The sequence below is a fragment of the Lemur catta genome, chromosome 8 (genome assembly GCF_020740605.2).
Source record: "Lemur catta isolate mLemCat1 chromosome 8, mLemCat1.pri, whole genome shotgun sequence".
NCBI lineage: Eukaryota > Metazoa > Chordata > Mammalia > Primates > Lemuridae > Lemur > Lemur catta.
In genome coordinates this window covers 8,387,324-8,516,800 of record NC_059135.1, presented here as the reverse complement: position 1 = coordinate 8,516,800, position 129,477 = coordinate 8,387,324, and the positions used below count along the sequence as shown (strand labels likewise).

Here is a 129,477-nt window from a genome sequence, read left to right as displayed (position 1 = left end):
CCCCATGTTCTATTCCCTCCTAATACTGAAGTGAGTGCCCTTCACCTGTGCTTCCAGAGTAACTCGTGCGTCTGTCCATTCTAGCACCTGTTACATGGTATTGAACAAAATCACTGCTTCATTGTGCTCCCTTCCCCCACAGACATCGGATGATGGAGTCTTTTGAAAGTTGATTCATTATTATTGGGATAAAGTCGTGAAATGCACCTGATATTTGTACTTGCCTGGAATATGGCTGTAGTTGAGCATTGTGTTTACTTGCTTCAAAGATTTTTTTTTGTCTTAGACTTCTTTGTTTAAGGTATAACAATGGATGAGAGCTTTTAGTCACATTCTACTAAAGATAAAATTATCAGGAAATGATATGCTTATCAGTGCTTTTCCCAGCCTATTGGTTGTTGGTCTTAAAACAGCAAGACTGGATAAATTTAAACATGATAACAGTACTGAAGACAATACAAAAGAAAAAAAGACAAATTGCTTTTGCTTGATAGTAAAACATCTTTTCAGAGATTTCTCTGGGATTCCTTTCTGCACCCACCCAGGTCAGGTAGAGGCAGAGCAGGTACTGGAACCCAGAATTGAGAAGAAAGTTCTGTGGAGAGATTCAGACTGAGTCACTGGCATTCAAAGAGCAAAAAATCCGAATAGCGTTTTTCGGACATTTTTGTACCTTGCTACATTCTGGCAAAGATGCTCATTGATTCCGAATCCCATATCTCTTCTCAATTCAGCTAAACAGTTCTTCAGATCGAATATAACAGAAGCCCCTGCCTGAGCACCTAAGGACATCAAATAATGAAAGGCCTCTGGATCTCAGGGAGGTGACAACCCAATCAGTGGAGATTAGCTTAGTACAAGACAGGCCCCCGGGGGATTCTTTCATTTTTCTCACTCCTTCCACACATCATACCTTTTGCCATTAAATTTGTTAGCAATTGGAGCTCAGGAACTTACCCTGAATCTGTCCATTGCTCTGTCATCTTTGCCTGGATGTCAGCAATGGCTGCCAATTATCTCCTCACTTCCACTCTTCGCCCCCGTGGTAGGCTGAATAATGTCTCTTGGATACATCTGGTCCTATTTCCTGAAACCTGTGAATGTTGCCTTACTTGAGAAAAATGTCTTTGCAGATGTGATTAAGTCAAGAATCTTGAGATGGATTATCAAAGTGGGTGCTATATGCAATCACAATGTCCTTATAGGAGGGAGGTAGAGTGAGCTTTGACACAGAGAAGAGGAGGAGGCCATGTGAAGACAGAGGCGGAAACCGGAGTGATGCAGCCACAAGCCAAGGACTGCAGCAGCCACTGGAGGCTGGAAGGTGCAGGAACAGATTCTCCTCTGGAGCCTCCAGTGCAAGTGTGACCCTGCCGACACCAGTGGTCCAGTCACACTGATTTCCTTTTTCTGGCCCCCAGAACCATGAGAGAATAAATTCCTGTTGTTTTAAGCCACCAAGCTTGTGACAATTTGTTACAGTAGCCTCAGGAGACTAAGACAGCTCCTCAATCCATTCTCCACACAGAAGCCAAAGCGAACTTTTATAGGTGAAAATCAGACCATACCAATCACTTGCTTAAAACTTATTCATGATTATCATCACAATTAAAATAAATCCAAAGTCTCAGAGAGACATTTGTTGGACAACTGGGAAATTTGAATATAGGCTGATTATTAGAGGATGATGTGGAATTATTGTTAGTTTTCTCCGATGTGGGAATGTAATTGTGGTTATGTAGGTGAAGGTCCCTATTCTTGGGGGATGCATGCTGAAATATTTAGAAGTGAAGTGTCCTGATGTCTGTAACTTACTTTCAAGCAGTTTATGAAAAAAATCTATATTTTTTGGAGTATCCTGGTTGGGTTGTTCCAGCTCAGAGTCTGTCAGTCAGATGTTGGCTGGGGCTGCAGTCATCTGAAGGCTTTCCTAGGGCTGGTGGACCACTTGCAAGGTGGCTCACTCCGTGGCTGGCCAGTTGCTGCTGGTAGGCTTGGTCCTGTCCACATAGGCCTCTCTGTGGGATTGCTTGACTGTCCTTACAACATGGAGCTGGCCTCCCCAAAGCAAGTGTTATGGTTTGAGTATTTGTCCCCTCCAGAACTCATACTGAAAATCCCCAATGTGGCAGTATTGAAAGGTGAGGCCTTTAAGAGGTGATTGGGTCATGAAGGCTCTGCCCTCATGATTGGATTAATCCATTCATGGATTAATGGATCAATGGATTAATGGATTAATGGGTTATCCTGGGAGTAGGATTGATGGCTTTATAAAAAGAGGAAGAGAGATCTGAGCGAGCTTGCTGAGCGTCCTTACCAGGTGATGCTCTGCACCACCTACGGACTCTGCAGAGAGTCCCCGCCAGCAACAAGGCCCTCACCAGATGTGATCCATCAACCTTGGACTTCCGAGCTTCCAAAACTGTAAGAAATAGGTTTCATAAATTTATAAATTTTCTTTTCTTTTTAATTTTTTTTTCTAGAGACAGGATCTTGCTCTGTCACCAAGGCTGGAGTACAGTGGCACAATCATAGCTGACTGCAATCTCAAACTCCTGGGATCAAGCAATCCTCTTGCCTCAGCCTCCCAAGTAGCTGGGACTAGAAGTGCACATCACCACACCCAGCTAAATTTTTTAATTTTTTGTAGAAACAGGGTCTTGCTGTGTTGCCCAGGCTGGTCTCCAACTCCTGGCCTCAAGCGATCCTCTTGCCTGGGCCTCCCAATGTGCTAGGATTATAGGCATGAGCCACTGCACCTAGATATAAATTTTCTTTATAAATTACCCAGTTTCACTTATTCGGTTATAAGCAACAGAAAATGGACTAACATAGTAAGCAATCCTAAAGACAAAGGCAGAAGCTGCAATATCTTTATGACCTACCCTTAGAAGTCATATGCCATCACTTTTGCTTTTTCTCCTGTTCACACAAGCCAGCCCCAAGTCAGTGTGAGAGGGGCCTACACATGAGTATGAACACCAGGAGGTTAAGATCATTGGGACCCATATTGGATGCTGGCTACCATACTGGGGAAGAATCAAAGCAAATCAAATCATAACCAAATACCTTACTCTAGTTGATATAGTCCTACACAATCTGGCTCTTCTTCTACATCTTTTCAAATAATTTTCCTCCTTGACCACTTGGTTGTAGCCACACCAATCTTCTTCCAGTTTCTTGAAATTGCCAAGTATACTCATGCCTTAGGACCTTGTACTACCTGTTCACTTCCCCGAGTATGCTCTTCCTGCTCCTCATTGCATGGCTGAAGTCAGTCAAATCTCAGCTCAGATGTCACCTCCTCTGAGAGGTCTTCCCTCACCATTCATTCGAAGTCTACCTAGTCCTTTGCTATGACTCCACCCCTTATAAATTCTCTGCATAGCAGTTCCTACTATTTGATAGATGTCATTCATATTTGTTGGCTTGCTTATTGTTTACCTTTTCCCACTTAGCATATAAATTCTGTGAAAATGCCTCTGTGTTGCTCATTTTTGGATCCCTAGTGCCTAAAACATTGCCTGGCACAAATTGGCACTCAGTGAATATTTGTTGAATGACAATGAAGGGGAGAAATAAGTGTTCTAGCAGTAGTTTTAAAGAGTGCCATAGGAGCACAGAAGAGCGGACATTTTTTAGCTCCATAACTTCGACACTCTATCCGGTAATTGCTGCCTGAGGCTGTTATGTAGACTAGATGGGTGAACTGCACTATGTGCCCTGTGATGTGGTCTGGCAAAACAATCCCCCAACAGAGCCTGAAGACACCACAGTCCTCCTGCCAGCAACCATCGGGTGCTAGTTGCCACCAGAATTTCTTTTTTATTCTTGATGTGGTCTGAAATCTGCCCCGGTTCTCCAGCTGCAAGGCACAGCAGCATCCCTCGCTGTGTTCTTGGCTCCCAGCCTCCCTTGCCCTGCCCCTCCCCACAGCTGAAAGACAGGCTGCAGGTCATTGCCCCTCAGTAGTCAAGGAGGCAGGGATTTCTTTTGTCTTTTAGCCCACAAGTACACAACCGTCGTAAGAATGACACTTGAATTCCTAAATCCTAGGGCAATTCTGGAGATAAAAATCCTTCTCCAGCCTGCCTGTGGCACCACATCCTGTCCAGGGTGTCCCTGGGGTTTTTACTCTGCAGTGATAGACAAAGAAGCATTGGGAGCTCTGAAAAGAAGAGACACCTACTGCTTACAGTAGGATGTGCAGGTGGACAGCATTGGCATCACCTAGGAGCTCGTTAGACCTAGAGACTCTCAGACCTAGTGCATCAGAATCTGCATTTGTACTTGATCCCCAGCTAATTCTTATTAAAGTGTGAGAAGCACTCATGTGGAATACATCGTGGAGCTGTCTTCTTCAGGGGAAAGGGAGTGGAGGTATTTATACTCCTGTATTTGCTAGTCACTGATTCAGGGCTTCCCCAGGGGAAGAAAAAAAAAAAAAAAAACAAAATCTTCCCAGGAACATCTGGTTTACCAAGTGCAGCAGGGAGGTGGATTCTGGCAGCTTGAGGCCAGTCTTCCCACAAAGAGCAGCAGATACTGACGGCTAAGAGGGAAAGCACACGACCAGGGGAAATGGGAAGAGAGCAGAAGGAGTGTGGGCAGAACTTGGATTCGCCAGCCGTGCTTCTCAGACCAGGAGATTGGATCCCATTTTCTCTCTCCTGATTTTATCCAGTATTGCCCACAGCAACCTACTCTGAGAGGAAGCGAAAACCCTTGGAAGAAAACAGCTTTCCAACTAGCAGCCAGGCTGCTAGCCTTAAAGTAAGTGTGACTAGGTTGGAGGAACAGGGAGAGACAATCTTAGCAAAGCTAATTTCTTTCTCAAAAGAAGTAAGGAGTCTGTTGTTAAACACTTACAAAGAAGGTAAAGTATGAATGCTCACAGGTGCTTACTAGCGCTTTGGAAAATGAGAAATGTAAGTTTGTGAAAGAGTAATCATACCTGATTTTTCTTTCCTTTTATAGGAATCTACCAAAATTTCTTTTAATAAGTTTCAGTGTAGGTTTTTTTGGGGGGAGGAGGTAGATTAAGAGAATCTAGTCCATTTTTAAAAAATCAAATTTACTGAGGTAAAATTTACATATAAGAAAAAAATCACCCTTTGAAGCCTACAGTTCTCTGAATTTTGACATGTGTTTACAGTGGTGTAACTACCCCACAATTGAGACATAGAACAACCTCTATTAAACCTAAAAGGTTTTCTGGTGCCCCTTTGTAATCATCTGTTTCCGTCACCCCTAACACCCAGCAACCACTGATCTGATTTCTGTCTCTAGAAGTTTTGCTTTTCCAGAATGTCATATAAATGGAATTATACACTTGATATCCTTTTGTGTCTGGTTTCTTTCACTTGGCATGATGCCTTTGCCCATATTGTGTGGGTCAGTGTGGATTATTACAGCTATTCCTTCCTGTTACTGAGTAGTAGTCCACTGCATAAATATACCAAGATGTTTTTTATCCATTCATTAGTTAATGGGCATTTTGTTTGTTTCCACTTTTTGACTATTAATGAGTAATGCTGCTATGAACATTTCTGTACAGGTTTTTGTGTGGACATATATTTTCATTTCTCTTTGGTCCATACTGAGGAGTGGAATGACGGGGTCATGTGGTAAATGTACGGTTAGCTTTTTAAGAAACTGCCAAACTGTTTTCCAAACTGGTTATACCATGTTACATTGCTACCAGCAGTGTATGAAAATTCCAGTTGAGTCACATAGTTGCTAGCACTCGATATTGCTGGTTTTTCCTCTCACGATTTTAAACATTCTAATATGTGTGTAATGGTCTCTTTAATGAGCATTTTTTAAATGTGCTTGTTGTTGTTTTCCCATATTTTTTAGTAAAGTGTTCAAATTTTCTATGCTTTAAAAAATTAGATTGGTTTCTTACTATTGAGTTTTGAGAGTTCTTTTATATTCTGGTTACCTTTCCCTTATCAGATCTACATTTTGCAAATACTTTCTCCTATTCTCTGGCTTATCTTTTTATTTTCTTAATGTCTTTCAAAGATCAGAAATTTTGTTTTCTAAATCTGCTTTAAAAATTGGAGATACAATTCACATACTATAAAGTTCACCCTTTTAAAGTGTACAATTCAGTGGTTTTTAGTATATACACAAAGTTGTCCAATCATTGCCACTGTCTCATTTCAGAACATTTTCATCACTGTAGAAAGAAACCCTATACCTATTAGCAGTCACAGCCCCCTTCTCCTCTCCCTGGATCCTGGCAACCACTAATCTTCTTTGTGTTTCCATAGATTTGTCTATTCTGGACTTCTCATGTAAATGAAATCATATAATATGTGGCTTTTGTCTCTGGCTTCACTAAGCATAATGTGTTCAAAGTTCACCTGCATCATAGCATGTATCAGAACCTGATTCCTTTTTATGATTCAATAATATTCTGTTGCATGGATATATTAATACCACACTTTATTCATTCATTAGTTGGTGGACATTTGGATGGTTTTTCACTTTTTGTCTATTATGGATAATGTTGCTATGAACATTTTTGTGTGGACATATGTTTTCATTCCTCTTCGGTATATGTCTTGCAGTTGCTGGGTCATATAGTGATTCTATGTTTAACTTTTTGAGGAACTGCTAACACTATTGTCTCTCCTTTGATGCTAGCTATCCCAGTGAGTGTGAAGTGGTATCTCACTGTGGTTTTAATTTGCATTTCCCTAATGACTAGGGATGGTGAGCATCTTTTCATGTCTTTTTAGCCATATGTGTGGTTTTTTATTGGAAAAATGTCTATGCAAATCCTTTGTCCTTTAAAAAATTGAGTTATTAGTCTTTTTATTGTTGCGTTGTAAAAGTTCAATGAGCAGTTTTAATTTTTAAAAAATTATATATTTTCATTTTATGATTTGAGCTTTTTGTGTCCTATATAAGCAATATTTGCCTAACCTAAGGTTGCAAAGATTTTCCTCCCATTTTCTTCTAGAAGTTCTATAGTTGTTGATTTTACATTTATTATTTTTTTTATTTTTTATTTTTTTTTGAGACAGAGTCTCGCTTTGTTGCCCAGGCTAGAGTGAGTGCCGTGGCGTCAGCCTAGCTCACAGCAACCTCAAACTCCTGGGCTTAAGCGATCCTACTGCCTCAGCCTCCCCAGTAGCTGGGACTACAGGCATGCACCACCATGCCTGGCTAATTTTTTCTATATACATATTTTAGTTGACCAGATAATTTCTTTCTATTTTTGGTAGAGATGGGGTCTCGCTCTTGCTGAGGCTGGTCTCGAACTCCTGACCTCGAGCAATCCACCCGCCTCGGCCTCCCAGAGTGCTAGGATTACAGGCGTGAGCCACCATGCCCGGCCTGATTTTACATTTAGATCTATGATCCATTTAAGCTGAATTTTGTATGTGATTCAAAGTACAAGTCAAGGGTCATTCTTTCTGAATATATGTATACTTTTTGAGCAATATCTATATACTTTTTAAGTATATAGTAATAGGAAATAGAATCAATAGTGAATAGTGCATACATATATGTGTACAATACAATTATTGTGGCACTATTTGGTGAATAGATTCTCCATTTACTACTAAATTACCTTGGCACCTTTGTCAATAATCAACTGACCAGATATGCATGAGTCTTTTTCTGAACTCTATTTTGCTCCGTTGATCTGTAGGTTTATTCTTATGGCAATACCATGCTGTCTTAATTACTGTAGCTCTTATGGTAAATCTTAAAGTTTAGTAGTGTTACTCTTCCAACTTTGTTCTTCTTTTCCAAAGTTGTTTTGGGTATACTAGATCCTTTGTCCATATGAATTTTAGAATCAACTTGTTAATTTCTATTAAAAGTGCTAGCTAGGTTTTTGATTGCAATTGCATTGAATGTATAGATCAATTTGAGGAGAATTGAGATTTTTAACAATATTGAGTTTTCTGATGTATGAACATATCCATGAACAGATAGTTTTTAGGAAGGCTCATTGTGTTGCACTATTTCTGTGTTTCTCTGTCCTGATGGATGGTTAGTCTAAGTCAAAGGTGATAATTCCCCTCCTCTGTCTGTGGTTGTCTCAGAAAAGGGCTTGTGACTCAATTCTGGCCAATGAGGCTGAGGGAACATTGGCTCTAGGAGTTCTGGGAAGAGAGTCTCAGTCTTAAGATGTCACAGGGGGAGGGGACCTTTTCTTTTTCTGGATGTGGTAATGTCTAGATACGATGCAAGGAACTGTTGCAGTCATCCTGTGAGGGGAACCAGAGGAAGGCAAACAGCCAACTTGACATAGCAAGAAGGTAGAGACTCTGGGCCTCCATGACCACACTGAGCGACCAAAGTAACAAATTTTGTAGCTTACGAGACACTTTCTTGTTATGTGAGAACAAGATTGTTTGTGACTGTTCAAGTCAATTTGAATCAGAGTTTTCTGTTATACGTGGTGGAAATCAATTTATCTAGTATACTCATTCCTATTAGACAGCTAAAATACCTCCCTGAAAAATAACAAGGTAAGGATTTTTCATTTAAATTATTTTTAGTTTATTTTCCCCACTCTTTATTTAAAATTTTCATATTGTTTTTTAAATCTACAAATTTAATATATGAATTCAGGCATAAAAGTCCAAACAATACAAACCCGATTAATAGAAAGAAACCAGTTTTCCTTCAGTACTCCCACAAGGTAACCCAGTACCCTTGCTAGAAAATAACTGTTGTTATCAATTTGATGAGCATCCTTCCAGATCTTTTTCTATGCATGAAAGAGACATATACAAGCATACTCATTTTATTGTGCTTTACTTTATTGAGCTACCCACATATTGCATTTTTTTTTTTTTTTTTTACAAATTGAAGGCTTACAGCAACCCTGTGTCAAGCAGGTCTATTAGCAAGTTTATGTTTACAGCATGTGCTCACTTTGTGTCTCTGTGTCACATTTTGGTAATTATCATAATATTTCAAGGTTTTCATTATTATTATATTGTTATGGTGATCTGTGATCCTTGATGTTACTATTTAAATTGTTTTGGGGCACCATGAGCTGTGCCCATATACAACAGCGAACCTAACCCACACATGTGTGTGTTCTGACTGCTCCATTCACTGGCCATTCCCCCATCTCTCTCCCTCTTACCAGGCCTCCCTATTCTCTAAGACACAAAAATATTAAATAGGCCAGTTAATAACCCTACAGTGGCCTCCAAGTGTTCAAGTGAAGGGAAGAGTAGCACATCTCTCACTTTAAATCAAAAGCTAGCAATGATGAAGCTTAGTGAGGATGCTATGTCAAAAGCCAAGATAAAAGCAAAGCCTCTTGTGCCATACTGCTGATGTGGAGAAAGTTTTAGTGGTCTGGCTAGAGATCAAACCAGCCACAACATTCCTTATGCCAAAGCAGAATCCAGAGTCAATCGATGTGGCACATTTCACTGTTTCCTTTTTATAAGAAATTGCCACAGCCACCCAACCTTCAGCAACCACCATCTTGATCAGTCAGCAGCCATTAACAGAGAGGCAAGACCCTCCACCAGCAGAAGTATTACAACTTGCTGAAGACTCAGGGGATCATTAGCATTTTTATCAAAGTATGTTTAAATTAAGGTACGTACATTTTTTAGACATAATGCTGTTTCATGCTTAATAGACTACTAATACACATAGAGTGAGTGTATAGTGCAAATGTCACTGTTATATACAAAAAAAAATCATTTGACTTGCTTTATTGTGATATTTGTTTTATTGCAGTGGTCTGGAACTGAGCCCACAATATCTCTGAGGTGCCTGTATATATATATTTTTAAATTATAACTTATTTGCACATTTATAGGCATAGGTGAATGAATACTTAAAATTTTTTTTGCCACTGCTAATTGGATATGTTATGAATACTTAAAATTTGCAAGGACTTTTTAAATATAAGAGCTTTTTGTTACATATATATATACACACACACATATATAAAGTGTTTTAGAGATTTTTCCTTTAATGGGAAAAACACTATATTGAGATACATTTTATATGTTCTATCTCATGATCCAGAATATACTCCTGCAATAACTCTCTAATAACCTTTTAAAAAAGAAATAAAAATGCACCTCTGAAAAGAAATACATGGATGTCATTGAATACTGGTTCATAGTAGTTTTAAAACACATTTACTATTAATGATATAGTTCAAATCTCAGCCAGTCCTGTTAGAATTTGACACTATTCTACCTGCCATAATTTTTGCACCCTTTCCTTAGTTATATTTTTCTTCTGTCTATAGAGAATAGGACTGTGACTTTAAGTAACAGGGGCTATTAAAAAAAGTATTTAACCATCTAGGGTAACATGAGCTGTGGAGTCAGGGCTATCCAGATTTAAAAAAAAAACAAAACTCTGTTAAAAAATTTTAAACAAATAATGTTAAAAAGAAAAAGTTTATAATTTCCCCTTAAACTCCTACAATCCCAATCCCTGAATTAATTATTGTTAACAGTTTTATATGTAATTTTCTTTATCTTCTCTTGTGCTGGTGTGCATGTATGTTTGCGTTTTTATAAAAATATACGTGAGTCATTTAGGATGCATTTAGTGACAAGGAATAGAAAACTCAATTTAATTGGCTTCAGCAAGCAAATTCATTTGTTCACATAACTGGAAACTCCAGAAGTAAGGCAGGTTTTGGCGTTAACTTAATTTAGCAGCTCAGAAATTTCTTTGAGGACCTAATTTTTTTTATATCTCTTTTTTGCCTTTTGAAGCATCTGCTTCATCCTAAAGCTGGTTCCTCAAGTGGTGGCAAGGTGGCTGCCTAGACCATCCAGAGCCACCTCCTCCAAACCCCGAGGAGTGACTGTCTCTCCCCCAGCCATTAAGATTGGACCATCTTGATAATGTATCTTTCCTGGGGCTAGGGGAATGCCATGCATTGATTGGCTTAGGTCTGGGTTAGGTGCTGGTTCCTAAAACAAATACTGTGTAAAGAGCAGAATATAATTATAATTCAATTTGGCCAAATCAGGACCTGTGCTGGAGCTGAGGATGGAGCAAATCCCAGCAAAACTGCCTGGATGTTCCCCGATGGTGTGGGGTGGAATGGATGTCGAGGAGCTCACCCTAATATCTACCTCACCACAGGAGAAAGACTGGAAGGAAAGACACCAAAGTGCCAACAGTAGTTGTCTTCAAGTGGTGATATTATTGGGAACTTTTATTTTCTTTTTTATGCTTATCTGTATTTTACATTTTTGACAACCAACATATATTACTTGAATAACTTCTAAGAGAAACGAAAGCTATAAATATGAGGAAAAGCTGGTGTATACCACTTGCAATGTAATTAGCAGCTTGAGGAATTTCAAGCAGACGTGTTGGCAAACAGAAAATATGAATTTTCAGAATGGAACCAACTGTGCCTTGCAGAAGCTTCCAACTGCCTTTCTCTTGCCTCTGTTATGCAATTGTGGTCACTTCTACAGGCATAATCTGCGATCTTTGAAGGCTAATCTGGCTCAAAAGCACCAGTTCCAGTGGCTTGAATTTTCCCTTTGTATTAGGGAGTGGAAGATTTTTCAGCTTTCTCTAGAGATAATGGTCCTCGTCATTTTTAAATACCATGAGGTGGGTCCAGACCCCAGAAGGTGCACAGAGAGTGTGTGCCTCTTTGCAGAAGGACCCCGTATGCAGAAGTGGGGGTGCTGGCTCTATCTTCCTCCACTTCCTCCTGGGCAGAAGGAGCTGAGCATTCTTTCACGAAGTAGCCACCGCAGAAAGTCCCCGGCTTTCTCAACCTTCCTGCACCTCTCCACACGGGGAATCACAGTGCGAAACTGGCAACAGCCACCACGAAGGGACCCTCAGGTCTGAAGGCTCAAGGGCCTTGGAAGGTGCAGTGGGGCATGCCGCATGGTTCCCAGCTGTTAGATGGTGGGCATTGGAAGTTCTTCCTAGGACTCACGAAGAGACTCCCACTGTTCTTCCACGTGTGGTTTTCCTGGAAAAGAGAACTCCTCATTGCTGCACTGGAGAAAGATCCCGACTGGCAAAGTAAGGTAAGGTTGTCCCATGCCAGGCTAGGCTATGCATTCTCACTTTGATTTCTGCTTGAAGTTGATTCTCAGTTCTGCATTTTCAGACACTTGATTATATCTGATTGTGCTCTTCTGGAGTTACTCTGTTGTGATAATAGGCAATAAACTGGCATTTTAATGTCATGATGAGCACTATACTTGCAAAAAGGAGCGGAAAGCTCCAGGTTAAGCAGTCATGGCACTCTGGTCTCGGTAGAAAAATACAAAGCAGGGGAGAAAGTGAGGCCAGAAGGTGGATATTGAACAGTCTTAAGGAATCATTTTGTGTTTCTCTTGGAAATGTCATCCACTCTGCCAGAATAGACATTTTACAAGAGTAAAGACCTTGTCTGTCTTGTTCAGTGTCATATCCACAGCGTCTAGAACAGTCAGAGATACTTAATGCGATGAATGAATGAATGGAAGGCTGGCTAACTGGCCTTTTACTGAGGGTCAGTGTCCTCTGGGAAGTCTTCTCTGACCCTTCTAGAAGATTAGATTCTCTCCTCTGGGTTTCTATACCGTTTTAAATTAAAGCACTTAACTCACAGTGTTGAAAGTTTTTGTTTATGTATCTGTCTCCACTGAAAGACTGTGAACTCCACAAATGCAGAGATTCTGCCTCATTTTTTCATTTACCTATAGGTGCTTTGCACACAGTAGATACTTGTTGAATAAAATAATAAGAGCGTGGCAGCCTCATAAATATCTAGCATGTGGGAATACTTTTAAGTGGATCAGGATCTTACATTAACCATGACTCCTTTGCTTTTTCAATGTTGGGGATGCATTAGCAAGTTCTTGTTCTTTGCTTTTCACGGCTTTTGAGGGAATAACCACCCTTCTATTTTCAGCTGTTATTCCAATACTCTCTATATTTGCTGAACCCACAAAAGGTGCTGAGTGATTTCAATGAACTACATTTCCAGGATTGGAGTGGCCATCTCTTGATATTACATAGACAGGCACCTTAATGTCATTAGCAAACCATCTGCAGGTCTTAGGGCAGGTTGTATAATTTCCAGGAGGACCTCCTAGAGACAGCACATGCCTCTTGAGTTGCATAGATTCTTACAGCTTTGGTCACACAAGCTGAAGCCCCCAATCTGGTCCCCACTCACTTTTGGCCTCTCTCTTTTGTTGCCTACAGTCCTCCGTGCACAGACCACACTGCCTCTGACAGGTAAGCCTGCCTCTGACCAGGCCACACTTCCTTGGGGTACAGGTGAGGATTTGTATGGCACCACTCTGACCACCCTGAAAGAGTAAATGGCTTCATGTGACCCCAGTCCTGGATCATCCAGAAATAATATTTAGTGTTTTAAGACCAGCAATCCAAAAGTCAAGACATAGATTAAATGGCAAACACATATTTAAAACGAAAGCAAGTGGAAAGTCTGAAACAAAAGTTAGATATTCAAGTTATATAAAATTGGCAATAACCAGAGGATGGTGATGTGGGCCTGAGCACAGTTTGCTACAGCCAAGGATTCCATATTCTCTGTTAAATGTATGTGGGCTTGAGCCTGTGCATGTGGATGGCTTAAGTGGCCAAGGAGGTGATGAAAAGGAAGGTAGGAACTTTACAGTTCTATTGGAAGTTTCTTTGAGTATTGGAGCAATTCTCACTAGACCAGAGTGATACAGCTCTGCATTTCCTGGGTACACATCCAAGATTTATGTATTCTAGCCATTGTTCCCTTATCTAAGGACCACCCTCCCTTCCCAGGAGGCCTTGCATCCTGCACCTGTGCTGTCACCTGGGTCTCTCCAGTTGTGTTACACACTGAGAATCCTTGTGATGACTGGTCATTTGTTCTGCGATTGGGTAAATTCTCCATATCCTGCATCTTGATGGCTTTGAAAGTCCCTTATCATTTAGGTCAAACCCCAAAGTTGGCTGGGGTCTAGATTTAGCTAACCATACCTTTCAGATGCTTGTGTTTCCTTAAATCAGGTTCCTTGTTGACTGTTTTCCTTCTGCAGGCATCATTTACAAGGTTGCCTTTGTCAGATGTGCTGTCATTGCCCGTCCACAGTGCCAGTTTCTTTGCACAGTTGTGGGTTTCTAGAGGGCCTTACTTGCTTCTGCCTTCCTCACACAGCCTTACTAAACTTTTTGGTGCCTTTGCTTTTTCCAGAAGCCTTCTCTTGCTACCCTGTGTCTGTGCTTAAGTAGGATCCATCCCAACATCTCCTGCCCTGTCTTTTCATGCGAGAGAAGGAAGAATACTTTCCCCACATCCTCTTCTTGATAAAAGAAGAGGAACTTGCCTTTCTTTAACCAAAGGTCTGTGGTTTTCATACATTTCCTCCAATTCAAAAAATGTGAAATTGATTTGTTTTTGCCATCTCTCTCATGAACTATACCAGGGTTCACTCCTGCTCCCAGCCTGAAATTAATAAAGTAAATTTTTTGAAGACAAGGGCCCTATCTCATTCATCTCTGCAGGTCCAGCTTTTATCACAGTGCCTGATACATGATAGGTGCACAGTACATGTTTATTGAATGAGTGAATGAATGAGTGAGGGAGTGAGGGAGTGAATGTATAAATTGAGAAACTGGGTTGGGTCATATATTGCAAAATTCTAACTGATTATAAATGATTTGCACATTCAAAAGTGGTTTGATGATAATATAGCTGGGATTTTCAAAGTCAATAATTTTCTTTGTCACTGATATTTAGAGTGTAAGTTCTTTTGAAAAATACAAAATATAATTACAAATAATGTTTGAAAAAATAGCATTAGTAACAGTAATATATTTTCTCCTTCAGAATAAATTCATTAAATAAAGAGAGAAATATAATGGCCATATTTTTAAAAAAAATCACAAGGATATGTCTTAAAACAGCCATTGACTCCACAAATATGATTCAAAATTCTATGCCAATTCTAAAAGGCAAATACAAATGCTAATGAAAATAACCAAGAACACTGATAACTTGGCATAAGTGGACTTTGCCATGAAAAGATGCAAGTCCATCCAAATGGAAAAAGAATTTTCTGTGATAGGTGGGTTTATATCTCTGCCAAAGGAACTTTATATAGGCTTCCTATGATTGAGAGAAATCAGTTATAACTGATTATAAGTTAATAATCAATTCTGTGTTAAGTAAAAGTTCTCAGAGAAGGCCAAAGGTTAAGTTATTCCATGGATTTTCAGTTTCAATTATAAGATTTATGTAAATCATACAGTTTTCAGATCTGGAGAGCTGACTTTTCCTGGCATGTATAGTCAAGTATAATATGTCTCTTGCAAAGACACCTAATAAAGATGGAAATGTTTAACCAAGCAATGTATATTATAAGCAGGTGTCAAAACTAAGGGGATTTTTTTCGTCAATGAAACAAATCACAGCATATATAAATGGCTAATGAGAATAGGTATAATTAAATTAATTGTTACTTTAATTTGGGGAAATAGAATTAAACCTGACAAAAAGTTCACACTAATCCCCAATGGGTAAGTCAGAGAGAGAAAACAAAAGAGCTTCATGGAATCAGCTGATTTCAACTTTGCCAAGATTGTACCGATAAAGCATCTGGTTTATGGCTAGAGCCAGGCATGGCTGCGGAGACACAAAGGGTGTGTCTTGTTGCTTTAGGATGGGGCAACTATCTTACCGACGCAATGAGAGAAAATCGTTGACTATGGAGTGGAGTATGGCCTACTAGCAAACCACAAAGCTCACTTTTGGATGCTGTGTGTCGTGTTATAAGCTTTAATAACATTAAGGTCCTGCATGGGCATTTTAACTAGTTTAATAATCGAAATAATGCAACATTAGAATAACGGCAGCACATTTCAAAAGTAAATGTTACAAGATGAACTCAGTTGAGACAAACCAAATGACCAAAGACAAAATCCTCTCAGATTCTGGGAAATAGTATTGGCAATGAATCATATGCTCAGCAACGTAGAGATTGCCATTTGCTCTTTGGGGTTTATTGGTATCAATTGACTTTTGATAATTGATGAGAGCTAGGCAGGATGGGAGGAAGGCCATGTGTTTCCTGCCTGCAAGGTAACTGTCATAAGATTCAGGATCGTGTAAACTCCGTGATGTCAGAAATTTGGTGTGTGTTGCCCACTGTGGTAACCCCAGCACTTAAATCCATGCTGGGGGCACATAGGAATTTGCCAACTTATTGAATAAATATCCACTTGCTGAACCCACCACTTTTGTTCCTGGGCTAGTTTCATACCAATGCAGAGAACTCCATTCACATAGAATCAGATGACTATTTTAGCCAGTGTATCATCGTTTCTTATAAATTCATTATTAAATTTTCTATTAAGATTCAGGAAATATGTTATTTGTTACATATGACACCATTATAGTTAGTATTGAACAGTCTTTGTCTGAAATCCTGGAATGACCCCTCGGCCTTATTTCTATCTGTGTGTATATATTAATATATATATTAAGGACTGTAAAATATGTCATTATATTGTATCATCTTTGTTCATACAGGTATCATTGTTAATAAGTTAGAGTCACACACATTTGTCATCATCTACATTATAAAGTAAAAAGAACTTCCTCACCATTATTAGTAGCTACCTTCTTTCCAATACTTCCCTCTTGAATATTTATTTATATTTGAGGTTTGGGAATTAGTTTCACCCTGCCCTTGTCCACAAGTGGCCTGGCTTTTCAAAATCTCATTGCGTTCAGAAATGATGCATGTGCATATTGTGTTGAAAGTTGTGTTTTTAAACATAAAGTATTTTAGAAAAGGACAACACTCTATTAAACCAAGGTAATGAGTCTCTAGATTAACAAATCTTATGAGTACTTAAAAGAATGTCTGTAGATCAAAATTTTGGTCAGAAAAAAAATGGGGAAGAAAGCTGGAGAATTCCCTTTCTGTGAAAAGAGGAAGGTTAAGACCCAAAAAGTTAACTGCCTGGGAAACCACTCATAAGAAACAGGTGTCATTTTTTTGTCTTCAGGAGTCACAGGATATAATTAAAGAAGCTTTGTGATTTCACTCAGTTCTCATGTCATCTCTGTGAGCTGTCTCCGGAAGGTGAACGGTCACAGCTGAGATTTAGTAAGTGCTTATTCTTGATGTGAAGTGCCTGGTACTCAATAAATATTGGCTACCTCCCTTCCTTCCTGCCCACTCTGAGAACAACAGAGGAGATAACCAATGCTTCACAGACTTATTTTTTTCCCCTTTTTTTCTGAGACAGAATCTCACTCTGTCACCCAGACTAGAGTGCCGTGGCGTCAGCCTAGCTCACAGCAACCCCAAACTCCTGAGCTCAAGTGATCCTCCTGCCACAGCCTCCCGAGTGGCTGGGACTACAGGCACATGCCACCACACCCAGCTAATTTTTTTCTCTTTTTAGTAGAGAGGTCTTGCTCTTGCTCAGGCTGGTATCAAACTCCTGACCTCGAGTGATCCTCCCGCCTTGGCCTCCCAGAGTGTTAGGATTACAGGCGTGAACCACTCTACCCAGCCTGGAGTGATTTTTAAAACATCAAAAAAGCCAGTCCCTAATTAGAGCAAAGGAAAGATATGTTTAAAGAGCAGAGGGCATGTTTACTGTGGGAGAGGAGAAGGTCTGCTCATCAGGGCAGGGTTGTAAGAGCCGTTCTGGAATGGCCTTTCCAGCAGCTGCTGAGCACTTGAGATCATTTCTGAATTTTTTCCTCAGTTGATGGGTTCTTCCTAGCCATGGTGAGTCAGATTCTGGCCCTGACCTTAGTGGCAGATGCTGCCTGCCTGCCTGTAAGCACCTAAAAAGGAAAGGCCCTTCTCTCTTTCAGAGATCAGAGATCGTTCCTCCTTCAGAAATTCCATGTGTTAGATTGGGGGGGTAGGGGGAGTCTAGCTGGAACCCTGGGAACCATTCTTAGCTACCTGGAAATAAGGTTGTAGCTGGTAGCTGCTTTTCCCTGCCCGTATTAGTGTGTTCCGGCTACTGTAACAACATACAACAGATTCGGTCGTTTAAACAATAGAAGCTTATTTTCTCACAGCTCTGGAGGCTGGAAGTCCAAGATCAAGGTGCCAGCAGGGTTGGTTTCCTCTGAGGCATCTCTCCTTGGCTTGTGATGGCCGCCCTCTTGCTGCCTCTTCTTAAGGTCTTTTCTCTGTTTATCTGCACCCTTGGTGTCTCTCTCTGTATGTCCCAATCTCCCCTTCCTAAAATGGCACAAGGACGTCCATCAGGTTCAATTAGGGCCACCCTAATAGCTTCACTTTACCTTAATTAAATGCCCTGTCTCTAAATACAGCCACATTCTGAGGTCCTAGTGGGTTAGGACTTCAACATATAAATTTCGGGGGGGCACAATTCAGTCTATAACACCTGCTCAATTGCTCTATCTTTTTACAAACAATAATAATTAAATGTGTTCTCAGAAATCAGAAGAGCTGGGTTTGAAGCCATTAGGCAGCAACTCCCTTCAGTATTCCTGGGCTGCCTCCTCTCATGAAGCAGGGATGAGAGCACTGCCCGTGCTGCCAGGCTGGGGGGACCCGGTGAGAGGATGTGTGGGGAGCCCTGCACATCCGTCAGTGCTGGCCGTCACTGATGTGAGGGCACCTGGCCCAGAGGCTGGGAGAGTGGGCCCAGGGGTTGGACTGCCCGGTCCAAATTCTAGAGTCACTGTCATGAGCTGATTAACCTTGGCCAGGTGACTTCCTTCCTCTGTCTCTCAGTTTTCTGTTTTGAAAAATGGGAATAATGATAGCCCTGATTTTACAGGCTTGTTGTGTGGCTGAGAGAAGTCACACACACTAAAGCTGTCTCGTAGTAAACAGCCAACACACGTTTTCTACTATTATGTCTTGGTCATCACCCTTCTCTTACGCTTCCTCTCAGTCCAGCCCCCTTACTCACAGCCAGGGCCTCCTTGGTTTTCTTCCAAAGGGGGGGTGTCAGTTTAGCAGCGGTTGCCTTGTGGTCCCTGAAAGGTGGAGAAGTGAGAAATTTTCCCAGCCCCATGACCCAGAGCCCATGATGAGGCCAAGGTAGCAGTCACCTTCCTTGAAAGGAATCTGTCTCACTCTGCCCAAACTCCCTGACACGTCCCCGCTGCTGAGCTGGAGGGCACAGGATGGGGATGAAGCAGGGACTCCCACAAACTCATCAGCCTCAAAGTGTGTTTTCTGCCATTGCGGAGTCACCAGTGCCATATTTTTGTACTGATGTAGACATAAAGAAAGACCAGCCAAATGAGAACAGGCAAAGGCTGTTTACTCAGAGCTCGTGTTGTGGTAGAGACTCACAGGCGGGCAGAGGAGAAAGCTTTACAGTGGGAAAAGGGAGGGCTTCAGGTGTGCCGGGACTGGAGGCTGCCGGCATGGCTGTGGGCAGCTAACCAGAAGTGGGGCATCCTGTGCAATTGGTGAGGGGGGCATATTTGGCTTTTTCTGGTTAGTCCTAACTTGGGATTTGGACAAAAATGAAGAAAGCTGTCAGTTATTAATCAAGTCCTGGCCATTGGGGTCTGATTGTTACCAGAGTTGTTGTTTGCTTCCTGGATTGTTGCTAGAGATAGCAATCTGACTTCCCGCAAGTCTCACTTATAGCAGGCTGGCTTCCTAGGCTGGTTACCGTGGATAATGGGTTGCTTTCCTGGTCTGGTTGCTGCAGGTTGTGGGCCAGAGTTCTATTTTCATACATGGTCTGGCCATAGCTGCATGTTCAGTCTCTCACTGAGGGCAGCAGGGGTTTGCCTGCAGCAGGGCTCCTGGGATGAGACCTCGCATGTGTCATTGTCTTTGTAGATACCCAGGCCAGTCCTTACCACGCATCTGCTTCCTACGGGACTTGTGCAGAGTAGTAGTGGCTGCTTCTGATTTTGTCAGGGCCCTTGTGGATATAATGTAATTATTTGCTGAAATCTCTTGGCTCCAGAGTCTTTTTGCAAAGCTGAGCCCAAATAATACTTTGGGCTAGAAGGAAACAGACGTACCCCATTTTAGAATTTCAGAAGAAGAAAAAGATGCCTCTAAGAACTATGGCTAGGTGGAGTTAACATGGGTCTGGTTGCCACTAGCCTCTGAGAAGGAATGTGAATTTGAAGATGTAGGGGGGGATTCTTTCTGGATGTATAATCCTGAATAAATTACCGATCTTCCTGAGGTCTCATAAATAAATTAAAGGCAATAAAACCTGCCCTCATTGATTTTGCAGATTTCCAATCCTCCAGAGATTCCATGTATATGAAAAGTATTCTAAGTTACTCTCTATGTGTTAATAGTAGTGTCTTCATTGTGCAAATTTCTCCTTTGCTGGGGTCCCTGCTCCAAAAACAGAGCTCGTATCAAATGCTACTACGCACAGGTAGGCATCTTATGTTGGCTCTAACCGGTGCCATGGGCTGCTCCTAACTTTAACATGCAAGGCTCCTTATTGTTCACAAAGTGGATTTTAACTCTTGGAATGGTATCAAGGCCCTCCAAATCTGGTCCTGGCTTTAGTCTGTCCCTAGTGTTCTAAATAAGCCTTTTACTCCCACAAAACCCATCTACTCATTGTCCCCTGGACATACCTGGTATGTTCCACCTTGGGTCCCTGCTGTTTTCTTCTGCCTGGAATCTGCACAGCTCCTCTCCCCTTCCCGTCTCACCCCCATCCCTGCTTTGCTCTAGTTTTCATCCTTGAAAGGCCTGATTCAAATCTTGCCGCCTCCAGGAAGCCTTTGACTGCATCAGATGACAGTGATCCCTTTTATTTCTGAACAACCCTCCCATAGCACACTTGGCTTTCTTACTCATTTGGTAAATGAGTAAAACTAGACATGAAGATTTTGGTTATTATTATCTAAATGCATTGTATTCTGCATTTTTCACTGGACAACAAACTTCTGTATGTTGGTGACTATTTTACTGCCTTATAACCTCACTGCTTAGGATTATGCACTGTACGTTTCAGTGCTCAATGAGAGTTGGTTGAGTACAATGAAGAAGCAATGTGTCACAGTGATTAATGTATTACACATGTTAGAAAACTAAAGAAAGGGGTCCCTTCCTGGTTTCAACAATAAATAGTTCCCTGAAACCATTTCAGATCCAGAGGGAAGGGGGGTTTGGTAGTTTAGCCTTTATTATAGCTGCATCTGCAGTAATTCAGGGGATCAGAATAAAAACTTTCAGAGTTTTTTTCTAAAGAAAGCACAACAACAGTTATTGCATGCTCTTATGCAGGGTTTTGGGACTTGGAGCACAGCTAGGCAGAGCCCGGCCATGGCCCTCAGAGGGTCCTGCCAAATGGAGTGGAGCAGGTGTGTGGGTGGTGAGCTCCTTGCAGGCGCAGGGAGTCTTGCTGAGCAGGAATGAAGAGTCCAGCAGGGATGCTACCGAGGATGACTGGGATTCTGGGCAGAGGAGGGATGAAGAACAAATAATGGAAAATTAGCCCATCAGCTGGGCCAACCCTGCAACAGTGAGCCCAGGAGTGTGTGTGGTTGAAAGGCCGAGCAGACAGGGAGGCCCTCGCCATTGAGGACTCTGCCAGCAGCAAGCCCCCCAGCAAGTCTGGGGGTGAGAAGCTGGGTTTCAGGTCCTGGGAGGAGGCCTGGCAGGACTAGGCAGGCTCTGTGCTAGGGAGCTGGGGGTTCTATTCAGATCAGCAAGATGAGGCTCAGGTATAGGGAAATAAACATGAGGACATTTTGGGGTTGGGGTGGGAGCAATCGTGTTCTCAGGAATAAGGCAAAAGCCCGAAGCTCCAGGCCCAAGTTCAGAGCCGCCCCTTGAGGATGCGAGTGAGGATAATCTTGCAGATCAAGAGAGAAAGGGTGTTGGTGCCGCACGGCTGCAGTGTAAGGCACCAAGAACCGGAGGAGCGAAGTGACTTCAATATCTGAAGTCACTGTCCTTATTAGCAGCAGATCCAGGCTTAGAGCCTGGTGCATGTGATTCCCCCAATCCAGAGTGTTCGTTTCCACTTGCCAGGGTTCTCATACGGACTTCACTGGGGCCCCCAGTGTCCACAGCAGTGCCCTGAGGGCAGTTTTGGGGTGTGCTCTGGGAGTGAGCTACTGAGGAGGAGGCATTTAATGAGAACAGACATGCATTTTTCTGTTTAATGTTGGGGTGGTTCCTTGTGTAAGATTTTGACTGAAAAGTCTGCCCCCAAAGAAAGCTTGACAATGCCTTTGATGATGACAGTGACCATAACAACTTCAAATCCTCTCTGGAGAGCTGGAGAGAAGAGAAAATAAATTCCTGGAGTTCAAAGGCATGACAATGGCTTCAAAAATACATGAGAACAAAGAACGTTCTCCACAAAGGGTGACAACACAATATCCAGGGGGAAAAATGATGCCTTCAGTGAGGGGCTTCATAAGGAGTTATGGGATTTTAGATTCTCAGGAAGTTGGAATAGTTGTATATCCATTGTGACATGCCCTTTAGGAAATCAATATAAAAATATATAAAGGGCCCATTTGATATACTTTGAAGTCTAGAGGACAGAATAAAGGACTGGAAACCCATTTAAGCTAACTTAAATAATAGAATGTGTATTATATTTTCAGAACCCAAGGACAGAAAATGCAGGGCATTTCAGTGGAATCAGAAAAGCAGGAGTGAAGGTTGTTCTCTTTGTCTTGCAAGGGCTTCTGTGGCCTTCTCTGGGGCCTCGTGGCCTCACGTCTCTGTGCTTCTTCCTACCACTCTCTGTCTCTTTCTTCTGCTCACTCGCACCATGCCTTGGCTGTCAAGCCAGTCATACAGTATCACCCTGGGACAACAGTCTTTGTGTGCCTTGGGTTGGATTTCTGAGAGACAGATTCTGATGGACTCGGCACGGTCTGCAGAATGATTTTCCACGAGTGAGATGTCCCTCACCTTTGATGGGGAGGAGGAGATGCTACAGTTCATGAGGAAGGAGCCAGGTAGCAAGGGCCGCAGGGCCCATCACCGTGGAAGGGGTGCAGGTAGGGAGGTAACGGTCCCTACCTCCACTGTAGACTGTCATGGCAGCAATGAGGACAACATAATTTGGGGGTTCCCAGGCTACCACACAGTGTGCTGTTCATTGCTGTGCACATTTGAGAAGGCTATATAAGGTCACTACATGCCTTCGCATTTCAGGGGTCACATTCCCTCGGCAACCCTGAGATTCCAGTACCTTCCTAGATGTTCAGTCTTCTGGCTTCCTAAGAACAGAAACAATATTCCTACAAACGCGGTCCAGTTGGCTGGTCAAATGCAACTGGCCAAAGGAGAACTCAGAGAATGCATTTTCTTGATCTTACATTTGACATAAGCTGCTTCGTTGTGGTTGAGAGGGCAGGCTCTGGAGTCGTACTCCCAAATTCAAATTGTGGCCCCACTATGCCGTAACCATGTGGCCTTGAGCAAATGATTTAGCCTCTCTAAATCTTAGTTTCCCCATTTGTGAAAAGTTCATAATAAAACCACTTGGCGAGAAATAAAACATACTCCGGGATAGTGAGAAATAGGCTCTGAAAACGGTTTTTGATCCCTAGAAAGTACTCAGTAAATGTCACCAGGATTGCCATTGTAATTGTTAATTTCTCTTTTATGTCCTGTGGACCTAAATGAGTTCAGGGCTCTGAGTCAGTGGCTTCCTTGCATCCCTCACAGCTCTGGCCCTCGCTCTTTCCTGGACCTTCGTACATACTAAGTGTTAACACGTGCTTGGTCGTTAATCAATTGGCTGACAATGTAGTGCCTTGCAATCTGAATTGAAGAGATTCTCACAATCGAAGATGGAAAAGAATGCATAAGCAGTAAAACCTTGACCTGAATTTATGCAATTTTTGCTGAGTACCAAATAGTACCTCTTTCAAACCTTCATTTTGGATGATTTGCATATCTGCCCCTCCCCTGAAATGAAAAGAAGGCCCAAGATGATTTCTCCAGTTTCTTCAGTCTCTAGCAATACCATATTAAAATTGTCACCTTCTATACTGCAGAACATGCAATCTGTTCTTTGAGACTGGACACAAGATCAGAGAGCTGAAAAACCACACAAGAAACTTTAACACGGATTCACCCTTTCTTGTTCTTTTCTCTCCCAGGAGCCAAGCTACTCCCAAAGATCATGAACTTGTCTTCTGAGCACTGCGACATATCAGACTGGCTGAGGCTAGAGGCAACAGTGAAGGCCTCTGTCTACGTGGTCGCCTTCTCCTTTGCCACGTTCATCACTGCCCTCATTATCGTGATAGTGTCACAGAACTTGAACCTGCGGAGAGAGGTCTGATACATCTTCCTTTGCCATCATCTGCTGTGCATCTCTTCCTACTGCGGTCTGGGGATTGTTTTCCAAGGCATGCGGGCCGTGCTGGCCAACAGCCCCCTGCTGATATGCTGGGTGGTGTTTGGGGCACAGCTAAGTGTTGGAGAAGGGATTCTCTTCACTCTGGCCTTGATGGCTCTCAACACTTACGTGGTGATTTGCTGGCCACTGAAATCTCCGTCCTTTGTCAATTCAGTTAAGTATAGGATTCTGGCTGGGACTTGGGCAACAGTTATACTTAAGAATGTTTGTTTATTCCTCATAGAGAGCACTAACCCCACTGTGGTTTCTGTTTTTAAGTCTGAACCCCTTTGCCCTGTGATTTTGAATGGCACTGCTGCCAGGGCCATTGGCATGGTTTTCCTTTTCGTTTTTTTATCTGTCATTCTTGTAAGTTACTCTCTGATATACCAAGAAGGGAAACGTGCTGGCCATTTTAATAGGTCGAATATCAAAGCAAGGAGAACGATCCTTATTCATTTAGTTCAGATCAGCTTACATGTAATACCAACTCTCGTATTCATAGGTTTGGGGAAGGTGTGTGGGTTGTTTTACTTTGCCTTAAATCTGGTGCTTTTTGGCATCTTTGCCTTTGCTCAGTGTTTTAACCCTCTGATCTATGGGCTCTGGAATAAAGAGCTGCAACACAGATTGCACCGCTGGGTGTGCTGTCAGCTGTGGCCCAGCCACGCTGGGAACAGCAGAATTTAAACAAAAGCTCAGCCATTTTGAATCAGCAACTCCAGTCCTGTTGGATTCATCGGCTAAGACTAAGGACTTGCCTTTCACTTAACTTAAAACTGGTGCCTTGATTTGATTTTAAAAGCAATATGAGTAAGTCAAAGTTATTTGTTTGGCTTATAATCTTCACTCCTGCGTACATTGAATTGGCCTCAGTGAAATCATTTTAGTGTCTTTAATTTTAAACCCAGATCAGTATTTTTGGCAGCATGTCCTACTGTGTTTGAGTAGTTTGGCAGCTCTTGAGGATGTACTTGTTTTTTAGAAACTGAGAAATTGTGGTTGCTATGAAGATAAGAAATTGGCTATTCCACTTATATTAATTAGAGGTAGGTTTGGCTACATATAACAATAGAAACAGCAACCAAAGTATCAGTGCCTTCAAAAAGTTAGATTTGTTTCTTTTGTAAAAGAAATCTGGAGGTACACTGTCCAAGCCTGTGTGGCAGCTCTGCAGTCAACATGCTTATTCTCTTCTGCTGTGCCACGATTAGTGTGCCACCTCATGACCCAAGAGGGCTGTTAGTGCTCCTTCCATCACATTCACTTTCCAACCAACAAGAAGAAGGAGCAAAGACAGGATTGTGCCTTTCTTCTGCTTGGAGCATTAATTGAGTGCTAAATGGTAGTATTATACTTTCAAATGCAAATTATTATTTAAAAATTAAAAATTTTTTGAATTAGGAATTTATACAGTGTAAAATTCAAAATGTTCAAAACAATATTTAGTAAATGCAAGTTGATCTCCTCCACATTTTCCTAGGTCTCCAGCTCTCTTCTAAGAGTCAACAGATATCAGTTTTTTGTGTGTTTTGCTCAAGAAATGATCTACAAAAGGCAAATTTAACGAGAATTTCTCATTTGGAAGATAATTTTGGTTTTAATATCTTGGATTTGGATTGGAAAATTGTTTAAATTGGTATTTAGAGTAATAGTTTATGTCACGAATAATAGTTCATGACACAGCAGTAACCAATTTCATGATGTGAAAATCCTTTGTGCCCTCAGGGAAACTTAAACTTGGGTAAGATGCAAAAGGGAAGGGGAGAGAGGAAGTGGTGGCTAAAGTTACTTGAAATTAGTTGAGAGTCCTTATAAAATGTTCTTTTCTCACATACAAATCGTGCAATGATATTGAGTTTAAAGTCAGAAAGTGTGGGGTTTAGGGCAAATGTTCAGAGAAGACACAGTTTTCAAATAGCTCTAAGAAAATACTTAAGGAAATATTATGAATTATCGCAAAATTTCCAAGGTCTTATGAACAGTTCATTTACCACAATTGCAACCACATTATTACTGCAGGAAACTATTTCTGCCTTCTATCTATATATGCTATATAAACACATATCGACTAACTTAAGAAGAAAGTTGGGCAAAATCTATAAAAGCGAGAATAGAAAGGTAGTAGTTCATAATACTCATTATAAGAAAATGCTGAATGAAATCCAGACCATTGTTTAGAAGAAGTTTAAGACTGTAAAATCAGCCAGGCATGGTGACACATGCTATAATCCCAGCTATTGGGTGGGGTGGAGTGGGGGGCATGCCTGGGCCAGGAGGGTCACTTGAGCCAGGGAGTTTGAGGCTACAGTGAGCTATGATCGCACCACTCTACTCTAGCCTGAGTGACAGAATGAGACTGTGTCTCTCTCTCTTTTTTTTTTTTTTTTTTTTGAGACAGAGTCTCGCTTTGTTGCCCGGGCTAGAGTGAGTGCTGTGGCGTCAGCCTAGCTCACAGCAACCTCAAACTCCTGGGCTTAAACGATCCTACTGCCTCAGCCTCCCGAGTAGCTGGGACTACGGGCATGCGCCACCATGCCCAGCTAATTTTTTCTATATATATATTTTAGTTGGCCAGATAATTTCTTTCTATTTTTAGTAGAGACAGGATCTCGCTCTTGCTCAGGCTGGTCTCGAACTCCTGAGCTCAAGCGATCCACCCGCCTCGGCCTCCCAGAGTGCTAGGATTACAGGCGTGAGCCACTGTGCCCAGGCAAGACTGTGTCTCTTAAAAAAAAAAAAAAAATTAGCCACACTTATGAATTTTAAGCAGCTTTTTTTTTCTCTGAGAAGGTCATCTATGTCAGCAGTCCTCAACCTTTTTGGTACCAGGGACTCGCCTTCACGGAAGAGCATTTTTCCATGGACAGGGATGGTTTTGGGATGATTCAAGGGCATTACATTTATTGTGTAGTCAAACCTCTCTGCTAATGACAATCTGTATTTGCAGCTGTTCCCCAGGGCTAGCATCACCGCCTCAGCTCCACCTTGGATCATCAAGCACTAGATTCTTATAAGGAGTGTGCAACCTAGATCCCTCGAATGTGCAGTTTACAGTAGGGTTCACACTCCTATGAGATCTAATGCTGCCGCTGATCTGACAGGAGGCGGAGCTTGTGCGGTGACACCAGATGGGGAGTGGCTGTACATACAGATCGAGCATCCCTCACCTGCGCTCACCTCCTGCAGTGCAGCCCGGTTCCTAACAGGCTATGGACAGGTCACTGGTCTGCAGCCCGGGGGTTGGGGACCGCAGGTCTATGTGGCCTGAACTGCCCGCCTGATGGCCAAGCAAAGACATACATGTGCAGTCAAGAGAAAACTGCAGATCTACCGCTGGCAGGGGTGGGGAAAGGATGCCAGAGTGTTCTTGTGAGCCAGGAGGACTTATGGGAAGGATCTGGTCTTGGGGTTGTTGGAACAGACCTGTCCAGAAAGCTTCATGCCTAAGGAGAGAAGTCCTCAGCACAGAGAGGCTGGAGGTTACCTCTGGCAGCAGAGGATGAAACGGGAAAGAGAAGCTCTTGTCCAGAGACAAGGATTGCCCAGGGGTCCAGAGGATCCCAGAACATGCCGTGGAAAAGAAAGATCATCCCTGGGAATCTGCCCTAGCCGGAAGATGCAAGCATCATATTACCTCTGCTTTTTTAAAGGATGGCCTTTCCCGCCCCTTCCATCTCCTCCCAATCTCTCTTCTGACTCTGGAGGAGTCACAGGCGACCTGGGCGTATGGGAAGCTGATTAGAAGCCTTAACTCCCTCTGCAACTTTAATTCCTTGTAATGTAGCATAACATATCTATATATCCACATAAAGGTTCTCGGGATTAGGACAGGGACGTCTTTGCGGGAGTGAGGGTGTTATTCAGCCTATCATGTTTACTAAAGCCAGATTGTTCTTTGAAGCTGAAAATGACTGAAGGATTTTTTGTCATTTAAGAGTGACTAGGCTGGGCGTGGTGGCTCATGCCTGTAACCCTAGCACTCTGGGAGGCCAAGGTGGGAGAATTGCTTGAGCTCAGGAGTTCCAGACCAGCCTGAGCAAGAGTGAGACCCCGTCTCTACCAAAAATAGAAGCCTGGCTTGGGCTTTATTATGCTAAAGAAACCTCTGCCAAGGTTTTTAATTTTTATCATGATGAAAAAGTTGTGGTTTGTATAATTTCAGAACAAACAGACCCATGGCTCATGTTTCATAACTGTCACAGCTGACTCCACGACTGATTTCATGGACGGTCCCATCATGTTTTGGCATTTACGAAATGTGCCTTTCTCTGGGGATTTTTAGGAGTGGGGGCAGGAGCACCTCTGTTCCCCTCCTCACCTGCTGCACACACCCAGCATTCCAGATGGCCATGGAACCCAGGGGTCAGTGTGCTAAGGGTGCTCTACAATGTTGCAGCTGAAGGGAGAAAGACGCCCTGAAGAGACCCCTGGTCCCCCGTCCTGCTTTTTAGGGGGTGGGGTAGTCATTTCCTTGGGGGCATTTAGGAGGCAGGCATATTGAGAAGGGCAGAACTCCTTGGCTAGATGGGGGAAAGGTCAGAAATTGAAGGCAGAACTGAAAATAGCAGGTAAATTCTAGAATGATGCTATGCAGGGTTAAGGAGTTGTGGAGGGCACAGGCAGGACTGGGATCTGATTGGCAGACATGGAAGGACAGAGCTAAAAAGGTGGAACCTCAGACAGACCATGGTTCATGCTACTAGCTGTGCCACCAGCTGCACCTCCAGAGAGCACCGTGGTGACAGGTATGGGCAGAGCCGACTCCCTGGAGAGCCACAGTGCCCCTCAAAGCACTCAGTCCCTGAGAGATTTATCAGTTCTCAGTGCCTGAGGCAAAGATGAGACCCCAGGGGCCATGCCGTGTCCCCGGCCCCTGCTGCTGGAGCCGGCTTGGAGACAGTGCCTGCACATTTCGCAGGAGGAACTAGATGGCTTTAGCCTCAGTAAGCTTAGCTACTGCAACTCTCTCTTCTACTAAGGAAGAAATGGGTTAAGAATTCAAGACACCTCACCACATTCATTGATCTCTCTCTGCTCTTTGATTCCACAGACAGGATGGTCTAGGAGCCAAGCCGGATGGTTTCACATCGGGTTCCAGGCTCTTAATGGATCCCTTTGGGCGGCAATACCGCCGGGAGGGACAAGCGCAGGGCACAGGGTTAATTCCCGCAAATCCCTCTTTTAAGTGGCATGAGCTATGTGCCATCTGAGTTCCATCTTTTTAGCTTTTTCCTTCCAGGCCAGTCTCAGGAATCCCACCCTCAGTCCCCAGCCATCTGCCCTCCTGGACTGGGGCTGGCGTCACTGTTCTCTTTGGGGATCACCTTACTGGCCTCAGCTGGGGTCAGTGATTCTGACCAGCATGACAGATGCACAAAGCTGGTGGGACCTCAGCTCCAGGGGCCCCAGTGGCGAGGGCGGGGAGGGAGGAACCTGGGACAGTGCAGGGCTAGGAAGGGAGCTGTTCCTTTTCTCATGCCAGAGCAGTGACTTGGCGCTATTGAGTGGCTACTGTCTGCCAGGCACTTTGCAAATGTGATTGGATCAAATGTCACTCCTTCCCTTCTGAGAAATTCAGATGACTAATTTGGGGCTGGGCACTTTCATTGTCTGCGAAAGAAAACTTTATATAATCCGGAGCTGGAGGCAGATGTTTCTTTAGCATAATAAAGGCCAAGCCAGGCTTAGCTGTTAAGAAATGGCGTTTGGTGAAACAGACCAGGATAGATATTTCAACAGAAGAAAGTGAAGTGGGAGGATTATGAATCTTTCCTGGGGATCAAGAAGGGGAGTTAGAAGGAAATTAATTTTTCAGGGTAAGGTGTTTTGATTGTAGGTATTTTAGGACAGAACCTGAAGCCTAGAGTAGAAGCATCCTGCCAAAGGTCAGGCTGTAGCCCTGGGTGCTCGGGTGTAGACTCCGACTACCTGAACCGGGACCAGGGAGGCGGATGCTGCTTGGAGAAGCCCCGGACCCCACGAGCCAGCCTGCTCAGACTAACTGGGAGGTAGAGGCTTTCATTCACACACTCATTCTACAGATCTTTATTAAGCACCTATGAGTTGGAGGGTAGGGTTATACTGACAAACAAAATAGATAAAAAATGTTGTCCTTATGGAGCTTACATGACAGTCACAAAAGACAGACACGAGACACAATAAACAAATTATGTCATGTGTTAGAACATGAAAAATGGGACATTTTAGGACAGAAAGGGACAAATAAGAGGGAGTGGGAGAGCCACTGTTAGTGGCAGTCCGGGTAGGCTTCCCCAAGGATGCTTGAGCAAAGCTCTAAGGATGTGGGAGTGAACCATGGGGATTTCTGTGGGGAGGAAGCGCCAGACCCAGGGGACTACAGGCATAAAACCTGTGAGGCAGCAGTGGCCTGCTGCAGGGGGTTCCGGGGGCAGTGGGTGCAGCAGACCTAGCAGGGAGGGGAGAAGGGAGGCAGCTCCTCGTGTGGGCCCCTGGGGCTCTCACCCAGAAGGCAGAGCAGGTAGGATCTGACTGGGTTTAACAGGCTAAGGCTGGCTGCTGCTTTGAGCATCGGTTTGGGGTTGGGGGAGGTGGTTGCCATGTGGTTAGGAGCAGGGCACAGAGCTGGAGTAGTAAAGCATTTCAACCGGGCACCTGTCAATACCCTTAACTGCTTCCTTGCGTTTCACAACTGCCTGCAGCCAAACATAACGGGGGCCCTGGCAGCACACCTCAGGGTGATTTCACAATCAAATATAAGACCATCCCGACATCCAAAAAAACCTTCAAAAATAATGTAATCATCTCAAGTCTCTCAGGATGGCCTCAAAGCAGGATCCAATCCATGACCCATAGCAGGGCATCCTACAGGTTGTCTCCACTCGTCCGTCTCTGTCTCAAGTCCTGATGACAGCTGCTCAATAACAGTCCTGCGCCCCACCCCCAAATCACCCCTGCTTGGCTGGTGTTTCTCTCAGGCCTCCCTTCCCCTTCACTTGCAACTCCTTTCCCTTCTAGGTTTAGCTTTTTCTTCTGCAGATGACTTCACATTCTATTCTTATTACTCTTCCTAAAAGCCGGTTATATAATAAATGTTTAAATAAGCCACAAAACATTAAAGTTAAAAAAAAATCCACCAGTAAACCAACCAAACAACAAACATCTATCAGGGCACGGGGCAGCATTTGCTGTTAAGTTGCAGGCTCCCCTGCTGCCGGCATCGTGGAGGCATGGGCGAAACTTGCTCTTTTGTCAAAAGTTTCAGTTGGATAAAGGACCAGTCTTAGAACAGTGGATCTCAAACTTAATTGTGGCAAAAAAAAGGGGGGTCACCTAGAAAAACTTCTTCAACTGGTTAAAAACAGCAGTTCCTGGTTGTCGATCCTACAGACTCTCATCCAGGGCCAAGGATCTTAGAATCTGCATTTGAACAAGCTCCTGGTGGGTCTGGGGCCACGGTGCATAGAGAATTTTTTGGGAGGTGGGCGGATGTCCAGCCATCTCTGGGGACCCCTCTCTAAACACTCACTGGTCAGATTTGCTGGATTGGTCCCCAAACCCCACACCAGGGGCTTCCTCACCCCGTCCTCATCCTCCAGTATCCCTGAGAGGTCACCTGGGACGTTCTTGCAAATCGGAGGACCTAGACCCCAGGTCTGAGCCAGCCGTCGGCCCTCCTGGCTGCACCTACTACCAGGCTCCAGCCTGTTTAGATGGAAAACTAGAAAGCACAGCCCTCTTTCCAGACCACGTTACTGAGCACACCTCAGCTGCTTCATTCTGCTGGCTGTGAGGTTTTCAACTTGTGACAAGGAACAGAAGGGACGTTTTGTCACAGCAAGGAGACCCTCACCAGCATGTGCCTACCCAGGACTGCTCTGCTGGGCGTTCTTCACCAGCTTAGTCTCGGGGGACCTGGCACGTGCTGTGGGGGGCTCTCCTGTTTCTGGATGCTCAGTTAGAGAACCGCTGGGAACATCCTCACCCCGTAAAAGCCTTCACTAATTTGTCCTTTCTCCGAGTTCCTGGCTCCTGCAGGAGTTTTAGTACCGCAGTTCCTTAGGTCTCTGGAGGGGTCCACACCGCCCTCTGGCGGCGGGACGGCACTGTGCAGCCCTTTGCTCTGGGCGCGAGGTTCCGCGCCTGTGCTGAACCCGCAAACCTCTCCCACGCATCCCGCTCTGCCTGAGCCCTCCTGGGAGCTCAGAACCAGGCCTAGGAGTACAGGGTTAATTACTTTGAGGGGCTGAGAATTCAGATGATGTGGTATTAGGCATGGCTGTGAATAAAAACTGGGTCATAATCTAGCTACTTGGGTGGAGGCAGTCCTGCGTTCACGTGGGCTCTCAGAGACCCCGGCCAGTGGGGCAGGAAAGGAGTGGATCCCAGCTGGGCCAGGATGGGAGAAAGGGCCTGGGTGTAGGACTAGAGACAACTGGCATTGTCCAAAGGGGGGTTATGTGTCACTGACATTGGGCTCATTAAGAGTTTTTAATGGCTAAGGAGGCGGGTGAGGCCTGGGCAGTGGGAAACCACCAGGAGGCTGAGGCCTGAGCCTACAGCTCAGAGGGTCTAGCGGGAGATAAGGGCCAGCGAGCTAAGCAGAATAAGCCAAACCCTGCTGCTCTCATGGGGAGAAATGGTTTGAAAACCAAGGGAGCAGGGAGAGGGGTCTTGGTTGTCATGGCAACCAAACTGCTAGTTGTTAAAACTGTCAACTTGAAAGAAATAAATGACTCTTTACCCCCACCCCGCCCCCTCTGCCAAGTTATAGGGCATCCCAGAGCCATGATTAGATGATAAATAGACAGACCTGGATCAGCTTAAAATGTCAGCATGGAAGAGAGGGTCACAAATGGATGTAAGATTTTTTAACACACAGCAATCCTGCCCGCTGGCGAACCGGTAGGGAGGGGAAACTTTTATCATAATGCCCTGAGATTATGCTAGGAAGGGGGCCTTGAGTGTGCCTCTCGGGATTTGGAAGTCGGAAGCCTGCACTGATGGGATTACCAGCTCTAGGAGCCCCATTCACTCCCCAGAGGGCATCAGGAGTGGCAGTCTTTATGGACATGTTTGTCGTCTTCTCGTATAACAAAAGGAATTCTATTTTATTAGATGTTTTTCTTGAATCAGTGCTCAAACTGCCTCTGCCCTTTACTGGATCGTAGGTGAAGTCAATCTATTCCACAGTTCGCACTATAGTGGAAACGCTACAGGAACCAAGGGGGTCTCCATATATTTTCTGTTTATTAGTCTGTGACAACAGGTACCTAAATGGAAACCCCAACACACTCTTCTCTCAACTCCTCACTGGGGAGCAAAGGATCATGGAAGAAAACTACCTTGGCACTCCTGGAGGCAAGGTGTGGGTGGCAAAGAAAAAAAAACAGCAAACAGGACAGGGGAGAGTCAAAAATTATAACTGTACATAAATGTATAATACAGAAGGAAAATATTGGTGTAATCTCATCTCAGAATAACCACAGTTAATTCTTTTAGATATTTTTTTCAGTCATAGACCTACATATTCACATAAATAGAATTGGGCTCCTTCTAAACATGTTACAACCAGTGCAAGCTTCCTGAAGTTCCCATGACCTTGAAGGTCTTTTGGTGGTGTCCATTGATTGAATGATGAGTCCATACTTAGGAATTCATGTATTAAAAAAATGCCATTCTGTAGATGTATCAGTTTATTTTACAATATTGATGGAATTTGCATTCTTTCCCATTTTTTTTTTCTGTTACAATATTACACTGAGCATCCCTGATTCCTACGGTATTTCAAATCAGCATGGAAAACATGATTTTATAATAGATGGCATTGGGGACCACTGTCTTAAACATTGAATGAATCCAGCCAAGCATCAGGCCGGTCTCCAGGGCCAAGTGGGAGAAGCCCCAGTGCCTCTCCTGGAAGTTCCCAGCTAAGGGGAAGCTCACGCGTGGAACTCATGTCTGAAGAATGTGTGAAGGTTGAGGGGGAGGACTCCGTGCAGCCGGTGGATGCCTGCGGCTTTTACCTGCAGGGAGGCTCTGCAGAGACAAAGTTCAGTTCAAACCTGTCATTCCATCCTGGTGCTACTAATAACAAGCGCATGGCATTGAGCAATACTTGGCCTTCAATCAAGAAGGATCCCCTTGTCCTTCAATACTGTATTTGCTTTTCACACTAGACCATTCTACTTCTGACACCTTTGCTTTGTAGTCATCCAAATATCCATAATCTTTCCCTAAAACACATGGACATCATTAGCTTTTGTTCTAATTTTTATTTTAAAGAGTCATTTGCTTCCCCATCCTAAGTTAACTATGGCAATAATGGTGGCATGTAAAGGTAACAGTATGCGAAAGCGGTCGTTAAGAAAATGCCATTCCCAAACGTGAGGATGACTTGGCGCTGGGAACTCAGGGAGTCTGAGGCGAGCCTTCAGACGTGGGGCGGCTGCAGCATGGCGACGGAGAACGTGGTGGTGGGAATTCATCTGCTATTTGCCTCTCTCTTGAGATCTCCTGCAGGACAGAGCAAACAATGAGGTTAATCTGGAGGCTCTTCTTTCGTAGATGTCGAAGATCCCAGTTCCTGGTGAATATCTGTCCCTGGACATCACTCTGGATCTCAAACCCAACGTGTCTAAATGAAAAATTAGCTCCCTCCTCAATCAGTTCTTCTTTTGGACTTCACTTAATGATAAAATCATCTTTTCCCTGTCACTCAAACCCAGACCCAAGTTCTTCTTTCCTAATCCCGTTCCCATCTATTGCTTTTATTTTCTGTTTCTTCCTGTCTAGAGAACATTCTTATAATTGCATCCTCAGGATAATCAATCTTCCTTCCTTCATTCCATCCTCCCTCCCTCCCTTCCTTCCTTTTTTAGAGACAGGGTCTCACTCTGTCCCCCAGGCTGCAGTGCAGGGGAACGATCATAGCTAACTGTAACCTTGAACTCCTGAGCTAAAGCGATCCTCCCTCCTCAGCCTCCTGAGTCGCTGGGACTATAGGCGTGCACCACTGTACCCGGCTAATTTTTTTTAGTTTTTGTAGAGATGGGGTCTCGCTATGTTGCTACCTTGGTATCCAACTCCTGGGCTCAAGTGATTCTCCTGCCTTAGCCTCCCTAAGTGCTGCGATTACAGGTGTGAGCCACCTCACCAGGTGAGTTTTTGAGTATTATTGGGAGGCTTTGTGTTGCGTCCTGGGATCACAAAGACCAGCACGCTCTGCAGTTGTTCCCAGGACAGGAACGCTGTGCAGAGGGGAGGAAGTGCAGAGGAGAGAGGGTGGCCTGTAAATACTTCAAAGACAGGCAGATGAGCTGAGCCTTGAGAAGGTGTTTAGCACTTAGAGGCCACAAGAAAGTAGTTGCTGGCATCTATGTCTTCAGCTAGTTTCTTTCTAGCTTCTTAAATCTCTCCTGACCTCAAAACCCTTTGCCTGCATTTAAAGTTCTCCACCATCAGGACCAATCTGTGTTCCCAACTTTGTCACCCACAATTTTTTCTATGAATCTTTAGCTATTTCTAAATCATCCCGTTGAATCCTAATGGGAATTCTTCACATTTCTGTTGTTGAAATTCCACTCCTCCTTCAAGGATTTAACCCATCAACTATCTGACCCTTGCCGTTATAATACCTTCAGCATCTCTCTTAGGCTCTTTCTTCCGCAGCACACACTCCGCTTCCAGTCCTTTGTGCTTCTCCCTTTTCCTTTAATTTCAAATTCTTTTGCCGTGAGCCAAACTCCCTCCTCATTCTGAATGCACTTCTCTGAGGGTCCTGTCAGAAAAAGACAGCCCCCTCTGGGATCCACCTCGATCCTCTAGGAACTCCCCCCAAAGCCCCCAACTCCTAATTGTGGCCTTCCACCTTTCTGGGTGGACAGAGACTCCCTCTGGGAGGTGGGAGCAGGAGCAGGAGACTGGATTCCTCTTCCCTTAGATGGAAGGAAGCCCTAAAAGCCCATCTGAGTGGTCAGGGAGTGGGACAGGATTTGCATCTCATGTGACAGCCACATGCAGCAAGGACATGGTGATGAGTATCGCAGGGGCTGGAGTGGTCTGGTGGTCAGAAATACTGTGATATGGAAAAGGTTGGAAATTCTTACTTAAGAAGCATTTCTTTTTCTGTAGCCTCACTAGCAGGGTCCATTTCCGGAGCAATGACACACGTGGTATTTCCCTCCCTTCTAGGGTTTCCAGGGAGCACAAGGCCAAGGAGCTCACCGAGTTTCATTCTCTCCACATGTAAAATCCCCTTCTCTTTACCACAAGTCACAGGAAGTGTAGGACACTGAAAATCCACAGTGTCATCCTTAGGTTTCTCTGCAAGTAGAAGAGGACAGTTAAGTGTTATTCAGTCTTCATTCCATCGTCCTCTTGAATTCACCTCTCCATGAAGTCCAATAATTATAAATAATAACAATGACAATGTAAATGGCATTGGGGAACCGTCTCTGGTTAATTTGCAGGAGTCTTCCGTTGCGAGTGGCAGATTAGCTATGAGTAGAGTGGTCTGCAACCAACAAAGCCACCACCGCCACCAACACTACCTCAAACCAAACATGTCAATGGAATATACAGGGCTTCTTTGGTGAGCGTGTTTTAATTTGCAAGCTAATTGGCCATGACCTAATATTCTTTTATTCCATAAGCATCCTGCTGATCTCTCTATGCTGATGGAAGTTGCCTACCTAAAATATTTCTTTGTGTTTGTGTTTCTGGAGAAAAAGTCTTCATTTATAATCTAATTTCCTGATTCAAATGGAGACTCGGGAGAGTGAGGTGGTTGGCAGGAGGGTGGCGCCAGTCTCCATTGTCTGCTGTCTGTTTTCATTTTAGTGCTTTCCTGTTTATTCCTCTATGAAAACCCTGGAGAGTTCTAGACTAATCTGGAAAGCGCACATGGAGAGATTTGGCAACTCAGAACTGCTGAGTGGAAATCTGGGGTTCTGATGCAGGAGAAGCCAAGTCCCTTAGGCCAAGGACTTCCAAAGCCACCCACCTTGCACCAAAGGGCAGCTTTCTGGTCTGTCCCCAACAGTCCTGAGTGTGACTCAGCCTCACCTGCCCTCTCAGCAAACAGGCCTTAGGGATGGAACCCTGTGGCCCCAGGAAACTGTGGGACAGGCCTGCCTGGGCGCTCCAGCATCAGCCAGCTCATCTTCTAAGGGGAGCTACAGCAGCGTTGGGATTAGGGCCCCGTCAGTACGTGGGAGCAAACAGCGAGGAGCTGTTATGAAGAGTAAGCAATTAACAGAACAGAGAGAGCTCGTGGAAAGGAAAAGCATGGTGGAGAAGATTAAAAAGAAAAGCCTAACAGAGACAAGGAATAGTGGAATGGAAAAAAAACTAATTAGTGATCCAGAGACCGACTCCAGGAATTCGTACAGAACATAGGGAAAAAGCACGAGGTGGAAATTGCGCACGGAAAGACGGGAAGGCTGGGGAGAGATCTGGAAGGTCTGTGCTATCCACAAGAGGAGTCTGGGGAGGGGCGGCAGGAGGGAAAGTAATAGTCAAGGAAACAGCAGGAGCAGCAGACACACGGTGTCGTCCACCCTCACAACAGTGTGTAAGAAAGAGAAGGCAGCGACTGTTCTCATTTTACAGATGGGGACGCGGGCTCGGGCTTGGAGAGAGAGTTGCTGGTGGTCACTGCACTATATAAGGAGCAGCTGGCACTGAATTCAGACACGCCAGACTCCTAGTCTAGCGCTCTTTCCCTGTCATCAGAAATGCCGCAAGGAGGTTTCACATCATACAACTGGTAACGGCACAGGCACCCTGTGTTTAGTCAGAAGTGACAGACAAGGCGGAAGTGCTGAGGACGCAGGAGAAGCTGAGCTAACTGCCAGTGTTTGCCTGGGCTCCTGCCTCTGCCTGTGTTTCAGCGTTTCATAAAAAGGCTAGGAGGTCTGTGGGTTTATTTATTTACTTTTTTAGTGTAAAGAAAAAAGGACTTGGAATTAGAATATCTAGGTTGGTTTTAGCTCATGTGTCTTTAATTGAACCTGTAAAATGGGCTGGTAAGGCTGACTTATTGTGAGGATTAAATGATACTATGTAGAACAAAGTGCTTTGTCAATTGTGAAGTGCTGTACACACTTACATCATTATGAAGGCCTCTGCGTAAGGTCGAGCGGGTTGTGCACTGAGCAAGGATTCCACCTTTAAGGGGGTGCTCTGAGTCACATCAGAAACAATGCGTTCACTTAGTACAATAATCTTCCAGCAGAGGGCAGCAAAGGATTTGGTTTCAGAAATCAGCTCTGCCAGTGTACTGAGGAAGGAGCACCTTTTTCTAATTGCATTCTATAGGCCCAGATATTGGTATCTATACTTGCTGAAGAAGAATGAATAACGTATTGATTCATCAGTTATTTAAGTACTAGGTATGTGAGGCACAGGGAGCTGGACATAGAGCCATGGGCAAGACAAATCCATTTTCTGACCTCACATGACTTTCCCGCAGTGAACAGGCTGTGCACAGATCATTAATTACAGCTGACATAAGCTCCATGAAGAAAAAATGCAGGCCAGGCTTTACGAGGGCATGTCGGGGAGATCTGGCCTGCAGCAAGACAGGAGCTCGATCAGGGTCAAGGCACTGCTGTCTCCACGGAGGAGTCTGGCTGTGAAAACAGCGCTGAGCGTCTCAGCTGATTTACAAGCTGCTCATTCTTGCAGACCTGCGAGAAACAAGGTTGGACATGGCACCAGTCTGGGGACCCCACCTGTGTGGCACCTATTATACTCCAGGAATGAAAAGAACGAAGGTCAGTGGGGCTGGAGCCCATAGAGGGAGGAGACCGTGACAAGAGATGATGCTGAAGTAAGACATGGAAGCAGAAGAACAATGAACGTCAGAGGAGGCGCGGGAGGGAGAGGACAGCAATGCAAAGGGGCCTGAGTGCAGGGGACAGGGCAGGAGCAAGCCCAGCCTGGACGGCAGAGCCCAGCTCCCAGCGCCCGACCAACACAGGAGGAGAAAGGAGAACACTGGCGTTCTGTGCTTGGATAAGGGTTTCCTTTAATTCCTACAAGGGAGGAAGTAGAAGTTTGTATCAGAACTTGACTTATGGGTTCGGTGATCTCCCTTAATCATTTTTGGGTCTTTGTACAGCTCTGTGTTAAAGAATCATTCCAAGTGTGGAAATAGCCACCGGGCGCTGACAGAGTAGGTTAGGCGGCAGTACCCCTGATGCGCCACTGTTCGGCTGGCACCTCCTGGGGGTGGACAAGAACCTAGGAGAAGGACAAGGATGGTGGAAGGGAAAGAGGAGGAGAGGGAAGGTGGAGCCTTCAGCAGAGGCCAGGGCTCCGGGAGCCGGAGGGGGAGCTTCATGGCCCGCTCACTCCTCTGGCCAATATTTTTCTGAAATCTTGTTTTCAAACTTGAACAGATACCTTTCTTCCTGTTCTTGTTTTAAAAAAATTAATAATCACCTATAGCTACAAGCATAGATTTACAAGCCTCATATGTCAATAATTTTAAAGTAATTTTTTCCTGTCTTTCTACCAGTTTAGAGAGAGAAGCTATATATGAGTCCCTATGAAAGGAAAATGATAGCACTGACTAAGGAAAAACAGCACGTTCACGTTTACAAATAGGAAGGCTAAAAATATTACAGAAGCCAAATTTTCACTAATTATGTATCCATATTTAACATAAATACTAGAAGTAAATAAAGGGATGTACAGGATTCCCCCCTTATCTGCAGGGGACATGTCCCAAGTCCCCCAGTGGATGCCTGAAACTGCAGATGGTATGAGCCCTATACAGCTGGGGTCCCCAACCCCTGGGCCCTGGACCAGTAGTGGTCCATGGCCTGTTAGGAACTGGGCCACACAGCAGATGAGTAACAGGTGAGTGAGCAAAGCTTCATCTGTATTTACAGCCGCTCCCCATTGCTCACATCACCGCATAAGCTCCGCCTCCTATTAGACCAGTGGCAGCATCAGCTTCCCATAGGAGTGCGAACCCTGCTGTGAACTGCTGCAAACTGGGCCTGCGAGGGCTCTAGGGTGCACGCTCCTTGCAAGAATCTCATGCCTGATGATCTGAGGTGGAGCTGAGACAATGATGCCCTCCCCCATCCCCCCACCCCCAACCTGTGGAAAAATTGTTTTCCATGAAACTGGTCCCAGGTACCAAAAAGGTTGGGGACTGTGGCTATGCAGACTATTTTTTTATTTGATAACCAAGACGGCTACTAAGCAACTAACAGGCAGTGTACACAGCGTGGAGACGCTGGACAGAGGGATGATTCACACCCCTGAGTGGGATGGAGACGGGCAGTGTAAGATTTTATCACTCTATGCAGAACAGTGTGCAATTTTAAACTTATGAATTGTTTATTTCTGAAATTTACCATTTAATATTTTCGAACCATGTTTGAATGTGGGTAACTGAAACCATGGAACGTGAAAGCGTTGATGGAGGGGCTAACATAGCATTATAAATATCACACAGAAAGTGCTTTCTAGGGAACAAGGACAGATCATAAAGCAGTGGTCAGTGCTGGGTGATTCTGCTCCCAGGGGATATGTGGCAATGTTTGGATTTTTTTTTATTTGAGGAGCAAGATTGGGAGGCGGGTGCTCCTGGCCTCTAATGGGTGGGGGCCGGGGATGCTGCTAAACGCCCCAGGATGCACAGCATGGCCTCCATAGCAACGAATTATTTAGCCCCCAAAGTCAACAATGCCTTGTTGAGAAACTCTGGCATAAACCATACTGCTGAAGATAAACTGATTTGTCTATTAAAAAAATGTCTCCACAACCATAAGTTTCTCAAGTAAGTTAAATGACAAAAACAAAATAAGAAAAATGGCAGCAACTATAATAGTTTATTTCCCTAACTGATTAAACAAAAAATGACTAGTACTATATAAAAATGGGCAAATATGAATAGGTGATCCTCAAAAGAAAAAATTCTAATAATGACGAATTTATTTAAAAAACAGGTAAATTAATAAAGATAGGCTAGATAACGCTATGGTAATCCATGATCTTCCCAAATCTCATCAGTTTATTATAGCTGTCACCGAAGTATGGCCTGAGGGCCAAATTGGCCTTCTGCCTGTTTTTGTAAATCAAGTTTTATTGAAACACGTTGATTCCCATTTGTTGTGTCTCTGGCTGCTTTTACGATACAAAGGCAGAGTTGAGTATTTGTGATAGAGACTATATGGCCAGCAAAGCCTAAACTATTTATCTTCTGGCCCTTGTGGGAAAAAGTTTGCCAAGTTCTGGTTTACAACAACAAAGGTCTACTTTTCCCTCATGCCACTTGTTCATCACACATTAGTTGAAGCTCAGCCCCGCATCACCAACAATCCTGGCTCCTGGTGACACAGCAGCCTCTGTCTAGAACGTTGCTGGTCTTGGGACACAGGGAAAGACATGTAGGCCCTTAAAGCTTTGGCCTGAAAGTGACTCTCTCACTTTGGGCCATGTTTTTTTGGCTAAGTCAAGTCACATGGGCACTCCTGAGTCCACAGGGCAGGGCTGTATAAACTTCTGAGGAGGTGGGGCACTGGCATATCGGTTAACAGGAATATAACATACCACGGCATGTTTAGTCATCTACATGGTGCAAAGAAATTCAAACAAAAACACCAGCAGGATATCATTCTTTGCCTTTACGTTTGGCAGACAGAACAATCTTGTTATTTCTAATGCTGCTGAAGGTGCAAGGAAAAGGGTGTACATACGATGTTAATGGGAGTGTAACTGACAATAATTTTGGCAATTTCACAATCTATATGTGCTAATTTTAAATATGCAGGCTCGATGACCAAGCAACTTCACTTCTAGAGATGAACCATTAAGAGATAATGCTGAAGATGTGTCCACTTTGAGGATTGGTGCTACTTTCATTACTGAGTCAGCCAGAATCAAATGAGTCTCCCATGCTCAGTAGAGTAGTGGTGACTCTGTTAATAGAAATGAAAACATCAGATACTGGGGAGTGGCCATGTGAATCCGCATGGCAATGCCAAGGTGAGCAGCACCCTGAGAACCCACTTCCTCCTTCCAACAACCACTCACACCAACAGGTCCTCGCATGTCTGTACTTCTCCCTCCTTTTACTATTAACTTCACATGTGTATCCAACCCTGTACCTGCTCCAGGACAAACCCTCCCACATTGAGCCATTCAAATGGCGGATTCCATCATCAGCCTTACCCTTTGATCTTGCCCTTTGAGCCCTTGTCATCATCTTTGAGTTGCAGGTTGAGTCGTCCGTCTTCCTTTGAGTCACCTGACCCACCACTGGGAGCTCTTCTTGGATGTCATTCCCAGGTGAAGTTGCCCCTGGACCGACCAAGCAGTGATTTGTGAGTAGTTTAAACTGGGGTCCCCTAATTAGTGACCCCCCTTTCATTACCCCCTACCGTTTCAGGAGATCTCTGTACCTCACTTTTGTCTTGCTGTTTCTCTATAATTACTTTTCTCTTTTCTTGTGTATATCTCTCTTTCTCCCCCAGACTTACAATACTCACCATACATCTTCCTGTTTCTTTTTTTCCTTTCAACTCCTCTTTTTGTCTATTAATTATAGGTATCTCAACTAGAGTACAAGCTCCATAAGCACACCGTTACACTCAATCTATCTTTCTTGCATGAACGTATAATGGGCACTAAACTTCTAGAAATATTAGAAGCACATATTTGTCATTGTTATAAATGGTAAAGGTTTCCCTGACTATTCAATCAATAGGTTTCAGGGGAAGGGCAGACGCTGGCTAGAACTGAGATGTCACTGCTCGGTTGAGGCCATTTTGGAGACCTTAGACAAAATCTTGAAACACAGAATTTGTTGAGAGCAAAAAGTGATTTCTAAGTTCCAAAAATTACCTCTACACACCAAAGAAAAGCTTGGAGGTCTGAATGTTCAAGTTTTCCCAGAAGTTACGGGTACTAAACACTCAGCAAATGACAGAAAGTTTCCTCCAGCCCAGGGAGGAAGCGGGGTGGGGAATGGGGAGGAGAAGGGCAGCAGACCTGAGTCCCTTCCCAGCTCAAACCCGAAGGCTCAGCCATGTTGGGAATAAGCAGAAAAACCGGGGGAATGTTCACAGCAGTGAGACTCATGTCCTGATGCATGTTTGGGAGCTTGGAGGAGATTCCTTCCCAGAGGAAAAGAAGATGACACATTTATTAATATTTAGAAATCATCTTTACATCACTAATAATGAAATAAATGCATTGTTTAGTTTCAAGGATGCCCAGATATTTAAAAAGTTTTATCACATCTAGTGTCGAGGATGTAGAAAATGAGTGCTCATATATTGTTAAAGGGAACATAAATCATTACATTTTCTGGGAGGTAATTTGGTAATATGTACACACTTTAAGATATACAGACTGTAACCAAGCAATCTCATGTTTAAAAATCAGTTCTAAGGAAATTATTGGACAAGTTGTGCAAAGATAAAATACACATGACCCTGATTTCTATTTTAATATACAAATTGCAAATAAGCTAACTGCCCATTAATAGGTGATTATTTAAACAAATTGTGCTTAATCATAGAGACCAAAGAATACAGAGACCTTCTTTACACTTAGGTTTTTTCCTGGAAGATTTTCCCAAAGAGAGTTTATTTCCATTATCCATAGGATCTAGAAAGTAATGAGAAAGAAAGTAATTTCTGAATAAGCCAATTTCACATTTTTGTGACCACACTCATCTCTGGCGATAGTGAATAGACAAGCGTTTGACAATATTATTTCTGCGCCTTCCTTTCTAATGGCAAATGGTGGCTCCTGAAAAGAGTCCTCAGGGAGCAGGATGCTAGTCCCGTGCCAGCGAGCTGCTATCCATGGGATCCTGGACAAGCCAATTCATCCTTTCTGTGTCTCAATTTCCTCATCCGTAAAATTGTATTAAATCATTCAACCTTCTCCAAGGGTTGTTGTGAGAATAAAATACAATTATTCATCAGAAAAGTTGAAATATTACTATATAATTCAGTGCAATGTAGGAGAAACTTAAAAATGATCATTTAGATTTTAAGATGGTAAAATTTAACCCATTCTTTTTGACAATAATTTAGATAATTGTTATTTGAAAGTCACAATTATCATGTGAAGGTTCTGTGAATTTGTGACACAGTGATCATATCACCAACAAACAGAAGAATATTCAGCTATTTTTTTTCCTCCAAGGATGGTGGTATCAGCTTACTCCAGAAATGTGAACTATGGCAGCAATGCTGAGTGGTGAATTAACATGCACCATTTTACCAGCACACACTCACAACACAGCCAGTTGCACATGCTCAGTCACAGCATTACATGCATGTTTATGACAAGCTGTTCTCTTCCCAATTTTCCCAGAAAGGTCACATGAGAAATATGGAGACTGGAACCCTAGAAAAAGCTTGATCCATGGGTCCAAGAATATAATTAGGACAAGCCTTCTCAGTGGTGGTGATGTTGCCCCCAGTAGAGCAAAAATTGGTTCTTGGGTGGTGAAAAAAATCTTATAATGTACAGATTACACACACACATATATATTACATAAATAGACATATATTTGTGGTATTAAAATATAATGGCGAGGGCCATGATTAGGAAAAAAATTCAGAAGGGCTCTCTAGCACAGTGATAAAGAAAAAAAAAGGTTGAGAAATACTGGCTTAGAATAAAATAGCTCTGAATTTGGGTTCCTGATGACTGCACTCTGAGACTAGCAATCCCTAATCTTTACCTTGTGTGACCCTTGGTGGTGTGCTAGGCGTCTCCTGGGACTTCTTTCCTGTATTCATTTCTGAAGGGCCACCACTGATCTCTGAGAAAAGAGATTTCAGTAAATACCCCCCGGGGAAGTTCCATTAGGAATCTCCCAGAGACTCAGAAGGACCCTGCACACTCTGGAGCTGCGGGATGGAGGCTTCGGGTCTTGCCCTCCTAAGAATGCAGCTACCAAGACGCCTGGTGCTGCTCCCGTCAATGTGCTCATCTGCCACTTGGGGGAGGAGCAGACCGAGGTTGGCCAGCAGTGGTGCCTCTGCTAATAGAGACATTCACCGCGGGATGCAGGATCAGAGCCCCTGGGCCAGACCCTCTCAAAGTGAGGTCTGTCAGCTCCTGGGCAGTCCCTGAAACCCTTTCAGAAGATTTTCAAGGTCAAAATTGTTTTCATAATAAAATGTTATTTGCCTTTTTCACTATTTCAACCTTTGCACACATCATGCAAGAGCAATGGCAGGTAAAACTGCTGGTACCTTAGTACAAATGAAAGCAGTGTCCCAAAACCTCAGCAGGAATCATTGTTTTCTTCACTGTCACCTGCTCACCATAATTTAAAAAAAAAGTCAGATTCACTTAAGAATGCTCTTGGTGAGCCAGTAACAATTATTAATTGTATTATTAATTATTAATTGTACATCTTTTTAATATTCTATATGGAAAAACTTGGGAGTACATATAAAGTACTTCTGCTGCATCCTGAAGTACCATGTTATTTCAAGAAAAATTTTTGTGTGATTGTTTGAGTTGCAAGCACATTGTATAATTTAGTCAACTGATATTTTCCAAATGTCTGTGCTATTATAAAATCTTACATTAGTAGAAGATCCATCTAAAATGCAAGATGGCATAATATATTTTACTGTAACAGAGTAACTTCATAAAGTTGACTGATATAGTTTCAGAATCTACATTACAACTACTGTTTAAGAAACTACCACTTATTGTATTTTCATGTTGTATTAAAGATTAACATCCATAGATATCTCAAAAAGCCCTTTAAAGTACTCTACCCTTTTCAACTACAAATCTGTGTGAGGCTGGATTTTCTTCCTATACTTTCAACCAAAGCAACATATCACAACTGATTGAATGCAGTAGTAGATATAAGAATCTAGCTTCTTGTATGAAGCTAGACATTAAATAAATTTGCAAAAATATAAAGTGACGTCACTCTTTTCACTAATTTTTTTTTGTTTTGGAAAATATATTTATTTTTCATAAAAACAATATGTTACTTATGTTAACAGGTCATTGGCTTTTTATTGTTACTTTTAAATCAATTAATAAATACTTTAAAACTATTAGTTTTAATTTCTAGTAAGGTACATATAGACATAAAAAACATAAAAAAAAAGCTCTTTGGGGTCCTCGATGATTTTTAAGAGTATAAAGGAGTTTTGAGACCAAAAACTTCAGAGCTGCTGCCCTGGGCCACAGCTGTCCCTGTCAACATATCTGTTTCTTCGGCATAAACTCCTTAGATGCACTAGATCCTTGCTGTCTCTTTGTCCCTCTTGTTACACCCCATCCTCATTCTCTGTACTTATCCATCCTTCTTCTATTGACCTTACATATCTGTTAATACCTAACCCTGCACCTGCTCCAGGAGAGACCCTCCCACATAGATTCCCTCATCAGCCTTACCCTTTGATCTGGACGTTTGGGCACATTCAGTTCTTGTCTTTTGGGTCGTTGTCACTACCTTCAAGTTGCAGGTTGAGTCATCCTTCCTTTGAGCCATCTGATCCACCACTTGGAGCTTTTCTTGAGTGTCCTGCCCAGGTGAGGCTGTCCCTGGACCAAGTAGTGATTTGTGGATAGTTTAAGTTGGGGTCCCCAGGAAGCCTCCTCCTATCCCAATCAGTGACCTCCCTTTTCATGCCCCCAGCCCTCACCCATTCAAGAGATCTCTGTACCCCTGTACCTCACTTTACTTCTATTTCTTTATAATTTTTTTCTTTTCTTTTTCCTTACATACTATTTTTTCAAATGTCTTTTTTTATTATGCCTATTTTTCTTTCTCCCCCCAAATCACCACCTGCCTTCACGCCAGGTACCACTTGTTGAAATCAACCAGATAAATTTGGGGAAATCCCAGAGCACTGGGGCTCATTTCCTGATTTTTGCTAGTGTGACTCCTGAACCATTAAGTGGCAACATCTGAGGAGAAACGGCTATGGCCATGTAGTCTTGTCTAGGTGGAGGGTGGGTTTGTGTATGAGAGACAAACGCTGCAGTGTTACTCTGGCTGTTGAGCTGGTTGTGAATATCAGTAATGAATTCTTTTCCCTGACCCAGGTACTCGTGTTTCTGCACAACTCATATATATAAGTGGGTAACAGCTCAGATCCAACACATAACTGGCACAGGTGTGTAGATGGCCCTCAGAAATCTGTAAATGAACAGGTCAAAAATTGAACCCCCCCATATATATTTTCCCCCAAATAAATTTGCATCTTCCTTCAGCAATGGGCATTACCATTTACTCAATCACTCGTGCCAGACATTGAAGAGTAAGCCTTGATTTTTTTCTCATCCCCAATTTACAATTTATCAAATCTTGCCGACTTTACCTCCCAAACCGATCGTGAATTGGCCTTCTCCTCTGCATCTCCAGAGCCAGATCCGAATCAGGCTGCCAGTAACTGTCACAGCTTCTGCCCCCAAGTGCTGCCCTGCCTCCATTCTTCCCTATCTCCAATTCACTCTTTAAATAGCAACAAAATTGGACTTGAAGGATTGTGTCACTTCACTGATTAAATCTCTTCAATGGCTTCCCGCTGCATTTAGAATAAAATTCAACCCCCCACACCTTGACCTGCAAGCCCTGCATGAGCTGTCTCCAGCCTCCAGCCTCCTCTTGTACCCTCCTCTTACCTCTTGGGAGCCTTTTTTTCTGATGTCTCCTTTTTCGAGGTTCCCAGATACATCTTTTTCTTTTATTTCCTAAGAAGAAGGGGTAAAGATAATCTTTTATAGTTAGAAACATAGATCTGCCAACCTTATATGTCAGTGATATTCAACTTTTACTTCTGGTCTTCAAACCTCATTAGCTAGGAGGTCACTGGTGATCTCAGGTGATGCTACTTCATGGAGTAACTGGGGAAGAAGGAACTCTAAAGTGATGGAGGGAGAGAAGTGAAGAAATGGACACGGGGAGTTTAGGTAACTCATTTCTAGAAGAGTGCTTGTGAAATGAAGGAGAGGGCTGTTGAGGCACTGAAGTGAGATGAGGATCAAGGGGAAGTATTTTTTACGGGCTGCAATAGGCTTAGGCATTGGCTGAGTGCAGACCCTTGTGTGAGAGAGAGACGGCTGTGCTGGGCACTGGGTACTGTAAGGTGAGGTGCAAAGACTGCCCGAGAGAAAAAGAGAGAACTGGAGAGGAGGAGGCAGGTGCAGTTAGGGGTTGCAGGGCTGGGAGTGGGAACCACCTGATACCTTTCTATGAAGCAGGTGGCAAAGTCAGCTATTGAGCAAAAAGGAGGAGGTAAGGGGGATTCGAGGTTTGAAAAACAGAGATCAAAATTTGAAAGTATCATTGTAGGAAGTGGAATTGTCACACAGCTTGGAGAGATCATTTGTGCTGGAATCATGGAGACACAGCGTGTGCACCCTGCCCTGCAATGTGCCTCTGTCCAGCATCGCCTGCTTTCGGATTCAGAGTGCAGAAAGCAGATAAGTAGGTTCCTCCCAGACCTGCCAGAGAGTTCTAGGAAAAGACAAAGGGGAAAGGCAGGTTAAGATAATGCCATCGATGACTGAAATGAGAGATGCTGGACTCTAAGCTGGAAATGAGGGGCGTGAAGAACAGCAAATGGTGGATTGGAGGAGGGGAAGGCCAGTGGGCTGGCGATCCGAGAGGCTGAAGGACAGCTGTAGAGAAAACAAATAATGAGAAAACAGAAAGGGATAGGTTTGAATTTTTTTTAGGATTGGGATGAGAAGGAGAGAGCAGAGGTTGAACAATAGCTATAGAAGGAGCAAACTTCAAGGATAGGTGTCAAAAAAGGGAATTCTTAAATGAACTCTTGGGAAATTGAGCCAGGTTTGAATGATGAGGTCTATGGATTGCCTTTGGGCATGGAGGGATAAGAACGGGTGGAGGAAAAAGTCACTGGAAATGAGAAGGGTTCGAGAAGCCAGAGTCTTGGATGGGTTGTCTGCTGTCCATGTGTACCTTGAAAGCATCTAGGATGATGGCAGGACTTGAGGTGACAGAAAAACAGCCTTTGGGGTCTGCTGGGGAGTGATGGGGAAATCAGTGGGTGACAGTGATGATGAGAAGGAGTGTTTTAATTGAATGGCTAAGTCCCAAAGGAGAGAATGGGGAGCAAGTGACTGGATGGGGACAGTGGGTAGAAAGGGATGGGCATCCACCCTGTCTCCCACCATGAGGTGTGAGTGACAGAGGGCAGAGAATGCCCTGTCATGTCTAAGGAGGAAACTCTGTCCTCTCTGGGGAACCAACTTTCAGTTAAGAGGTTGGTGCAACTAACACTCTAAGAAGTTGTGGATATAGGAGACTAATGATTTCAGAACAGGCAAATCCAACAAATGCATATTTTGATGTTCCTAAATGCTTTCTGGTTTGCCTATAATTTTCATAAAGGCCTTCGAGGAAGGTGCAGTGAATGGGAATTACAGAAACAAACTATGATGGGCTCGGTGACTATAGTGACATCATGGGTGTTCATGACAAGAAATGATCAGAAATACAGAAAGCAACTCTGAATTCACCTTTCTGACATCTAGGGGAGAAAGGCAATTCTTACCTTTCTTGTTTGAAGGTCTGATGGATACCTCCTGGGGCTCTTTTGGGTCATTTGGTTCCAGAGATTTATCTCTTATCACTGACAAAAGAAATGTATTTCATTTCAGAGCTCAGAACCGGCTGAGGAGAAAGTGCCAAGGGAAATCAATGGGAAAATTACAGAGGTGTAACCCAGGGCTGGGCATCTGCCAGCTCGGAGGGTTTCCTGGCTCTGCCTTGGTTTTACCAACTTGTGGTTGCTGTTACCTGTATGACACAGTGGACCAAGGGACAACTGCCCCACAGCACAGGCTCAGTCTGACCCCTTTAGAGAGATTCTCTTATCGGATGGAAGAGAGGGACCAGGGCTCCTGGCAGCCCTTGCTCGGGGAATGAAGCTGAGAGCAGTGGGAAGTGGTGACACTGAATTCTCAGGGCCATGATGAAGAGGAACGTCTTTGTCATATGAAAAACAGGTGTTATTGTTTAGATGTCTGCACATCTATGATTATTGCACCTTGAGAAACAGTAAACCAGGCTAAGTGCCTTGTGTACTGCTGTACACGAGGACTGTATGAAGAAAGCAGGAGGTAGCCTACACTGGCTAGCACCTGTTCACAGCAAATACAAACAAAATTCTGGTGGTTTTGCTGCACAAAGACAGCAGGACTTGAAGCCATAGCAGAGAAGAGCCATCTCACAGAAGGCCGTCGTCCCCTTATCTGCACATGCTGAGATCTGTCTCCAGTTCTGGCCTGCCCGGGAACAGGTAACTGAGGCAGGTGGCAAGCAGCCATTAGGCCCTTGAAATAATTTATTACTTTTCAAATTAATTTAATAATATCTACTCTTAAAAATCCAAACAATATAGAAATGACTAGAGTTGAAAGTGGAAGTTCCAGATAGTCAGGGTGGGACGAGGAAGAACCACCCACGTCTGCTGCATGCATTCCCTGTTAGGGCCGTACAGTGATTTTGTTCGTTTGCTTTGCAGTTTGATGGAACAGTTTTGAGCATTACCTTATTGAAGTGGCCTCAGCACAGTGGCTGAGTCCAGTGGTCCAGCCCTGACTCAGTTCCCTGTGCTTTCCCTCTGGCGTTCCTGCCACAACCCCCAGAGATGGATGGATGTGGCAGATGGACGTTCCCCCTTTGCAGATACCCAATGACATTGGAGTCCTAGCCTAGCAGGTACTGGTGGGCTGTTGTCCCTCATCATCAGTGGCCCCCTCAAAGTCCACCTTTGCCAGACTGGCCTCCTTTGCCCTCCCCAGGGACTCCATCCATTCAGAGCTTGGGTCTCCCGCCTATCCAAGCTCCCAAGTGCTGGGTGGGCAGCCAGAAGCTGGGCCGAATCGGCAGCTGAGACCAAGGAGGAGACCCCTGTCCCCAGAAGATCTGAAAGGCTTTTTCTCTTGGTAGACAGAGAACAAAGGTGAGCTTAAGTCATCCAAATCAAGATACCTGGTGTAGGACATGAGGGAGTCCAGGGCATCTCCTGAGGGTCTTCTTCATCTTTTATTTGGGGGGTCAGGTTGTCACTAGACACTGAGCAGAGGAAGAAGAAAAAGAGTTACAGGTCCCAGGACCAGCAAGCAGGGACCAGAGTGAGGAGGAAGGACAGAGTGACTGAGCAACAGGGCCGGGGCACGGGTGGGATAGAGTGGGAAAATGAACTACCATTTACTCTCAATTAGCCAGTTGTTAATTTAATAATGGTACTTATTTTTTTCCCTTGAAAAGCTAGAAGATGGAATCTTCTGCTGTTGTTAGCTTCCTGATTATGTCAACCTTTTTCAGAAGGTATGTATTAGAAGAGTGGAAGAAACATAATTTGGATCAAACAGGACCCCAGTTCTCATTACTGGAGAGCTTGGAGTCCATGATATCATTTTTGACAATGCCCAATAATATGCCACGCTTATATTTAATGTAATCAAACTCCATTATAGTGATGGTTTGGGGAGGACAAATGACACAATTTTAGAAGCTAAATATTGGGCCCAGCAGACCTTTACACATTTTGTCATCTTTTCTAATAATTCTGATAATATTACTCTTAGAATCCAAACCATATGAAAATGAAGAAGGTTGAAACTCAAAGGCCCCATAATCAGGTGGGGGAGGATCAGGCAAGGGTCGCCGGTGCAGGTGCTGCTCGTTACCGTGAATTTGGAGCAGTGTTTTGATTGTAGGTTTGTTTTGCATTGCCCTGTGAATGAACCGGTCGCCTTCTTTTTCTTTGTTTAGCCCAATTCTTTTTCCCGGGGTTCCTGCCACAGCCCCTTGGTTGGCAGGTGTGTGTTCACCCTTCACACCACCTTGAGCTAAGTCAGCCCCAGTCAAGGTTACCTTGCACAGTGTGACGGGGAGCGCTGGGCATCTCGTGTGAGTTTTCTTCTTCTTTCATTTTGGGTAAGTTGTCCTTGGTCACTGAAGGGAGGAAGAAAAATCATCACAGGTACAAGGGCTGGGTGTCAGGGAGGAGGGTGGATGGTAAAAATGCCTGGAGCAGATGGAGCCCCCAGGCCCAAGGGCAGAGGTTGGGATGTCCCAGCAGTGGGAAGCAGGTATTCTGGGCTCTAGGCCTTACCAGGCCCCAGGAAGTACTCACAATCCTACTTGAAAAGGGCTGTGTATGGGCGGATGGGTGCAAGGGAAGGACCAGATGAATAAAAGATGAGAGCCTGGGGTTGTAGGTAGTATGGTGCAGGTGCCCTAGGCTGGGCTGCACAGGTGTTGGATGGGGGCTGTTTCTCACCTGCAGTTCTCCTTCCTTCCTGGATGAGTCCAGGGAGAGACACGGCAGGGTCAGAAGAGCTGGGTGGTTCGCCCGGGATCTCATTGCTTTGCTGCGAGGATGCTCCAGGCTCACTGCCTTTGGACACACGGAGCGGACAGCTGTGTGGAGCGGGTGGCGGTGGGGGCAGCAGTGGCAGGGTCTGGAGGGAGTGCCCTTGGGCTGGGCCGGCTGGGACTTCCAGTAGGGTTGGTGTGGCTCTGCTCCACTGTCCATAGGAAGTGGTAACTGGGATTGGTGAAGGAACACACATCAGCACCCTGTAGACTCAGAATTATTTGGGGATGGGAATTTCTTAATACGTGCCTTCCAATAGGAAGGAGACATACAGTTTTCATTCTTCCCATGGTGCATAGAACCGACGCATTGTCATCATTATCCATTTGTGGCCCCTTTCTGTCTTATTTATTTGATTTGGGCATTCAGTACTGCAATAAGTACATTTAACCCCCGATCTAATACCAAAGTGGTTTCGCACATAAGGTCGAGTTTGAGTTTGTACCCAGGGATAGAATTTAGTCCGTGATGTACATGCTATAATTTTAATAGAGGTCTCTATTTTAATAAATGAACCTATTATACCTCCATGGGGCAAATAAGAAAATAAAAATTCATTAGCAGGGTGAGGGTGTATCAGGACCTTTACATACTGGTTTCTGCTCATTTCTGCAGACCCAGTCTCCGTACCTTCTATCACACCCTATGATCTGGCCATATCAGCATTTTCCCCCACCTGCAATACTCCAGGCCCTTGGCTTTCCACATGCTGTCCCCCTGCATGGCTAGTGCCAGGTTTCTCTTACAATTCTTCTCCATCATTTATTTCAGAAGTAAAGTTGTCTCTGGTGGCTCACGCCTGTAATCCTAGCACTCTGGGAGGCGGAGGTGAGAGGATCGCTCGAGGTCAGGAGTTCGAGACCAGCCTGAGCAAGAGCGAGACCTCGTCTCTACTAAAAAATAGAAAGAAATTAGCCAGACAACTAAAAGTATATAGAAAAAATTAGCTGGGCATGGTGGCGCATGCCTGTAGTCCCAGCTACTCGGGAGGCTGAGGCAGGAGGATCACTTAAGCCCAGGACTTTGAGGTTGCTGTGAGCTAGGCTGATGCCACGGCACTCTAGCCAGGACAAAAGAGAGAGACTCTGTCTCAACAAAAAAAAAAAAAAAAAAAAGAAGTAACGTTGTCTCAACCAGTGAACAGAAAGAGGAAAGTAAAAGGCTGGGTTTTAGAAAGAGATCCAGAAGGAAATCACAGTTTCAGATCCAGGAAGATGCTGAAGCTCAGCCAGGGGCACATGAGCATGTGGGTCCCTGTGGCTCTCAGATGTACGGAGCCTCGGATGTAGTGGGCGTAGCCTTTGAGTCCACGCTTCTCCTGGTGCTACCCTGATGCTGCAGCTGCCTGTGCCTGGGGGTGGGCTTTTCCCTCTGTTCAAGGAATCATCCCTCCCTTTGGGGAGGAACCTCTTGATGGTGAAGTGTCAGAGAGCAGATGCAGAGTTGTCAACAGTGGTGATTCCACTAATGAAAATGTCACATCCAGTGTGAACTGGTGGTCCTTCCCTTGTTGTTCTCAAGTAAGTGAACATATGCTTTGGCCAAAGTGTTTTTTCTCCAACCTAACTGCCTCCCCCTCTTACCCTGGCTTCTTTCTTCCCAGCTCTGTCACTGCTCTTTTTTCTTCTCCTTTATTTATCCAACCACTTCTCTTTCTCTGGGTAATTCATTCTCCATTCTTTCTCAGACCCTCTCTTTCTGTGTCTATGTGCATGATTTTCTCCCTTCCTCTTCAGCTACCTTTATTCCCTCCTCTGGCTTTACAATCTGCCTTCCAGCTGTCCTTGTCTAGACTAGTGGTTAAAACCTTGGGCTCTGGTATTGGGAGACCCAATTTGGACCCCTGGCTCTGCCTCGTAACAGATAAGTAACTTTGAGAAAGTTACTTCTGAGCTATCATAATGACTTCACAGGGTTGTCTTAAGGAGGACATGAGACAATCAAATAAAGTATTTGGAACAATGCACTGAAAAAAGATACTTCTTAATATCTATTTCTCTTCCTCTCTGGCTCTCCTTGTCCTTCCACCAGACCTTGTCTCTGTAACTTTGCATTTCTGTCACCTTATGTATTCCCTAGACATCATCCAATACGCTAAAGTGTAGGATTTTCCCCAAACTTGTAGAACACGTAAGACAGAAATGTCTGTGTCCTCTAGAAACTCATCTTAGAGAGTTGGCGTCGGAGTTAGCAAGGGCTCCTCCTCCAGCTGCCCCTGTGAGGAAATTGGCCTGTGCCTTCCCAGAGAGAAAGCAGGGGGTGGACATGCATATTCAACAGGGCTGGGAGAAGACCCAAACTTTTATCATAGCAACTTCTCAAATGCAAAATGTATTTACCACTTTTGAAGCTTTTGAAAATCGTCTTCAGACGGGGGTATTCATGCAGGTTAATTTCGCTGAACAGTGTCACCAGAAGAGACAGGCTAAAAGTCTTCTCCAGTTTGGTGAGAACGTTGTGCACCACTCTGGATACAGGGACCAAATTACTACAGGCTTCCAGAGATTCCTTAAAAAAATGGATGAAAGATTATTATACATGATTAGGAAGTTGAATGGAGAGTTATTATACATTTGTGGTTGTCTAAGTTGTAAGAAAGATATTCCTTTAAGAAGAAATTTAACATAAAATGTATAAAATCCTCTAAGGTAGAGAGGTCACAGTTTCACATGTTTACATTTGGAACTTCACATATATTTGAATGACTATTCATAGTAATAAATAATTTAGCCTTTAAAATAAGTCTGTTTTGTGAACCTTAGTTTTAGGTACACTTGAGGGAAGAGAGAAATTTTAAGAGAGGGAAGTGGAGTCAAATATGCTACTGTGTTATTATACCTTTAAGGCTCTGGGCAGGATTCTTCAGCAATGGATCTAACCCGTGGTCACAGTGGCAATTCTGTTATTGCCTATTAGCCTCCGTGCATGCCCCCCACCCCTCTCTCTCTCTCTCCCTGACTTGAGATGGCCTGAATGGCTTCTAGCCACAGGGAAGTCATCCAGAGAATTCCTCTTGCTGAGAGGATGGACAGAAGGAGAAACACGGCAGGAGAGAATTGATTGCAAAATCCTTACTGAACACTGATTAGGCTCAGTCAGCTAGAATTTGGGTACACAGCAGCGGATAAGATCAGCATGGTGCTACCCAGATTGAGAGGGTCGGGCACTGTCAGGTGGGGAAGATGGGCATTAAACACTAAAAACAAATAAATACCCAATTACAATGAGAGGAGTGTTGTGGAGGGAAAGTATAGATGGCTATAAAAGAATAATTATGGGGTCTTAATTAGATGAGGGAGTCAAGGAGACCTCTCTGAGGGGTCCCATCTGGGCTGTGACCTAAAGAGGGCTTAGAGCCAGCCAGGCCAAGACTGGGGGAAGACTGTTCTACTGCTGGCACTTCCTTGGGTCTGGGGCTCAAGAAATGCTTAAAAAAACATAAAATTATATAAAAAGAGAGCCACTTTTATCCTCAGAGCATATCTCCCAGTGCCTGTGTGCCTCACATGAGAATGAACTGTGAGAAATAAGCTCTTATAAGTTGGGGTGGTGCCTGTAGTGGGTAGAATGGTGGCCCCCCTCGCACCCCAAAGATCTGCCCATTCAGAACCTGTGAATGTGAACTTATTTGTAAAAAGGATCCTTGCAGATGTAATTAAGTTAAGGATCTTGAGGTGAGATCATCTTGGATTGGGGTGGGCCCTAAATCCAAACATCCTTAGAAGAGACACAAAAGAGAGAAGGCAATGTAGAGATGGAAAGAGATCGGAGATCGGAGTGATATGTCTAAGAGCCAGGGAACACCGAGGACTGCCAGCAGCCCCCAGAAGCTAGGGGATAGGCAGGGAGCAGATTCTCCTGAGGGCCTCTAGAAGGAACCAACCCTGTCAACACCTTGATTTTAGACTTCTGGCCTCCAGAACTGCAAGAGAATAAATTTCTGTTGTTTGTAGCTACCTGGTTTGTAGCCGTTTGTTATGGCAGCCCCCATGACACCCTAGAAACTAATACAGCCCTTATGACACCCTTTCTCCCAGCCATCTCCACCTTCTGTGATAACAAACATTCCTGGGATGGGCCTTCCAAACCCTAGAAGCCCTGGTGGTTTGTGGTTTGCGATCTCAGTAGTCAAGCATATTTGAAGGGGTTAGGCTGCCATGGCAGGGGTCAACAGGACTCACCTTGTACATTCTGTTGGTGATGAAAGATTTGTCTCGGAGGCTTTCGAAGAAGGGAAATGGCTTGTGTATAGCATAGGCGATCTCCATCTTCTGGTAGATGAAGTGCTGAAAAAGAGCCTCTTCCAAGGCCCTGGTCACAGTGAACATCCTGTGGAAAGAGCCATTATAAGAAAATAGAAGCAAAGACCCTGAGGAGTGTGAGGAGTTGCTCTCTGCGTTAAATGGGCAATTAAAGACAGGCATTCTGGTCCCAAAAGCATCCCTTGAAGGCCACAAGGCAACATCTGCCTAAAAGGGTGTAGGAAACAATGACAATTCTCAGCAACAATGGAGGCCAGGAGTGAGTGACAATATGCTGCTGTAATCCCAAAGGGGCTGCAGGTGAACATAAGGCAGATATTTAAAATGCTAATATTTATTGAGTGCTTCCCGTGTCCCAGACCTTGTTGATCTTTAGAAAACCCTTGCAAGATGGTTTCTATGAGTGCGCCCATTTGTACTGTTGAGGACACTGAGACGGAGAGAGGTTTGACAACTTGCCCTAGGTTGCACAGCTTGAGAGTGGTAGAGTCGGGAATAAACTCCAAATTCTTGATTGCAGGCTTAAGCTTGTGTTCTGTGGCCACATTGAGGTGAGTTAAACAAGATGGCCTGGGCTGCAGCTTGAGCCATTAACTAGCAATGCTCATGAAAAGAGACCGCCCAAAACTGGGTAGAGGGATGGAAACCTGATAATATTTAGAAACTTTAATAAAACACTCACAATCTTCAATACAAATGAGCCAAACACAAATAAAAGCGTGAGGGATGTGAAAAGCATCTTAGTAAAGGCAACTTAGCCGACTTGTTTGATGAATTCATTTCATGTCTCAGAACAGACATGTTGCCTTTTCCCATGCCTAGGCAACATTTGTAAAATTGACTGTATATGGATCGTGAGAAAATATCAACAGGTTATAATTGGCAGAAAATTTACCGATGACATTCTTGACAAATTGTCACGAAAGGAGAAGCACTAACAAAAAATTCAATCACCTTGAAACTTTTAAACAACCAAGCAAACGTGGATCCCATTTTTCCAATTTCATTTTGTATCAAACAGAAAATTAAACGGTAATTAACAACTGTAATATTTTCAGGGATTGAATCCTAGTGGCAGATTGAGCACCCTAGTCTCTTTCTCTTTATTCCCAAATCTTTTAAGAAAAAAAATGCCATGAAAAGAATAATCTACAACAGTACTCGAGACAAAAAAAGATGCCACTGGGAGTCTGCTGTGGTGAGAAAATCCTGGAAGATAGAGAACGGATGGAAGAAAAATCTCCTATTCACGATATATATTGCAAAGATCAGTGTAGAGTCAGAGAAAGCCAAAATGAACATTTGTTAGGAAGAGGAAAGGGCCCTGGCACTCCATTTAGGATGATTCATTACACAACAGAATTCGGAATAGGAAGTGGCTGGTTTCCTCATTCTTCATCCGTTATGATTCCCAAAGATGAATGTAAGGCACAGACAGGTTAAGCCACCAGACCAATGTGTTCAGCAGCAAAGTGGAGCTTCTCTGACACTATAAAGTCCCATTTTTCACTGTGTAAGATACCATGTCTCATATGTGACAGTGTTCAGGTTTTTATTATGTAAAGGAATCTTACAAATGGATAAGCAAAAGACAAGCATTCAAGTAGAAAAAAAAGGACAAGACATGAACAGGCAATTAGTGAAAGAATAAGCTAAATGCTCAATGAATACATGAAGCATGTGTTAACTGGCCAGTAGTCAGAAAGTGCAAATAAAGACAGTTTGATAGCATATTGCCTATCAAACTGGCCAACATAGAAAATAATAGCAATAATTCCAGCCATTGTAAGTGGAAATATAAACAGGTCCAAACGTTCTGGAAACTAATTTAGTAGTCAGTGTCAAATGCCCCCAAATATGTATTCCTTTGAATTCCCACTTCTAGTAATTTATTGCAAGGGAATTATCATGAAGGTGCTTAGAGAAAATATATTAAAAGTTCATGACACAGTAGAGAGGAAATTAAATATACTCTTCGTATTTCTTCTTTTACACCAGTTTCCCAACTACCTCTAGTTACTTGCACAATGGATAACAAATGAGTTCCTATTGTGGGCAGAGTGTAGGATCAGAACTTAAGACAGGGTAGAGGCAAATCTCACTTCCATCCACAATAATTTCAAGATTGTCCTTTTTTAAGCATCAAAAGAGGCAAGAAAAGCTTCATCTTTCTCTGCTGCACCCCTTTTAATAAAAGGATTTGTTCTGTAAAATTTGGATTCAGTTAAAAGGTCGCACTTAAGGACCTAGAAGGCCTGATGTGGCCTTAAGGCCTCAGGTTCCCAGTGGCGAGTGGAGTGTGTCAACGTCCTTCCCGTCAATGTCCTCCCTTTCAACAGTCTCCTAATAAGTCCCCCACACCCTCCCTGCCTCGTGGGAAAACACTATTTTACAAAGCGAGCGCCTCAGAGTTTAAATAGTTGAGTTCTACCCTGAAGCTGCTGCCAGGAAATTAATTAGAAAAGCTCCGATCACCAAGAGCGAGGAGCAAAGCGGCGGAGACAGAAACTCACCTGGACGCGGAATTTGTTCCTGCCCCTTTCCAGGTTCGAGGGATCGGCCCGAGATCACTCCCGGGAGGCCGGGGGAATTACAGAGAGATGCCCGCGGGCAGAACAGGAAGTCCGGGCGCCGACACACACGGTAAGGGGCCAGGCTTCGGAGGAAAGAAAAGTGAAAGCGTTCCTGCCCCGCGCGTGGCGGGCCCGGCCCAGCCGACCCAGCAGGAAGCTGAAGGCAGCGCGGGGCTCGCGGGCTCCCGCCGCTCCGCACCGGTGGGCGGGGGCGCCCGGGCGGGAGGCGCTGGGAGCCCGGGCGGGGCGGGCGCTCGGCGGCCCGGAGCCTGCGGAGCCGGCCGGAGGCAGAGCCGGGGCCGGAGTAGCAGCCCACGGGTGGGCGGGAGCGCCGGCTCGTGCAGGCCCCCTTTAAAGATCTCTGATTGGCAGGTAGGGTCTGTGAGGAGTTCTAAACTACAGCGATCTGTTTACGAGTAAAGATTAAATCAGTAATTCTCAAATGTGCTTCTCCCATGAGTTCTCCCTACCAGGCCACCCACGAACTCCTCAGAAAAAAACAGATGGGAAAGCTGGTTCGAAGGCTTAAGAAGCCTTGAAACCAACGTTGACGTGCCTTCTATGCTTCCCATGGAGCTGCCAGCAGCACATCCCACCCAAGTATGTGCAGAGCGACAGGTCTGGCGCCGTGGGCCGTGGCGACGGGGTATCCGGCGAGGAGACGATGTGATGCTCGCGGCTGAGGGTGGGCATCGGTGCCTTAGCACCGTAACACGCGGACTGCAAGATGCAGGGGGTAGCGGTGCTGAGGGATTCTAAGACTCTTATGCAAATGTCACAGTTCACTTACCTGAAGCCCCTCCACATCACCTGGCAAACCCCTTCATGGGCATCCCAGGAGCCCGGCAGCAAGAACTTCTTCCTTCAGAGCTGTTTAAAGATACATCAGTAAAATGCAATCAATCAATAAATAAAAATAAAACAGGAAGGGGAAAATAATAATGTCAGATCAGGCAAAAATCATTACATGAAGAAAGACGTGAATAAGGATGAAAGATGTTTATTCTAAGAAATACATACTCAAGAATACAGTAATAATGGGAAAACCTCACCTGTTAATACACTGCATTAATGATACATGAAATGAGAGTATTAAAATTATGTCTAATTCTTTTTTAGCTCAATTTTATTGAGGTATAAAATTAATTTATCTTAAGTGTACATTTTGGTGAATTTTACCAAATGTAATCCTACCCCAGTCAAGACATAGACCATCTCCATCACCCCAGAAAGTCCCCTATGCCCTTTGCAGATAATCCCCCCCTTAACCCCAGCACCACACAGCCACTGATCTGCTTTCTATTACTACAGATTAGTTTTGCCTGTATTAAAAGTTTCATATGCATGGAAATACAGGGTATGCACTTTTGGGTGTATGACTTTTTTTGCTCATCTAATGCATTTGAGATTCAGCCCTGTTGCAGGTCAGTAATTCATTCCTCTTTAGGAGATGTGCTGACCACCTCTTGCTCATCCCGTCTGATCAGCATGATGTCACCAGCGTAATCAATCAGTGTGATCAATCAGTGTGACACTCTATGTGCTGTCCAGGTGATCCAGATCTCTTTGAACTATATTATGACAAACGGGCAAGTGAGTTAATATAACCCCAAGACAAAACTGTAAATATTAATAATATTTTTACCTGTCACTTGAGAATGTGCACTGTTTCTGGTCCTCCTTTCTAATCAGGATGGAAAGAACACACTTGCCAAATCCCTTGCTACACAACCATGTGCTTAGGCCGAGGGTATGACTGGGGCTGGAGATCTTACTGCCTGGGCTGTCTATTTTCTTAGCCTAGTCTTTCAGTTTTCCTGTAAATTCCGTGAGTTACCCAATATACTTCTAAGAAATTGACTTTCTGCCTGAGTTACCTGGAGCTGGTTTTGGTTACTCGGTACCTCCAAATCCCGACTGATAAAAAATTGGGTACCAGAGACTGAATTGTAGGCAGCAGATCTTCAAGAAAATACAATTAATCTGGGATTGGTTATCTGACATAATTGGACCTAAAGTAGTGAACATCCCATTAGTGTTCAAAGAATTTGGTAGACGTTGGCAAGCAAGGGAAAGTTGGAAAATTACATTATAATGCTGGATTGCGATCAAGACTATGTACAATTCACTCTCCAATTCCAGGCATCAGATCCTAGCGCACTTAGCAAAAGGGAGAGAAATCTTTCAGATAAAATAAAAGCATTGACTTGCCTTTGGCGATTGTCACTTACTTGGCCTAACTCTGGCTGGGAGAACAGAGTAAGGAGGCAGGCTGGAGCCTTCGGCCCCCCTGGTCATATGGCAGTAAAGGAAGACATTAGGGACCAAGGGATGGTCTGATGGTCCTACATAGTGTTGGCCCAGGCATCCCTTATCCAGGAGAGACTCTGCAGTGAACACAGGGAAAAACAAGGCCATGACAAATAGGAGCTGAAATTCTAGGTTCGTGTTATCTGGGCTGACGCATGATGTTGCCAAGTAGATCTTTCTAGTAAACTTGGCAGGAACACCCCCGAGTCCCAGTCTTACTACTCCCAGTTCCTCAGTCAGCTGAGGAACACCAAAGACCTTCTTGTGCTTCTAAGCAAAAGAAGCTGGCACAGTTTCAGAAATGCCCAGCACAGTAGTGGCCTGGGCCTGCCTGCTGCTTAGGGGCAGAGAAAGGAGAGAGAGGGGACGCCAGAGCAGGTTGGCGTGATCTGTGCCTTCTTGGGGCTGCCATGCCCCATGGAGGCCAGCAGCAGAGGACAGCTGTGCCTAACAGAAGTTCAGCTTATTGGACCCTCTGTCCCAGAGACAGAGAGAGGGAGAGAGACACCCATGCATGTGTATGACATGGTAGGCACAGTGACCCTGCCCACTGGAAAAGAGGTCCTCGTCAGTGTCCTGGAGTCTGTCCCAACCAGATTGGTGTTTGCTCCTTTGGGAGAAACAAAGTAGAAGTGGGCAGAGGGTGCCCTCTATATTTTGCAAACTTATGTATGCACATTTCCTATCATAAGTATACTGAGCCAGAGGCGGTGGGATTAGGTGGCACATACTTTGGAAGAGCACCGCTTTGCCCCTGGCCTCCCGACCCTCAGCACCACTCTGCTGCTGGCCCTGGGTTCTACCAGAATCTGGCTCCGATTCACTGCCTGTCTGTCTTCGACCCATTGTTCTGCCTGGATTTCTAGTCCTGATTTTATTTACCTATTCTATTTGTCCTTTGCTCTTATTTCTTTATCTTTCAACTATATACTGATAGGGCATGTTTTTATAAATTGTTTTAAATCCTTTACAGAATGAGGGCTGGGTGTAAGTGAAAAACTTGCATACGAACATAAATGTAATGCATATAACTTCCCGCATCACTCTGTCCTTCAAGGTCTAGATAATCTCAGCTCCAAACCCTTTATCCATCCAGTGAGAAGCCTGTCACCCTTCTCAAGATTTCAGAGAAATGGTTGATGCTCAGTTTGTCCCCAGTCACCCCTGGCTGCAGCTGTAAAGTGCCCACATATTCAAGGAAACTTAGAGTTGTGCCTCACTAGGGCTTCTCTGCCAAATTCTCTACACTTTGCCTTTGATTGGAGAAGTTGGGAGGGTTTTCTCTTACGTTTGGCTGCTTTCCAGAAATTCTAAGAAAATCCTCACATTTTATAACACCAAGCATTTTGGCTCTCGCCAGCTCTGTGTCTGAACGCTAGGCCCACCCCGTCCGGCCCAGGCTCACCGAGGTGCCTGGCCAGACCCGGAGCCTGAGAGAAGATTTAAAGTGTCCAGCTCTCCCTTGTCCTCCCACGGCCACCTCAGCAAGGGAAAGGGACAAACATGGAGTTCACTCCCTCCCCGTATAGACGATGCCACCTCACCTCGAAACAACTTCAATCCCTTTTAGTCGAATGGACTTTTCCACCCTCTTCCCTAGGCTTGAGTGAGCCATCCCGGGTCTTCTGTGGACTCATGGGGCTGGCCTCGCTCCTCCTCCCTGGGCTAAGAGATGTCGTAAGCTTGGGCGGAGGGAAGACAAGTGTGTCACGCATCCAAGTCAGGCTGTGAGGCACTTTCAGTTTCTTTCCCCTTTGACCATGCTGAAGGACAGGCCAGTCGGCAGGCTGTCTGTAGAGCTGAGGGAAGGCACAGAAGCGGTGCAGATCACACGGGGCAGGACCCCCGGCCAACCTCAGGCTCCCGTGGGGCCAGCGGGGGCAGACGGCAGGTGGAGGCCACGACCTCAGCTCCAGGTAGGTCATGGTCTCTGCTCCCGTCCATCTCTGGTAAGGTCCACTTTTCCATGTGTTTCTCGTGTCTACCCAGCCCCGCTCCACGGGTGTAGGGTAGAAGGAGATCATAAACAAATAAACAATGAGGAAAAATCAGATTTTTTTAAATTGCAGGAGAAGTGAGTTAGCTATTGGGGAACTTAAGGCCACCCTTCGCATCATCCTCTTAATTCCTTGCGACTGCTGGGTGGCCAGGCTGGTGCTCTTGGACTGCATGGCCCATCCGAGGCTTTGCTGCAGGGTGGGATGATTCCTCGTGACCTCTGAACTCTCTTATCTCCCCCAGGCCTCCTTTATCCCCACTCCAAAAGATGATTCTGTCCAAAAAAAGATCCTTTTAGAAAAACTAAAGTCTAAATCAGATATGTCTATTGTCAAACTTTTCCAGTCTGTGTAGTTCTGTTCTGAGCCCACCCGTGTGGCCCTGAGCCCTGCAGTCATTTCAGGATCTCTGGATATTTGCTAGGAGGAAGCGAAAGTAGATGAGACCCAACCACAGATGCAAGCAGATGGGGAGTGCCTGTTGTTTTGTGTTTTTCTATTTTGGGGTGGTTAGGGAAGGGTGGAAATTACCTTTGAAAAATGCAAGACAAATACACCGATTCAGTTAGCCCTCCATATCTGCAGATTCTGCATCTGTGGATTCAACCAACCAAGGATCAAAACTATTTAAAAATAAAGAAATAAAAATAACAATACCACAATAAAGATAACATAAATCTTAAAAATACAGTATAACCACAAATTGTATAGCATTTACATTGCATTATGTATTATTAGCAATCCATAGATGATTTAAAGTATATGGGAAGATGTACACAGGTTACATGCAAATACTACACCATTGTATACCAGAGACTGAGCATCCTCAGATTTTGGTATCCATGGGGGGTGCGGTCCTGCAACCAATCCTCCCAGGATACCAAGGGATGACTGTACATTCTTCTTGATAAAGATTAAAACAATGTACAAGTGTATGGAAACTCATCTAATTGGGACTTTGAGCCAAGGCTACTTTTGGGGCTGGTGCAGCCCCAAGAAAGTGTTGGCTTTTGCTGCCAGCAGCAGCAGTGATGGCACCAGGCTGGTCTTCAGTACCCAGCGCCATCTTTCTGGCTGCGTATCTCAGCCATCACATCTCCTCCATATGCTCTGTAGGGAAGGGAAGATGAGCTAGTAGAGCTCCAAGTCCAGCCAGCCCATGGCCTCCAAGCAGGAAAGGATGGCAGTGAGAGGTGAGACTGGGGTAATGCTGACCTTAGAGAATGAGCTGGGGAGTGTTGCCTCTGCTTTTATTTTCTGGAAGAGATTGTGGAGAATGGTATTGTTTCTTCCTTAAATATTTGGTAGAATTCATTAGTGATACTATCTGGGCCTGGTGCTTTCTTTTTTTCTAGGGCTATTAATTTCTTTTTGTTTTAAAATTTTGGTTTTATTGCAATATCTTATAGCCAGAGCATGTAACCTGTTCAGATTCTCATTATTATTTATTGAAATTACTTCAGGGCAAAGATATGGTATGTTCTTGTGTGTTTAAGACCAAGAATTAGTAAAAAATCAATTTGGCTAATTTTTTAAATGTACATTCTGTATATCTTTGTTCTTTTTTTAAAAATGTAATTGAGAAGTTAAGAATTGGAAGTAAAATGTTTTTAACAACAATGAAAGCTTGTCCATTAGTTATCTTAAATCTTACTTTTAAAATACAGGTATTGTGAATTTTGCTTTCTATCCTGTTTGCATTTGCCTGATGAAACTTACCTGTCTTTTGACGATTACCATTTTTAACATAATTTCGTCTTTTTTATGCCTCTTATAGATTCTATTTTGATGATTTATACTATTAATAGAAAAAATCCAAACTCTGCAAAATAATTCAAAAAGGTTTATTCTGAGCCGAATATGAGTGACCAAAGACCTGGGGATCCTACTCTCAAGAGGTCCTGAGAAAATGCATCTGAGCCTGCCAGGTTACAGTTTGGTTTTATACATTTTAGGAAGACAGGAATTGCAGGTAAAAATCATAAATCAGTACGTGGAAGATATTGATAACATATAACAAGACATATCAATATCTTACAATATTGGAACATATGTTAGTAACCTGCTCATATAAATAAAATCCAAAGAAAGTTAAACACCATTTCATATTTGACATGCTTCCTGTAAAGTTTTAACATGCCAAATAAGCCTAATATGCCTCTCTTAGACTTTCAGTGGCTCTAATATATAAAAGCTAGCTTGAGGTCAAAAGGCTGGATTTAGAATTTGGGTTTTGAAAAGTTTGTCAAATAGCAAAAGCTTGAAACACTTGTTCAAGTAGAATCAGAAGCCACTATAAAATAATGGTCATTTATTTAACCAAGAGTGATAGTCATTAAAAGATTCTAAAGGTAACAGAGGAAGTTATATGGGTGTAAACGTTAACCCTTTTAAAGTTTAGTTTTGCTAGTTAGTCAAAAAACTAATAAAGACAATACAGGGATTATCTTGATACAGCATAAAATCTTTGCTTCTTTTCAGCCAGTTACTGAAAAGGTAAAGAAAAATCTTCTGTAGTGCAATTTTTTTCAATTAAAAAAAAGAAACAGGTTATAGAATTAAAATGGGTACATTATGTAATTTCATTAAGAGCAAATTAATATCTCAAGAAAATTTTGTTGCTTTAACCAAAAAAATTTTTTAAATTATAATCAACTGGATCATACACAAAATTCCTTCATAAATTCCCTTTTATGAACTTTATCCCAACTTACATGGACCATCTATAAACATATCTAAAACTTTCTGTTTTGTCCTAACTTTCCCTTTTCCTAAATAACCAGTCATTTTAGGACAAAAAATTTCCTTACAAGATATTTCTCTACAATATTATTCTCCTTCCTTTCTATTTAACCTTTCTTATCACAAATATATTTCTATATTCATTGTCTTTTTATGTCTCTTTCTCTTACAGGTTACTTTTTATTTTGTCTTTATTTCCTTTCTAAATTCATATTTTGATTCAACCTTTAAATAACCTCTGAATTAGACAAAATTACATATATATTTAATAAGAATACATTTTACACTTATTTTATAATTTTTTTCTTATTAAAAACATATTCTTTGGAACACTTTATATAGAGAATCTCATATATTGACTAGAATTCTCATTTTTACTAACTTTAAATTTTAGTGAAAACGCAAGAAGCAAAAAGTCATGAATTGTCTGTCATCAGACACTTGTCATGAAATAAGATTGCAGGTTACTATAAAATTATAGTCATTTACTTAGTCAAACTGATAATTCAAAGATTTTTTTTTTAAAGCCAGTCAAATTTAACAGTGGGGGGTTGAATACCAACTTTAGTGACACTAATGTTAATAAGTTCTGATAACCCACTACCATCGGACCAGCCTAATTCAAAGATTTTTAAAATGCAAAAATCTCATTCTTTGATAGAGAGGAGATTCAGTTTCTCAAACAAGCATAAGACCTAATATAGACAGACTGAAGTACAAGTTAACGATTAGGCAGGCTGAATCTGTCTTTCTTTCTCTCTCCTTCCTCCCCTTTTTGCAGTTTATTCAAAAGGTGAACAAAAAACTCTTTTATTATGTCTATTAATATCACATGAAAATCCAGTTCAAAAGAGAAGACCACATTTTATCATTGTATTAGTGTATTAATGTAAAAGTTAATTTTAATAAAATCTTGTAAACAAATCCATCTAATTTTAATCAATTTGATCGTAAGTTAAAATTTTTACAAACCTTTTCTAACCTTGATTTTTTACTTTTATATCCACTTAGTTTTAATCATCATTTACTTATTTAATTTTAAAACAGTTTTTTAAAACCTATAAATTAGGCACAAATTTTTTAAAAAAACTATTAATATTTCTATGTCTTATAAACTTTTTATTTAAAAGAATCTTATTTTTCACATATAATTGTTTCTCTTTTATCTAGTAGTTTTTTTTTTTTTTTTTTTTTTGAGACAGAGTCTCGCTTTGTTGCCCGGGCTAGAGTGAGTGCCGTGGCGTCAGCCTAGCTCACAGCAACCTCAAACTCCTGGGCTTAAGCGATCCTACTGCCTCAGCCTCCCGAGTAGCTGGGACTACAGGCATGCGCCACCATGCCCGGCTAATTTTTTCTATATATATATTTTAGCTGTCCATATAATTTCTTTCTATTTTTTAGTAGAGACGGGGTCTCGCTCTTGCTCAGGCTGGTCTCGAACTCCTGAGCTCAAACAATCCACCCGCCTCGGCCTCCCAGAGTGCTAGGATTACAGGCGTGAGCCACCGCACCCGGCCTATCTAGTAGTTTTAATTACATATATTGATCATGATGTCAACTCAGAAAAACCCAGAAAGTTAAAGTAACTTTGAACTGTTAACAGTCCCCAATTTTATTAACACTCCTAAATATAAAAATAAGATATCAAGGTATATAAACTTAAACTTAGGTTTAATAATGTTTTAGTATTTTATAAATGACTCAGAAATTTCATGATCATCCTCTTAACATAACATGACTTTAAGATTTTAAATTATATGAAAATTTCATTTGTATTTATCCCATTTATATTTACCTGATTTGTTTAATTAATTTATTTATCTTAGAAGTTCACTTAGATACCAGTTATCATTTTAAGTTATTTTTCTGTTAACCATTTTTACACCCTGTAAATTAGATATATAACACAGACCAGGGACCAAAATATAGTTTTAATTACTACTTTTAAACTTATAAATTCTACCAAGAAAAACAAACATAAGTATTTTAATAAGACATGGTATTTTAAATAACGTAACATCATTTCTAAATTTTATAACTATAGTAGATACTTTAGGATATACCTTGTTTAAAGGTGTTAATTGATTAGATCATTCCAAAACACCACATCCCCCCCCAAAAAAATCTATTGACATTGTGGGGATCAAAGTGTCCCTGGTCCCCAAAATTTAGTCAAACTGTAGGGAGCAAAGCCACTGTTCCCATAAAGATTTGCTAAAAATTTACTGACATGAAGCAGATTACTTAATAGGAGAAAAAATTACAAACTTATACATGGGTGCCTCTAGAACGAACACTCAAAGATATAGGGGAACTTGTCCATTTTTATGTTTAGGGCCAACAGCGCATGGACAGCCGTGCAGAAATATGATTGAACAAAAAGGGTGTGAGCTAATGCTAAGAGGCTGAGTAGGGAACCCAGCAAGGCCTTTCTGTCTAGATCCTGTCTGGCCTCTCTGAGTGAGCATTCCTTCCTTCTGGGTGTGGCACAGGGCCCTTTCTGGAATGGGGGTTTTACAGTAAAACAAAGTAGGTCAGATAATTATTTTATGGCCAGTTTTTACATAGAATAATTTTAGGTTTAATGGCTAGCTTTCAGAAAAAGGGGTTCTAGCTTTTATGACCTGCCTTGGGGAAGAGAGATTTTGATTTCTATGGCTAGCTTCAGGGAAGAATTGGAACAAGAGGCAGGAGGACAAGGCAATGTCAGAGAACTTTTGCTTCTGAGGCTTTCATTTTAGGGGAGTTTTCTGAACTGCATCAACATGAGATCCCCTGACTGTAGACTGAAAAAACCCTTCAGCACCAATCTTTAGCGTCTCAAACAGTGACACAAAGTGGTAACATTTTTTTTTTTAACATGAGGATCAGGATTAAGCTGTTTTAAAAACAATCTGAATAGTCTCAAAGCTTTTTTCAACTTGGGTGTCAACTTGAGTACATGCAATATTTCTAAAGAGTAAGACTATTTTGGGATTCTCTTTGGATTTTAACAATCATTCACTTTTTATCTTAAAATAAATTATTATATAAAAATTAACAGTTCAGTAATTTTTTTTTCCTAGGTAAATACTTTGTTATAGCAACATAATGTGCACATAACTGGCAAGCTTTTACAGATTAGGACAAAAAATGGATAAGACCAAGGGAAAACTAAAGCTTCCAATTTAGGCTTTTGTAGCTACAACTTCTAGGACAGCTTTGAATCCTTAACAGTACTGTTAATATCAGTAGAAAAAAACGTATTTGCAGTTAGGATTAAAAGACCAAAACCAAAATATTTTCATAAATTTTTGACCATAAGTTTCTGTTTTTGTGCTCTATTTACTTGGAATTTTATTTATTCTAATTTGCTGACACTTATTTTTTGTTTAGGCAGGTCTACATTTTTAACTAATTAAGATCCTTAAAGTTAAACACATAGGTATTTTTGTTGGTAACTCAGGAGATTTATCTACTGTCATTAGACCAACTGTATTAAATTCATCTTATTAAAAATCATAAAACACGGATCATTTTGTCTTTGGCTGAGTTCATAGTTTTATAACCTTTGTGTCAAACTCTGACACCTTAAGAACATAAAAATGTCCTGTAAAGCCCAGGCAAAAAATGTATGCTGACAATTTAAGAACATTTTTACTCTTACTTTATCAGTAATACTTTTTGAAATAAACCAGTTTATTTACCTTAGATTACTAAATTCATGTGACCCTTTTGGATTTGTTTAATTAATTTATGAGCATTCCCTTATTTATAAGCCAGTCCAGAACCATGTAGGCATAAACAACACTCACTTAAAATATTTTAAATATAATTAAAAGTTTAACATTGAAATTATTATATTTTTATTATTATATGTGCTATATATTCTCTCTAGAACAGTGCTTCTCAAATATTTTGGCTTCTGGATACTTTTATATTCTTAAAAATTATTGAGAACTCCACAAGAGCTGGCTTTTGTTTATTGGGTTATATCTACTGGTATTTGCCATATTAGCAATTAAAAACATTTTTACTCTTACTTTATCAATAATACTTTTTAAAATAAACCAGTTTATTTACCTTAGATTACTAAATTCATGTGACCCTTTTGGATTTGTTTAATTAATTTATGAGCACTCCCTTATTTACAAGCCAGTCCAGAACCATGTAGGCACAAACAACACTCACTTAAAATATTTTAAATATAATATGTTTTGTGTTTCTGTGATATCAGTTTTAATGACTCCTTTTTCATTTGTGATTGAGCTTATTTTGGTCCTTTCTCTTCTGTTCCTGGTTAATGTAGCAAGAGGTCTGTCTATTTTGTTTATCTCTTCAAAAAACCAACTTTTTGTTTCAATGATCCTTTATATTATTTGTTTGTTTTCCATTTCATTTAGTTCTACTCTGACCTTCATTATTTCTTTTCTTCTGCTGGATTTGTGTTTGGTTTGCTCTCCCTTTTTTCTAGTTCTTTGAAATGTGACATAGTGTCGTTAATTTGTGATCTGTCTTTTTGATGTAAGCATTTCAGGCCATGAATTTTCCCCTGAGGAATGCTTCTGCTAAATCCCATAGATTTTGATAGCTTGTGTCACCTTTGTTGTTCAGTTCAAAGAATGTTTTGATTTCCATCTTAATTTCATTCTTGACCCAATAATCATTCAGAAGCAGATTGTTTAATTTTTATGACTTTGTGTAGGTTTAAGTTTTTCTCTTGTGAGTTTTTCTCTAGTTTTATTCCACTGTGGTCTGAGAAGGTACTTAGTATGATTTCAATTTTTTTAATTTGGTGAGACCTATTTTATGTGCTAAGATATGATCAGTCTTGGAGAAAGTCCCTTGTGTTGATGAGAAGACAATATATTCAGTAGTTTTTGGATAGATGTTCTGTAAATGTCTGTTAGGTTCTTTTGATTTACAGTCCAGTTTAAGTCCATTGTTTATTTATTTTCTGCTTTGATGATTTGTCAAGCTCTGACAGTGGAGTATTGAAGTCCCCCTCAGTTATGATGGTGCTGTTTATTTCCTTGTTTAGCTAGCATAAAATTTGCTTTATGTGTTTAGGAGCTCCTGTGTTGGGTACATATGTATTTAGGATTGTTATGTCTTCTTGTTCAATTGCTCCCTTTACCATTATATAGTGACCCTCTTTGTCTTTGTTTACTGTTGTTGGCAGGTCTAGTCATGGCAAATTCCCTCAGTGTTTGCTTGTCTGGAAAAGACTTAATTTCTCCATCAATTGTGAAACTTAGTTTTGCAGAATATAAAATTCTAGTCTTTAGCTGATATAAGAATGGCTATACCTGCTCTTCTTTTATTTACGTCTGTGTGGATTTTTTTTTTCCATATTTTCATGTTGAGTCTGTGTATGTGTCCCTATGGTTTAGCTGGGTTTCCTGGAGATAGAAGATGCTTGGGGTTTTTTTTTTTTTTTATCCATTCAGCCAGGCTATGTCTTTTGAGAGGATCATTTAGACCATTTACATTAAATCATAGAATTGATATGTGGGATGTTTATCTGTTCATTATGTTGGGTAGTACCTTATTGCTTGTGGTATTGTTTTATAAGAGTTGCGAGTTTTAGGGTTTTTGGGGGGGTTGATTTTACACCAGTGAGTATCTGTTGTGCTGATTCATGTATTATATAATGCTGTTCTGAATATTTCCTAGAGTTTAGGTCTGGTTATGGCAAATTCTTTCAGTGTTTGCTTGTCTGGAAATGATTTAGTTTCTCCATCACTTGTGAAACTTAGCTTTGCAGGATATAAAATTCTAGGCTGGCAGTTGTTCTTTTAAAGAAGATTGAATATGGGGCCCAATCCCTTCTGGCTTGTAAGGTTTCCACTGAGAAGTCTGCAGTTAGCTTGATGGGTTTTCCTTTGTAGATTATTTGTTGCTTTTGTCTTGCTGCTTGCAGAATTCTCTACTTCATTTTGACTTTGGTCAGGTTGATGACTATGTGTCTTGAAGATGTCCTGTTTGCTGTGAATCTTCTCAATGTTCAATGACCAACTTGTATCTGAATGTCTGAATCTCTGATGATATTCAGGAATTTTTCATGAATATTCACTCAAATAGGTTTCCCATGCTCTTAGCTTTCTTCTTTTCTCTCACAGATACATATAATTTGAATGTTAGTTCACTTCACATAGTCCCATATCTCTTTCTGTGATTGCTCAGACTTTTTTTTTTAAATAATCTTCTGTTCCTCTTTGAGTGACTCGATTATCTCAAGAGCCTTGTCTTCAAGCTCTGAGATTCTTCCTTCTCCTTGGTTTATTCTATTGTTGAAGCTTTCTGCTGTGTTTTGAAATTCTGTAAATGACTCTTTCATTTCTTTAAGTTCTGTTTTATCCTTTCATATGTTGTCTAGCTCTTTAGCAACTTTTTCATTGATTTCCTGAAATATTTTTTGGTTACTTTTTGTTGGTTTTCAACCTTCTCTTCAATTCCATTCATCTTATTTGCCATCCATATTCTGAATTGCATTTCTGTCATTTCAGCAATTTCCTTGTGGGAGAGTCCACTATTGTAGGTCCGTTGTGTTCCCTTGGAGGAACATAATGTTTTTTCATGTTGCCAGGGCTTTTTTGTTGGTATCTTCTCATCTGGCTCCTATTCTGTTGGCTCTGGGTTAGTAGGATTTCAGGGCACTTGTTTTCCTTTGCTGGAAATTCCCCTGTTTAGTTAGGGAGGACTGATTTACGGGAGGACCCTAGACTGAGCTTTTGTCACCCACTCTGGAATGTTGACTCATCAGGGGAGTGGTGGGTACACTGAGAGCCTATAAAATAGCTCTTCTATTTTAACCCATTCCCCTGTGATAGCCACAGTTCGAGCCAGTGCTGGATTATCTTTGTGTGGGGTGGAGGAACGCTCCCCCGCTTGTTGTTGGAAGTTCGAGTTGAGGGCTGCTTACAACCCTCTCCACGGTGGCTCATGAGGGTGGAAAGTCTTCTAAACAACTCAGTAGCCTGCTGATTACCAAAGGTGTGTGGAACAGAGAAATAAAACCCCCACTTACCACTCTGAGCTTCTCTGGGGTTGATCTTTGCTGATATATTTTTTCCTCTTCCTGATCTGCTTTGCAATTTCTTTCTGTGAAGTTCCTGGCAGGATTCAGCATGTCTTCCTCTGAAGTACACTTGCGCTATGCCCATGTTCCCTTCTCCTTTATCTGAAACCCTTCCTTCTCTCCAAGACAATCTGGCAAGCAATGTCTCTAGTCAACCATCAACCATCTTGCCTATTTGCATAACTCTTTTAGACATTCAGGTTTTCAAATTTACTTTTTATTTTTCCCTTTAGGGTTTCCCTCCTTATGTTCTGGGACATTCTCTCCTTTTAATTTTATAATCATTTTAGTTAACATTTTTTTTTAATTTCAGCAATCATTTAAAATTTTCAGTCTGTTTGTCTTATTTTCTGATTGTTTCTTTTCTGCATGGCATTTTGGGCACCATATATTCTCATGTCTGTATGATTGTATTTATTTTTTTTAGAAATTCTCTTCAGTTCCCAGCAACATCTCTATTTCTGCTGGGGTAATTTTTTGCCCCTTGCTTATCTTGATTCTACTCCTTCATGTTGTAGGTTTCCACAAATGTCTGTGGTCTGCTGTATTTTGTTTATACTTATGGGTGAGGGGCTGACAAGCTAACTTGGAACTCCATTTAATGAGATGGGCTTGCAAACTATGGGATTTGATGGGGGAATTTCAAGTGCCTGAAGGTGAAGGCCTTTTCTCTGAATCATTTGCATTTTTCTTAAGAACCTTCCAGTTCTCCTACTTGAATGTAGGTGCTCTGTGTTGGAGAGAAGATTGTTTTGTATTTTGCCTTTCAAATAATTACTCAGTTTTTATCTTTATATCTCCTTCCTAACTGCCACTACCTCTCTAGGAGTCTGCTGGACACATTGGATCCTTTTCTGACCTATGGGAGGATCCTCCACCTGAAAAAGAAATTGGTGCTCCTCTGACCACTTTTTCTCTTCAGACTTTGGTTTAAATTGGTCACCTAATTCCTTTCTCTTTGCCATTATAACGTTAATTCCTTTACTTTCATTAGGGGATACTCTAGTGAGAGAGGAGAAAAATACTCATCTTCAATCAACCATCTTTAACCAGAAATCTTTTTCCTTTTAAAGGAATTAAATGGAGAAATGGTGTTTTAGTCTATTCTAATGAATGTTTGGAGAATGGGAATGTCTCAATGACCGTATTATAGTAGGATAAAAAATTTCTGTAAGTCAGAGAAATTTGTTAAGGCCTTATTAGCACAGGGAATAACTTATCAAGTAAGAATCAGAATTACAAGCCTTCGTGAATTTTAAAATTACTTATCCCAGGCATTGCCTGAAGGTCTGAAATCCAGAGGTCTTAGAGGTCTCCATATATCACCTCCACAGGCAAGTTTAGACACAGAGCAATGTGTCCTAGTTTTGAATATTCACACAAGTCTCCATATTGGATCAGAGAAAAGGGTGGCATTCTTTTGACTTATTAATTCAAACCTTACCACATAAGCATCTTGAACCAATTTTATGATGCAGAATGCCATTCCTTCCTCTGCAATTACAGATGGGTGAGGTATATCTCCACTGCATCTTCCTGAAATTTCTTCTCTTTATGTTAACTAAGAAGACTTGCAGTTCAGTGTTAGGTTTTGTAGTATATCAGTCAGTTTTTATTTCTTTCTCTGTAAGTTAAAAAGTTTTTTTATTAAAGTTCTTCAGAGACACAGAACCAATAGGATGTGTATGTACATGTGGAAATAGACTTGTCATAAGGAATTGGCTCACGCAGTTATGGAGGCTGGCGAGTCCACAGTCTGTAGTGGAGGCCAGCAGGCTGGAAACCCAGGACAGCCAATGGTGCAGTTGCAATCTGAATGCAGTTGGCTAGAGTATTCTCTCTTCCTTGGGGAGGCTGGTCTTTTTGTTCTACTCAGGCCTTTGAATGATCGAATGAAGCCCATCTACACTATGGAAGGCAATCTGCCTTACTCAGAATTTACCAATTTATGTATTAGTCTTATCCCAAAACACCCTTCAAGTTGACACATAAAATTAAACTATCACAGTAATAATATCAATTCATGTACAGATATTAACACTTAGAAAATTTGTTTTAGAGAAGGGGTCTCACTCTGTCTGGAGCATAGTGGTGTGATCATAGCTCACTGCAACCTGAAACTCCCAGGCTTTAGTGATCCTCCCACCTCAGCCTCTTGAGTAGTTAGGAGAACAGTTAGGTACCACCATGCCTGGCTAATTTTTAAAATTTCTGTACAGATGGGGTCTCTGTTGCCCAGGCTGCTCTTGAACTCCTGGCCTCAAGCAGTCCTCCCACCTCAGCCTCCCAAAATGCTGGAATTGAAGGCATGAGCCAACATGCCTGGCCCATTTTAACATTTTAAAATTAAACGTTTTTACTAGACAGTTCAGGTGAAGGTCTCTTTATAATAGTTTGATTGGAACAGGGTGAATCTTTTCCTGTCTACGTGCTGGTCTTTCTTAAGCTCACTGGTTTACTCTATTCCACCCTTGATTTTTCCCAAAATAAATAAATTCCATTTAATCTAGTATACTCACAAGGATGGATAACTTATTTTACCCATGTTGGCTCTTCATTGATCATCATACATGTCTCAAATCTTCTGGCCACCACACACCTCTTGCAAACTCAGTATCTATTTCCACATTGTGTCTTTGTTTCTTAGGATGGACAAACACAGCCAGAACATAGGGGACACGAACATAGAGGAGCAGAATTGCCCAGAGCTCATTTTCAGGCACTTCAAAGAAAATAAGGTGGAGATTGCAAGTGCAATAACAAAGCCATTTCCTTTCCTTATGAGCCTCCGAGACCGCTCCTTCATCTCTGAGCAGATGTTTGAAGTAAGTGAGATTTCCTCACGATGGTAAACCAGGCCCACGCTCTATTATGCCAAACTTTAGGATGCAACTGTTAATGGAAAAAATCAAACTGTAAAATAATTTAAAGAGGTTTATTCTGAGCCAAATATGAGGAACTGTGGCCTGGGAAGCACAGTCTTAAAGGTCCTGAGAAAAGGCCCTGAGGTGCTCAGGTTACACTTTGGTTGTATACATTTTAGGGAGACAGGAATTTCAGGTAAAATCATACATCAATACATGGAAGGTGCTCATTAGTTTGGTCCCAAAGGTAGGACACCTTGAATGGGGGGTAGCATATAGCTTATAGGTGGATTCAGAGATTGTTTAATTTGTAATCAGTTAAAGGAATAAAGTTTTGTCTAAAAGTATGGAGTCAGTAGAAAGGAATGTTTTAAGTTAAGGTAAGGAAATCTGCTAATCAATCATAGAGCTAGCCACAGTATACTCAAAGTGATCTGTTAAGTAAATTGGTGGGTTGCAGATGTGACTTAATCTTTGCCTCACATGGCCTTAGGTCCTGTTTATAATTTGGTATCTTATTGCCACAAAGAGTCTATTCTGTCAGTCTTATGGTCTCTATTTTAACATTAATGCTGGTCAGTTTTTGTGTCTAAACTCCAAAAGAGACAGGGTATAAGGAGGTGTGTCTGACCTCCCTTCCCGGCATGGCTGGAAACTCAGTTTTAAGGTTTTTCTGGGGTTCCCTTGGCCAAGAGGGGGTCTGTTCAGTCAGTGGGGGCCTTAGGATTTTATTTTTAGTTTACCTAGTGAACAGGCTGAAGGGCCTCCTGCGAATGGGGGCCCTCACCGTCCTGTAAGTTAGGAGGCAACAGGAGAAGCGGGCATCACGGAAGACATTCCTTCTCCTGTAGTAAATGCTGGGTGGGGCACAGCGAAGGAGCCGTGCAGGACAGGGAATGGGGGTGCTGTGTAGGTGCAGAGCATCTTGGGTACATTTGCACAATGCATAATGGAAGCTAAAATTAAAATAAACAAGTGAGCCGGGCAGTGATCCATTGCAAAGGCCACCTATTTGAAACATTGAGATTTTTGAAACTCACAGGGAAGTTGTGTCACTGTAGGATAGATTTTGAAGCAGATGCTTGCTACTCTCTCTTCAAATCATTTCTTGCTCTTTGGACATTTCTGGAGCCCTAGAATTCGAGTAAATGTGAGCAGTGGACTCCCCTAGGGATACTGAGGATGAGCCTTCTCCTTGGCTTTGTGAATTTTCTTTGCCCTCTGGACAGGCTCACAGCAGGGAGCTTGGTTACCTGGTCTCCTGGAGCCCAGCAGGCTGGGCCAATCCTGGCAGCAGTTATTGTCCATACAACAGAACAGCCTCTCATGACCTGTTGGGGCCACTCCTGAAACACCCCGGCCAGTCTCTCAAAGCCCCAAACAACGTTCAACCTCGAACCCACATTTATTATTTAAAATTACTCTCTCCTCCCTAGTGTACAGCAATATCAGAGGGCCAGGTTCACAAAATTAGAGTCTATTTTTGTGGTGGAGGATATTTAAAAATCCATCCAAATATAAGTGAAATTCTGATATTTCACAAGAAAACAAATGTTCTAAGAGTGTTTCATAACCCATAAATCTGTACCTACATAATTCTCCGTTCAATATTTTTAAGAATTTTCAAGAAGCTTGTAGAAACCTGGTCCCAGTGGCAAGAGTGATATATGATGTCCTCAGTGAACTGGAGAAGACATTTGACCTGTCACTTCTGGAAACATTGTTCAGCAACGTCCACCTGAAGACCTACCCTGATTTAAATGAGATTTTCAGAAGCTTCCAAAACGGTAACTATAGCTCTCAACAGCTTTTGGGATTCAAGTCCATTTCATTCACTGATTAATCCATTTGCTCTTCATTAATATTTGAGAAATATTTTACTGAGTGACTACTTCATACCAGGCATGGGGGAAGTACAATGGTGAGGAAAACACATGTGACCTGTGTCCTTATGGAGCTTACTTACACTGGGCCACTGCACTCCAGTCTGGGCTACAGAGTGAGAACTTGTCTCTAAAAAAAATAAAAATAAAAATAAATATAAAATCCTTACTATGATATAGTGAGAGTGACTGACATTAACCAAGTAATCCCACAGATGGTTACTCAGCCAGGACCTGATTTTGGTGCTGTGAAAGGAGGAAGCCCACTCTGATCCTTACAGACATGTTCACAGATAAAAAGATTTTCTTTGTATTAGAAAATTTCTTGTTCAGTGCAGTCCTGTGTCAACTTGCTTCTCCAAATGAAGAGTGAAGTCAGGAGGGAAGCCCTGCGCATACCCGTGCCCCGAGGAGGAACAGCATGTGAAAGCTACAAAGCTGGAAAGGGGGTGGGACTGGCTTTTAGAATCACGTGGTTGAATCACAGAGTGTGGGAGGGAGGGCTTGGAAGCTGATTCTGAGTTTCCGGCACTCCCTGTGCTTGGCTGGCAGGCACCCAGGGTCATGGCTGCTGGACAGCGCTGTCCACTGCCTGGGCTGGCACAGCCACCAACCTGTCCTGGGCAGTCGCTGCCACCTCGCAGACCCTTGAAGTCCACGCGAGCTGCAGAGCAGCAGCCCAATGCTGCAGAGCTGGGAGCTGTGGGTTCCGGCTACCACCTCCCTGCTGCCCCTTCCCCACCTTCATCCTGTGCTGAGAAGCCCCCACCTTGCACTGAGACGGCTGCACTTGGGGCTTCCCTTCTGTTCTGTAGACCGCTGACCCACGCAGCTCCCCCCTGCCCTCCTCCAGATCATGCCTGAACATGAAATCAGTGTGTCCTTGGGGAGCAAAAAGCATCAATTGCTCCCATAGGTGCTCTGTTCACCCCTTTCTACTCCCCCCAGCCCCAGTGGGTATTGCCCCCTGGAGATGAGCTCCCTCATCAGTCCTTTTTTTATTATTATTTTTTATTTTTATTTTTTAGAGACAGAGTCTTGCTATTGTTGCCCAGGCTGCACTCAAACTCCTGGGCTCAAGCGATCCTCCTGCCTCAGCCTCCCTAGTAGCTGGGACTATAGGTGCGCCACTGCCCCCAGCTCATCAGTCCTTAGGTGGCATCTTTCTATATTTCCTGGGTGCTTTTCTTCATGTCTTGTGAGCCTTGCTTCTCCGTCTGTGTTTACTGGGTCATCTTGAAATGCAGCTCTGAAGCCGCTGGTGCCCTGGGCTGGTTACCTGCATCATTGTCGTTTTTACAGCTGTGGTAATATTCACGTCCTGTCTGTGCCTTTCAGAAAGTGTTTTTCATTTGTTTCCTGGATCTCTCCCTACCCTTCCCACGTGGGAAAGTGCTAATTCCTCTTCACTGCTGCTTCTTGTAGCCAGATCATCTTCCCTGCCCAATTAAACCGAAGATCCCACCTTCCTTCCTTCCTTCTTTCCTTCCTTCCTTCCTTCCTTCCTTCCTTCCTTCCTTCCTTCCTTCCTTCCTTCCTTCCTTCCTTCCTTCCTTCCTTTCTTCTCCCCCCAACCCCCATCTGTATCCTTAAAAGCTGTTGGGGCTTTCTTTCTGCTCCTCTTTTTCTTCTTCTTTTTTAAAATGTAGGTCTGTTTCTCTATAACCAGTGGAAAGCCCTCTGCTTCTTCCCTGTTCCCAGTTGCATGTAGTTTACAAAACACTCTCCACATTTATTAATTACTGGAAATTGGCTTTCACTGTTCTCTGCTCATTTTAAAGGAAGATTAAGCAGTATTTACAACTTTTCCACTGTCCATCCTTACTTAAATCTTGAGAGGTGCATCTCTGCATGGAATGGCTGTCACATTCCAGGAGTAACATCGAGTCAGAAGCTATTGGGGACCCACTGAAGCCCAGGGAGCCCCGAGGGCTGGACAGTTCCACTGAGCCACTGGAGTAAAGATGCACCTGGATGTACAATTGTGAGATGCAGCCCATGGTCATGGTTTGGGTCTCTAATTGTCCTTTTCCCCCCTCTTCTCAGTGATTGGTGACTTCTATTACGAAATCCACGAAGAAGAGATGCAGGAGATACTCAGTATCAAGTCACACCAGCAAGGAAGTAATTATGCTTTGCTAAAAACTTGTTTTCTCATCTTCTAAGAGGAAAAGAGATTAGCAATCAGAGGACCAAACTCCTGAATGGTGACTGTGACCATGGGGAAGGGAAGCAGGAGGTGACAGAGCAGGCAGAGCAGTGGCGTTTTGTATGGGTTCTTAACTAACCAGCCAGACTCGGAATCCAAGAGTGTTGCCAGGCAGGTGTGACAAGCAGGAAGATGGAGCACACCCAGGAGAGAACACTTGAGTGCCACTGTGAGCCAGAGTTAAGGGGTGAACTGACCACAGTAATTGTGAGTCAGGCACTCAGTGGATCTGGGAGGGGGTCAGGGTTATGGTCCCACGTGACAATTCCAAAGAGGAAGTCTTTGGCATGTCAAAAGAAGGAGCCCTTGTAAATGTTACTCTTAATAACAGAAAAGAGAGAAAGACAGAAATAGAGTGAGTAAAAATTATTGCAGAAGAGTATGTGGAAGGAGTGGTGCTGTGTGGAAAAGAATGAGAGGAAAAAGAAAAGGAAGTGAGAGGAGAGGAGGGAATGAAGGCAGTACTAACGCTAACAGTAACTCTAGAAACCGTACCTGCCTTTCACCACTCAGCATATGGACCAACTCATTTAATGCTCACATATCAATATGTAATTTTGTACATGTTTGTAATATAACTACCATCTCTAGCTTTTCAATCATCCTTTTGTTCATATAATTAATAATTCAGTTATAACCTAAGACATTAATACTGAATATTATGGTTTCCTGATAAGTTACTATAACCCAGATATCTCTATACAAGTAGCATCTTAATTCTTATAACCATCTTATAAGGGGTTTGTTATTTCCATTTTTCAGGAGACGGAACTGGGGCATGGGGATATTGTGTGATTTGGGTAAGGTCACACGAGTAAGAATTGGCCCACCTAGGACTCAAACACTCTCTGTCCTACCAGTTAAAAGCAAGGATTCCAAGGCCCCAAAGGATTCCCAAGCCTGGCTTCAGAGCTTTGCTCTAATACCCTCTTATTCGGGAAAATTATTTAATTTCTCTGTGTGTCGGTTTCCTCATCTATAAATGTATAGATATAATAATAAGGTTATTGAGGGAATTAAATCATGTATGTGAAGCACTTATAAAAATTTGTGGCACAAAGTAACTAAACTAGCATCTGCTTACTATTATTATAACGTATATCTGACTCCAACAACTAGGCATTTAAGCCAGGCTCTAAATTCTGAGATTTTTCACCTCAGACACCCACTGAGGAGAAAATTATTTCCCAGAATAGAGGAGCAGTGACAGAAACAACCTTCAAGCCCAAGAAAGGTTCTCCATCCTTAAACTGATGGTCTACAATAAATTTATTTAATTATTAAATGTTGATTTTCCTTGGAAATGACCATGGTAAGAAAAACCCCAAGAATATAAACAGCCTTATGAAATATCATTAATACTGTGATTTCATTTGGATTTATACGTAGGCTACTACATATTTTTAAAATGTATTAATACATTTATATAAAAATTGGATCTATTTTAACAATATTCTTTTGAATAAAGGCAAGTCATTAAAAGTATAAAATGTACATTGATAGTACAAAGTCTATCAAAATATATTAGAGACTCGTCTACTACTGAGGGTGGTGGGACTGAGAATAGGGTGGATGGAAGGATTCATGATAGTTATTAGTAAAGAGCAAAAGAGGTTGGTCGTGAGGGGAAGGGGAAAGAAAGTCTTTAAGATTTCTAATGCGATCTAGGGATAACCCTGACAGGAGCTGGACTCCCAGAGCATCTCAGTGACGGGGAGCAGATGGACACAAGGGAAGAAGATTCAACTCATGACTCAGATGATGAATTAAGGACTCAAGAAACCACAAATGAATGTGACCGGGAATCTGAACAAGAAGGTGAGGCCGACTGACTGTCCGGTGTTTGCCCCCATGCCTGACCGTGAGTGGCTGCAGCTCACCCAGGGAGGGGGTAAGGACTGTGCCTTGTGCTCGTATTCAGAAAGAAGGTCCCCGGGAGCCAGGAATGAGGGCAGAGGACTAGACCAGTGCCTGAGGCAAGGAGACATTTTATTTACCAAGAAAGGCTGTCTAATTTCTGTGGCAAAGGGGAGAGAGAGAAAAAGAATATTAAGAAAGAAGGTAGGACACTGAAATAACATAGGTATAGAGAGAGCCAGAAGGGGAAACTATAGAGACAAAGAGGAAGGAGCTGCAAGAGCTCACTGGGGAAGAGAGACAGAAGCTCAGGTGACAGGAGTGGCCATGAGAGAGAAGCACTCAGAGTCAAGGATGCACAAATACCTGCCCAGCACTGGGAACCGGATTGTGAGTAGAAATGGGAGAAATGGGCAGAAGCAGAATGAATTATAAAAAGACTGAAAAAGAGGCAGAGCAAACATGGAAAAAATAAACCTCCACTCCTGCTGCACACCATCCATAAAACCAATCTCAAAGTTAAGGCTAAAACTATAAGGCTTCTAGAAGAAAACAGGAGAATGTCTTTGCAAATGTAGGTTAGGCAATAATTTGTTACATAGGACACAAAAGTATGGACATAAAAGAAAAACTTGGCAAGTTAGACTTCACCAAATTGAATACTTTTTCCTATGCAAAGACACTATTAAGAAAAGGAAAAGACAAGCCATAGCCTAGGAGAAAATATTTGCAATACGCATATCTAATGATGGATTGTATCTACAATGTATGAAGAACTCCTACAAAAGAATGATGAAAAAGACACACCTAATTAAAAAATGGACAAAAGACTTAAACAGACACTTCAGGACAAAAGATATAAAATGGTCCATAAGAACACAAAGTGTACAACATCATTAATCATCAGGGAAATGAAAATTAAACCACAATGAAATCCTATTCATCCACTAAAATGGCTAAAATTAAAAAGACTGACAACATCAAACATCGATGAGGATATGAAGTAATTGGAACCCTCATCCCTTGCTGATAGGAATGTAGAATGATAAAGACCACTTGGAAAACAACCTCACCTATGACTCAGCAGTTTCGCTCCTAGGTATTTACTTGAGAGGAAGGAAAGCATGTGTTCACACAGAGATTTGTACAAGAACGTTTGATAGCAGCTTTATTCATAATAGCTAAATTCTGGAACTAACCCAAATGCCCATCGACAGGATAGTACATAAACAAACTATGACATATTTTTAGAGTGTAATACTATTCAGCAAGAAAAAGGAATGAACTGTTGGTATATGTAAGAACATGGATAAATCTCAAAAACATGTTGAGCAAAAGAAGCCTGTTGCAAGAGTACATGTTGCATGATCCTATTTATATCAGTACAGACAAGTACAGTCCCAGAAAGGAAGGACCTATCGATGGTGACAGAAATCAAAATAGTGGTGGCTGAAGCACAGGGAATTTTCTGGGATGGTGGAAATGTTCCAAATCTTGACTGGGATGTTGGTTTCACATTGATTTATACTTAAGATATGTGCATCTCAATGAAAAAGAGGGCAGCAAGGCTCTGCTGGACCTCAGATGGGGTCCTTGGAGCTTGAACATCGGAGCTCAGGTTGAGCACACTGAGGTCCCTCCTCTGGCCACTGTCTGAGTTCAGTCATTCTCGTGTTGTTCTCCTACTTAGCCCTCTATTACTTCTCAGTCCTTCTGCCTTCACGCAGCCATGTACCTGCCCTTACCTGCCAACAGGTGAGAGAGAAAACATGAGAAAGAATATCTGAGCTCCTGAATAGATGGAGTCTCCATTGGTGGAGAACATAAAAAAAGAAATTGGAAAAGATAGTCAGGAGGTAATACATGACAGATTACATGAATACATTCAGTTTTCTAAAGGAACATAATATCCTACCCTCCCAGGTTGGGATGGGGGGTTTATTTTCAATTAGTTTCACAGAACCATTAAGAGAAACTCAGAAATAACATGCCATGCCAGGTTTACATGGGAGATCTTCATTACAAAGTTGGCCAGTAGGGAGGCCCTGGTGCTGTGGTGGGGGTGCAAGAGGAACGTTTCAGAGGAGGGGAGAGAGGTGAACCTGCAAGATGAAATTGCACAGAGAGACAAAAATTAAAATAGTATTGGCAGACAGAAGGTCAAGGTGAGGTGGGACAAATGGAGATAGAATGGGAGGAAGTATAAGACACAGCAGAGAAGAGATTAACTGAAAAGGCTACCAAGGATCAGAGGTCAAAATGGAGAGAGTATGTGGGGAAAGAAAGATGAGAGGAAAATAAATAGCAAGAAACGGGGAAAGTCAGGGAGAGGTGCAGAGACACCTATGAAGGGAAAGGCTTAAACAAGAAAGGTATAAAACTAGCTGTGAGTGAAAACAGTATAAAAGTAGAGAGAAACAGACTGGGGCATTGTAGGTTTGACGTAAGAGCGCTGGATATCAGCAAGTTTGGGCACACATGTTGTTGGCTCTATCAGCTGTGAATTTTCAGATTAAATCAATTATCAAAGTGGCACTTGCAAAAGGTCTCTCTCTGAGTAGTCCAATGGTTCCCAAACACAAGTGTCCCTTCTAACTTAACTTCAGAGCACATTTATCCATGGACCTGGAGACCATTACCCAGGGGTCTGGTAGAGACCTACACTTGAATTTTTCAAGAACCTTACACCTGGCACTTCCAGAACTGAAAGCAACATCTTCATTGCTCAAGCTAGATCCAACTCTGCCTCAGTGTTCTTTCTGTCAGTGACAGATCGCTATGGTCCCATGGTTTTCCAAGTTGGAAACCTAACAGTCAACAATGACTCCTCCCTTGCCCTCAAGCGTATTAATACGCCCATTGCGTACCCAACATAGTCATTTCTTCTCCAGATTACCTCCCCTCTGTCCATCTGTTGCACCCAAGGCTGGGTGTCTGGTTCAGATCTCTGTCACTGTCATGGTTCTTAAGACAACATCTTCGGCCAGGTCTGTTGGCTCATGCCTATAATCCTAGCATTTGGGGAGGCTGAGGTGGGTGGATGGTTTGAGCTCAGGAGTTCGAGACCAGCCTGAGCAAGAGCAAGACCCTGTCTCTACTAAGAAAAAAATAGAAATTAGCTGGACAACTAAAAATATATATACAAAAAATTAGCCGGGCATGGTGGCGCATGCCTGTAGTCCCAGCTACCTGGGAAGCTGAGGCAGTAGGATCGCTGAGCCCAGGAGTTTGAGGTTGCTGTGAGCTAGGCTGATGCCACGGCATTCTAGCCTTGGGCAACGGAGTGAGAGTCTGTCTCAAAAAAAAAAAAAAAGAAAAGAAAACAACAACAACAAAACAAACCAACATCTTCTGCTCATCTCCTTCCTCTAATCTAGCTCCCATCAAATGCATTATTTGTACTTCAATAAAAATGATTTAGATTGTATCAATTTCCTGCTTAACTTCTCAGTACATTAAGGATTAAATGAGTTTTTTTGTGGTGTTCAAGGTTATCCACAATGAGCCACCTGCCTTTTTCGTCAGCCTCATCACCTGCCCCCTAAAATATTACTTGAAAGTAGAATAAAATTCCCCCAATGATTTCAGTTGTTAAATCCCATTTTCAAACTGAGCCTTTTCATATGTCTTTGCCTTCTTTAGAACTGGTTTCATGCCCCACTACCTTCCCTTTACTCTTCTCCAATTTGGTTAAATCTTATTTAAAATACGCTGTCTAACAGAGTCTTTGCTTTAGAGAAAGCTACAAAGGAACAATTAAGAGACAAAGAATGGGAGAGAAGAGCAATATCCGAGAAAGCAAAAGGAAAAGCTGCAGGAGCAGGGAAGAGAGAAACACACCTGGAGAAAGAGAGGCTCCAAGAGAAAGAGAGGCTCCAAGAGACACCCGCAGGAACAAACAGGCAGAGATTAAGAAAGTGGAAAGAAATGAATGAGAAAATGGGAAAGCGAAGGAGGTGTACAAAGAGGAAGATTCTCCCATTGTCTGGTGAGTGGGGACACTCCAGTTTCTCAGGTTTTCTTGGTTTTCTCATTATTTATTTTCTCGTTGTGATACTTTTCCGCTCACAAATCAAGACACCTGAGGTATTTCATGCCTTTCTGCAGAGGGCATTAACACCTGTCCTGAAACACGTGATGTGGAAGAGCCTCAGGAAGCCTTGAGGTCCCCGCCAAGTTGTGGGCCAGGTAAGCAGGGGAAGATTGCTCTGCCTGACCTGCAGGGTGTCAGGAGGTGGAATTCAAAACTGGTATTTCCTGATGCATTTGACTGTGAGCACACTCCACAGTCAAAGATCCAGTTTGTCCTGGAATTCCATAATTCACATAAATGTTCCTAGGTGCATGTTATAGTAGAAATATGCTAGAGTAAGATGGTATCTTTCATGCCTATAGTAAAAACTTGAATTTATACCTACCCACCCTTTATCTAGAGAATGAAAATGAAATATTATTCTGTTTATTATTATTATTTTGTCCCTAATGGTAGCAAGCCTTCAAAAGAAACATGTTCCTTCAGATTAGCTACCCACAAATCTAAATTTTAATTTTTGTCATATATTTTCCATTATGTTCCTGTCTCACCTAGTGACTTTTCAAAGAATTTTGGCAAACGAGATGGATGTCATTTTATCTCTATAACTTAAGAATTTAGGTGGGCAAACTGTGGGTTATTCCAATTTTATAGATGAGGAAGTAGAAGCACAGACATGTGTAGGACCTTTCACAGGTCAAAGGAGTGAAGCAAAAGCTGGGACCAGCATCCCCGACGACTCACTGCAGCGACGGTTGTGTGAGGCTGGCAGAGGGTCAGGGTGGCCGGGCTCACCGAGCAGAATTCACACGGGAGACCCCAGGAGTCCTGCAGGCTCCCAGGGAGTGGGACAGGGCCCAGCACAAAGGGACTGTTATTCAACAAAAGTATTTCAGGGGCGAGAGCAGGGGAAAGCAGAGAGAGACAGTAGGACTGGAGACTGCCAAGTGGGATGCAAGAGATCTAGAAGAAGGGAACCAGAGGAAAAACAGCGACACAAGTAGGGAAAGTGATGAAGAGCATTGAAGAGAAATGGAGAAGAAAAAGAGAAGGAATCCTAGAGCATTGATGAGATGTACAGTGGTTCATGGTGTAGAAGCAGCAGCATGTGGTGACTGAAATATGAGGAGAAAAAAGGTTGTGGAGGGATGAAAAGAAGGAAAACAGGCAGAGCAGGGCTCTAGTGGGCCTCAGGAGAGGTCCTTGGAGCAACCATAGTTTTCTTCCAAGGAGAAGCTCACCTGAGCACTGAATACTAGAATTGAGCAGGGATGTCCTGAGTTCTGTTCTCTTGTCACTGTGTCTGACTGTTCATTTCCATGTTTCTCTTCAGTTTCCTGTGAGCAGGTAGCTCTCCAAAAGACTAATGGAGAAGGTGCCGAAGAAATACCTAAATTGCTGCCAGTTGGTGGGAGAGGTAATTATGATTTAAATGACCAGTTACTTCATTAGGTTTGTTTGCCTGTCTGTATGCAAGGGACACTACACTCCCTTCCTTCCCTCCCACCCGTACAACACAGACACATTGTTCGGCGTATGGGTTGTTTTCCCCCAGGTGTATGGGAGGCGATGGGGAAAGGGGGGCTAAGTCCTTTAATGGAGGGGCTCCTGGGTGGAGAACTTAAGGGTAGGGAGTAATAAAAATGTAGATTGGAGACACCAACTGGAGTTGCCTAAGCAGGCCCAATTTTATATAAATGAAGATGGAATCTAAATCCTACCAGGATAGGGCTTGAGAAGATGGAGATAATTTTAAACTTACTTGCCAGGGATTTTATAGGAATAATGAAATACTGTGTATAGGAGAGATGTAGTGGAAGTGAGTTAAAAGAATAAACAGGGAGATAATGGGGCAAAGAGGTAAAGAACATCATGGAGGAAGAAGACAGAAATGCAAAGAGATGGCAGAAGTCAAGGAGAGGAAGCCAAGTCGAAGAGATCCAGGAATAGCTTCATGGTGAAGGTGCAGCAGTATGTGAAGACAGGGTTAGAGGGAGAAAAAAGAGAAGCGGAGAAAGGAAAGGGGCCTAACAATGTGCTAAAAGAAGTGGAGAAAACTCGGTTGGTGCAAACACACCTTTATTCCCAGGGAGCAATTCTGCTCTGAACATCGGAGCTCAGCATGCCACATCCAGGTATGTGTCCAGGTCACTGCCAATTGTCTGTCATGTTCCTATTTCTCTCTTCAGAGTCTTGGAATCTTACTCTACAAATGGATGAAGAAGAATCAGAAGAAGTGCCCAGGTTACTACCTTATGATAGAGAAGGTAATTAGGATTTAAATTACCTGTTGTCTAATTAAAGCTTTATTTTCCCATCAACATAAAGAAACACCTGTTCTTTCATCTCCTCCTTTCCTGTCCATCCATCCATCCATCCATCCATTCACCCATCCATCCATCCATCCATCCATCCTTCTGATTAAGACTTTAAGGGAAAATATAATGCTGGTGGGAGGGAAGAAAAGTCATGGAGAGACAGAAAGCATGGGAATGGAGCCTGCCCTTTGGGAGAGGAGAGATCAAGAAGAGAGCTAAACAGATACTATTATAGAAAGGGGATACAGTATCACTGATAAAGAAAAAGACATAGAAACAAGAGGCAGGAAAAGCCAGTGGGAAAGAAGCCCAGACAATGGAAAAGCTGCGCAGCTAGGAAGCAGAAGTGTGTGGAGGCAGAGCTGTAGTTAGGACACCGAGAAGTAGAAGGAGACACAGCAAGATGGAAACAGGGTGGAACAAGACTGTGTGGCTCTCAGTGTTTGGAACAGACACATTGTCCTCCCATCTTGGATGGCGCGAGCACACTGAGGTCGGTTTCCAGGTCAGCCTCTATGGTTCACCATTTCCTTGTTTCTCTGCAGAGACCTGTGATCCCCAAACTCTGCAAAACACTAAGGAAGAAGAACCAGAGAAGGAGCTCAGTCCAGTGGCAGATGAAGGAGAAGGTAATTATGATTTAAATTCTGAGCCACTTCAGTAAATCTTTGTTCTCTAGTTGGCACAGAAAGATCTCCCCTTTCTCCCGTCCTCCACTTTCTCTCATCCTCCCTTTGGCTTCTTCACATTCACATGCATAGAGATGGAATTTTGTCCACTTTCTGTTTTGTTTTTTCCAAAACTGTGAGAGAGACAAAGGGTGAAGGTGAGCTGACCCTGTGTGGAGAAGGTAGGGAGACAAAGTACGCCAAAGGCAGGCCAGGGGCAACAAGGAAGTGCCTGTGTGGTGTTATTCACTCGCATCAAACTCAAATATCAGCAGGTTATGGCAGTTGAGACTGGGGAGATTATTTTCAGCCTACTTCTGGAAGTACCGGGAACATGGACCTAAGGTTTGTGAATGATTGAAGGCTTGCAATTGAGAAAAGTCACGCGGGAGGCCCTGGAGATGGAGCTGACAAGGGAAAGGGCTGTGGTGCTGTGGTCCATGTGAAAATGGAAAAGCTTTTGTCAACCTGGGAGGAGAGATCTTTAAGAATGAAGAAAATATATAAAATAATGAAAATTTTATAGGCATCCAGGAGGGTAAGGTAAAACCCAGAAAAACAGAGTGAGTCTCCCTGCCCAGCATGCTGACAAGAGACTACACCCCCACAGACCCACATGCCCTGCAGTGTGCCATGTCCTCCTTGGCTTTGTGCACCAGCTGGCAGGCCGTGTCCCCTGTCCTGAAGACCCATAGGCCATGCAGCAGGATGTGGCCCTTGGTTTTATGCACCAGCTGGCAAACCATACTCCTGCAGTCCCAAGGGCTGACCTGAAGAACAAGCCCCCTGACCCTGCATGTGACAGTTGGCACCCATGCCCCCATAGCACCACACAGCACCACACTTGTGGTCCAGCTCTCCACCACAGACCCACTAGCCATAAGCCACTCCCCGCTGCATACCGCCATTACACCTAGATCTAGATGTAGTGAATGTCCACAGCCCTGACCCCAGTGGCCACTGCCTCGATAGCCTTGCCAAACAGCCATTGTCACCACTGCGGAGAGACCCGGGCAGAGCAATCTCCTACAATGCCCATCTCAGTGGAAGGGACCCAATCCCTTGCCTAAGCTTCTAACAGCAGCCTAGGGACCAACCCATCACTCCACGTGAAGATCCCCCAGCACTGACCCAGGTCCCGCAGACAACCCAGGCATCCACCAAGGTCCTGTGACCTGCCCCACCACTGACTGCAGTCCCCTGATGCACCCAGGTTCCCAGGAAGATCCCATGACCTGCTCCACTGCTGGCTACAGTACTGTGATATGTCTGGGCATCTGCCAAGGTCTCACGACCCACCCAAGCACTGGCCAAGGTCATGCCAACCACCTCTGAAGAGGGAAAGGTGGTAAAGAGCAGAGTCGGGGGAGCAAGAGAAAAAGACAGGAGTGGAGAAGGAGACAGAAACACATTGAAACAAGGAGAAGCGTCTGGAGACACTGACAGCAGGAAGCAAGTGCAGAGACAGAGAAAGTGGGCGGAGGAATGGGGCAGGGGAGAAGGAGAGAGAATTAGGTATACAGGGAGGAAGTGAGCTGCTGGATGGTTCTCAGCCTTGGTGATAGTGACTGGAGTGTGTCCACCTACAGGCCAGGTGAATCCAAAGGGCAGACCAGGAGGGTCTGAGACAGGGGCAACCCCACCCAGGAGATGCTTGAGCTTCCCACATCTTCACCAAGGTTTCCCCTTGGTTGTATGCTGAGACCTCTGAGGGATTTCATTTCTTTCTTCAGAGGGCAGCAATGCCTGTTTGGAAATGTGTGATGGAAAAGAGGCCCAGGAAGCCTCGAGCCTCCCGCCAACATGTGGGCCAGGTAAGAAAGGGTAGGACTTCTAGCAAGGTGCCAGAGTTAGAATTCTGAGCCAGTATTTCCCGATTGATTTTTCTCTGAGCATACTTCACAGTGAAAGAATCCAATTAATCATGAGATTTTTCACATTTTCTACACATGGACCTTTTGGGAAATGCAGGGAAGAATCTTTATTAAAGTCCATGTTTCACAGAATGGGTTTTATTGTTTGAACATACGTGTTCAGATATTCATGTGGTAGTTGAAATAGTCCAAGGCAAGACAATATCTTCTCACCTTCATATTTTTCATGCCTAAAGTATTAAATTTAATACTGAAGTATTAACGTATTTTAACAAATAAGATCTGATACCCTCATAAAACTTTAAGATGAGGGCAGGACAAGTGGGTAATCCTATGTTATTCAAGAGGAAATAAAGGTCAGAAACATGTGCAGGCCTTTTACAAAGTCAAATTGTAAAGGAAGAGCAGGAAGAATAGGTGTCTCACTGCAGAAGATGATTTTGCAACACAAGCAACGTGGTCATGGCAGGTCACATGGTCCCTCAGGTATGTGGATAAGAGCCGGAGCAAAGAGAGTTACTGGGGAAAAAAACATCAGGATTATCACTGGGGAAACAAAAGGTCAACAAACCAAAGAGCAAAGATGTAAGAGAAGCCAGGGAGAGAGCAGGCTTGATACTCAAAGAGATATACAAAAAACTTTACACCATAAAAGCAGAAATATGTGGAGAAAGCCTTTAGAAAGTAGAAGTGACAAAAGCAACGTCTGGCACGTGGAGCAACTTTCTGTAGACAATTTTCTGACTAAGATGTCCCCAGGTGATAGATTAGTCCTTGTAACACAGTCAGTAACACCTTTCCCTAGGCAATCTTGCTTGCTCTCCTATATCCTAATGATGCTCAAATATATGTCTGTGACCAAACCAGTCTTCTTAGGTCATTTACCCAAGTGCCTGAAGGCATTTATCCAAGGACCATGGCAAGAGGGTCAAACTGAAAACTTCCAGAATTGAAGCCAACAGCTTCTTCCCTGAAATGAGAACCTCTGCCTTCTCCATTGCTCACTGTCTTGGGAGTGGACCACTTTTATCCCATTTTCTGGAGTCAGAAACTTAGGATTCATCCATGACTCCTTCGTCCCTTTTAACCTTATACTCCATCCATCACAAGTTCTGTTGATTCTACCTTCAAAATGCCTCCCACCTGTCCTTTTCTCTCCATGGCCAAGTAAACCAGATCTCTTTTACCTTTTACCTGGACAAGAATGACAGGCTTTATCTTCTTTTCTTCCTCTTTTCTGGCTGATTCTCTTTGAAGAAATGCAAATCAGATCATATTCTCTTCCCACTGAAACCCAATGATTTTGTTACTTTAATGACTAAACCACATTTCCTTCCTGTGGATTGCCAAGGGCCCCCACCACGGGGCACGTGTCTATCTGTCCAGCTCATCATTTCCTCTCCTGCTATGACTCTCAACTTAGTATAAACCTTTTCAATAAGTTTAATTGTCAGATCTCTCACATCTGTCCTTTGTACTGTCAAGATTGTCACAAGTTTGAACACAAATTCAGAATTGTCATCTTGACCCACTTACCTCCCTGTCTCATGCTCTGATGTGGCTATGCTCTGTGTAAATTATACTACCTCTGGGATGGATTTCCTGATCCCTGGTCTAGAAAGATATCCAGAAACAAAGACATATGGAAAGGCAGAGTTATAAGAAAAGAAGAAAGTCATAGGAGCAGAGAAGACAGAAAGACAAGTCACAGAGAAGCACCAGGAAACACCAGAAATAAGAAACAGGAATGATGGAAGGAGGAAACGTTCAGAAGCAGGTAGAAAGAAGAACAAGTATTTAATAGCAACTTAGGAGCACAGAAAGGGAGCAGGAGACAAGAAAATGTCCTATGATGGTTGAATTGCTCTCAGCCTCTATTAACAGTGGCAGAAGTCATGTGAACCTCTGGGTCAGGTACCCTGTGGGTGGGGAGATTCCCACTGAGGATATACTCGAGTGTTCCAGATCCTCCTGATTTTCTCGTTATTTGTTTTTTTCTGCCACATTTGCTCCCTGGCTTATATACTGAGACTTCTGAGGAATTGCATTTTTTTTCTGCAGAGAGCAGTGCCTGTTTGGAAGCCTGTGCTGGAGAAGAGCCCCAGGAAGCTTTGAGCCCCCTGCCAAGACTTGGGCCAGGTAAGGAAGGGGAGAGTTTCCGGCCCTGGGCTGCAGGGTGTCAAGTGGTGGGCACAGAGGTGCTTCCTGCTGGATTCTACCCTGAGCACACTCCAGCCAATCCTTAAATACAATTCTTTGCATTTACATTGGCCTTTTGAGGGAAACACAAGGAGAAATTCTTGTAAATTACATTTTGAACATCATGACCCTTACTGTTAGAATATATGAGTTTCCTATTCATGTTATAATAGATACATACCAAGGAAAGACAGCATCTTTTTACTTTTCACTCTTTCTGCATATTTATATTAAAGACTCAGTATTGTGATTTTAACCCTGTCTACCCTTTATTTTCTATAAAGTCCAAAAGCCAAGTATCTATCTAGTTCTTAGTAATGATATTATTATATAGTCATAACCTTGGGAAGGCCTTAAAAGAAACATAGTTCTGAGATCTAGCTACTTGTCAGAAAGAAAGAACTTTCTGCAAACTCAAGTTACCATGGTTATCCAATATTCTTCATCAGATTATTGAATTATATAGCACTTTCTTCTTTTCAAAGTACTTTGGCGAGAGATATTTTCTTTTACTCTCACAAAACGTTAGGAGGTAGCTAGGCAAACTGCTGTTATCTCTTCATATAGATAAGGAAATGGAATCACAGAAAAAGCACAGTTGTCTTTCCCTAAAATCAAAGTAGGAAGAAAGAGCAAAGACCCGTGTCCTGGGTATCTCATTCCAAGTGATGGCTGTGTGGGCTAGGAGAAGGGTCACCATATGGTCACACAGTCAGCGTCCACAGGGGGACCTGCACACTCTCAGGGGAATAGGACAGGGCCTGATGCAAAGAGACTTCTATTTCACAAACAAAGAATGTTGGCAGGGTGGGGAAGAAATCAAGAGAAACAGCGAGAGGAGGAATGGATCATTCTATATAAATTGGGGAGAATTAGAAGAACAGAGTTAGAATAAGCAGAAAAAAAGAGATCAAGATCACCACTGAGGAAAAAAATATGTAGAAAAGCAAAGGGATAGGAGAAGTCAGGGAGAGTGGAACTCACAAAATCAAAGATGCTCAAATATTCTCCTAGTGCAGAAGCATAAGTATTTGGAGGTGGGACGATAGGTAGGCAACAGAAGCAGAGCAAAGGTGGATAAGATGGAAAGAGGCAGAATAGGGCTCACTTGGATTTCAGATGTGGTCCTTGGAGCAGACATTTTCCCAAAGGGTAGCTTACCTGTGTTCTGAATTTCCTGGATCTGCCTGAGCACACTGAGGTTTGTCCCTGATCCCCTCTGCATGGTCTGTCATTTCCTTGTTTCTCTTCAGTGTCCCATGGTCCTGAAGCTCCCCAGGTGACTAATGAAGAAGAACCAGAGGAGGTGCTCAGCCAGCTACTATGTGATGGAGAAAGTAATTGAACTTTAGTTTTCCCATCAACTAAGTGAATCTTTGTTTTTCTGGCTACAAGGAGGAAAATCTCCCCCTCTTCAACTCTAACCTGCTCCCTTTCACATACCCATACAGAAGAAATGTGTAGAGCCAGTGGAAAGGGTCAAAAATAAGAGAAAATGATATGTTCAGCAAGGGAGTGAGGTGGTGGTCTGTGCTTAGCCTCTGGTAACAGTGACAGGAGCCATGTTAACCTCCATGTCAGGTGGAGGCAAAGGCAGGAGGATCTGAGGGCAGGAACATGTCCACCTAGGAGATACTTGAGCCACCTTGGTCTTCCCGGTTCTCTAAGAGTGGGTTTTCTTGCTATCCCTTGGAATAGGGATAGGCATCTTCTAAGGGATTTCATTCTATTCTGCAGAAGGCAACAGTACCCCTTTAGAAATGTGTGATGGAGAAGAGCCCCAGGAAACCTTGAGCTCACCAGCAGAAAGTGGGCCAGGGGAGGAAGGTAAGGATTGTCTGGGTTGCAGAGTGGCAGGGTGCTGCATTCTGAGCTGATGTTTCCTAGTGTATTTTACTCTGAACACACTCCGCAATGAAAGATCCAGTTAATCTTTGAATACCATTCTTCATATTTACACTAGTCTCTGGGGGAAATACAGGGAGATGAGAAACCTTCAGAAACTCCATGATTAAGGAGTTTTGTTGTTTGATGGTAGCTATTTATATATTCACTTATAGTAGTGTCTTAGCCTGTTTTCTGTTGCTATAACTAAATATACAGACTCAGTAATTTATAAAGAATAGAGGTTTATTTAGCTTACAGTTCTGGTGGCTGGAAAGTCCAAGAACATGGCATCAGCATCTGATGAGGGCCTTCTTGCTACATCATGATATGGTGGAAGGCATCACATGGTGAGACAGAGCAAGCATGCTAGCTCCAGTCTTTCTTCCTTTCCTTATAAAGCCACTAATCTCATCATGGAGGCCCCACCCTGATGACCTTATCTAATCCTAATTACCTCCCAAAGGCCCCACCTCTAATCAGCATATGAATTTGGGGATTAATTTTCCAACACATGAAATTTGAGGGATACATTCAAACAATAGCAAGTAAAAATATGCTAGGATGAGAGAGTGCCCTTTTGTCTTCATTTTTTCCACATATATTAATACTATTGTTTGGATTTATATAACAATTTCAATTCTAACTCCTTCTCTCTCATGGAAATCAAAAATCTTAGTATTCCTCTGCTGCTTGATAATTTTTATCATTTTGTCGCAAACTTGACAAAGCCTTCAAAGAAGTGGTATCCTACCATCTAATTGACAGAATTAAGATCAACTGTTTACAAAACCAATGCTATGTTTGGTCATTTCTCTTCATTATGTCACTGGATCATACAGAGTTTTTTTTTTTTTTCCAGAGTACCTTGATAAATATGTTATCCTATTACCCTCAAAAACCTTGAGGCTTAGGGAGGGAAATTGTTGTTATTATTGTTTTGAGGAGCCAGAAACACAGAAGTGTATATGATACAGGTGTTTTATAAAACCCAAGAGGAAAAGGAGAGCAGAGACCAGTGTCCTGGATGGCTAGTTGCAGACTCTCCATTTTGTGGGGCTGGCGTGGGTTGGGATTGGGTCCCATGGTCTGAGTCCAAAGTGGAGACCAAAGGTCCTTTCAGGACCCAGGGGAGTCTACTGGGGTTCAATGGAAAGAGACTTTATGTAATAATAAAGAATGCCTAGGTAGAGAAGAAGAAAAATCATCAAGAGTTAGAAAATACGTAAATGTAATCTGCTATATAAGATAGGAGATACCCACAAAAATACAGCTAAAGAGATAAACAGAGAGGCAATGTGAAAAATAGATACAGTGTATCACTCAGGCAGAAAAAGACAGATAATCAGGGAGACAGGAGATGTCAGGGAGTGAGAGTTAAAGGAAAGCACAGCTGCCTTCATAATATACAATGAAAACATATGCGCTATTAAAAGAAGAAGCTACCACATAAGAGCAAACAAAAGGCTGACTTCGTTGTTTCTTCAACTAAGGGACGTTTGTGCTTGTGGGTCACACATCTCTGAACACACACTCCTATTTTAGAGTGTTTGGGGAAGTGTGGAGTTCAGTGATTGGTGGACCTTCAGAAAGGGGATTGTTTAGGGGTGAGTTGACCTTTAGCAGTGAAAGCAGGGGGACTAGAGTGTGGCTGTTACTGGTTGGCTGACTTTCAGAAGTGTGGGGAAGTGAATGGCTGGCTGGCTTTCAGAGGCATGCATACTGGTCTGAGGCTATCATTGATTAACTGAGATAATTCTGGTTGTTATTTGTCCATCTGGTCACAGAACAATGAGTTTTCCTAGGAGTGTAGGAAACCTTTTCTTAAATATTTTTTTATTTCAGCATATTACCGGGGTATAAATGTTTAGGTTACATATATTGCCTTTGCCCCACCCCAATCAGAGCTTCAACTGTGTCCATCCCCCAGATGGTGGGCACCGTACCCATTAGGTGTGAATATACCCATCCCCTCCTCCTCTGCCACCTGCCCGACAACAGATGAATGTTACTACTATATGTGTACATAAGAGTTAATTGATTAATACCAATTGATGGTGAGTCCATGTGGTGCTTGTTTTTCCATTCTTGTGATACTTCACTTAGTACAATGGGCTCCAGCGCAATCCAGGATAATACTTGAAGTGCTAGATCACCATAGCTTTTTGTAGCTGAGTAGGGTTTTGTCAGGAGGAAACTGTGGCTTTGGCAAAGACGATCCCATGACAAACAGCAAAGAGGCCACTGCATTCGGGTGTAAATGTGAACAGTGTGTTGCACATAAGTGGAGTACAAAGTTCACCAACTAAGCAGAGACTAAAAAGGGGACACATGATCAATTACAGGATAGTAGCTGACTCCAGATTATGTACTAAACAAAATGATTTCCTCTCACAAATCAACAAGACACCAAGGGCCCTTGTGAAGGTTTTGGTGAGGGACCCAAGACCAAGTGTGACCAAACATCTTTGTGCAATTTGGCTACTGTCTCATGGACTCACATCCATTAGTTTTGGAGGCTGGCTTGGCTTGGAGACTTATCAGACCTTGGCCACCACCTATTTGCTTTGGATTGCTATTTTCTAACATTCAGAGAGCATAGGAAAATCAGGGACAAACACACATGAGACAAGACCTTTTAAAAACAGACAAAAGAAAAGTGAGAGTAAATGAAGTAGTAGAAGAATAAACACATTAATGGAGAGAATATATGCTAAATGCCGTACCTCCAAAGCACAATATCTAATTCTTTGCATCTGATTTGCATCCCCATCTTTAAATGATAAGATACATTCAGAAATAAGAGCTCAGTGAAACAAGTCAGAGCTGAAGTTGTTGTCGGGACAGATTCACTTGGCAGTGGATCAGGAAGACGATCCAAGTCGAGCTCAAGAGACCAGGATTCATGCCTGCTGGTCCAAGGGCCACACAGGACACTCCCGAGCAAGAGTTTTCAGGATGATCTTTGCAGGAACTCCAGTTTTTGAAGCGAGAGACTACCACTCCAAATCTGAAGCTAAAAGCTGACTTATTGCTTGCTAAGCAAGGCACTTGGTAGGAGGAGGCACTGTGCTTATAGGACACAATTTCTATGAAAAAGAAAACTGCTGATTTCAGATAGTTTGGGAAGCATGTAGTTCAGGGACTACAGACATTCAGAAGCAACAGTTTTTGTGAATAGGTTAATATTTAGCCACAACACAGGCTTTCTGGTGGGGGCCGTTGCCAATTGGCTGGCTTTCAGGTGTGTAGAGCTGCCATCGATGGGTTGGCTTTCAGAATTGTGGTTAGAGATGTAAGTAGTCATTGGTCAATTGGGACTAGTTTAAATAGGCACTTGTTACTATTTTCAAAGAGCAATTATTTTTTCCTGGAAAGAGAAGAACTTTTCTTTACTCTCAGGGCTATAAGTAGAAAAATAAAAGTAGGAAAGGGGAGAATGAGGTGCAAAACATGGGGAGAACATGGCTCTGTTGAATCTCAGGTGTGATTATTGTAACAGGTATATTTTTCCCAAAGAGCAGTTTATTTTAGCTCAGAATATCAGTGTGCAACATGACAGCACTGGGACTCTGATCACTGTCTTGGAACTGATGGACAGTAATTTTCTTGTTCCTCATTAGTGTCTGGTGAACTAGAAGATTACCAAACGAGTGAGGAAGGAGAATCAAAAGAGCTTACTTCTAGCCCACCACGCTATGATGAATCAGGTAACTATGCCTTAAAAATAATAAAAGCAGAAACAGAGGTCTGATAATGAGAAAAAGACAGGAGAGGGAAAAAGGGGAGACTTCAAGGGGGAGTCGAATATAGGATGGGGCAATGAAAGCACAAGGTTTCAGAGGAAGAAGTAGGGAAGGGAGGAGCAACAAGGGTGCAAAAAGTGGATCACTGGGGCCAACAAAAAGTCTTCATAAATCACAATTTGGTCCTAGGAGCAGAGCAACCAGAATTTGGAAATGAAAAGTGTTCCTGTGTCATGTGTTTCTCAAAAGATGTGCAAGAAGGCCCAGAAGCAAGGACAGAAACTGACCAAGCACATGGCACGATGGGTAAGGCTGCCTGGGGGCCCGGGAGGGCTCAGTGGCCGCCACAGACCCGGTGTAGAGTAGAGGCAGAGGTAACAGTGTCACTTTGCCATAACCTTAGAAAATCCTCACTCAGAAGACAAGTGGCCCTGCCTCTTAATTGTTAGGAAGGAAGACTTCAGATCTACTGTCCTTATCCCAGTACATATTTCTAATGGAAGTCCTCCAGCCTATCACGGTTTACATAGTGATTTCCTGAAAAATTTTACACATAAATAAAATCTTCCTTAACCTGCACAAAAATCTGAAGACTGAAATGGGATAGGACAACTGTTTCTATCCCTGAAGAAACTGAAGTACATAAATATGAAAGAGCATTTTTCAAAATCTCAATGAGAAAAAAAAAGAAGACCCAGGGCCCATCCTAGACACCTAGTTCTCAGCTCAGTAGGTTTTTGGTTCCTTTAGAAAGAAGACAGGAATGATTATGCAAACATCTTTATAAACTCAAGCCTTCTGTAGCATGAATTGTCCTAAGATCTGTACCTTTTATTTTTTTAATTTCTGTTTCCTCACCATCACCTGTTATTTTCTAGATACTGTCAATATTGGAAATAACTCTACCTTCATAATACCCAAGAGGAAAAGAAGTAAGAATAACTATTAATTTATTTGCTTTTGATGTTACAAATAAGTTTTTAATGCCAGAGTTTTATTCATTATTATTATTATTTAGAATACTATGGCATTTATAAAAATGACCTCCCAAAGATGTCCAGTAAGCAAGGGATTAGATTAAATATAAGTAAGAGGATTTGCCTCATAACTTCAAGAGCATAAAGATTATAAAATGAAAACCCTCCACATCAAAATTGAGAATGTCTCCCAACTTCCAGTATAGTATATCATGCATGACATTATTGGCTTCCAGGAATATGCCTTCTCATTGTACGTTTGAATTTACACAGCAAATGCTTGAAAAGGGAGCATACTGATATATAGCCACAGCAATTATCATTCACTCTAAGGCACCAGCAGGAGTTAATTTTTCACTTAAAAAAAAATTTCAAAGTCTCCCAAGCCCATGACCCAACACACATGGATAGTTAAAATATAACTCTGTAATCAACCTCTACACTCCTACACTGGTCGTCAACAATTTTGCCCCATTCCTTTGGACTAAGGTTTGAAAAAAATACTTTAATACTATTGATGTGTAAGTCTTGGAAAATTATATTTATAACTCTGAATGATTAACTTTATTATCTTTGGTTTGAAGGAAAAAAGAAAGGGCATTCCTGGACCAGAATAAAAAGGACACGGCAGAAAAAAATACGACAAAATGGTAAGCAGGTAGGCCAAGTGTGGTGACTTACACCTGTAATTTCAGAGCTTTGGGAGGCTGAGGCAGGAGGATCATTTACTTGAGGCCAGGAGTTTGACATCAGCCTGGGCAACATAGCGATACTCTGTCTCTAAAAAAATTAAAAATAAATTAGCCAGGTGTGGTGGTACACACCTGTAGTTCCAGCTACTAAGGAAGCTGAGGTGGGAGGATCACTTGAGCTCAGGAGTTCAAGGTTGCAGTGAACTATGATCTTGCTACTGCACTCCAGCCACGGTGACACAGAGCAAGACTTTGTCTCTAAAATAAAATTAAAAAGCTTCTGCACAGCCAAAGAAACAGTCACGAGAATAAACAGACAACCTACAGAATGGGAAAAAATTTTTGCATACTACACATCAGATAAAGGACTAATAACAAGAATCTATTTAGAACTCAGGAAAATCAGTAAGAAAAAATCGAACAACCCTATCAAAAAGTGGGCAAAGGACATGAATAGAAATTTTTCAAAAGAAGATATAAGAATGACTAACAAACATATGAAAAAATACTCAACATCTTTAATCATCAGGGAAATGCAAATCAAAACCACAATGAGATATCACTTAACTCCAGTGAGAATGACCTTTATCAAAAAGTCCCAAAATAATACATGTGGGTGTGGATGCAGAGAGACAGGAACACTCATACACTGCTGGTGGGACTGCAAACTAGTGCAACCCCTGTGGAAAGCATTATGGAGATACCTTAAACAGATTCAAGTAGACCTACCATTCAATCCAGCAATCCCATTATTGGGCATCTACCCAAAAGAACAAAAGTCATCCTATAAAAAAGACACCTGTACCCGAATGTTTACAGCAGCACAATTAACAGTTGAAAAGATGTGGAAACAACCCAAATGCCCATCAATTCATGAGTGGATTAGTAAAATGTGGTATATGTATACCATGGAGTATTACTCAGCTGTAAGAAATAACGGTGATATAGAATCCCTTTTGTTCTCCTGGAGAGAGCTGGAACCCATTCTATTAAGTGAAGTATCCCAAGAATGGAAAAATAAGCACCACATGTACTCACCAGCAAATTGGTTTCCCTGATCATCACCTAAGTGCACATTTGGGAATGACACCAATTGGGTATCGGACTGAGGTGGGGGATGGGGGAGGGGATGGGGGTATACCTACATGATGAGTGCATTGCGCACCGTCTGGGGAATGGACACACTTGAACGTTCTGACTCGGGGGGATGGGGGCATACCCACATGATGAGTGCAATGTGCACTGTCTGGGGAATGGACACGCTTGAAGCTCTGACTTGGGGGAATGGGCGGGACATGGGCAATATATATAACCTGAACTTTTGTACCCCTGTAATAAGCTGAAATAAATAAAAATAAATAAATAAAATATATTTCATGATACAAAAAAGTAAGGTATGCAAAAAGAAAAGCCTAGAAAAATATTTTTGAACAAGTTAACTGAAGCTATCTCCAGATGGTGATGTTTCATACAATTTTATTTTCTGAATTTTCTGTAATGCATATATATTATTTATAATCAGACCCCTGAAATCTTATTCATTTTAGTAATGGTGTAAGGAATTCCTTTCTCCTAGACAATGAAGAGTAAACCTCATTTTCCAAATGATTGTCGATTTTGAATCAGTAGTTCTATATAGTAAGATTTTAGAGTCCTATTAAAAAATAGTTATTTTCACCAATCTATGTATCTTACGTTCTATCCAGTTTACTGCATGCCCTGTTGGTGCATGTGTACATTTTTATTTGGAAAGAAAAAAAGTAGTTGCATTCATTTTAAGAATGGGTGTTTGGAAAATAAAAAATTATTTGGATTGAATCATTATAAAATTTTCATTTAAGTCTGTCTGTATGTAGACAAATTCTAAGAGAATTCTTTCCAATGTACCATTAAAAGTTGACCCTCCTAAAAGTAGAAAATGCTCTGGACATCTGTTTGAGGTTCCTTGTTTGGGTGTATGAAGAAAGAGGACCCAGAATTGAACCTTGGGCTCCCTCGCTTGCTTTTGGTCCAACCTGTCGGCTGTTGTATTGTTCACCTCTGCATTTTTCCTGCCCGCTCCCAGATAGCAGCCCAGTTGGTAGTCTGCTGTTCGCAAATGAAAAGAGCATGAATCTCCAAGGCCTTGCCAAGTTTGGAGGTAAGATAAAGTTTGTGCCACTTTCCTTAGCCCTGCAGGTCAATACAAATTTTGCTAAGCTTTTGAGGAACCTAGATCCTCTTTAATTTTTTACTGGTCAAGCTCCTCAGTCAATTTGAGAGCAGTGATATGTAAAACAGCAAGCCCATTTGGAGCCAGGGTTGTATGTTGTTTGTATTTATATCATAGATCTTATCTACCCAGGTTCTAATTTTTTTTTCCTCTGAGTTTTATCTGATTTTCATGGAAATTCCTTTGCCTGACATCATTGATTTATTAAAATGCCTGGACTTGGTAAATTGCAAACAGAAAACAAGTTTATTAGTCACTGCCCTTTCAAATCCTCCCTTGAGATGAACTCTTTCCTACCATGGGCAGGCCCTGTAGCTTTCCCATTCCCTTTTAATAGCATGAAGAGTCTCATTTCAGTAGTTGAGAGTACTGCACTCTCAAATATCACGGGGTGATAACTTGTAAGGTTGAAACTTGTTTGATCTTGGGATAAGATCTCTCTAATTATCAATGATCAATATTCCTATGGGTCAATTTTGGTCTTAAATAAATGAAAACTCTATTAGCAACTGTTTAGTATGTCAACTGAAGAATCACAAAGCTTATAAATTTAGAAAGAAGAACTTTATTTTTCATAAAAGGTTGCAGCCTGCAGGCTGTCCATTCGGACGGAAGCAGAGCATCTGGCAAAGACTAGAAACAGGCACTTTAAGGGAGGGGAGGATGAGACAGGAATTTATGCTGAAGGGGTTCGCTAAGTATATGTATTCAATAGGTCATAGTAGGAGCTATGAACATTTACAAAGAGGTGGTGCACACGTGCACAGTAGGCTAACATGTATGCAACATGTGTCCCATGTTCACTTTGGGATGGACACTTAACATTTAAATATATGACAATGAGGCCCTGCACATGAAAAGGTGGTGACGCAGAGGACAGGGGGCCCTCTGTGCACAGTTTGTATAGACTGGCCAGAGCCACTCTGTGGTCAGTGGTTTGTTATCAGGAAGGAATGCTAGTCCCTTGTTTTGTTGAAACTGCAAAAGGAGGAGCAGACATGAGGTCAGTTGAAATTGGCTATGGAGCAAGTCTTTCCAAAGGGCTGGTTTCTGTTTAACCCTCAGGAGAGAAAGCCTAGTGGTGGTTAGCGAGGGAAGGGGGTATGACAAGGTGTGACTGACCTCTGATCCCATCATGGCTGGAAACTCAGTTTTTAAGGTTTCTCTGGCATCCTTTTGGCTGAGAGGGGGTCTGTTTAGTCAGTTGGGGGACTTAAGATTTTATTTTTATTTGTCAAGTCTAAAGATGAGGAAATGGAGTTATGTTACAAAGCAAGAGGTCCACTGTCAGTTTAATTGAAGTAAAGATTCTTTTTACTTCGCTGGCCTAATATGCTTGTATATATGCTTAAAGTTTATAGCATTTAGGACTGAGTAGCCTGGAAAATGTTTCCTCATGGGGTCTACACGACCCTAACCAGATGGTGGCCTTTGGATGGTGGACATTAAACACCAGAAGGACAGAAAAGTTTGTTTTCCTGCCTTAGAAAACAAAACGCATTTGAATGATAGTAAACTTTGACATGCCCACCCACAGCCAATTAACTTGCAAACGGAAGAACATTCTCTGCTGTTGCATCTACCAAGTCAATCCTTCATTACTATTTGAAATGGATGTTTTGGAAGACTCAATTCTACCACTCCGCTTGGTTAGCCTTCCTCTGGTTCATTTCTTAGGACCTAATATCTCTGTCCAGACGCACATGGACACAGCTCTTGGTCACATTTACTATCATGTTCAGCACAAATGTACAAATGTCCTCCCTCAAGGTGATATGTGTGGCATATATCTCACCTGTGGAGCACCTAATAACATTTCCTTTAACTCACAGAATTATCATTTATTTCTACCTCTTCACTTAAAAAAAAATTCCTAAAATGGCTTCATTTAATTTTGTGGATTTGTCTCATTTTTCTCTGAATATTTTAGTTTCTGTAATGAGAGTAGTCATCTTCTTGATCTCATGTATTTATTGCAATGATTAAATAAATTAGTAGATGTATAAGTGTTTGGCCTATATTGTTGTTGCTTGAGATATAAGTAAAATGCAAATTTCTATTAGTTTTTTTTTGCTAATGTGGGATATAAAAAAGAAATATAAGGTGAACCTAAGATTAGCCATCTAATTCTTGGTAGCTTAAAGGCTAGGATTTAAATCTTTTTGTGTGCATTAGATAGGCTTTTGGAAAGTTACATTTAAATGCAATTTTTGAAAAGCTCTAATATATTCAGTGTAACTGCTCATCCGTGACTATGATTATATTTTTAATTTTCCCAGGGAGAAGGAGAGGGAGACCTAGGACTCTCTTCACTCAGAATAACAGAACCCCACAGAATAGAGTCCGATCAAAAGGTAAAGAATTCTTGGAGTAAAGATTCTTTTTACTTTGCTGGCCTAATATGCCAGCAAAGAAGAAAAAAGGGATACACTTTCAATAACCAAACATCTAATTTCCTGTGCCTTACTCTGTATTTTTAGTAATAAACTTACTTCCTAATTGCTTTATGTAGCTGTACTAATTGCTGAGAAATATACTCAATTTAGTCATTTTCCAAAAGGTGTCAGGGAGAGAAACAAGTAACTTGGTGATGCATCTACAACGAGACCCCAGGGGTCCAGGGGCTGATGCAGTGCTGCCTCCACTGAATGGATAAGCTTCAAGGCTGGAAGCAGATCATTGCTATACAAAGGGTACAACCTATAAGTTATTTAGTTGACCTCCCTCTTGCCACCCAGAAAACCGCAGGTTGCATACCAAGTGAACCGGAGCTGCGGTCAGAGAGCTGTGTCCTAAGGCTTTTTCTTCCTTTGACTGTGTAGGCTTGGGCCTATCACTTGACCTCTTTTGCCTCAGTCTCCTCATCTGGAAAGCAAGAGGGTGAATTAGGCCAACCATCCTTCTCAGTCCATCCTAGTCCTAGCAGTCTACTCTTCTCAAAGTCAGTCTCAGGACAAAGGACAGTTCCCCTCCCCATCATGGCCTCTACAACTTTGGCTGGAAGGGCAGGATTAGCTGCTCATCCTCCTGGAGCTCCTTTGAAGACCAGTCATTACTACTTCTGTGAAATCAGGTCTCCAACCCTTGCTCCCCCACCGTATAATCTTCAGATTATTCTAGAACTCCCTGAGCTCCCCTCTCAGCTGCAGAGAAAGCAGACACGAGGGAGAAATGAAGCAAAGCAGAGACAAAAATAGAAGGCAGACACCACGTCCACTAGGTTACCCTATCGTCACCCTCTCCCGGCTCCCCTGCTCGCCCAGTCAGTGCTCAAATGTGGAGATGCGAGGACAGTCTCTGGCTACCTAACTGCAGCAAAGCAGCGTAGTTGGAGAGCTCCCATCAGAACAGCGACAGCAGCTGTATGTGTCATTGTCATTTAAGAATAAGTGGGGCTTACTAGATTGGGAGTTAAAACAGTTTTATTAAAGCCTAATTGCTCTGCTAAAGCATTCTATTCTGTGTAAAATTTGAAGGGTGAAATTGGGGTAGACGTTCTGTAGTTACACATCAAAAATGCCACTTGGAAGAAAGATTTTGGAACTCTAGAGCTTTGTGGAATAGAGTTTCCTAAGGACTCCTGTGTCTTCATAGGAATGACCTCAATAAGGGAGGAGGGGGCTTGTGCATTTGCAAAGTGAGACAGAATGAAGAAATCCTCTCTTTCAGCCTCAAGAATGCACGGAAATGAAACTGTGGATTTTCAGGCTCCTTTACTTACTGTGACCTGTGGTGAGGCAAAGGGTATTTTATACAAGAAGAAATTGATACAAGGTGTGTTTCATGGTCTTTAATTTGTAACTCCTATCTAAGAATATCACAAGAACTGATAGAATTACTTATGTGAATCACATGTCATTCAAGGACTTTGGGTCCCAGTTTGGCTGGAGAGAAGGAGAAAGGACTCTATAAGATGACATTTTCACACTTTAAGAAATCACACATGTTAGACGCTTACTCCCACATGGCAGTGTCCTTGGGAGTGACCAAAGAACCGAAGAGAAGTGCAGGAACTTCCATTCACAGATGGAAAGAATCGTACATTTTACATTGAATCAAACATAAAAGGGACCAGGCCCTCAGCCTTTACCTTTATAACCTCTCTCCCTTCTGGATCATTGTCACCAAGGCAGGGCGCTTGGCATAGTGAGAAGATCACAGAATTTAGAATTAGGAAACCTGAGTTCCATCCTCAGCTATGCCAACAGTGACTGTTGTTTTATGAGTAGAGAAGGGGCCCTTTCTGAGTCTGAAATTTCTTATCTGGAAAAGGTAACAATAATTAAAAACCTGTCTCATGGTGTAGCTGTTAAAAATAATTTACATATTAACATAAAACATTTTGTGACTGTAAATTCTAAAACTTTGCAAAAAATGTCTATTATGATAAACTTCATCTTGTCCCTCTCTTAATATGGCTCTTCAATTAATATAAATGTTTGCATTGTGACTATTTTTTAAACAGCTTTACTAAAATTCACATATCATACAATTTACCACTTTGAGTGTACACGTTCATGGGGATTTTCTTTGTATATGCCTAGAATTGTACAACCATCATTACAATCTAATTTTAGAAGATTTTTATCCCTCACTAATGGAAACCTCATGCCATTAGCAGTCAATGCCCATCCCCCTCTCACCCCACCACCCATCCCTAAACAATCACTGATCTATTTTCTGCTCTATAAATTTGCACATTCTAGGCATTTTATATAAATGAAATCTTATAATATGTGCCCTTTCGTGACTGGCTCCTTTCACTTCCCATGATGTTTTCAAAGTTCATCCATGTAGCAGCATGTATTAGGACTTCATCCTTTTTATTCACAAATAATATAATATACCATGGTATGGCTGCACCACATTTTGCTTACCCATTCATCAGTTTGAGTTATTTCCACTCTTTGGCTATTGCAAATAATGCTGTTTTGAACATTCATGTACAAGTTTTGTGTGAATATATGTTTTCAATTATTTTGGGTCTATACCCAGGTGTGGAATTGCTGGGTCATATGGCAATTCTGTGTTTAACTTATTGAGGAACCACCAAACCATTTTCCACAGAAGCTGCACTATTTTATATTCCCATCAGCAATGTGTTATAAAGGCTCCAGTTTCTCTACGTACTCACAACACTTGTTATTGTCCGTCTTTTTTATTATGGCCATCCGGTGGGTGTGAGGTGGTATCTCATGGTGGTTTTGCCTTGCATTTCGCCAGTGATTAATGGTGTTGAGCCTGTGAATAACTGCTGGATAACATTTCACAATTGTTTTTAATATTGAATACCCACGATTACAGGGATGGGAAAATATCTGCTCAATAATGCCATTCAACTGGATGAAAAAATGTTGCATTAGAGGGTGTAGATGTTGCTGTGGTGACTCCCTGAGTCACAGAGCACCACCCATCTGAGACCTCAGCCCAAAACTTGAGGATTCTGCCTCCACATTGCCCCCGAGCCATCAGGAGACTCTGGCCTGGCCTCCACCCCCAGAATTCAACAGCAAATTGAAACTCTCTCCTCCTTCATAATCACTTGCTTTTCCTCTTATGGGTAATTTTGAAATACTTTTGAAAGATTGCTCTTAATGATAATTATCACTTTCTGCATGTATGAAGGTCAAAGAAATGTGTACCTGCACCAGGAAATCGCCCTTGAGGGGACTTTCAGGCTGGGTTTGGGGCCCCTGAAGTCTGAGAGGGGAGGCCAGACTCTTTTGCCATTGATCTTGGTCACAATTTGAGTGGCTCTAGGACCCATGTGGTGGTGGAGGGGGCTACATTCTGAGCTCTGGGGATAAAGAGGGCTCAGGATCAACTTACCCTGGTCTTACAGGAATCGGGGTGAAGTGTATACAAACTGAAGATGGAAACTGGTTGACCCCCAGGGAATTTGAAATCAAAGGCGGCCATGAAAGAGCAAAATCTTGGAGGCTGAGTGTGCGCTGTGGCGGGTTGCCCCTACGAAGGCTGATAGAGGTATTCCAGCGACAAAGGGTGGAGACGAGACGTGTCCTTCCTTGTTGCACTCTAATAATAAGGTCACTTTTTATTCACCAAATATTTGTTGTGTTATAAGTAACGCTCTGATGCCAGTGAGTGTATCCTCTCACTCAGGTGAGAAAGAGGATTCATAACCACAGCACAATGCAGCACATCAGTGGGGTAAAACGTGCTCAGTCAGGATAGATGCAGGAGCTTCGAGGAGGGAAAGGTCAGCCTGACTAGGGTGTATGCAGATAATTTGTCCACTGAAAGAAAGTTCTTAGAAAATCAATAGTCAAACAAGTGGAAGAAGAGACTCCAGAGAAAGAATGGCATGGAAACCAGAACCATGGCAGAAGTAGCTCTGTGGATTTAGGTAGACAGATTGTGTGCAATTAGGCATAATCCATCAATTAGTGTTGTTCATAGAGAGCTCTAATGCCAGGCTGAGAAGTTCAGACTCATAATCTAGACAATAGGGGATCAGTGAAATCTTCTGAGGCTGGAAATGGCATTTAAAACAGTATTTTAGACAGCCATGGGGCTTTGGAATGACTTTGCTGTCTCTGCACCTAACAAACCTATACTCAATCTACAATGATCAACTCAAATGTTACCCCTCCCTGAATATTCACCAACTGACCTGGCCCCTGGTCATCTCTCCCCTGGACTCCCTAAGCCTGATACTAAGACCCTATTACACTGCCTTATATTTATCCTTCCAACAGTTCTCTTTTTCTCTCTAGACCCCTCTAGGTTTGTCCATCTTTGTGTGCCCAAGATTGATCAGAGTGGCTGACACCCAATAGGTGTGCAATAACTGTGTGTTGACTGGATAGCCCTTGTGTAGGGACTCCAACCAGAGTGTCACTGGTAGAAATGGAAAAGAGGTGATAGGTGTATGAGAGAGTGTGAGGAAAGACCTTTTAGGACTTAGGAAAGAAGCACAAGAGAAGGGGAAATGGTTCTAAAGATGATTTACCAGCCTCCATTGATAAAAATCTAGAAAAAGTGCAGGAATATAGGTAAGGAGAGGGAGATGGTTTCTCAGTTAGACACCATGGGTTTGAGCTGTTTGAGCTGTTTGGGTGGAACATCCAGGTAGAAATATTTGGGAGGTGGTGGGAAATGCCAGAATCATAAAACAGAAACAAAGCCTGACCTGGATCTTTTTTTCTTTCAGAATGGATTTCTACCTAATCCTCCACGAACATACGGGAGGAGAAAAAAGGTAATTATTACATAACTTTCTACAGGTTGCTGTCACATAACTGATTTTACATGTACAGAATCTTATTTTATGGGCTCTCAATTGGGTGATTATAACTAAGCTTCCATCTTCTCCAGTTCCTTCAGAGTTGCTACTTTGAACACTATGTTGTATATAAGGCTAGATCTCCTTTGAATATTAAACCAGTTGAGGTGGAGATGATAAGGAGCCATCAAAGTAGACCCCCAGATGTGTTGTAGCAACAGATGCAGATGTTTTAAGGGTGCCAGAGTCAGAAGAGCAAAAACAATCATGGAATACATAAAAATATTCCATAATAAGGTGGGAGGATCATTTTCAACTCAAACCCAGATTTTTTCATTGATTTCACTATTTTCTAACTTTAATGAAGTCTGAGGAAACAAAAGTTTACTCAGTCATTTGGTACATATATGAAACTATATATCATTTCATGAAATAGGCAACAAAACCAACATATCTTTTATGGTCTTTCACATTTTCTTCTACCTTTCCATAAAATGTACATGCAGTCACACTCAGGGGGAAATTATTTTCCCTTCATGGGGATGGTGCCATTGGGGAGGAAGGTCTTGGGAGGTAGAAGTATTTTATAGGAAGGACTGACCTCCTGGGCTCCACCAGAGGGGCTGTGCAGACCACCTTTTATCTGTGAAAGTGATTTTTCTCTCTATTGAAGAAGGCAGTAAACAAATAGGTTAAGCGCAGTACAGATTCAGGACAAGGTGATTTTTTTTCAAGACCGGGTATGCATGAGAGCCTGAAGAAGGAAGGGAGGGGGAAAGTGTCATCCTTATACACTTCAGGTAGAAATATCCATCCAAGACATTCATAGGCTTCTAAAACAGATCACACATAACTAGCCACTGGAATTTATATTCCACTGGAATTTGCGATCCAGGCCTTTAAATTATCTGATGTTCTGGCTGATTTGAACTCTCATCCACTGGGTTTCCTGAAGGGAAATCATTATTCAACCTATTCAGTGAGTACACTAAACACCAGCATCTCTACCTTTCCCCAGGTGTCAAGAGTACCCCAGCTGGAAACTTCCAGCAACAGAATCTACCTTTATTTATGGGTGCAGCACTTTGCAGCAACAAGCTGCAGTTGCCTCTGTATTTTGTGTCTCCTCACAAGAACAGAAGATCCCCAAAGTGGCAGATCCCAGGATCCATTCCTATCTCCATGGATCCTCTGCCCTTCTCAGAATTTCTCTTGCTTTCAGAGCCACTTGCCTTCTAGAAACTTCATTGTCACTATCAGCACCACATGACAGCTTATTGGCTCATAATGAGGGGCCACTTAAACCTTCTGGTGATAGCTGAGGTGCTTTAAAATAATCTGATATATACACCCAGAACCATCACTTATTATATGCTAATATTTGCTTAAGCAACTCCAGTAATTTGTAAGTGAAACAATATTCATTTATTCACCCATTCAACATACTGTATAATTATTAAGCACATACTAAATGCCTAAATGGCCGTTAGAGAAGATTGAACTCCAGGATTGTTTCAATTTTGTTGTAAACACGAATGAATAACTAATGAGGTGGGGTGGAGATTCTAGGCCAGTCAGAGAGGCGGGCAGTGACAAGATCACCTCTCAGGTGATTATGCCTTGGATCACACTTGTTTTTGGCCTATCTGCCCTGGGCTAGACGTAAAAGCTGAGGCTTCTGCATCACAGAAGGGAAGGATGCCAAGCCATGCTATTGGATATTCAAAAGCAAAATAAATAAATCTAGTGGGCTACCTCTGAAAAGTCATCAGCCTGATATTTTCTTGGGATTTCAATAGAGGGGAGAGGAGGAGACCTTCAGGAAGAAGAGCTGCAGCACTGGGCACCTTGGAAGCATTTTATCTTCAGGGCTGTGTCCCTAGCAGAGCTGCAGAAAGCAGTGGAGTTCTTCTTTGGGACACTTGCATGCCTCCAGGACTCTGGGCTCTGTGGTCACTAGGGGTTGAGTCCTCAACCTGATTCCCATTGCAGCCCCTCTGGGTGGGATGACAAATCCTGGGCAGCCAAGGTGAAGAGAGTTGCCTGAGGGCCCCTCAGGGTAAGAGAACAAATAGAGTTTCTCCAACTCGGCCTGTGGAAACCAGGGCCGGACTCCCTGCACAGCTTCCCAAAGGCCCACTTTGGGTCTGAGAGCCCAGGAATGGAACTTTCACTGGGACAAACAGTGGTACTTTGGAAATTTTTATTCTCTTAGTAGATATACAGGTCTATAAAATTACATATGAGATAGGGTAGACTGTGTTAAAAAAAAAAAAAACTTTAGACAAATAAACAGAATTTATTTGAGCAAAGTGAAATTCATGAATCAGGCAGCACTCAGACCAGAAGAGGTCTAGAGATTTAGAGAGCTCTGCTACAGCGGCCTAGACAGTGAGGCTGACATGGGAGTGAACAAAGAAAATATATTTGATTGGTGAGAGCAGAAAGACCCTAATTAGAGGTTAGCTGGCAGTTTCTGACTGGCAAAGACTCTAGTTTCATTTTACTGTTTACACTGGGCTTTGGTTTGCTTACATAGGAACTTAAAGTGCTGCAGTCACCCCAGCCTAATGGTCTCTTTTTTTAACAATTATTTTTTGAATCTCTCAAAAGATGACTGTTTAAATAAGTGATAGATGCAAACATCACATTCAGTATTGTCACTCAATTTTTTTTTCTTTTCAGCAGAGTATACTGCAGTCTCACAGTAACTTAGGTGACCCTTATGTAAGTATAAATTCCCAACTATGAGCCCAGAATAGTCCAGGCCTTTCCCCAGGCACATGATCTGTGTAATTTCTGCTTCTCCTTGAAGCATGCTCACTCTCAGCTGGAGCATGTCACTGTGTGTGATGAGCAAAGCATAGCAGGTGCATCACCTAAGCCAGGAGGATGGGTCTGGGTGAGTGTCTCAGTGGAAAGCATCCTTTCCATTTTTTCCATGGAAACCTTCCCATTTCCTCATTTCCCCGGGACAATGAGTATTGGAGGCTGAGCCCTAGACCACTATGGTCTCTAGAGATGGAGCGTGAAGTGGTAATGGGCAGGGCTGGCCTGCTGACCAGGGGCTGGAGCAAATGCGACAGGACAGCAGCATTTTCAAGAAGGCAGTGGGGATGGTAAGGAAAATCCCAAAGATCCACTCTGAGGTGCAGACTCAAGATTTAAGCATCAGCCAGAAGGAAGAGGACAGGTCACGCTGGTGAGTTCAAGGTGTGGGCCCTGTCATTAGTCCTGCAGAGAAATGCACGCAGAGCCACATGGATCCTTTATGAAGCCCCTGTGGCCAGTCTCGAGGGAGCCATCAGGGTTCTGAGATGGTTAGGACTAAAACCATCACCACTTAGCAAACCATGGGGCATTTTTACTCTAATGGTTTGGCTGATGCTCGATAATGTGCAAACCTTCTGATCCCATGGGCCCCATCCTTTCTCTGCTTGCCATGTGGCTTCCTGGTTTGAAGTCTGCCCAAATCATGAATGATCCTCTTCTCTAAATGGAACCATACTTTGATTCTTTTCATTGCAGTGAGATGGAAATTTTAGGCAGGGTCAACTTTTTGCACAACTGCAGGGGGCAGCACTCACATAGGCTATCATGTAGTAATATTGATACATGATACTCAGAAGAGAGAGTCAAATATTTTACACACACTGTACCTCCAAAGCAATACCCCAACAAGATTTAAATCACAATACCCACCATCCTGCAACAGGATGCTGTGAGTCTGAGTCTCAAGTGAAATGTACTCCCCACAGTTTCCTGCCACCTCCCACATAACATCAGTTGCTAAGAAGCATGAAAACCTTCCCACACATCCAGCCCTCCACTACAACTACTAGTTTCTGAGAAAGCCACCTGAAGGCCCAAGAATTGGCACCCCAGCACACACTAATACTGCTGCCAGTGTAAGCTACTCTGGGGCCTAAAATCAGGCATATTCATCCTACTACTGTCACCACTGGGATCCAAAGACTGGCTCAGCTGCTGTGCAAGTCACCAGTAAAACTTTACCACAGCTACAACTAATAACTGTACCCCAAGTCACAATGGAAATCAAAGATACCACTAACCCTGTGTATTGCCTATGCCTAAGAAATCATACAAAGATCACAGTACTGCAGGCATCCAAAATCAAAGTCAAAGTATCCTTCTCAATCAACAATATATATACATCTTCATGAAAAAAAATTCTTTGAAAGCAATTTCAAAAAATTGGAACAAGTGACTGCTACATCAGATGTGCAGATATCAGCAGAAGGACATAGGAAACATGAAAAGGCAAGGAAATATGACATGACCAAAGGACCACAACATTTGTCCAACAATGGATCTCAATCAAAAAGCATTCCTTGTAATCCAGGTAAATAATTCCAAATATTGATTCTAAAGAAGCTCAATGAGGTGCAAGAGAAATCTGAAAACCTGTACAAAGAAATCAGAAAATCAATTTGCAATTTGAATGAGAAGTTTACCAGGGAGATAGATATCTTTAAAAACAAAACAAAACAGAAAACAAATTCTAGAGCTGAAAAACTCATTGAAGAAAATATAAAATTCATTTGAAAGCTTCAAGAATAGATTAGATCAAGCAGAAGAAAGAATCTCAAAACTTGAAGACAGGTCTTTTGAAATAATCCAGTCAGACACAAATAAGGAAAAAAGAATAAAAAAAAATGAGCAAAGACATCTGGGACTACATGAAGTGACTGAACTCATGAATTATCAGTATTCCCAAAGGGGAAGATCAATCAAAAAGTTTAGAAAAACTATTTAAGGAAATAATCAATGAAAACTTTGCAGGACTAGCAAGATAGACATTCAGATACAGGAGGCCCAATGATTCCCAGGCAACTATATTGCAGAAAGGACTTCACTATGGCATACTAGAATCAGAATGACTAGAGTTGAAGAGAAAAAAATAATTTTAAAGTTAGCAAGAGAAAAGCATGTATTTACCTATAAAGGAAACCCCATCAGACAAACAGAAGACTTCTCAGCAGAATCCTTACAGACCAGAAGAAAATAGGATGGTATTTTCAAAGTGCTGAAAGAAAAAAAAATGTCAGCCAAGAATTTTATATTTTGCCACAATAAGCTTAATAAATGAAGGAGATATAAGGTCTTTCTCATGCAAGGAAATGCTGAGAGATGCAAGGAAATGCTGAGAGAATTTGTCATCACTAGACCAACCCTATAAGAAATGTCTAGCCATGTCTTAAACATGGAAACAAAAGGTCAATATTTATCATCATGAAAATACGTGTTTGGAGGTCTTCCTCATAAATTCTTTGCCTAGGCCAATGTCTATAAAAGTTTTTCCAACATTTTCTTCTAGAATTCTTATAGTTTCATGCCTTAGTTTTAAGTCTGTTATACATTGTGAGTTGATTTCTGTGAGAGGTGAAAGGTGCAGATCCTGTTTCAGTATTCTACATGTGACTTATCCAATTTTCCCAGCACCATTTACTGAATAAGGATTCTTTTCCCCAGAGTATATTTCTGTCTGCTTTGTCAAAGATTAGATGCCTACATGAGGATGGTTTTATATCTGGGTTCTCACTTGTGTTCCATTGGTCTATGTGCTGTTTTAGTTACAATAGCCTTGTACTATAGCTTGAAGTGTGGTAAATTGATGCCTCCCAATTCGTTCTTTTTCCTTAAGATTGCTTTTGCTATATGGGGTCTTCTCTGATTCCATAGGAAGTGTAGAATTATTTTTTTTAGATCTGTGAAAAATGATGTTGGTATTTTAATAGGGACAGCATTGAATCTGTAGATCACTTTGGGTAGTGGAGACTCTTAACTATGTTGATTCTGCTGACCCATGAGCATGGTATAGTTTTCAAGCTGTTTACATCCTCTGCTATTTTCTTCCTCAGTGTTTCATAGTTCTCCCTGTAGAGGTCTTTCACCTCCTTACTTAAATATATTCCTAGGTATTTTACTTTCTTTGTTGCTATTGTGAAGGGTATTGAGTCTCTGATTTGGTTCTCAGTTTTACTGTTGTTGGCATATAGGAATGCTACTGATTTCTGTACATTGATTTTGTTACCTGAGACATTCCACATAAACAGAAATCAAAGACAATCACAAACATATGAGAGCAGCCTAAGTGCCCATCAACCTACCAATGGATTAAAAAATGTGATATTATATTAACCATGGAGTACTACTCAGTGATAAAAACAATGTAATAATGTCTTTTGCAGCAACTTAGATAGAACTGGAGGCCATTATCCCAAGTGAATTAACTCAGGAATAGAAAAATAAATGCTATGTGCTCTCCCTTGTATGTGGGAGCTAAACCATGGCTACATAAAGACACACAGAGTGATATATTGGACACTGGAGACCCAAAGGGGAGGAGGGATGAAAAATTACCTGTGAGTACAATGTGCACTACTTGGGTGATGGGTACACCAAAAGCCTAGACTCCACTATTATATAATATATACATGTAATGGAATTCAACTGGTACCCCAAATCTACTAAAAGAAAAAAAAAGAAAAAAATTCTGCTGGTTTTAAACAAATAGGATTTGCTCCACAACACTTAGGTACAAATACGGTGAGATTTTAATGTCTAACATGAGAAAGAGCAAGACCCTGACTCTACAAAAAAATAGAAAAATTAGCTGAGTGTGGTGGTGCACACCTATAGTCCCAGCTACTTGGGAGGCTGAGGCAGGAAGATCGCTTGAGCCCAGGAGTTGGAGGTTGCAGTGAGCTATGATGATGCTACTGCACTCTAGCCTGGGTGACAGAGCAAGACACTGTCTCAAAAAACAAACAAAAAAAATTAACTTCTCCAAATGAAATTAAATGTGGCCCCACATATTGATACTGGTGAGAAGTCTAGTATCAGTTGATTTGAGGGGTCCCTCCTCATTCTTTTTATAGAACAAAGCACCAGCTATTTTATGGGCCCAGAAAATGAGGGTAGAACCTTGGTCTTCAGCCCTGGGTGGTTGCTGTTACCACACTCTTTGGCCATTAGATTTGGCACCTCCACACCTTACATGCCAAGTTAGCTAAGGCAGGGGGGATCTTTGCTCAAGGCTCCCAGAGCCAAAGAGCTCTGTGCTCCCTGGCCCCCACCTGGTCATCTGTACCCATGGTACGTCCACCCCAGAGACGGGCCCAGACCCCTACAGGCACAGAACCCACAGTCCAGGAATCCCTGCTCTGCCCTTTTCTTCAGCTCATGGGGAACTTATGGCTGAGGATGTGGGATACAGTGATAGCTCGGTTTATTCCATGGTATTTAATACTCTATTTGTCTCCCTTCTAAGAGTCAACTTCATCATTGTGGCATAGGCAAATTGATTTAACACTTTTTTTAGGATCTTGTTTTATCTGTAAGATAACAAAATTATTCAGATTCCTATAAAAATTATCACCTTGTTTTTTTTGCTTATCTTTTTGTATTAGACTCTGGTTTTATAAGAAAAACTTTTCTGTCCTGACATCCAGCCCCTTCCTCCTGAACATCACTGCAGCCTAGGATGGCTTGTTCTGAAATCTGCACTCCATGCTGTTTCTTAACATCCCAGGGAGAAGCACATAAGTGTGCGTGCAGGTTCATGCAAAGGCAACGTGTTCTAGATTCCCGCAGTGGTGGCCTTCCAGGGGCTCACTGATCCCAGTGACATGGATGTTGTTTCACCTTCTAGTTGGGAAACCTGGATGAATGCGAGGTGTGCCGGGATGGAGGGTTTCTGTTCTGCTGTGACACTTGTTCCAGAGTCTTCCATGAGGACTGTCACATCCCGCCTGTGGAAACTGAGGCGTGAGTGACATGCAGTTCCCTCTCTCTTCCCTCCTTCTATGACCATTCCTCTGGCCATGTGCCCCCTTCCCTCACCCCCAAAGAGCACCTGCTTATGTCTAAATGGGGAAGGAGCAGGCTGCTTAGGTCCTGGGGCCCAGCAGTGTGATCCAGAGAGCTGTGTGACAGTACTGGCAGCAGGAAGTTAATGTAGTTTGTGCTGCCGGGGCCGCCTCCTGTGGGATGCTGAGGCTGGTGACAGGACCTGCTCCTTTGCCTGCATATTGTTACTGCCCTTTCCTCCAACTTTTGCATCAGAGACTCCCGCCCAAGGGAGTTCAAGAGCAGGAAACACCAGTTGTTTGTATTTTGTGCTCAGTCGGAAAAGACAGGAAGCATGGCCTGGTCCCACATTTTGCCACGGTCTCTTCAGACCCCCCTAGGTTCCTGGGGGTTAAAGCTCAGTTTCCAACACTCAGCCCCAGCAAGCAGGGCTCCTTGTGTCCCCAGCAGTTCAGGCAGGGAAAGGAGAGCCACCACTCTGGCATCACTTTCCTTGGACCGCCCGCCTGCTGCCATGACTGATGGGAGGGAGCCATCAGTGTGAGACCTCATGTGGGGGTCTTGGGCACTCTGAGAGGTGCACCCCATAACTGAGCCCCTCACTCGTTCGTGAATGAGGAAAGTGGCAGCCACAAGAACGGTGGCTGTTTCCAGGGGCCTTGCCCTCTGCTGACCTCATGCCCAACCTGTCAGGACGCCGTGGAATTGCATCTTCTGCAGGATGAAGGAGTTTTCAGGAAGCCAAGAGTGTCTTCGGGAACCTGAGATCCTGGAGAGGCAGATGGGGCCCGAGGAGCAGCTGGTGAGTCAGATGTGAAGCCCCAGCCCTCTCCTTTCTCTTCTCGCATGAAAAGCACAAGCAGGCACAGGGCCAGGGGCATGGCATCCTAACAGAGCCGGCTCTTCCAAGCTACACTGTGACCACACTGACATAATACCACACCTTGTTGGCTGAAAAAATAACTCAGCCGTTACATTTCTGTTTCCAAGAGCCACACATGTTGAGGAAACTTCTGGAAGATGGGTGTGAGTCATGCGTTCTGCCTGGGTATGTACATGGGCTTATTCCCTCCAAGTTGCTTTTCATTTATAGCCTCCTTCTTTTGCAGAAATGTGAATTCCTCCTCTTGAAAGTCTATTGCTGTTCTGAGAGCTCCTTTTTTGCCAAGATTCCATATTATTATTATGTAAGTAACACTAGCAAGCCATGATTACAGGCTGCCGTGGCGTTCCGTGACTTGTAACGTTAAATGATCTTGATCCCGTGGGGCAAGAGCGCAAGCTGCTGTTACCTTCACTGTGTTGTGTGTCAGCTGGATTTTATGGGAACCCACACAGGTTAGACACTGAACGATGCTGGTAGCTCTCCTGTTGGTATTTTTGCCACCAGATTAGAGAGGCTTCTCGAGCCCTGAAGGAACCTATGTGGTTGGACAAAATCAAGAAAAGGCTGAATAAGCGGGGTTATGCCCAGGTGGAGGGGTTTGTGCAGGACATGCGCCTCATCTTCCAGAACCACAGGGCGTCATACAAGGTAAGTGGCTCTTTCTGCTTTCGTTTCACTTCCTTCCCGTTGAGTTGCCCTCATTTTCTGGTGCCTGGAAAGTTTTAGTTTCGCTCCTCCTGTAACAAGCTTGCACAAGCAAAGGTTCTGGAAGTGGTCTTACCTTATACACCTCCACTATCTGAATTGTTATAAAGAACATAGATTACTTTTCTAACTCTCACTGAAACAAACAACAAAAGCCAACTAAATGACAGTCCCCAACTGGGATGATAGTTTCACTTTTCTGTCTAGTTAATAAGAAATAATCATGTTGGTAGGAAACAGAAGTTACTCTTAGCTGCGTGAGTTTTTAAGTTCAACCTGGGTAACGTAACTGGTGTTTAAGGCAAGAGTCCTAGTTAATATTGGTGTGTGTATTGTACATTTCAAAATTGTTTAGAGAGTATATTTCAAATATTCTCACCACAAAAACTGATAAGTATTGAGGTGATAGATATGTCAATTAGGTTTGATTTAATTTTTCCACATAGTATTTATAAATCACAGCATCACTTTGTGCCCCCAAATACATGCCATTATAAATGATCAATTTATAGTATTTTTTTTTTAAAAAGACAAGAGTCCTGATCAATTTCAATTGCAAGGTGTTGAATGACCCTAGTAATGAGCATCATTATTTTTGTCTTTATTATTTTTTTCCAGTACAACAATTTTGGCCAAATGGGACTGAGACTGGAGGCTGAATTTGAGAAGAATTTTAAGGAAGTGTTTGCTATTCAGGAAACAAATGAGAACAGTTGACTTGTGCAGTGGATGCTGAAGAAGCTCAGGAAATGGTGCCCCAAAGTAAGCTGCTGATCACTTAAACCTGAGAGCATCTGGGGAACAGCAAACGCAGGGAGGGGCTTGCTCTTAGCTCCCCTTATCTGCGCAAAGATGGATCCTCCAAAAGGAACTCGTTTGTCATGAATTCCCTCCCTGGGGATTTCATCAACCAGGGAAGATTACTCAGGTCACAAGGAAGGAGATTGGAGGTGACACAAGCCCAGACCACATCTCACCTCTTCTCCCAAGGGCTGCTCCAGACAACTTTCACATCCTGCAAGACCTTACGCTTACACCACAAGACCACCTGTCACTGTTACACCCTTCCTTCCCTCACCCGACCACAGCTGCTGCTGCCACCCTCCCCCAGGGGCCCCAAGTCTCCATTCTTTAAAGTCAAGTCATCTGACTCTGCTTGGAGTCTCATATTTTGTGGGACTCTGATATGTACATACATCATTAAATGTTTCTTGTTCCCCAGTTAATCTGTGTTATGTCAATTTAATTCCTAGCCCAGCCGAGGGAGCGAGAAGGGGAGAGGGAAGGCATTTTTGGCTCCCCTGCCATGCCGTTGGTGTCCTGGCACAATCTCCTTTTCTGGCCAGCTCTTTTCTCACAGCTGCTTGAGTGTTGGCTGCTCCTCAGAGCACTGCCCGGGGACAAATGCAGCCCACTTCACCTGGAGGTTACGCTCTCCTGGCCTGGGGGCCAGGCCCCTGCCTCAAGGCAGAAGCAAGGATGTCGTGTGATCCTACTCTGTGCTCCCCATGAATAAGGCTGGGGCTAGTCTCCAGCTGCGACCACATCCTGGCTTAGCTTTTCCCATGTGATGCTGCTTCCTGCACTCCCTTCTCTTGAGGGAACTCTCAGTAAATGACTTGTTTAAGAGATTTCGTCTCTGGCAAATGCTTCTGGGCAACCCAACCTAGGATAATGGGCCTAAGAGGGGAGTTCTAAGGATGGGATTCCAGAGCTGGATCACTGTCTAGCCAAATGGTGGTGGATGGAATACTGATAGTCCCAGGGGTGCTGAAACCATGCACTTGCCCAAACTTTCACCTGTAGCAAACTGGATGAGCTCTAGGTGAAGAGGTACACTAGCAATTGTCTGGCATTTAAAATGGGGGAAGAAGTAACTATGAGAACTACTTGTTAACTATTGCTAAGTGCCACTAATGTGTTGAAAAGAGTAAATGACAGGCTTAGATCTATTTATTAATCACCAACCTCAAGCAAAGAGACACTCATACCTGCAACTGGAAGGCAGACAGCAAGGAAGGCCTGGCACAGGCCCTAATCTTAAGAATGGCAGAACTTCAGAGAAGACTGAATCCTAAGCTCAGGATGGTCTCTTATGCTAAAGTCAGGGCCTTAGTATTCAGAATGCGGCTATCTAGGTAGAGACACATGAGAACCTTGAGCTCCAGATACCCCTAGAACCCACTGAGCTTGCAGAAAAGTTCCCTTTCCCCTTGTCGTAGGAGAGAGCTGCAACCACTGCCCCAACCCCCACCCCCATTTTGCTTGAGTGAAGACTGCAGAGGCCTCTCAGCATAACCCAGCTGGGCAAGTTCTGGGCGGGGCTGCAAGGTGAAGAGAGGGTGCCTGCTGCCACGGAGCCGCAGGGCAGGCCTGGCCAGTGTCTGTCAGCAAGAGCTGGAAGATTGTATCTGGGGCAGATCCTGGATCAAGAACATAAAATATAAACCTGGATAAGGGAGAATTGTCAATATGGGACACTTTTCTCTCCCACAGCATTTAATTAGCTTGGCAAGGACTAATATGCTCCTGGGTGGCACACAGAGGCTGAGTATAAAATGAAGTGAAAGCAGAACAGAACTACCGTGGCAGACTCTGGGCAAAGGGGTGCAGAGGATGGAGAAGTTGGCATGCTAGAATGGCTCTAGTCCTTACACCTGGGAAGTGCATCCTTGGGAGGGGACAGACACAGTAACTGAAGGTGAGAAGGAATGCACTGCTGAGGGCACCAGCATCCTTAAGAAGCTCAGCCACGGCTGTCCTCTGCAGTTTGGAATCATGGTAGGAATATTTTATGGAACTGGGTTCCCTAGTAGCAATGGCAATGACAGAATTCCAGATGAACAGTGGCCAGGTGGCAGCATTTAATTGTTAGAGCAAGATAAAGTAATTTCCGTAAGGGGCAGCAAGGGCAGAAAGACAGCCAGGGGCCTGGCCCGTAGGTGTCTATGGAGATGGCTAGCGGGGTGTGGGGCTCCTGCAGGCCACATGGATGGGCAGCCAGCAAGGATCTCCCTCACATGTATTATCAACAGAGATTAAAAGTAGAAGCGAAGACGGCTATCAGCTACTTCAGTGAAAAGTCTAGATCACTTGCCCAGTTCCTTAACCTATACCGTACCAATGACTGTCTTAGGAAAGGCCAAGCAGAAGGCCCTGAAACTGAAGTTTCTAGTGGTGAAAATGGTTATGCCAAAAGCAACATCATACTCCTGGGGAATGACAGAGATTAGTGCCACCTGCAAAGACTTGAAGGAGGCAGGGGCTGTTGTCTCCGTTACACCTCCATTTAATTCGGCAGTTTGCCTCTGCAAAAGCCAGGTGGTTCATACTGTCGGATGACTGTCAGAAACTTAGCCAAGGAGTAGCCCCGATTGCGATTGTCATGCCAGAACTGGTAATTTTATGAGAGAAGATTAGCACAGCCTCTGGTAAGTGACATGCAGCTATTAGTATGGAAAATGTATTTTTAAAATATCTAGCAGGGGTGGGACTGCAAACTAGCACAACCTCTGTGGAAAGCAATATGGAGATACCCCAAAGAGCTACAAGTAGAACTACCATTTGATCCAGCAATCCCATTACTGATCATCTACCCAAAAGAACAAAAGACATTCTATAAAAAAAAACCATCTGTACTAGAATGTTTATAGCAGCACAATTCACAATTGCAAAGATGTGGAATCAACCCAAGTGCCCATCAATACATGAGTGGATTAATAAAATGTGGTATATGTATACCATGGAGTTCTACTCAGCCACAAAAAACAATGGTGATCTAGCACCTCTTATATTATCCTGGATAGAGCTGGAGCCCATTCTACTAAGTGAAGTATCCCAAGAATGGAAAACCAAGCACCACATGTACTCACCATCAAACTGGTATTCACTATTGAACACTTAAGTGCACATATAGTAATAACATTCATCGGGTGTCGGTGGGTGGGAGGGGGAGAAGGGGATGGGTGCAATGCACACCTAATGGGTGCAGTGCACACTGTCTGGGGGATGGACGCACTTGAAGCTCTGACTTGAGTGGGGCAAGGGAAATATACGTAACCTAAACATTTGTACCCCCATAATATGCTGAAATAAAAAAAAGTCTAAAAAAAAAACCCAAAAATTAATCAATAAAATTCACCATATTGACAAACTAAAAAAAACCATATCCAGCAGGAAGTAGGATGAGAAGCAGTTCACATTTGCATGGATCGGACAACAGTATGGTCTTGCCCCAGGAGAAGGTGAATTCTGCTGTCTTTACAATATAGCCGTCTGGACACTCTACAATACATTACATTGGTCCACTATGTGGATGACAGTATGTTTATGGGCCTGATAAGCAAAAAGTGTTGAGCATTCTGAATAACTTGCTAAGTCGCAGGCACTGCGCTTAGTTTACTGTTTTGTTTTTTTTTTAACTCCACACAACACTTCACTCAAGAGTCCAACTCCCCCAAAGAGTGCCAGGCTGGCCTGGCTTGCTCAAGGGCCAGTATCTTGTTTAACAGTCCCCCTACTCCTGCATCCAAAGGGAGAGGTTGTTCACCCAAAGGACTCAGGTGCTGTTCGAAAAGGGGACAGAAGAGGCTGAACAGGCAAAGGAAATGTGGCTGAGCGACAGAACCCACCGGGGGACTGGCAGAGGTGGACCGCTACTGTCTAACGGCGGAAAGGGGTCCTTCCAGGCCAGTCAGAGGGGCCACAGAGCCTTGGGGCCGAGTTCCTTGAGTCTACTGGAGCAGGGTGACTGTACCCCGTTGCCCTGTGCTGCAGAGGCAAAGACTGAGTTGGTCATGGCTCCAGAAGGGAAGGCGTCCATCCCACCTCCTGGTCAGCCGAGAACAAGGACAGGGCCTGAGCCCGTCATCAGCTCAATCCAGTTTACCTGGACTCAGAGACACGAGGGGTGTTTGCTGCAATACTGGGGAGCCCAGCGGGGCTCTTACCCCAGAGGAGTGCGCCTGTGCCCTGGGAGCTGCCGGAGGCTCTTACCCCGGAGGAGTGCGCCTGTGCCCTGGGAGCTGCCGGAGCCCCTGGTGCCGGGAAGGAGAGGAGACCCTGGGAGGCTTCACAGGGCCCCAGATCAGACCCAGGAACTGAACTTGCTGCCACTGTGTTTCCTATTAGGCCAAACTCTCATGTATACCCAGCTGGGTGCCATTTATTCCCTAAATGCTCAGGGGAGTCAGAGCAGGCAGGAGGCAGTGTGACGGCTGGAGCCTGAATCCCTTGTAAAGAGATTGCTGCTAAAATGAAGCAAAAACCACATTTGATACTGTCACTCAATCTTCTGTAACAGAGACAGAAAATACTCTTAAGCCTTAGGCTTCTTGGCAAGAACTTACATGTCTCATCTGCATAGATGGTTTGTGAATATTTACTCCAACTGTAAATATTTGTAAATATTTTACTCCGAATTCTGGAATAATGCCTGTCTTATCCCCAAGTATATTATTTGCTTTGTTTACTGCCACAAGTCCACTCCTTTGAGAACTAAAGTACAAAGTATGTATAGCTCTGAGTTGTGTATCCCCTAACAAAGGTGTCCTTTCTGTTTGATGCTACTGTGCAGTGTCACCTCTTCCCTAGTGTGGGCCGGTGTTGGGGGGCTCCCTCTGGAACCACTGGTGTCCGCAGGACTGGGGCTGGGTGTGGGAGTAGGCACAGCTGCTTTGCTGCTTAGGAATGAGGATCAGGGAGCTCTATTTCTAATATTCAGGAGGAATTTCCTAACCAACTGTCCTTGGAGATAACAGCTGGAAACTGTGAACAATATTAAACAAACAAACAAACAAACAAAACACAACTTCCTCAAACCTCTACAAAGTAAAGGAAAGCAGGCCAACTTTGCCCAGAAGTCAAAACTCAGAGACTGACTTCCTGTTTATTATTGCCTGGCCCCTAGAGCAGCCACCGTCTTGTGGGGGTGAGAGCCCAAAACTCTGATGGAAAGCCCACCTTCTTTCTGGTTGGCAGAGCCAGGGGGAGAAGCCCAGAGCAACCGGGATTTCTGACAATGATGGGAAAACCCCAGAAGGCACAAAGTCATATGTATGAACCGTTCTGATGTCTGTGACTAGTGCCTGGGGCAAACTGAAATCACTCTGAGCTGAGGGCTGAGCTTTGCCCACTTCAGACAAGACTGAGCATGCAGTTTGAGCCTGTGTGAATCGCTTGCTGAAACAAAAGCTCTTCCTGTTTTGATTCAAGTGAAACTTGTGTGCAATTAGCTGCCAGTGCAGTGAGTGTAGATGCAGTCTGGACACAGGGTGCTGTAGAACAATGTAATTAATCAAGTGCCTTTACACCTTCTGCTAACACTTCTTCTTCTTCTTCTTCTTCTTTTTTTTTTTTTTTGCAGAGATGGGGTCTTGCTATGTTGCCCAGGCTGGTCTTGAACTACTGGCCTCAAGCAATCCTCCCAACTCGGCCTCCCAAGGTGCTGGGATTATAGGTATAAGCCAACATACTCAACCTCTGCTAACATTTCTGTTCAGATCCTCTGGTCTGAAGTTTTTCACCTGACATGAAACTACCTGTTCCTACATGGCATTGAAATTGGGGTGTTTTTTTTTTTTTTGGAGCAGGGCTGTGCTCTTGTCACCCAGGTTAGATTGTAGTGGTGTCATCATAGCTCACTGCAAACTCAAAGTCCTGGGCTCAAGCAATCCTTCTGCCTCAGCCTCCTGAGTAGCTGGAACTACAGGCATGTGCTACCATGCCCGGCTAATTTTTTGTATTCTATGTAGAAACAGGGTCTTGCTATATTGCTCAGGCTGGTTTCGAATTCCTGACCTAAAGTGATCCTCCTGCCTCAGCCTCCCTTAAGTGCTGGGATTATAGGCATGAGCCACTGTGTCCAGTCAAAACTGGGGTTTTTTGCTCCTGAAATCTTCGTTCAAGTTTTGCCCTGAATCCCATGGTGTGTGGGACTGAGAGAGTCTACACTGGCTCATACAAAGGTGGTGCATTCTAGAGTCTTGTAGTGGTAAAACCACCCCCCAATATTCTAGCTAGAAACTAGATGTGGAATGTTCAGAGAAGGGGGTGGGTGATTCCTCTGCTGAGACACTTGTCTTACATCTATAATTGCATCCTGCCAGAGCTGATGGGAAGGGGGGTAGGACCACTTTCCATCCCCTGCCCCCCATTCTCCAGAGTGCTTGTCCGCAGTTGCCTGAGTCTGGGTGGGAAGGAGGAGGCAGGACCTCAGCCCAGAGATCCCAGGAGTACAGATCTTGGTTATATAATGATGTGGCTGCAGCTTCTGCCTCTTTCTGGCATCTATGACCACTTTTCTGGGTCTCCGAGAATGGGACTGAGCCTGTGGCTGGTGCACTCCGCAGGCTGGTGGACATGTCTGTTCTCTTAGAAGTTTTTGCAAAGTCTTGTGTCACTGCATGTCTCCTGGAGTGCTGTACAGGAGCCAGCGGGTGGTTTTTGCTTTGTGCTTATTCAGGAAATACAAAAAATATCTGCTGTGTTTCTGCATTGTACCATTGTCTGAATGACAAGTGGTCAATCCAGTTGCCCCAGTATGGAAGGACTCAATTTCCAATACTTGGTTCTTGCAGGCACAGCCCCAGGATAACATTATCGTCATCACGGTTCAGCCCGGAATCCAAGCTGTGGGACAAATATGAGCCCCTCACATAGCCCAGCTCCACATTCAATGGGCTCAACATCCCTAGAATTATTCCAGGGAGAGGTGCCATGGGCCATAGAGACATTCCCCATTAGTGCAGAGAGCTCTCCATTCTCTCTGGAAGGGAGGGTGTCAGCTACTCGTCTGGGTCCCCTGGCCATTCTCAACTGGTTAGTAGCTGCAGAAAGGGCATCTATCTCAGGGACCTTCCCTTTTATTCCCTTTATGTCCCCAAGAAAATGGATCAGTATCAAATTAGATGGGTGAGTTTTCAACTTCAATGTCATTGTTTTAAGAACCAGCACAACCACTCCAGTACATTGTCCAGAAAGCCACTGTACTTGGAGTCCCCAAAAGGCATCTGCTCATGAAAAACTGCCCCACGTGGCACTTCTACAGCCCACCTGCACCCAAGAGCCTCACCCCTAGGTGAAACCCAGGATGCTGAGCAAAGGTGGTTTAGCCCTGGGGCCACCCTGATGTGTTCCCAGGGACACTTCCTGACCTGCCTAGGCCCAGGTGGCCCTCCAGTGCCGGTGGGCTGGGCCCCTTTAGGACGCCAACCTGATTCATGGGCACAGCATTTGTACCAGTGAGAAACAGGTGCACCAGGCTGGGGAAATGCACAGGGCTGCTGTGCCAGCTTCAGAGCTTCTTGGCCCCGGGGAGAGGTCATTAGACTTTGTTTTGGATTTCCCCAGACCAGAGCTGTTACGGTTAAGTCTGAGAAAACCCACCTCATTCTCTATGCAGGAGTTTTCATGCACAGGTGCCCTGGGAAAGCCCCCGTGTTCTGGCTCAGCTGTTTCCCACCCACATTTTCCACTCCTGTGGGCAAGGCAGGCTCCATCCTTTCCCTGCGTAACAACTTCAGACAATGGTCAGCGTGTGTGCATCCGCCCTTGCTAGAGATATACTTGGGATGCCAAGTCCTCTGTGCAGGGACAATTGCACTAATCCTCTTCTCATGGTTGGGTTTCTGTAACGACAACCCATTTCCTGTCTCATACCTACTAAATCTTTAGGGAGCTACACTGTCGTCCCCCACCGTTTCTATGTTCTGTAGAACAACACTGAGGTCTCTGCCATGGACGCTCCACTCGACAGAAGCATTCACTTACAAGCCGAAAGAAGCAGAAGGTCGCAGCCCAAAGGGCTCCGTCCATGTGCTGGGTGGAGGCCATCTGGGCGGGCCACCAGGTCCTCTCCTCTGCCACACGTGCATCACCTGGCAGTGCTAAGATCCAGGATAGTGCAGGTCATCAGGATTAGTAACAGACACATGGAAGGATTTGCATAAATAATAAGAGTAAGGACTCCGTAAAAGGCTTCATTGTTCATTCCAGCAGTTGAGGGTCCCAGCTGCCGCCTTCTCTGGTCCATCCCCAGCCGCCCAGTCTTCCTCTGGTTCTGGTGGTGGCCAGCCCGGCACAGCCGACACTGCGAGACCAGCAGGGGGACTCCAGGCCGACACAACCTGAAGAAACATCCTCCCCCTTTCCGAGGGCGGGTCTGACCCCTGCAGCCTTAGATCCATCTGGGGCACGTCCAGCTGGTGCTGCCTGGCTTTCTTCCCCTAGTGATGGCAGCAAGTGCTGGGGGACGCACTCATGAACACAGGAGGGTACCACCAGCAGTTCCTGGACTATTAAAAATGGTGAACTCTGCAAAAGGCAGCTCTTTTTCAGGTAAGCAGTTGGGGCTCCAAGTGAAGCTAAGGCTCTTCAGTTCTAAGTCCTTCTGGCCCGGAGGCCCCCTAATGGTAATGCAAGGTGAAGGCCACCCCCAGGGAGACTGGGCAGGGAGGGGCGGTGCAGGGGCGGGCTGGGGGCAGTGCCAAAGTTGTCAGCATGAAACAAACCTCTTTGAAGTCTTCTGTCTTCTCTTAAAATGTCATTTTATGTCATCCATTTTTGAAGCTTGTTTGCTATTTTTGAAGGCTTTAAATTACTCACCATTGAGTAAAATCCAGGACCTCAGGATTATCCTTCAGGGCCTCAGGATGAGCAGGTTTGAGGGCTTTATCCTCCGGGGAGGTGGGGAAGGCAGGGCCACCTGGGGGCTCCTGGGCAGGATGAAGCTGTGTGGGAATACAGCCAGCTCGGAGAGGTTTTCAGCAGAGACTTCTGTCTAGG

The 129,477-nt window shown here is 43.1% G+C and overlaps 3 protein-coding genes and 2 long non-coding RNA genes across 19 annotated transcripts; 4 read left to right on the top strand and 1 right to left on the bottom strand.

The window, feature by feature from the left end:
- Nucleotides 1-11,613: 11,613 nt before the first annotated feature.
- LOC123643445 (component of Sp100-rs-like) lies at nt 11,614-26,394 on the top strand. The gene is made up of 2 exons (XM_045558990.1): nt 11,614-12,021; nt 24,065-26,394. Exons 1-2 carry the CDS (start codon nt 11,874-11,876, stop codon nt 24,247-24,249), a joined length of 333 nt encoding a protein of 110 aa, XP_045414946.1. The 5' UTR covers nt 11,614-11,873; the 3' UTR covers nt 24,250-26,394.
- A 7,300-nt stretch (nt 26,395-33,694) lies between these two features.
- SP110 (SP110 nuclear body protein) lies at nt 33,695-59,694 on the bottom strand. 7 transcript variants are annotated; one of them, XM_045558898.1, is made up of 15 exons: nt 59,440-59,679; nt 56,846-56,993; nt 55,004-55,172; nt 52,569-52,835; nt 52,160-52,240; nt 51,272-51,355; nt 49,830-49,907; nt 47,932-48,000; nt 46,699-46,848; nt 45,011-45,091; nt 43,852-43,920; nt 42,481-42,609; nt 36,514-36,612; nt 35,925-36,067; nt 33,695-34,803 (listed from the first exon to the last, which is right to left on the bottom strand). In XM_045558898.1, the coding sequence occupies exons 2-15, from the start codon at nt 56,990-56,992 to the stop codon at nt 34,699-34,701; spliced, it is 1,671 nt and encodes a 556-aa protein (XP_045414854.1). In that variant the 5' UTR covers nt 56,993; nt 59,440-59,679; the 3' UTR covers nt 33,695-34,698. The 7 variants fall into 7 exon arrangements, with proteins under 7 accessions (XP_045414854.1, XP_045414859.1, XP_045414857.1 ...); XM_045558903.1 differs by having other exon boundaries at nt 52,569-52,685; nt 59,440-59,678; XM_045558901.1 differs by lacking the exon at nt 51,272-51,355 and having other exon boundaries at nt 59,440-59,680.
- Nucleotides 49,944-53,469, top strand: LOC123643392. Its single transcript, XR_006736780.1, has 5 exons — nt 49,944-50,576; nt 50,802-50,998; nt 51,082-51,242; nt 51,551-51,610; nt 52,058-53,469. It is a non-coding gene; the product is annotated as an uncharacterized LOC123643392 (long non-coding RNA).
- LOC123643390 lies at nt 59,135-60,655 on the top strand. 2 transcript variants are annotated; one of them, XR_006736778.1, is made up of 2 exons: nt 59,135-59,569; nt 59,960-60,655. It is a non-coding gene; the product is annotated as an uncharacterized LOC123643390 (long non-coding RNA). The 2 variants fall into 2 exon arrangements; XR_006736779.1 differs by having other exon boundaries at nt 59,135-59,700.
- Nucleotides 60,656-63,537: 2,882 nt separating this feature from the next.
- On the top strand, nt 63,538-120,920 carry LOC123643463 (nuclear body protein SP140-like). 8 transcript variants are annotated; one of them, XM_045559010.1, is made up of 28 exons: nt 63,545-63,725; nt 76,256-76,433; nt 78,091-78,259; nt 80,402-80,479; nt 82,233-82,382; nt 86,158-86,409; nt 86,529-86,609; nt 87,788-87,871; nt 88,644-88,721; nt 89,318-89,401; nt 91,174-91,254; nt 93,376-93,453; nt 95,251-95,340; nt 99,021-99,107; nt 99,333-99,449; nt 100,022-100,075; nt 100,705-100,770; nt 102,878-102,952; nt 105,304-105,378; nt 106,694-106,798; nt 108,867-109,009; nt 110,199-110,246; nt 112,959-112,997; nt 117,946-118,061; nt 118,824-118,905; nt 119,213-119,290; nt 119,494-119,637; nt 120,313-120,920. In XM_045559010.1, exons 2-28 carry the CDS (start codon nt 76,257-76,259, stop codon nt 120,409-120,411), a joined length of 2,730 nt encoding a protein of 909 aa, XP_045414966.1. In that variant the 5' UTR covers nt 63,545-63,725; nt 76,256; the 3' UTR covers nt 120,412-120,920. The 8 variants fall into 8 exon arrangements, with proteins under 8 accessions (XP_045414970.1, XP_045414966.1, XP_045414964.1 ...); XM_045559008.1 differs by having other exon boundaries at nt 118,797-118,905; XM_045559009.1 differs by having other exon boundaries at nt 112,956-112,997.
- The last annotated feature ends 8,557 nt before the right edge of the window (nt 120,921-129,477 follow it).

Coding starts and splice junctions, on each gene's coding strand:
- LOC123643445 (XM_045558990.1), top strand. CDS start 11,874: ATGCCGCATGGTTCCCAGCTGTTAGATGGTGGGCATTGGAAGTTCTTC. Junction 12,022..24,064: donor GAAAGATCCCGACTGGCAAA/GTAAGGTAAGGT, acceptor TTTCTCTCCCAG/GAGCCAAGCTACTCCCAAAG.
- SP110 (XM_045558898.1), bottom strand. CDS start 56,992: ATGTTCACTGTGACCAGGGCCTTGGAAGAGGCTCTTTTTCAGCACTTC. Junction 46,849..47,931: donor GAAAAAAAGGCTCCCAAGAG/GTAAGAGGAGGG, acceptor TACTTGGTCCAG/GGACAGCCTCACCTGGGCAG. Junction 36,613..42,480: donor TCAAAGGGCAAGATCAAAGG/GTAAGGCTGATG, acceptor TTCTACTTGCAG/AGAAACCTAAGGATGACACT.
- LOC123643463 (XM_045559007.1), top strand. CDS start 76,257: ATGGACAAACACAGCCAGAACATAGGGGACACGAACATAGAGGAGCAG. Junction 91,255..93,375: donor CCCGCCAACATGTGGGCCAG/GTAAGAAAGGGT, acceptor TTTTTTCTGCAG/AGAGCAGTGCCTGTTTGGAA. Junction 110,247..112,955: donor CATACGGGAGGAGAAAAAAG/GTAATTATTACA, acceptor TTTTCTTTTCAG/CAGAGTATACTGCAGTCTCA.